Source organism: Aplidium turbinatum, chromosome 11 (genome assembly GCF_918807975.1).
Source record: "Aplidium turbinatum chromosome 11, kaAplTurb1.1, whole genome shotgun sequence".
Taxonomy (NCBI): domain Eukaryota; kingdom Metazoa; phylum Chordata; class Ascidiacea; order Aplousobranchia; family Polyclinidae; genus Aplidium; species Aplidium turbinatum.
In genome coordinates, this window is record NC_137482.1 from 2,345,669 (window position 1) to 2,489,847 (window position 144,179).

The 144,179-nt window shown below is 37.2% G+C and overlaps 6 protein-coding genes across 6 annotated transcripts; 3 read left to right on the forward strand and 3 right to left on the reverse strand.

Annotated features, from left to right (window-relative positions):
- Window positions 1–10,746: 10,746 nt before the first annotated feature.
- Window positions 10,747–17,813, forward strand: LOC145779697 (acid-sensing ion channel 1C-like). The gene is made up of 7 exons (XM_082591333.1): window positions 10,747–11,000; window positions 12,136–12,303; window positions 12,896–13,045; window positions 14,871–14,992; window positions 15,785–15,984; window positions 16,687–16,894; window positions 17,671–17,813. Exons 1-7 carry the CDS (start codon window positions 10,747–10,749, stop codon window positions 17,811–17,813), a joined length of 1,245 nt encoding a protein of 414 aa, XP_082447459.1.
- A 10,225-nt stretch (window positions 17,814–28,038) lies between these two features.
- LOC145779462 (nicotinamidase-like) lies at window positions 28,039–35,893 on the forward strand. The gene is made up of 6 exons (XM_082591057.1): window positions 28,039–28,170; window positions 29,044–29,190; window positions 29,890–30,024; window positions 30,694–30,900; window positions 31,433–31,537; window positions 34,241–35,893. Exons 1-6 carry the CDS (start codon window positions 28,084–28,086, stop codon window positions 34,298–34,300), a joined length of 741 nt encoding a protein of 246 aa, XP_082447183.1. The 5' UTR covers window positions 28,039–28,083; the 3' UTR covers window positions 34,301–35,893.
- A 51-nt stretch (window positions 35,894–35,944) lies between these two features.
- LOC145779463 (large ribosomal subunit protein eL21-like) lies at window positions 35,945–43,506 on the reverse strand. Its single transcript, XM_082591058.1, has 5 exons — window positions 43,459–43,506; window positions 39,546–39,705; window positions 38,570–38,661; window positions 37,559–37,709; window positions 35,945–36,064 (listed from the first exon to the last, which is right to left on the reverse strand). Exons 2-5 carry the CDS (start codon window positions 39,693–39,695, stop codon window positions 35,975–35,977), a joined length of 483 nt encoding a protein of 160 aa, XP_082447184.1. The 5' UTR covers window positions 39,696–39,705; window positions 43,459–43,506; the 3' UTR covers window positions 35,945–35,974.
- A 4,789-nt stretch (window positions 43,507–48,295) lies between these two features.
- Window positions 48,296–87,690, forward strand: LOC145779698 (uncharacterized). The gene is made up of 23 exons (XM_082591334.1): window positions 48,296–49,301; window positions 50,576–50,713; window positions 53,719–53,821; window positions 54,311–55,192; window positions 55,836–56,194; window positions 57,371–57,685; window positions 58,099–58,254; window positions 64,079–64,186; window positions 65,344–65,457; window positions 75,860–75,988; window positions 77,538–77,642; window positions 78,093–78,237; window positions 78,569–78,673; window positions 79,505–79,668; window positions 80,619–80,763; window positions 81,205–81,299; window positions 81,877–81,987; window positions 82,145–82,451; window positions 82,826–83,065; window positions 83,791–83,889; window positions 84,653–84,783; window positions 85,574–85,734; window positions 86,330–87,690. The coding sequence occupies exons 1-23, from the start codon at window positions 48,296–48,298 to the stop codon at window positions 86,504–86,506; spliced, it is 5,295 nt and encodes a 1,764-aa protein (XP_082447460.1). The 3' UTR covers window positions 86,507–87,690.
- A 1,037-nt stretch (window positions 87,691–88,727) lies between these two features.
- LOC145779993 (COMM domain-containing protein 8-like) lies at window positions 88,728–92,856 on the reverse strand. The gene is made up of 3 exons (XM_082591688.1): window positions 92,714–92,856; window positions 92,024–92,182; window positions 88,728–89,712 (listed from the first exon to the last, which is right to left on the reverse strand). Exons 1-3 carry the CDS (start codon window positions 92,765–92,767, stop codon window positions 89,689–89,691), a joined length of 237 nt encoding a protein of 78 aa, XP_082447814.1. The 5' UTR covers window positions 92,768–92,856; the 3' UTR covers window positions 88,728–89,688.
- Window positions 92,857–113,871: 21,015 nt separating this feature from the next.
- LOC145779699 (zinc finger BED domain-containing protein 5-like) lies at window positions 113,872–114,817 on the reverse strand. Its single transcript, XM_082591335.1, has 3 exons — window positions 114,655–114,817; window positions 114,342–114,422; window positions 113,872–114,260 (listed from the first exon to the last, which is right to left on the reverse strand). The coding sequence occupies exons 1-3, from the start codon at window positions 114,815–114,817 to the stop codon at window positions 113,872–113,874; spliced, it is 633 nt and encodes a 210-aa protein (XP_082447461.1).
- Between the last annotated feature and the right edge of the window lie 29,362 nt (window positions 114,818–144,179).

Consider the following 144,179-nt stretch of genomic DNA (forward strand, 5'->3'; position numbering starts at 1 on the left):
ACTTTTGATTTTAAAACACTACAAGTAACTTAGTACGCTGTCAAGGCATAATATTTTATTTATTATTATTATTTATCGCAATTATAATTAACATTATATCTATCTATATGGTCTACATAATTGGTTAGAAACAATTTTGTTAATATCTTTGGTATAATCATTAGGCTAATAATATTTACTACTGTTATTATTTAAGCACACAGTAAGAACGCCATGCCTATAGTTTTGTCTTAAAATCTTTAAAATGTTTTCATCTGCGGTGCAGCAGCCCATAGGTCTATTACAAAACACTTTTCTAATTTATCTTTAAAATATTTTCTCAAATGAAAGGTCAAACAAATAATTATTAATCGATTAAGATGACTTTCTTTTCTATTACAAACACAAAATATACAAAAAAATATAAAACATTTAAAAAAAAGTTTTTTAATGCAACCTTAAAGAGGAAAAGGCGGTAATTTAAATAGTTTGCCCGATTTTGAATTAACAAACACGTTATCAGATTCATCATATACCGTATCAATTTTCACACTGACGTCACTTATGGTAACCATTTTAAAGTAAACAACTTATGTGCATCTGTAGTTCAAAGCTTTCAACGGTTGTTCTGTGCTGGAAGTTAAAATATAATGCTGTGTTTCTTGTTAACAAAATACGAAGCTGGTATACAAGTCTCTGCCCTAGTCATAAATGCTATGACGTGAATATACGTCAAATATTGGAATCAATTAAGACATATGGAGTGAAGTGTGTGAACAGTAAAAAAAAGATAAATTAGTTTCACCATGTTTGGTCGATTCCAATGTATGATTTCATGTATTTTTGACCAGGGCGGAGACATATTGAAATGCTAGAAATTGATAAGTCTCTTAAATAATTTAATATTTTCCAGGTTTTTGAATTGTAACCAATTTAAATTATTGAATGAGGAAACAGTCATTGGTTGTTGGCTTTCAATTTATCATCTTAGCAGGCACCATCACCACTAGCTAACCTTCTGTTTTTGGTTGCACCACTTAAGGCGTAAAGCATGAGCCGTGGGCAAAATAAGTTCTGAAAACTATCACCTAAATATACAACAAATTTTGCTTGTTCTTTACAACTTGATATCTCGTTGACCATCAAGTGATGACAGATATAATTCGCCTGGGAGGAAAACGCGTAGACAACTTCAGAAATTAATTCAAGAATTTAAAAAGTCTACAATAAACCACGCTTCGGAATAACGACAATTATTTTACGAACTGAGAACGAAATATTTCAAACTAGTCTTAATCCTTTCAGTCAAGATTTTTTGTTCATTTTATTTACAGTATTTAATAAAATTCTAATGGACTGGAGTGCACTGGAAAAAAAGTAAGATAATTTGTATGCTGCAAAGTTTGCGTCGCACAGAAACGTTTTATATCATATATGATACATTGTGACTATGTGGGTGCAAAAATGGCAACATCGAAAAAAGGGCTGTAGACTTTGAAAACATCTGATACAAAGTGAATAAAAGCAAATTTTAATATCGTGCAAAATTACAACTTTTAACCAAAAAAGCATGAACAATTGTGATGATAATATAAAGTTGTTTTTAAAACAAAACATTAACCTTGATTAAGTTTTTATACTTCTGGGCTAAGTGTTAATTGACACTATTAAAAAACATCCATTCGAGAACATTTGTGTGTATGAAAATTAAAAGTTTGTTTATAAAAAATTTGTGAAATAAAACATCAAGCTACTGTTTTTTTTTTTAATGGATTTTTTTCATTTTTATATATTTTGAAATATTTATTTTCCTTTGCCGTCATAAACCCTTAAAATTATATTTGGTTTAATAAACGTTCTTTGATATATTGACCGAAAAACCCAAAAGATAGAGCAAGAGACACATTAACAGAATGGGATTATTTGAGTGTTCTCAAACATTTCTTCGTCAACATCTTTTTGTAGGCTCACCTACATCACACACCGGTACAATAGTTATCCTGTTACTAATCTCATGTTGGTTATACTGTAATCTATGTTGAGCTCAATTATTCAAATACAAAATTAAATCAGTTGAAAAAATTTCTGACTTTAAAAACAAAAATTGAAGTATTACACTTAAAGTTAAACTTTCGTTTTTAATTCCAGCTGCAAAACATAAGTTTTAATGATTTTGTGAAGGGAGGGTTTGGTTCGTGGAAGTTTCTGCACCCCTGGCGTATACTTTTCAATGGTTGTGTTTCGTAGAAACACGGAAAGTCTTGTGAGCCCATGTTAGATTAAAAGTCAGCCACTCCTACTCTAAACAAGCAGCGTTTAAATTTTTGAACTTGAAATACGATCGCTTGTTGTCTTATGTTAGCCTAAGGCAAGCGGAATTTGATACGATGGTCATGAACGGAAGATTTATCGCACTTGGCATACTTTATGACTAAGCTTTCAAAGTGGCTGCTTTATTTAACACAAAGACGTAATTCAGACATATCAAGAGTTTTATAAATGTCTCGTCGAAAAAAAACAAAACATATGAATAACTTCGAATAAACGTCATAGTCGAAAGCTTTTGATTAATTTGCAAATAAACATTTTGTTCTAAATCCATTGCAATACATTACGACTTAAGGAATTACTGATCGAACAGAACAGACAGATGGAAGTAATGCAAGATTATACAATTAATGAGTCGACTGCTACCATATTGGCATCACTATGTATGTTGTCAAGACACACCACCTGCATGCTCTTGAGCGGTGTCAAACCGCTGTCCTTGTGAGCGTCGTGTTGGCCCTCCGCCAGCTGGGCTCGCAGGGAAGAGTGGTGTTGATGAATTGCATGCAACGATTTTACCTTTGGTAACTTATTCATATATTCTCTTGTGACCGACTTATTGCCGCTTATATTTGTATCGCAAATTTAGTGTTTGAATCAAAATTGTGCCAGGCGACACGTTTCTGCATTTCAGCAGTTTGTTTAAAATTAATCAATTGAAAATTTTATTCGCAGCTTTTCTAGATTTAAAAACCATAAAGACATTACAGACATCATTATACAGTGCGTGGACGCTTTTCTTGGGTTGACGTTATAATGACTTGACATTTTCTATTCGCATCTAGTGTAATTTTTAACAAAAATTTTCAGAGGATTTCGAGTTTATTTTACTTGCAAAACTTGGAAACCAAAAATTATTTCTTAGCCCAAAGGTTGTCAAGAATAAAAGTAGCCTACTGGTCGTACATGATAGCCTAAAATCTTGATTTTGCGTGATATCATGGCATGAAAAGTTCTAGTTCAGAACTAAAACGCTATTTTAACGTTTAACTGTTTTCATGTAACGGCAGTAATGGTATATTTTATTTATTTATGCAAGAAACGAAACATTTTATCTCATTTTCAATTATTTTCCTGCGATTTTTTTAAACTATTACTTCGTCTATTCTCTTTCAGTTCTGCAACTTTCAACCAATATAACCAAGCTAACTTCGAGAATTAAATCAATAGGTTTGAGAAAATTTTTATTATCGGACCGAGAAAGCCTCTTTAAAAGTTCAATCCTGGCTAGTTTGTATACTTGTGGAGGCTTTTAACCACTAACGCAGGTCCTAACGAGATTGATAGAGCAAAGTTTCCGATTGTCGAGCTGTTGTTGTCTGTAAATTTTTCTATTCAAATGGAGCCTCCGAATGGAGAGCACTCCTAAAGCGTTGTCGAAGAGTTAAACTATTGTTACGCGATGTCACTCTTCTGTTTGTTTGCAACGTCGATGCTCATCCGATGAGTTATCGGGGGCTAGTCAATACATTGGCTTACACTTCACTGACTAAACAAATTAATTACAAACTACAATTAGTGCCGCTGCTCTTGAAAGTCAAAGTTTGATTTCCAAGTTGAGTTCAGCCAAAGAATGAAAACCAACCACGTTTTGTTAAATAATCAAATATACAATAATCAGGCTGCTACAAGAGAAACTCAATCTATCATTCTATCAGAATGAACTTCAACTTCCCATCGCAATTTTCGTGGAGAGATTACTCCGTCCAAGCATAAACAAACAAATCTAAACAACAACAAATTACTTGTTATGTCACAAAAGATAAAAAAACTGCTTGCGGTTGTCGGTTATACGTCATCAGCTTCAGACCCTCGTCAATCATTTGAAACACTAGTTTACAATAAACCAAAAAAAGAATTCCTTTGCTAGAAAATTATTGAAATAAACAAATCGATTTACATATACCAGGCTAAAACCGCAAGATAATAACCAAGATTTATTTTGCGCTAATTGTGACAACACACACTACAGCAATGCGATCATAGATGCAACTGAGAAGAGAAGAAGCAGAGAAGAGACACAGGCTATGTAGTAGTCATTGAGTTAACTGCTTCCTTTGTTTTGGCATGCTTTAAGTGTTTTTTCAGAAACACTAGCTCGTGCTCTGGAGCGGTGTCGAACCGGAGTCATTTCGAACGTCACACAAGACCAGCACTTCAGCTAAAACAAGTCACTTCAGAAGCATCAATCAAGATAATGTCACATGTCAATGGTGTTTATGTGATCTCATAATTTGAATGATATTCAGCAGTCAATGCATTGTTCATTGATAGTTACAATTTTGGTAAAGAGGTGACTTCCTTCAACCATAGACAGATAAAACCAAGCAACCACACGGCATTTAACAAAATACATTAAAGTGAACATAAACCATAAACTACGAACGTTTTCGGCCATACACCTGTTAGCCCTTTTCAATTAACGAAAAATAACTGATTTTTGATTGTTTTCGGCCATAATCAGTTATTTTTCGTTACTTGAAAAAGGATGACATGTGTACGACCGAAAACGTTCGTAGTTCGTAGTTTATAGTTTATGTTCACTTTAATGTATTATGTTAAATGCCGTGTGATTGCTTGGTTTTGTCTGTCTATCATTGATAGTTGACCGTGAAAAGAATGGATTAGTGCTTTTGACAGGAAAGACTTGTCTATCTAATGATCTTATAAGATTGGATTAATTTGATAAAAAATATAAAATAAAACTTTAAAAAAATGAATGTTTTTGCTGAACCAATGTTTCTTGCTGGGCAGTTAAAATCTAAGGTTGTTATATTGCTGAACCCAATTGTTAGAGCTCACAATAAACGAATCGGGAGGCGTGAGAACCGTGGAAACTCTGCGTAAAAGTATATCAAGGAAGCCATTAGATGCGATTATCATAGTAAAATACGCATACTGTTCTTTGTAGAACCTTTGAAGGTTTTTAGCAAAAATGTGAATATTATATTTGGTTTTTCAGAAATGTTTTTATTTAATGGCTTCTGTCATAACCATCATAGAATAATGATGGTTATACGGGTTTTTACATTTTAAAACTGTAGCTTCTGTCAGCGTGCCGTTACAAACTCTGCCACTACAATACCACCATCTTTAAAACTACATCAAAATTACTTTTATGAAGATAAAAGCAAAGGTTAAGGTCTCAATGACGTCACAATGACATGATTTCCACGCCAGATTCTGCTTCTCTTAAAACATCAAACTTCACTGTATTTCTGTGTAGCCGCGCTGCTTACACTTACGTCATGAGTTTATGGATTTAGTTATTTTAGTGAAATCAAAGTGTCCTTTTGATACTGACATGTCAATTTGCAGATATTTCTTGTGATTATCACTATGACTTGTTGCATTGTTTGAAAAATTGGTTGTTCAAAGTGAAAACCGGCAACGTCAAAAATAAACTGCAAAGAATTCATCAAGCCGTGCTGCCAAACATTCCGTATCCATGGGATCAAATAATAAAATTTATTTACACCACAAAAAGTGTTCTCAGTGCTAAGAAAAAAGCTAAACAAAGCAAATTAAAGGAAATATAATTGCAAAGACGAAAAAGAAAAAGAGTACCAATTGAAGCAGAGTGAAAACAAACTTATGGTTTCTATGGGATATTTGTCATTTTATGCAACACCATTTTTATGCCACAAAGGTTTAGTCACCAATTGCAAGCAGCAATAACAAAAAAAAATTAGCGTAAAACGTAAAATTTAACCTTGAGACGGTTTTGGGGTCAAATTCATCAATATGACAAACACAAACAACTAAACAGATTACTGCAAGCTTTGAGCTTAGAAACATTTTTTATTTTCTGTTAATTTGAATACGTCATTTACTGAATACGTCATTTACTGATTACGTCATTTACTGAATACGTCATTATTACAGCAAGTTACGTTTGTTATAAGACAGACAGTTACATTTCAGAAGGTTTCAGATAGTTACGTTTATTGTAGGCTATTTGTAGTGTATTGTAGACATCATAGTTATAGGTTAATACGAAGAAGTTGTAAGGTAAACTTTGTACAAAGTAGAATAAAACAAATTTTTAATACGAAAATTATTCTTGACGGAAAACACCTGTTGATGTAACAAAGGAACCTGGTTTTATTTTGGAACGTCCAAAGCGCTTGTGTTGGTTAGATCAACCTCCAACATGAAAAACTGTAGAAAATGTCCACTTTTATACTGTGGAACATTGCTATAATGATGCTAATGACAGATTACTTTTCTTTTATATTAGCGATGGCAATAATAATGCTAATTAGCACACTGCTATCCTTTGCTCTATCAATGCGCACTAGAACGTTGATTGGTTGTTAGTTTTGCGCTGAGCAAACACATCGAAAAAGTAATATGATGACATAATGGGGCGCATCATTACCTTGAAGCTTAGTGCTCCTCCTGAAGCAAAGATCAACAATGTAAGAACCTTGGCATCTCACATGGCGTATTAAACCCACGCCTACTATTGACAAAGAAAAACACTACATCTAATGCACTTGTCAGAACAATCTTGCAATACTAGGCTACTACTAATCCTCGAATACTTCTGCATCAGAACATTTCATCCACACCTTGTGAATAGTCTACTGTCAATTTGAAAGTAGTGCAATAGCTAGAGGCAGGTATCGCAATTTCTTTTCATGGCATTTGCTAAACAATAATAATTTAATCAAGCAAACGTCACGTTTAATAAGTAAACAAAATTTATGTTTTACAGATTCCATAACTAGTTTACCGGTTAGAGAAAGTTCAAAGAATGATTACGAAAAGGCTTTCTCAGTCCCAGAATAAAGTCAATGCTGACCTGTAACTTATGGTGTAAAATTCTGACTGCTCTTAAACTCTTAAACTCAGTAACGTAATATTAACGTAATATGATGATAACCTGATGTTTAACTGTTTTAACATTAAAGTGTACCGTTTAGCCAAGTTAGCATTTGGCATATAAAGCTTAACTGTTTAAACTTTTAACTTTGACTAATAGGTGCAGCTAACTTTTGACTTGATATCGTTTCAAATTGCTTCCCTGCTTGGCTTAGTTGAATTTTGATAATGCAAGAAGTTTACTGGAAGCCTTCGGGCAAAGCTGTCGCTGAAACATGACTTGATCAAGCAAGAACTTAGGCTGTCTTCGCGATGACAGAAAGATAAATAAATACTCGAAGACCTGTTAAACCACTTCTTAGATGTGCCACTCAAAGATCGAACAGATAAAAGTGGTTTAAGTAAAAATAAATTTTAACCCAACAACAGATGTAAATTAAAACTGTATGTACATGAAATGTAATGAATAATTTTATTTCAGCCCCCATGTCATGTTTTATTTTGCTACCATTGCGATAACACACAGTAGCCTACCCTGGGATCACAGATGCGATGCAACAGACAACGAGAAGCAGTGAATTGACATATAGTCTTCTAGTCAGCTGCTCCCCTTATTTTGGTTTGCCATTAAGTGTCTTTGCCGAGACACAGCCGCGTGCTCTGGAGCGGTGTCGAACCGACGTTTTTCGAACGTCGCGCAGACGAAAGTCAGATCAAGTGAGAGATACAAAAGTAGAATGTCAGTAGGAATATTGGGCCTACATATGAACACTGTCTCCAGTGGTTTTCAACCTTTTTGGTGGAATGGAACCCAATGAAACATTCCAAAAGCTCGAGGAACCCCTGTTCAATAATTTAATTGCCTTATGCAAAAAACATCGTTTGATTAAAGGTAATCGCACCACAAGAAGACAACGAAAATTCGAGATTGCAGCGAACGTGGTAAAGTGTAGCAAATTTATTAATAGTGGCAAACCTAATCAATATTTGATTATATTTAAACAATATGTTATGCATATAATAATAAAATAGACTCTCGGATTTGAATGTAAACTTGCGGAACCCCTAGACTTACTGGCGGAACCTTAGGGTTCCGCGGAACCCTGGTTGAAAACCACTGGCTTAGACTCTAGTCACAAACGAAATGTCTTTAATGATTGAAATAAAGTCCCGTAGTTGAAATGCTAATAATGACATTTCGAAGTTATTTATCAGCCGCGCTTGCTTTTGGTTCAACGCTTTAGGCATTTTCTATTATTCTTTAGTTTTCCCTAGTCAAAGTTCAGAAACAACATTTTCTTTGATTGGAAACAATCAATCGTTATTATCATTGTCATTCAGAAGCAACAGCTCAAAAAGCTGAACTCGATAAACAATTAAAAACCAGTTATTCTTATTAGGGGCGTACTAACCGCTTTTCTAACACCTCGTCCTGAGGGGCACCGCTGTGTATTAATGTTTTTCGGCGTCGTCAGCAAGCGGTATGGTTAGCGCGTTGGGCTCGCAGTCGAGAGCCTGTATGTTCGACTCCAGCCACCCGCACTTGCTGTTGTTTCTCTGGGCAAGAAACTTCACGATAATTGCCTCTACCCAGTGATCGATTTCGAGTAATGGGTAGTATCAAATTTCAGTCATAAATACAGTAGACAATCGGAAACAGACATTGCAGTCGGCTGCAGCGTGGGTCAGGTGTACGTCGGAAGGCGTACACCGATGCATAGCGCTCAAGTCCGCTTTCCCGCAATGCAGGATAAAGATAAACAAACAAACAAACAAAAAGGCTGCTGAAAAGAAAGAATTTTGGGTGTTTGTAACAGAAATAGGAAAGTGCTAAATTTCGTCAATAAAACTTCATAGCCAAGGGTATTGTTAAGGAGTTAAAGTCGGTGTTGGTTCGTTTGGGATAATGAAGTCAAAGTAAGGAGTATTTGATTATTGCGTTTTGCGCCCAAACCAAACTCTTCAACCTTTTTATCTCGGTTCATGGTGTCAAAACACTATCGTAACATTTTTAGCCACCAAAAATCGCAAATGATTTTCATTGACCAAGTCTAGTTAAAATCTGTTTCTAGCTTTAACAAAGACAGCGTTACAAATGAAAGTTGAAATTGCAAAGTTTGGTTACATGGCTACATTTGGGAGTATGTGTTAGGAATCGGATAAAAATTGCAAGTAACATATAATCTATGTACGCATGTACCACTATACAGTGTTACTTGTTATAAACGTTATTTGTGCTTAGATTTTACGCGTGACAACACGCGATCATCTGCTCTCCCTCCTTGACATTTTTTCGGGTTTATAGGCTACATTCACAATCAAAAGTTTTCTTTGTACATAGAACCTTTAAAGACAATGATTCTTGTAGAAACAATCTATGTTTAATAGAAGCCGATTGTTGAGCTTACGAAGGCCAACACGACTATTCATGGCCAGCAGGGCTTCCAATGCGTTTTTCATAAAAAAATGAACCTATTGGGAGCAGCTGACTCAAAGACTATATGTCACTTCGCTGCTTCCTGTAGTCTGTTGTATCGCATCTGTGATCGCAGTGTACTGTATGTCGTCACAATGGGCGCACATAAAAACACGATTATTATTATTATTATTTCTTCCACAAACCAGCTTGAAAATTACTTTCACAAGATGTGTGTTTTCATGTGTGGTGTTGAGTTTGTATGTTACCTGCAAGATCAAATGATAAAATAACTGTTCGAGCATGTTTCTTCTGTATAGTTGGCTGATATGAATAATATATGAGCTTCACACTTCATTATGACAATCCATCAAAGCTAATTCTCCGACATAAAACGACTTCGAAAATTTGTGTTGGATATCTGTGTCTGAAAACATAGTCTTGTGACCAATTGTGATGTCATAACGGCTTGGCCCTTTTTTGTGATGGTCAATGCTCATTATTATATCGTCATAATATGAGATAATACTGAGCTTCTGTTGTCACAAAGTGGTGATAGTGTCAGCATAAAGCGAATAAATTATTTTGCTGTCTATGAGAAACATTTCTTTTTCTAGCAGTCGCTGAAAAATTGGTCTGATGAATTAAAAAAAGGCAATAAAACATATAAATAGTTTTATTGCCTTACTGATTTGACAATAAAAATTATTGGTGTATTTCTGCTTTCTTTTCTATCGTATGATCATTGATCAACGCAGCCAACACTAGAATAAAAGTAAAGAGTTTCTCAAAGAAAGACTATAGGGTAGTAGATATAGCAGAAAGGAATTCTCAAGATTTTACACAAGAATGTTAAAAGAGAACTACCATGGTTTCCGCAAAAGTTGCTAATTTAAAATAATTTTAATATTTAAAATGAAAAGTTTTACGGCTTATAAACAACACAACTTTGTTTGTCGATAATTGTTTTTAAGTTTAGTTCAAAACACTTAAGAACAAGTTTGATTGAATCAACTGCTGGTAACTCAAATCAAAACTAAACAACCCAAAATAATCAAAGTTACACCCAAAATAAGGAAACAAGAATACAGATCCTTTATGTTGGTTCTTTACTTCGTGATTGATTAGAAACAAATTTAAAACAAATAAAAAATTTTGTCCAGAATTGAGCGTGTTATCATCCCATGACTAGAAAAATGAGAATTATAAATCGGGAAAAAGTAAAAGAGGAAAAAATTGATTGTGATGTGATGTCCGTTAAAAAAGACAACTGGGTTGCTCCTAACTATGACGTCACAAAGCAAGATGACTTGGACGATTTTGGTGACCTCACAAAAGAGTCAAACGTTACGAAACTAGCGATGACGATGAAAACTTTCCAGTTTGCCGACAACGTCACAATGCATGGGCTGCGCTACATCTTCATGAGGAACATCAGTCAAGCACGAAGGTTGTTTATTTCAACTTGTGTAAAACATTGAGTTTCACTTTTAGCAGCATGATCGTTAATTATTTCACAAGTAGCTTAAACTTAAGTTAAGCCGAAAACGTTTGACTGTTAAACTATTTGTAAATAATGTAAAATATATTGTTGTAATGCTCCACCCCGCTGTATTGTTGTGTATTGCCTGTCTTTGGTACAAGAAATCAAACTCTCTCTCCCGAAACTACATTTCACAAGACAGTGTAGATTAAATTTTCCTTTTCAATTTAAGTTTCGGGTTCGCCGTTGTAATAACGGTTTTTATGAGCTTTTGGAACACAGCTATGGGGAACTACGTGGCCGTAGCTTTGTGGTAATTCTCTGTGGTAGTAGCAGTTTATCAAGAGCTTTAGGAAAACAGTTGTTCCCTAGTCAAGTGAAGATGACTCATTATGAAACGCATCTTTCTTTTCTAGTTAAAATTGCAGTTTTTGTCGTTTTCTGTCAACAGATTTACTGCCGATGCACTCAAGTGTGCTCAATTACTTGAATGTGCAAATTAAATTAGCAAAATCAAAAAACATAACCGTGTCATTGTATTTGTTGCATGTCATGTCATTATCCTTGTTGCATGTCGTTTATCCCCCAAACTAAAAGAATTAACTTTTGGGATTAACTTTACATCAGATGAATAAATGCCAATTTAAGGGCAATTTATTTCATTCTCATTTGCTGTGCAAGCATCATGCAAGCCATATAGAAACATTGTAGCCTGAATGCTGGACTTTAGAAGCTGAGACCTCTGAATGACAAACGTCATTTTATTTCCAACAGTTTTCTTTAATGTTCTTCTTCCACTTCCCCTCCCTTACCAAAAAAAAAAAGATTTACAACAACCCAAAGGGTAATAAAACGGATGCTATACTCGATTCAAGTGTCTAGCGTTCTTGCATTGTATTGGAAACTGCCGTTGTAGGTTACGAAAAAAAGCGTTTCATGATTGCGTTCTGATACGCGCATTCCGTGATAGGGAAAAAAAAATTGCTTGAAAGCATTGAATTTTTTTTTTTTGTCTAAAAAGGGACTAAAATTATACATATACGTAATTATGCATAAATTATGCAAGTTTCACTACTTTAATATTTTTAGCTTTCTTCTACAGGTTAGTCTGGCTTCTGATTGTGCTCGGTGGGACAGCTTACTGCACTTATCTATTCTATCAAACATTGAACTCTTACTTGGAGTATCCCACAGCTACAAAGATTCGTACCCAATTTGAGTTGAAGAGTGAATTCCCAGCAATAACAATTTGCAACTTTAACGTACTGATGTGAGTGTTCACCAGTTTTAAAATTACTAATCCAGCTAGTTCTTTTGTTTTTTTGTGCAACTCTTTTTATTCTGTTAGTATTTATTTTCTTCTTACGAAATGTGACAATAAACATTAAGTGAATAGGTAAAAAGATAAATAACTTAGGCTTTGTGGTTGCAAACTTTATCGAGTTCCGTTGAAGTTCATAAAGTATTTGCTAGCCCTATACTCAAGTTCTGGTTCTTTGTTTCTATTTATAGTCTACTAGATTTTAGGTAAGTTAACTTGACTGTTTTCACCTTTCTGTTTGCCCTATTTACAAACTCATACGATTATGCGCAATACGAAAAAGACTTATACAAAGGCATATGCTCAATTCGGCTAAGGTTTCTTGATTTCCTTGAATGCAGAAAATGGGTAGGCTACCCTATTAAGAAATTATCCAAAAGTTCCTTAAATTATCTAATTATTAAAAAATAAAGCCAATTATCAAAACTAGCCTATAGTTCCTGCTAACATATATATTTTTGGTTATTGAGTTTTTTCACTTATTTACAAAATTATTGTTTTAATGATTATGCCTGGACCAGCCATATTGCTTTGTTTCCAGGAAACGCAAGTTAACTGATTTACAGCAACAACTGGTTGGGCATGTCTTTGCTGATATGCCCCTTCCAGAAGGAGTGAGGCTGGAAGATTATGATGAGGTTGATGTTGAGCAATTTTTCAGAGACCATGGATTTAACTACGATTTTTCTTTGTAAGTTTAATTTGCTTTAATAAACTCTAATACATTAGAAAAACAATACAATTAACTAACAATCCCGAAAGACTCCAAGATCCCATCAGAAATTGTTGATCTTGTTTACATAGTAGGCTTACATTGGAATATTTCGAGATTGTTTATTACAGTTTGTTTCAAGTTCATGAAGCTTCTAATCCAGGCCTTAACAGGCAATTGTTTCCAGAGGAGTCTAGTATTTGTTAACAGTCATCGTGTAAATTATCTCGTGTTGAGCTTTCATTATGGCTTACATCCATCTTGATACGTAATTTATTTGGCCATTTCTTCTCTGAATACTACAAATTAATTTTTTTTTTTTTCAAAAAATCCTAGATCCGTTTTGATGTGTAACCTATTCCTATTCTCTATCATTTCGCATTTTGAGCAGCAAAAGGCAGTTTTCCCAAATGATTGGGCTGTTTCTGAGTTGTCTGTACTCTAGATATTCGTAATAATGTAGAATTATTTTTTCTCAAAGACTTGACAAAAGTTAGATGTATAGCCGAAAACGTTTGTTATTTTTATTTCTCTTATCATGTTAAATTCAATGTTGTTGTTGCTGAATTTCGTCTGCTTATAATTTCTCTTTCGGACAACTGTAGTCAGGGTATGGGATGGAATGGAATGGAAGACGTTTTTGCCATCTTCCATTCTGAGATTTTCTTCCATTCCATCTTAGAAATCTTCCATTCTATCTTCCATTCCATCTTAGAAATCTTCCATTCTATCTTCCATTCCATCTCAGAAATCTCTTCCATCTTCACATTTTGTGATCTCCGCCTTGAATATGCCACAAATAAACCTAAAAACCATAGGCTAAATTTAAGCTAAAAATTTAACAGCAGTATTTTCCTAAGGATTACATAGGCTACCGTTTGAATTGTTGTTTGAACGTATCGTTGGAATTATTTCAGCAAGCAACGTAATATTTTGCATGTCTTGATAAAGCGTTAGAAAGTTAATGATGGAATTGGGATGGAATGATGGAAGATTGTCTTCCATCCCATCATCAAGATCTTCCATTCCTTTCCATCCTTGACATTTTCCATCTTCCATCCCAAAATCTGTCTTCCATTTCATTCCATCTTCCATTCCATACCATCCCATTCCCTGACTGTAGTGCATTTAAACTGTAACCAAAGAAACAGAGTCCAGATTGAGATTGGGGTCCGGGGTGCGGACTCGGATTTGAAAACTGCAGTAAACAAGAATAAAAATAAACACAATAATTCGCTTTAGATAAGAATTTTTCAAGGATATGTTATCAACCGTGAAACAAACCATTGTTAAAATTCTGTTTTTCGGTATAAGTGACTTTGTTTAATTGAAATTGCTCTGTGTGGCTTTTTGCTTGACATTGATTTTAGGAGTAACGATAAATTATATGGTCTTCTTCTTCATCGTGTGTCACACGGCCGTAGCCCAGAGCATCACGCAGGCTCTTGCTCTATCGTTGAACTCGGCCAAATCCTGTGCAGAGCACCTTGCTTTTAGGTCAGGGCATTCGAGTAGATGTTGCATTGTTTGCTCCTGTCCGCATTTGCAACTTGTGCTCCCCATGGAATACCCCCAGTGTCTCATCAAGGTTTTACATCTGCCAACACCAGTTCTTAAGCGGTTGAGGCATCGCCAATACTTCCACGGTTCACGTTTTCCGGGAGGAAGGCTCTCCATGGGTGTGAGCTCCATATTGGCCAATGTCGGTCCGGCTGCCAGTCTCTCCTGCCATAGTTGAACCCGCACATTGGCGGCGACATCGTCATGACCTAATATGGTTATTATAATTATATGGTTATTATAGCTGCTTGCACAAAGGAAAACCATGCAACAATTCTCTTATCTCTTATCACGTTACTGACTTCGGAGTATGTGCGACCTTTGACCCCGGGATGGACAACGCAGCCAAGTACCAGACCACAGCTGGTAATGAATTTGCGTATATCGAAAAAAATTGAGATATTTTACTAATGAAAACCTGAGTTCAAGAACTCCTTATACGACTACTGAGATAAATCAAGTTAAACTTCTTTCAACGTTGTTTAATATTTTATTACTTTGCAAACACCAGCGTGTGTTATAGCAAAATTAGGCCGTTTATTATATCAGGTTTTACGTCGGGACAAGCATTAACCATTTTACAACATAATTTTGATAAAAATTCAATTTCCAAAAAATGTAAATTAAGTAGTTCTATAACTCAGGTCATCAAATATTGTTGACTTTATTTCTTAATCCAAATTTCTGTAAGTTGTTAGTTGCTTTATTTAAATGTCATCAACGCTACAAAATTAAATGGTAAATCACTCCGGGGGTAATATGCAATTTTTTGGGGAGGGTATCGCGGCATCGCAACCACGCTAAAAATATATGTGGTTCTCCATCATGAGCGATACTGGGGTGATACGCTATAATTGCTGCGTTATTTGAGTAACGACTCAAAAAAGATTGGGAACCATTGGTTTACAAGTATACTTGTAAAGGATTACATTTCCGTATATATACGAAACTGCAAGGATTACATTTCCACTATGGCTAAAGATTATGACTAAAAATTCTCACAATCAATCGCCTCTCTGTGTGCAATTAACATATTTTGTGGAATTCAGCATATAAAATATATACAATCATAGCGCATAAAACACCAAAACAACAAATCAATCGTTTTTTTACGTTGATTCAACGTCTACAACGTTTATTTCATTTCATTTATGCAAGGCCAAGTGGGAGGCTTTAATCTCGTTGGAGTTTTTGAGAGGGACGAATGGACCCTCGGGCCACATTATATGGAAGAAGGTTTTCGCGTCACGCTTCACCAATCAGGAACAAAGCCGCATATATTGAAAGAAAACGGAATTTCTCTACTTCCTGGATTGTACTCAGAAATTATACTGTCTCGAAAAGAAACGAAGATTTTGGTGAGAAAAATAGCATGTTATGAAATACTTGAATGATTAACAATTTACACAGCTTACAGCTTCTCTTGGTTAAGATCGTATGACAAAATCGCAGTTCAACGAGGGCGAATGATATCTAGTGCAAAGAGTCTGCTTTATTAACAAGTTTGAAGGATGCATTTGAAACATCTGTTGGTTAAACAAAGCTAAACAATGTGAATTGTAAATTGTTAGGTTTGGGCTTGAAGTTACCTACGAGGTGCACTTACAACTCTAATCATCTTCTTTTTTTCTTTGCGGTATAATTTATTTATTTTATGAAATATTGTGTACACACATTATAGTTGTCTTTACTATTCCTCAATTTTTTATTTTAAGCAACAGAAAAGGGATTTTTGTTTGGTTTTGAACATGATAAAATATGGATCAACGGTAAACGACCCAATGCACTTGCTGGATGTTTATCAAATCAATTGAATTCTCATCAATTTGTAATAACTAAATAGGTTAAATATAGCCTCCAATAAAAATGTTCAAAAATTTTCTTGCATTTTATTTCGGACGAAGTTGTCTCCTTAACAATGCTCATGTGCAGAACACCATCTTTTTCTTAATAGCTACAACGTTTAAAAAGGCACGCAGGACTGAGCAGTAAAATGTATAATCATCTGGGTTTCTATTAACCTACATATTTTAATACGTGTTTTTATGCATTCATTTCAGCCACCGCCTCACGGGCAGTGTGGTACGAAACATCTGGAACTTTTTTCCGAATATTCAAACGAGCGGTGTATGCTGGAGTGCAAAGCAAATCACATGGTGTCGCTGTGCGGATGTAAACTTATGTACTTACCAGGAACAGCGACACCATGCACATTCAAGCAATCAGCTGATTGCAATATACTAATGCGATACACTTCAAATAAATCCAGTAAGTTGCACAAAGCATTAACGCTTTTTGATCTATGAACCTTTGAGATCAGCAATATGTAGCCTAGTAAATTGATTGGTTTGGCTGGTTTTTGAATCTTTATCCTCGGACTGAGAAAGCCTTTGACAAGTTGTTCCTGGCAGTGTCTCATACTTGTAAAGGCTTTTAACTACTAACGCAGGGCCGGTTACCGATATTGGCACAGTGAAGTTTTCATAGTTGTTAAAGTATTGTTGTCTGTGGGCTATTCCATCCACTATGTGCCGTTGAATGCAAAGCAGTCCGGGATATATGTTGTTTAAGCGCACACCGCGAGAGTCGAACCAGCACCGTTTGATCTTGTTGGGAGCTTAACCACCGTGTAGCTGGGCTAAATATCATAAATGTTTTGACTATTTCCATTTTCGACATTAGAGGATTGAGACGATTGCCCCCAATAAAATATTGAAAATTAACTGTATTCAGAGTGTTGTTTTTTAAAGGTTGGATTAATGTAAACCTGCACTTCATCGTGTTTGTTGAAATCGACCTCCCAGCTACGTATTGGATCCGCTCCTACATTTGATTTGTTTTAATTATGAAGTTTTTTTTCTGACCATCGCAACGAAACACAATATATGCCAAGCATGGCGGACGTCTAGAAAAAGGTGAAAGCGACAAAACGCGAACGTTGTAACGTGCTTTGATACCGAAACTGAATAATCAGTTTAGAATATGGCATGCGACATGCTAGGCTACATAACTTATCTATCACAAAACACAACAATATGTTACAGATTTATTTGATGCTTCAAAGTGTGACTGCCCTCAAGACTGTGACAGTACACATTTCGATTATCACGTCACACTCACAAAGCCTTCAGAAGGATACGGCCAAATAATTCAGCAGCTCTATCACGTCGACATCAGGTTAAATTAGCTTTAACTTATTTCTTCATAGTTATATTTTTCTTTAATTGTTTATTGAAGCGTGCAATTTGTGATTATTACATCACCATGAAGCTCACAGCTACAAGTGGGGTTGCAATACCTGCCGTAATAATGTTATGGTTTCATTTCTTGTTGCTTTACAACAGCAAAGGTCTTTTTATTAGCGAAAGGTTCATTTTTAATTTGGTAAGTTATCATATTTACGATGTCATCACAACAGCCTATTGCCGGTATTGTTTTTAAAGTCTTCGGTATGACACGAATTGGGATCGATTTCTGTTCACTCAATCTAGCAAGACGTCGCCAAGTCTGAATACGACAAATATCACCACATAGCTACAGATCTGGTAACACCAATAATTATAAGCAGAGAGATCCGTTGAGAGGATTATTTGAGCTTCTACCAAACCTACCAACGAAATCCTCAGGTCCTAAATTAAGACACTTCCAGGAAAAACCACTATAGCCTACCAGAATAATACGCCGTGGTTCCTTAAAGTTTCCAAACCCTTTGGAAAAGTTACGGACCCCTAAAACCATACCGGGCCAACGTCCAACTGTATCGACCGCCATAGCAACGTCACTGTATCTAGACATTATGTTCTTCGCTTTCACTAACCTCAGCAACAACAGGCTTTAAATAAAAACTATTCCAACATAGTGAACTCAGCTAGGCCTACTGGCAGGGGCGTTGACAGGGGGGTATATGTGGTACTTTTGTACCCGGGCCCGGAATATTTAAGGGGCCTGGATTTAAAAAATTCTCCGCGACTTCAAACATTATCAAGATCTTAATATAATTACATCTAAAGGAATTGCCATCAATGGTTAAAACAGCCATTTCAGCTGTCAGATGATAAAGTACCGGGCTCCCTTCTAAATGCAGGCCCACTTCAGTTTTCTGGTGGTAAAATAGCCACTTTAGCCACCAAACAGTAAAATAAGAATTTAGTCTAGTATAGTGATTTTCATAACCACGAATATTTCCCGAAACACAAATTTCAAAATAAACAAGCTAATATTTGTTCAAACTCAAAAACTGAAATGGCACAGGTAAGAAGATTGCTATCCCTATTTCTGCACTAAAAATCAGACCAAACCCTCTTTTCAGATTGCACCAATCAGCAAATGTTTGACCTAGGCCCAAACACCTTTCCCAAATTTAATTGAAAACTTTCTGACTGTCTGCAGTGTTGTAAATTCTCTTCTAGTGAGCCTAGAATGACCAGTGAAACATCAATAGAATCGGGAAGTAATACTCTAGCGCCATGTGACAAATAAAAGTTCAAAAAAGCAACCGCTAGATAGCCTACACATAGTAAGTTTTGCGGTTTGGGACATTTTAAGATTGTGCAAGATTTGTTAAATGACCATGCTTAAAAGACATCAATAAAAGTTTGTACACAACCTTTAAATTCATAACATTGTCGATGAAGGGGGCCCGAAAATAAATTGGTACCGGGCTCGAGAAATCCTGTCAACGGCCCTGCCTACTGGGATCAACCAAATATTAGATTTTATTAGATCGTAGAGACTTCAAGATTGGACAAAATAATAGAATCACTTCCAGTTTCAAAACTAGAGAATTTTTGTATTTATCTGCGCCCATAGTTAAATTTGTTTCCAAACTCAACATTGAATTTTGCCATAGCCTAAGTAGGCTGTCAATGATGGCGACTGGTTCAACCCCAAGTAGCCTATAGGCCTATTAACTTTCAGTTCAGAAGCAGTTGGACTCAAAGTCTACTACGAAGATCTCAAATACATCGATGAAACGGAAGAACCGGTTTATACTGTAGAAAAACTTCTTTGTGATGTTGGAGGAGCGACCGGTCTTTTTTTAGGCTGCAGGTAAGAGTTTATGAGGAAACTGTTATGTTGGCAAATGAAAGAGTTTGTATGAAACAATTTATTGTTTTTACTGAAAATAATTCAAGATTTGAGGCCTTTACTAACTTTATTACAATTTTAACTTGAATGCTTGACACCTCAAAAACTTTATAACAATGATGTAACTTTCGTATTGTGTAATAAGCATATTGCGCAATAATCAAAGTTATGTTAAAGTAAATTAAAAAGTGAATATCACAAACATTGATAGATTGTAGGAATTTTTAACCTCGGACTGAGAAAGTTTCTTTGAAAGCTTAATTCTGGCAGTTTTGCAAACTTGTAAAGGCTTTGAACCACTAACGCAAGCCCGGTCACCCAGTTTGACAGGATGAAGTTTCCGATTGTTGAAGTGTTGTTGTCTGTGAGTTATTTCATCCATTAGGTAGGCTACCGCTAAATGGAGAACTGTGTTTCATATGAGTTGCTCAAGCGCATATCCCGAGAGCCGAACCAGCGTCGCTTGATCTTAAACTTTGTTTGATCATGAATCACTCGAGAAAATACAAATTGCATCATATTAACTATGCTTTGTAATATGTTTTTTAGTGAGCTGCTTTTTTACCAACGTGTTACATTGCAGCTTTGTCACTTTTTTTGAATTCTTGGACTTCATTGTGGAATTCCTATGGTTTTGGTGCGCCAATGGAGCATTCCTAAAGCGCAACAAGTCAAGTGACATCGACTCAATAGTGTGAATAACCTACTAGTCTGTGATATGACAATGCTGCATTGTTAACCAACAGACGATGAAAAGCAACCGTTTCTAACCAACTTGGACTGCATATGCACACATAGCACTGATAGTGATATCCTGATTTTAAAAAAATCTGCTTTTGTGTCGAAATTGTGCTCGGAAAAGTCTACTGATTTCAAGTTTATTTGCCAATCTAGTAATTTTGGGAAAAATGTTTCCATGATATTCAACATCTTTTTGTTGCAGCAGAGCAGATCCTCATTAACTGCAAAAGCGGATCCGAAAGTCTTTGCATTTTGTTCCATTACAAAGTAGCCTAGATATCTCGGAAAAATCGTCCATTAAAAAATCTAAAAGCCTAAAAAGAAAAAATCTTTGTTTTGTTGAATAGCCTAGTCTACAAACGTTTAGGCTACCCTGTGTTGCAAATGCTTTAATCACTTTTCTGCAGATAAAAATGGGTCCTATAGGCTGCCATAGGTTACTTAGCCTAAAGTATTCTTTGAGGCATAAAAGTATGAAAAAGAAAATACAAAGGTTAGCCCAAGGTGTGAGCTATTAAAAACTGTAAAGGGTCTTGGGAAAACTCCACCTCCCTCTCGAAAGAAAATCAATAAACTTTGCCTTGCTTCGCTTGCTGATGATGTATTGTTTGCAGGGCCGGGTTAAGGGTACTGTAGGCCTAAGGCTGTTCACTAGAGAAGGGCCTAATTTTGCACACCAAGCTGAAAAAAGTAATAAGAATACATAGCCTACATAAAAAATTCAAATTTTTTACTGCAAAATAACATAGACATAACAGAAAAATGGGTCATGATGACGCGTAGGCTAATTGGTTTTGGAAACAAACGCGATTTGTTGTGTCAAATTTGAAGCAGATGGAAAAGATTTTGGAAAGAAAGAAATGGATAGTAGGTACCTATGGTAATACTTTACCTAATGACACTCTACTGTAAATCAGGGGTTTTCAACCTTTTTCCCACCGCGACCTCCTCAGAGAAATCAATGTAATCTCGCGACCCCCCATAAAAGTATTCAACAAAAGCATATTTAATGCAAAATTTAACCAAATTTGATTCATGCCAACATCCAGTTATGTTTAGTTTTGCTGTTCCAATGTAAACTTCCGAAACGAAAAACGATGCGTGCACCTGTAAAGTTGCTGAAAGAACTTTCCAACAAAGTAGCCGACATTAATTTTTTTTCAATGCCATTGAAAACGATACTGAGAAATCTATATTTTGCATAGGATTCTACATAATTTTGCTTTTTTACCATAGCGTGGTTCCTGGTTAACTTTAGTCTGCACAAAACAACGTACAAGAACTTGGTGAAAACTATCGAATGTTTTCCTATAGTTAAAGCCTTTGCAATGTCTGAAAGCTTAAACGATATAATAACCTCAAGTAGAGGAATGGTCGATTGCGAAAAAACAGAAAAAACACAGTTTTAATCTTTTCTGGCAAAAAAGAATTGAAAAGAATACCGTACACTGGAATTTCAAGCGCCTCGCGACTCTCTGAAAAACGGCTCGCGACCCCAGGTTGAAAACCCCTGCTCTAAACTCAATTTCGTTAAAGTGGCGCCTACGTGATTTTGGAAATGTGCTCTTCATATGTAGGCTAATGACTCAACTCGGTCATTTGTTTTTAAGCAAATACTGTAGGCTACTGTATTGGATCTGTATCACTATCAACCTTACAAAAGTTTAACCTTAAAAAAAATTGGGGGCCGAATTCTTCCAGGGCCTAAGGCTATATAACCTTATTAGCCTAATGGTTAATTCGGCCCTGATTGTTTGAGGGCGCCCAGACAAAAATAACCTATTTTTAAACATTTAGTTTCTATGAACGTACAATCGCTTGTCTTGGTTTTGTTTGTTTCGAATTCAATTATTTCTTGAAGAATTTTATTTCTTTTATTTTCCTTAGATTAGACAGAGTTGACCATATTCTACACAAAACACAATAAACCTAATAATAGCTGAATGAAGTCTATTGTCATAGGCCTACCATAGCCTATTTTCATCACCCAAAAAGAGGAAATGTTTAGTAAGCAAGTAAAATGCCAGTGGATTTTTACGTTTAAACAATTTTTACATCTTCTTAGATGATTATAGGCCTATGTAGCAAAAGTGACAAATAAAAAAATTAAAACATAATCATTTGTCAGATTCAGTCAATGAACATTTTGCTGTTCATTTGATTTTCTCCACAGAAAACATGCGTTTTAAATTTGCATTTTGAGCCATAATAGCTTATTGCAGAGGAAGAATTGCTCGATTGTTAAGAATTCATTAAAAACAAATCTATACTTATGCAATGTTTGAACTATTCTGTCCATTTTCTAATGTGTCATCATTTAAACAAAGTTAATGCGAGCTAGCTATCAGGTTTAAGACGCCTTTGCACTAGCTTTGGTATAGATCGAACAATTTAGCATCATCAATGCCAATATTTTTCTCTGACAGATACTTCCACACACCGCTGAAAAGCGTAATCCTATTCTTTGGCGTAAGACAGCATAAGCAATAGGCATCCAATCAAAGGATGTGAACTCTGAAAATGAAATTAGTGGTCTAATCATCCAAATAGGCAACACAAGAGTCGAACAATAGAAATACATCTGACATGGTCATCGAGTGACACTACCTTAATTCGTTTGCCACAGAAATAAATGTATCCACCATATCCATAGCAAGCAATGTATTGTCAACCTCAAACTCAATAAACATTTTTCTTAAACAAGGATAGCCTATTTCTGTCACAGTTCACAGAAAACATAATTTTCTATTTTGGTATCATTGCTCAGCCTTATTTAGCTTTCGCCAAGGTCACATAAAAATAAAACCTTGTTGAAAATGATAGCAATGAAAAAAAGAGGACATTTGAGCATTTTCAAGTGTCCTCGGACTCTCGGAGGACAATTCGTTTTTTATAAAAAAAGAGGACAAATCCTCCTAAAAGCGGACATATGGTAGTCCTAATTGTCATGTCTTCATTCTGTAAGGATATGACATATTGCAATTTGCAGCGTGAATCCATGACTGGTCCACTCTATGGAAAATGCGTCCTTTTGTTCGTCGATTTGATGTTTTCAGATGTTGAATCAATGAGAAAAGAACATATTTTGCGAGTTGGACTTGTTTAGTGATGGTCAAGTGCTCAGGCTAGTAGTGTTGACGGGGAGTTCCAGAGGTTTGTTTTGGACCCTGGAAGCTTTCAGGAGCTTGTAACCTTTCTGGGCAAACAGAAAACTTGAAGAAACCACGTCGTACGATAGATTATTTGTTAAATTAATTGAATCTTGATCCTTGGACTAGAAAAACTTCTTTTAGAGCTTAATCCTGGCAGTTTCGCATATGGTAGGCTACTTGTGAACAGTGACGTAGGAACATGCTATGCTGCCGCCCCTGGCTTTCGTTGAAAATGCCGCCCTAAGTAGACTGCAGCAAATTTTGAAATTGTTTCATGTTTAAGCAATCTTTTTCAATAAAAATAATTACAAATAATGTGCCGCGTCTCAGAAGTTCTATATTGCTTGAGAAAGAAGCCTCACTGTCTCAGCGTTAAGGCCAAAAATAAAAGATAAAAAATGAACAACAAATGTATTAGGCAAATAAAAGATCAATACCCGCCTCAAAATTGAACTTTTCGAGCTTTCGCCGAAGCAAAATCAGCGATTATCTTCAAAATCAAGTTTTTGAACGTAGTCTCTTTCTATAGAAAGAATCGATAGAGCTGATAGCCGATCATCACTCGTGGTAGAACGTAAATAGCCTACGACTTTTTAGCTGTTGTTCTTTCCTTAAATTTTTTAAGGTGTGCTAGCTGTCTCTTTGTAAGTTAAATCATTTTCTTCTTTTCCTTTTTATTTATTTTTGCATTACTTCATTTCTCGTGCTGTGTGCACTGTGCAGCCTCATTTTGCCGCCTCCTTGCAGCCTGCCGCCCCTGGCGCAGAGCCAGAACCGCCAAGTGGCTGCTACGCCACTGCTTGTGAATGTGATGGCTCATTTGAACTACTGACACAGGCCTGCTGGTCACCGACTTGGACAGAGTGAAGTTTCTGATTGTTGAAATGTTGTTGCTGGAATTATTAGGCTTGGTGCCGTTGAATGGAGAGCTATCCTTAGGCCTATAATGCGTTGCTAAAGCGCACACTCCGAGAGTCGAACCAGTGCCGCTTGATCTTGAAGCTTTTTCGTTCACGAAATCAAGCGCCAACTAACTGAGCTATCGGGGATTCGAGGCTATTAAAAAAGTAGCCTATGTTTTTCTTCATCATCAAGATAAAGTTCCTATTCCTCTCGTTGTTCCAAAAAGTGTTTTTATTTGGGCCCGATGATCTCATTGGCACCGGGCCCAAATTATCCACTCAATAGCCAATGGCCATGACTCAGCAGATGCATTAAAAATGCAGGATTTTCTCAAGTTGTGTATGGGAAATACCCTCCAACAAAAGAAGCCTTTCAAAGATAAGACGTCATAAATAGAAAGCAAGATTGCCAAATAGACAGTTTAGCCTGTGAGAGATTTAAAATTTTTGACAAAGAGCTTACTTTGTAAAAATAAATTAATTTGAAAAATTTTGATAAAATACTGCTTGCAAAACTTATTTTGAACAGTTATGGTTTGGTGGATGAGAGTATTTGAAAGAAACCTCACTTCTTAGTTTGAATTTTTTTAAAAAATTGCAAGCAAGATATCTTTGTTTAGTTTTATGTCAAAAACAATCTAAACATTTTGTAAAAACTAAAAACAATGCTTAGTTAAATTAAAATGAAAGAATATTTTAAACAGCCCCAACTCGAACTGCTTTTTAAAACAAAAAAGAACTTTGAAGCTTGGTAGAATGGTTTTGTAAATTTGACAGATTTTGGTCATTTTTGGCAAAACATTAAAGTTTGTTTGGCAACACTAGAATAGATTTGTTGTTCATGCCAACCCAAAAAACTAATATGCAAGCTCATGCTGATTTGCGTTTGAGCATCACAGAGTGACAGGAGGAACTATTGTGCAAGAAGATTCAAGCTTAACTTAATTTTCTTAAACTTCGAGTAGTGTATCATAATACTTCCATTTTTTATGTTATGCTTATTATAGCAAAGGAAATTCGCCCTCCCCGATAGCTTAGTGGGTTTGCGTGTGACTTTGTGAACAAAGAAGCTTCAAGATCAAGCGGTGGGCTACTGGATCAACTCTGGGGGTGTGTGCTTGGGAAACGCACGTTAAGGACTGCTCTCCATTTGGCATCACTCTGCATCTAATGGATGGAATAATTTCTCAGCAACAAAACTTCGACAACCAGAAAACTTTACTTTGTCAATCTCGATGAACAGGCCTGTGTCAGTGGTTCAAAGCATCTAGTTTCCCAGTCTAAAGATAAAGTTTCAATCAATCAAATACTCGACTTGAATAACAATTTTTAAAGTTAATGATGGTCAGAAATGTGTAGATTGACAAGCAACGTTGAGGTGGTTCCTGACCAAACATCTTCAAAAGGGTGTCAGTTTATGGACAAGACAAAGTAGAAGCAGCTGACTCAACAGTGTATTGTTGTCGCTTTTACCTTTTTCTAGACCTTTGATATGCTTGGCATACATTGTTTTTTGTTGTGATGGTCAGAAATAAAAACAAACTGTTCAAACTGACTTCCATGCTTCCAGTAGCCTGTTGTCTAGCATGTATAATTCTCTATTCTCAATGTGCAGACTTTTTTTTATCAATTTTTTACTCCTGATAATAACATACAGACTGAATGTAAATGACGTAAAATATAAAACAAAGACTGCATAAAAAACATTTTAAGGAGATATGTTTTTACTACAGATGAAGGGATAAGCTATTTAAAACTGGAGCTGGTGTACAAGTCTCCGTTGTCAATATAAATGTTACGACGTGAATACTTAATAGCCTATAAGTCAAAAATTGGAATTCACCAAGACATATGGGGTGAAATGTGTTAACAGTAAAGTAGCTTCACCTTATATGATATGTTTGGTCAATTCCAATGTATGATGTCATAGTAGTTTTGACCAGGATGGAGACTTGTACATCAGCTCCCTAAAATTTATATCTTATGTTCAAAACTTCCCTGGCCTGTTGTTTCAAATTTTATTGTAGTTTACCCCCTGGTAACTTATCAAAATTCAGGCAAATAAACAGGAACAGTGGGACAGATTGCAGCATTTCTGGAGTGGTAACAATGTAAACCTTCCACTTTAGAAAACCAACAACTTTACATGAAGAAGCTTTGTTTGACAAAAGGAGTCACTTTTTAAACTAGAATTTTTTCAGATTTGATTTTGAACAAAAGCATACTCTGAACAGGAATCTTTTTATGATGTGCAAGGCCTTACAAAATTTTAAATAGAAAGTGGTTAAATTCAATCAGTATTGGGTAAATGTGGTTATTTTGTTAGATATTTTATTAATCTGAAATTTTCTAAACACCCTATCAACTTTTAGGTGACAAGTAGTGTGGTTGAATCCTGGATGAACATTCATGTCTCACATTAGCCCGCTTAACAGACTATTATAAGGCCAAGTGTCTGCAAACATAAATAAAAATGAATTATAATCTTAAATCATACAGAAAGAAACACAGCTTACTCAATTTTTTTGTCTGTGGACAATGGACATTGCTTCTGAGAGAGTTGATTAATTTTAAACTTACAGCAATATTGTGCATATGCAAATCTTATCAAAAACATTGTTCTTGTGTGTAGATTTCTCAGTAATAAAAAGCCATTTCTTCTTTTTTTGTATTCCACACTGTGGATCAACATGTTAATGCTACTTGGAGCCATGCACAGATATTTTTATTGGTTTTAATTACCTCGTAAAAATATTTCAATAATAAGTATACACACATTAGCATGTAGGGTAGGACTACTAAATGAGCTTTTCTACAATTAAATAAAATTGGCGTTGTTAGATTAGTTACAGTTATATTATTTCTCCACAAACAAGCTCTTATTAACTTGAAGCCAGAAAAATTGTATCATAATATGGGGTCTGCTACTATTCGGTGAGTCCGATTCGGTGAGTCTGATTCGGTGAGTTCCTAACTTCTAACCCCTAACGTTAACTCCTAACCCCTAACCCTAAAACGGCAATGATAATTAGGCTACGGTACCCGATAATTTAAAAAAAAAATTGAAAAAATCCCCCGTTAAGGGATCGGACTCACCGAATCGGACTAACCGAATCGGACTCACCGAAACGGGCCATTCCGCATAATATGTTATGATAAAGGCAGCATTTATACCGGGAGGGGACACCACCCAAGGAAGTGAGTTTTCTTTCTCAACAAAATACCATAAATTGTGATACAATTAGTCTCATTGTCATATTGCAATCTTTCAATGCATGGGTAATTGGGTATGACAAATTAAATTTCATTGCTCCAAGAAATCATAGAAAAAGAGGAACACCTTAAAGATACAAACTCACTTTTTCAGATATAAGAAGGAAGTTTCAATGTTTTATTAGTATGAAAAAATAAAGCAAAGTCTAGGCAACCTATTGAAATGGATTTCATGCTTTTATCTGGCCTTGAAAATCTGTTGTTGCATACTTGTTTCCACCACAATCATGTAAACTTTTTAATCGTTGCAGTTTTTATAGTATATCATACGGTATATAATACATTGTTTAAGCTGCTAAAGATGCCCAAAACAGCATTGATAGTTGTAGATATGCAAAATGATTTTCTTACTGGAACTTTAGCATTGAAGGAGTGTCCAGCCAAAGAGGTAACATACTTTGTGCAGAAAAATATATCTACTGTATTCTGACTACTTTTCTCTGAGTCTATTATTTCCATGTTTCAGTGTGGTTAATTGTTGATACAGTGCTTTAATCATAGTGTTGTTTATCAACGTTGCACCTAATGCCATGCCGAAATTGGCACAAGTGAATTGATGACTGCAAGGTCTCTTGTTGTTTTCAGCTACTTTATTTTTTATTCATCATTATATATATTTTTATCCTTAACCAGTTAGCTGCAATACAAATGCAGGTATTTGGATATATAACTGTTTTATGGGCACCAAAATATTAATATCTATATATATTAGCTCTAGATTTGATATGACATAGTTTTTATAAAGTTTGATATTAATAGTAAAAAAAGTAAATTGCTGATGTAATCAGTTTCATCTCGGTTATCTCAAATTTGTTATGGAAAATATAGTTAACTCTGAAAATAAAGCATTACCATACTTACTTGGAAGCAAATGTACAAGTTGGCTCAGTTTACTTTATATAGATATTTTTGAAACTGCAGCTTGACTTGAAAATGTAATGGACGTCTGTTAAACTGAATGTTTAGTGCGGCAAGTTTGTTGTTTTGCTTTGTGTAGTATCTGTCTCGAACATGCTTTATAGTTCAGGTTTTGTCACTATCCAAGTTCCTTGACTACTGATGTATTGGAATGCATTTGCCTTATTACGCTGATGAGAAACAAAACAAACTAAACAGAAAATGATGTGTTTATGACGTAACTATAATTATATATAATGTTTGCATCTAAGATGCTGCAAAACGGTTAAGATTAACAGGAAGCCTTTGTAGTTAACATGTATGTATATATTTTTTTAACTCCATATTGTTTTTTATTCCACAGAATGGAGAGGAAGTGGTTGAAGTTATCAATTCTCTCACAAGTCTCCCCGGTTGGGATTTGATTGTCTTTACAATGGATTGGCATCCCGATGATCATATTTCGTTTGTAACCAACGCCCATAAGTACAAACAGCATGAACATTCAAAGGTAATTTTCTTCACGTGCTCTTTTAGAACTTGATTAGCACATCATCACGCCTACCCCGGCTATGGTCTTTTGCACTCTCTCGTTGGATGCACATTGTATATATATATGTTTTTGTTTTCTTCATGTACGTTTTTTTTACCACCGAACAAAAATAAATGATGAGCCTTGATTAGCACATCCTGAGATTCGACCCAGCGCCACTTCATCTTGAAATTTTCTTGTTCATGAAGCCACACCAACTGAGCTATCGAGATGGACTTGGCAGTCCATTCTCGCAAAGACACAATTTTATTTCGAACCATTCTGTTTGTTTTTGGTATACATTTTTTCATTTAGAAATTGTAAGTCTAACTGACAATAACAATGCAAGTAGAATAAAAGAGGTTTAGCTTTCCAGATTTAATGTTACTATTACCATGTTAAAACATGGAGCAACAAAGTGTTTAAGTGCTTGATATCATTAGCTTACTTTTTTATGTGGCTGTGTATGTATAGTTGTATACACGTTTATTATCGATTCTCACATCTATGGATGTTTGTCTAAAAATATTACGTAATTTATGTTTTTATTGAATGATAAACACATGTGATGACATTTTTATAATGATTTTAAATTTGATAAAATTCTATTTGCTACTTTGTTAATCCATGTCATCATTTTCTTTAACGTATAATAATTGCTTTCTTGTATATCTACAGATCGAATGCAAACATGCCGAAGTGTACGATATTGTTTCCTTTTCTGTTGAAGACGAATGCAAAAGAGACCAAATTATGTGGCCCCCACATTGCATACAAGATTCCTGGGGTGCTGAACTGCACAAAGATTTAAAGGTTTGTTTGAAAGTTTTGTCCGTTTTTTTGTTTGTGACAAATGTGACATGCCAATCATTTTTGTTTTCAATAGACCCTGTTGATTTTGTATATTGCCTGAGAACCTGCGTGCGGCACTGGCGTTGGTGCTTGTAAGTTTTTCTACCCAACACTTTTTCTGGGTAAACCCTATCAGTATAATAATTCCCTGCTTGTATAATATCAGTATAATAATTCCCTACTTCTTGCTACGAAATTCAATTAATTTTAACTCACAAATCCACCTATCGTCAAAGCGTCATAAGATGCTTTAACCAAATTTAAATCAATAGTTTATCCACTAAATCGACGCCCCGAGTTTGAAATCGAATGGAAACGTGCGCAGTGATAAAGTTATACTCGACATTGAGCCAACGATGCGACCATGGATACGGTCAACTCCCGTAGTCTGTTTTTTTCTTCTGACGGTGTTGTAATAATGATAACATTCATATCGCATCATGTCCGTAATGCAGACTAAGCTCCCAGGCGCTGTGCGTGACAATGGTGAGAAAACAATTATATCTTATAGGCGTAAATCTTATTGTTCATTGCAATAGAATGTTTTCAATTTAATTCTAAATTCATTAAAATTTATAGCTTTCATTTTACAACTAACGATTTATTGAGCGACATTTGTTGTTCTCATAGGTCCCTGAAGAAGCCGCCGTGGTTAGGAAGGGGAGCAGATTGACACTAGATTCATACTCTGCCTTTTTCGACAACGATCGACTAAATGAGACAGAGTTACGACAGCTGCTTCAATCACATGGTATAGAACGAACATGCATCTGCGGTGTCGCCACTGATATATGCGTGAAGTATACTGTGTTTGACAGTCTTGATTTGGGCTTCCAGGTGAATAATGTTGTATATTTGTTTTATTCTATATACAGTGTTTAAGTTGTATCTATACAGTAGACCTTCCAGAGTTGCAGGCAGGCGTCCACCTTGTTGTATTTCAACCTTGTTTCATGATTCGCATTACTACTTGTCAAAACTACTATGTAGGTTAAGTACCTGTCATATACTGTGCATAAAAGTTCTGAAGCAATGGCAACACTTGTAACAGCTTACGGTATGTAGTCAAACGCTCCCGCCACATACTGTGGAACCGAGTTCAGACTAGAAACTAATCCATTGTTTGGTATGTGACGTGTTGACGATTCGGCAGTACCGGAACCGGATGTGTCTATGAAAGAAGAGGAAGGAAGGTGTTCTTATCATGGGGTAAAGGTGTTCTTACCAGAGAGGTAAAGGTTCTACCAGGCATTAGGGGAAAGGAAAAAAACTTGACTACACATGGACACAATCCACCAACGTCCGCCCTAGAAAGTCTGATCATGCTTTTGTGGGACATATGTATAAAATTTGTCTCTAAATGCTTCAGACTTACTTAGTCGAGGACGCCTGCCGAGGGGTGAACGGTGAAAACATTAAACTCACCAAAAAGAAGATGGTGGAAGATGGTGTGCGTTGCATAACAAGTGACCAGGTATTTGTGGTTTGAGTTATTGTTTAGCTAACTTTGTTAGTTGTGGTGAGCAGTGATGGGCATTATCGGCGATAAATTTTTATCGCCTATCGTTATCGCTCAATTATTTTTTCAGTTATCGTTTATCGTTATCGCCAAAGGCAATATTTGATTATCGCCGATAAATTTTATTTCGGATCAACACACAAGTGGAAAGACCATGAAAAGTAATATTTTTACTAGTCACCTAGTTAATGAAACTAAAATTGAAACTAGTTCTTCTTCAGTGCCTGAAGTGTGTGTGCACAGGTCGTTGTCAGGGGAGGTGGCACACCCTTCTTGTGTTTTCTTTTTCTCGTTGGAAGTGTTAGTTTTTAGTAATTGTCGTAAAAAAATAAAATCTCTCTCGTCAAAACATGAAACTTACTGTTTTAAGTGCATTAAATCTTTAGATGAGTAGATTAACTAAAATTGCAAGAACTTGCCTTGAGACGTGCGGTTTTGCCACAAACTCAGTTAAAAGACAAAATTCACACTCAACAACAAAACAAGATCGGTTATAGACTGTAAGATCGATTTTTTTCTAGCTTGGCGATATAACTTTAATCCAAAAATAATAACCAAATGCGTAAGTGCCATTTAACTTAAAAAGTTAACCCATTTGTGCCGAAAGGGAAAATACTTGAAAAAAATTTTCGGAAAATTTAAATATTGCATAATTATGACCTAAAAATCATATCACAATTATTTTTTTCCTAATTGTGTTTGTACTTTTTGAGAAAAATGCCGTCCTATATATAGGACGCTAGGCAAATCCGTTATCAAATTTCACAAGTTTCTTGTGCGTAAAAGCGTTATTACGTTTTACTTATCGCTCAAAGTGATAAATGGGAAACGTCTTGTTCATGTCTTGTCATGTCATTATTGTCATCGAGCATTTTATTGAAATGAAAGTTCAAAGAATATGAAGATGAGAATTAGCAAAGTAACACATCACTGAAACAAGTCATTGTGGAATATAATATTGCTTGAAGCATTTAACATGCAGACCGACATCACATTTTTGCATCTTGTAGTAGTTTTTGCATGACAATAGGCGCATCGAGTTGCGTGGTAAAATTATGCTAAATACAGTATAACCTTTCTCATTTACCTATGCGACATAGCCTACCTCAATCAAATATTTTTATTCTCACTAATACAGTGCCTATATTGCAATTCCATCCCAACAACTCAGCGTTCTGCCATTGATTAATGATAGTGTTCACAAAGAAAACAAAAAAAAATATCTGAAATTATCAGTAAATTACGATAATTATGTTATGTTCTAAAATAAACACGACTGATTTGACAAGCTTGATGGATTTCACAGTATGCACATTTTTACTACCAATAACGCTTAAGATTACCGATAAATTTTCAAGCATTTTGCGTTTTTTGGAATTTTTTCAATTAAGCCTATTGCTGACTTTGCTGTAGCCTAGGCCTAAACAGTCCTAGCAGAAAGCAAAATATTAAGTTTGGAATTTTTTTATGGTATTTTCTTTTGATTTAATTATTTTGCCTACTGCACGTAAGCGGCAGTGTAACTCAATTGATAAAGGCATCCAACTGGTATCTGAAGGTATAAGCACGGCGGTTACCTCAGTGGTTTGATTCTGGATAAAGAGGTTGAAGATTCGATACCCACTGCCGCTGTTGCGATTCTATTCATGCATAACTTACAAAAAGTTTTGTCCCTTTACAGTATATTATGTTCGATTTTTCGTCATGTTGATGAAAACAGTTCGTGCTGCATGGGATGGGCAGCGCTAACCAAGAAAAAAAAATATCGTTATCGGACATTATCGGCGATAATTTTATCGTTATCGCTTAACTTTTTTTGATTTATCGTTTATCGTTATCGCTTTAGGCATTTTTCGTTTATCGCTTAACTGAAAAATGAGTTATCGCGCCCAACGCTGGTGGTGAGGTGGTTTAATCATCATCATCACGTGCCGTCTCCGATCCGAAGGTTGGCTGTCATTTTCAAGTACAATGTTAGCAATACCTTACCCAAAACAAAAGACGTCCTTTTTACAATGATTCAATTTCTGCAGACGTTAAATCAATGTAAAAACGACTGGTTTGCCGTCTAGGATACCTAGAACAAATTATGTTCTTTTACGTTAATTCATCGTTTTCAGACATTTAAACTATGTAAAATGGACGGATTTTGCTGCCATAAAAGTTTTCCACCTGCCATACCTATTAAAGTGTCACGCACAATCCCTCGCTACTGGCGAGAATGCCGCCCGCGGTTGTTAGAGTGGTGCTCACACCCTGCTGTAACGTTCTTGCCACTAGCGTTTTCTCCAGGAGCGGACCCACGTAACAACATTAGGGAATATTTTCAGAAATTTGTCTTTGTCTTACGAAATGTTAATCTACTGTAAACAACAAAACAGCGTTGATGGAAGAGGGAACAAATGTGCATTGCAACTCTCTGTGATAAAACAACGGGCGACAAGATGGTTGTTATAAAGACAATGCCCAATCTGAGGTTGCTGGCACACTGTAAATCTAGTTACCGTACGGTACTTTCTAACGTTTCTTCACTGTTGCGTCTCTTGTTTCATCTATTTGCGATTCATGCATTTCATTTGCAGGTTATGTGCTCGTAATTTTTACCTTATTGACTCTTAGGCCTGTGTTTAAATTTAACTGTTGTTCCTGTGGGCTTAGGTCTCTTCGCTGTTAGAAGAACCAGGGCAGGCCGACCAGGAAGAAATTACCAAGTTTTGAAGATCCCGTTCCGCTTCAGTAACTGTTTTTATTGCGTGATTGTAACTCATCATCATACGATTCTTAATCATCAAACAATCGTATGAAGACTCATGTAGGCTATATTGCAACAATTTGTGCATATTAGTTATCTCTATGCTTCTTAGACAATATGCTTTTCTCAAAAATTTAGATCAAATCACTTTGCACACAAGAGTTAGCAACTATATAGATGAAACGTGTTCCTGTTTGTTCGATTCCAAGCTCTTGAATTTCGTAACCTTCGAATGACCGACACAATCAATGCACAAAAAGTTGGTTTGCTTTCTGGGATCGTGTGCAGAGTACTTACAAACTTTTATATTGTGCTTTATATCTTGTTTTGTTTAATTTAACTGTCGGGCTGTGTAAAAGCTGCCATTCTATCTTCACTGTGGTGTGCAGTTTCTTCAATTATAAAATGTATTGTTTTAATGTTGTTTTACATCCACCACCACATCGTAGATTGCAACTTGTATGCTATGCATGCCATCATGTTTTAGTGTACAGTGCTGTACACGACTTGGCCGATATGTACCTTCCATTCAAAATTCATTATCAAACCGGTTACCGTATGGTAGTTTAGCACTTCCTCCGCACCCCTAACTTCCAACTACTACAATGCGTGTTTTTACAATGATAATTCGCGATTAACTAATCCGCCACACATTTATCACCCCCTCCTGTAGACAAATTCTGTTTTGTAGTGTAACACAGCACCCTAGTATTATTCATATAAAAGTAGAACTCGGTTAATCCGGATTCGATTTGACCGGCGATTCCATCCGGATTAGGCGAAGATCCGGATTAACCGATGACGGTTCTATCAAGCCTGACGTTACCTAGATAGAAGGGTATCGGTAAAAATCACTGAAATTGAACGCATTAGTGTGGTCATCTGTCAATTCCGAGACGCGCGATCACCATATTAGCGATAGAATTCTTTTGAAATGCAGTATGCATGTAAAACGAAAGTATTTGTAGACTCTGCGTCTAACGCAAGAACACACTGGCAAAAGTTATATCTTCAGACATGCGTGTCGGAATAATCTGTAGTCACTCAAAACTTTTGAAAACAGTAAAGAAGACGAGTTTCTTTGGAAAACTTACAAAAAATCAAACAAAGTCTTCTATTGGAAAAACATCACCGACATACCGCCGAAAATTCCACCGACATCTTTTCAAGTTACAGTACGAGTTTGAGCATTTGCACACAAATTTTGCGTTAGGAGGGATTACTGTTCATGAAAAGAAATCCGCAATAATTTATTGCGTCACATTAACGGAACAATAGATAAGAAATTTCTCGCAATAAGCCACGTTACGTTTTAGCATAAAATGGCAAAACTGTCGGAAAATCCGGATAAAGCGATAGAGAAAGCGCAACTTTTGTCCGGAATAGGCGAAGATCCGGATTAAACAATCCGGATAATCCGAAGCCGTTTCTTAAGAAAAAGATTACAAATCATTTGTACTTCCAGTTTCATCCGGATTAGGCGAAGATCCGGATTAACCGAATCCGGATTAACCGAGTTCTACTTGTACTATTTTTTCAATTACACGTTGAAAGAGGTATCTTGATTTACTGTATACGAATTCCAGCCCATGCAAAAGGCGACGCATGCGTTTACAATAGAATCGTTTATTTCCACACAATTACGCAAGGAAACGCCATGGCACAGGTTCGACGAGTTCAGGCTCCACCCCTCTTGATTTGACCAAATGACCCGGTCTTGGTTGTGCCGGCTGTAAGACATATAAGAATAATATTGTTAGCACTACAACAGGGCGTGCAACCAGTTGGGCCAAGAAGCCTTCTCGATCCGTGGATCAAGATTTCCACAATATACCTTCAAATACATAAAGCTTTGGTAGAGAGTTTGCTTTGTTGAACCATAGCGAAATAAAACAGAGTAACTTCAGCGGGTTTAACATGATGTATTACATACACAAATATAACATAATTAAAAATAAACTCTAACGTTTTCGACACGTACGTGTGTCCTCATCAGGAATTACATATCTGCAATATATATACTGTACATAAAATGAAAATTGTAAGGTAAATTTGACTTGCACTATAACTGTATACTAACGACACTCCAGACTGAAAAGCACAAATTGAGCGAGTGACACAGGAATGATTACAAGTATACCGTGGAAAACAGATCACATAAGGTGTAAACTACAGGCATTTGACAAAACAAATTAGAACACACACAAGAGGAACGATGAGCCTCAGGCGAATAACTGCCGGTGAGACGGATTATCACGTTTGATTCTTGAAGCTTCCATGATTTTAGTCTGAAATTCAGATCTGCCTCGAGAGATGATTTTAAATTGGTCAATCGAGACATTGTCAGTGCACGTCTCACAAGAGGCGATGTGCTTTTTAATCGCACTTTTGGTTAAGTTTGGTTTTAAGTGCTCCCCGGCCCTTGTCAACAAATGTCTGGTTGACATACCAATGTATGTCTGGTTTGCGTCACGCAAACAACTAAATTTATACACAACATTCGAAGAAAGAGCAAAGGGGTAGGTGACTTCAAAAGGTTTGACTTTGTAATTAAAATACAGTACTACACATTCAAGAGATTTCAAAAGCGCTAGATTCTATCGATTCGACAGCTGCACCCCTCCCTCACTGTACTCATCAATTGCATCAAGATTTGAATGCATATAGGAATCTTTATCCTCGATGTGAGAAAGCTTCTTTTGAACTTGTTCCTGGCAGTTTCGCCTACTTAAAGAGGCTTTGAGCCACTGACGCAGGCCTGGTCACCGTGATTTGAAACATATCAAATTTGCGACTTCTTCAGCCGCTGTATAGAACACTAATAAGCATTGATAAAGGTGATCTGCATTGTTTTGCCAAATACATGTGTATTGACTATCCATAATAACTTAGAAGCTAGTATGCCACTTTAACATGACAAAATTTTGCCACAGCCAACCTCGAAGTAATCATAAGCTAGGTTTTCCGTGACGTGGAAAAGCAGATGATACACAGGAAATTTAGGGCAAGGAAATAGTCTTTTCAATGACCTGGGTTCGATTCCCACACCAACCATTACTCTTCTGTAATTACTAACGAAGTTCAAAGCAAGGATTAACTCTCTGGATGAGCGCTAGAATAGTCACAATTGGACGGTAGCGTCTTATAACATGACTGACAGGTTGACGGTGTCATTGGGATCTTGCAGAATTTCTTCATGTTAAAGTGGCTTGCAGAAAACTTACCAATCTCTTTAGGGAAACACGAATTCCTTGCGCTTTTGCCTCTGCGCGTTTCTTCTCGTTTTCATGCACGCGATCGAGGAAGGCGAGACGAGATCGTGAATGCTTTACATGCTCGATTCTGACGTTGATACGCTTAGCAATGATTCGGCCCCTGCGTAACACACAATTCCAAAGAGGTCAGCTTCGCTTATGTAGTCCTCTGATGGGTGCTTACTTCAGTTACATCACAAGTCACTTAACACTTGTAGTTGGTGAAGAAGAGGATCACAAAATGAGGAAAAAGCAGTATGATGCGGCGACCGATTTATCACCACTATAAACAATTTTGGTTATCACTGAATAACTTTCCCGATTTCCTCATTTGGTGATGCAAGGATTTTTAATTCTACATAACATGTACAAAATAGTAATGCTGAAAAACCAAAGCACGAAAAATGTTTCTTGCATCTCGTATCACAGGGTAGCCTATAACGTAACATTAATAATACATGAATTTCTGCACAGAAAGCTGCTATATGCAAACAATATTAGAATAACACAGGGGTCTCAGGTAAACAGTAACCACCCGTCTGTAAGCAATTTGTTACCAGTTCTAGAAATTGCGATTATTACCAACCGGGCCAGTATTAAAGATCTATTATATTTTATTTTCACTAATTAGTAAAAGTTTGTTGCCAAAAATACTCAAACCAAAATAACCAAGAATTTTATAAAGCTTTGTTCCAAAACAGCAAAAATGAACACAGTGCGAGGGTGTTATTGACTGCCATAATTTCAAGGCAAGCAGCTTCATGAGTGATTGAACAAGTTGTAGTGAATGACAATGTACAATTGTACATGCACCAAACATGTGTTTTATTGAAGGCCGGTGCACAAAATAATGGCTGCCTTAAGCCAGTCTGTAGTGTAACTGCATCAACATTTCAATCAATTTTTGCAACTGACTCTACTCTTTGAAAGTAGAAGTCTCCATTAACACAAAAACAATAATTCATTTATCACTGCACTTACTTCACTTGTTTGTTCACAATAACACCAACAGCATGTTGAGTAACGTTGTAGACACGTCCGGTTTTACCATGATAACATTTGTGGGGCATACCCTAAAAAACAAAAACCATATTGTGATAAACTAACAGTAACGCCTGTAACCGGATGCAACCTAGTTCGTACCCTCAGTTCGTACCCTGAAAAGATCGAGGGAAAAAATTTAAAAAAGCTGAAGTCGCTGATGCAGTTTCTGCAAACATTTTAAATTTTTCCCTCTGAAAAGATCGAGAGAAAAAATAGCACAAAGCCGAAGTCGCTGATCGCAGTTTCCACAAACAAACAAAAACTCTCAGGATCATTACCGGAAATTTTAAAATGTTTGCGGAAACTCCGATCTCAATCCTAACCCTTTTAAAATGTTTGCGGAAACTGCGATCAGCGACTTCGGCAAACTTTTAGGATCATCATTGGAAATTTTAAAATGTTTGAGGAAACTGCGATCAGCGGCTTAAGCTTTGTTCTATTTTTTCTCGATCTTTCCAGTTTGTTTGTTTGCGGAAACTCCGATCAGCGACTTTGTCTTTTTTTAAATTTTTTCTCTCAATCTTTTTCTAACCCTAATCCTTTTAAAATGTTTGCGGAAACTGCGATCAGCGACTTCGGCTTTTTTAATTTTTTTCCCGATCTTTTCCTAACCCTATTAAAATGTTTGCGGAAACTGCGATCAGCGACTTCGGCTTTGTTCTATTTTTTTCTATCGATCTTTTCAGGGTATGAACTAGGTTGCATCCCCTGCAACTTACCAGCAGAAAACCAAAAACCCCACTTAGTAAACAATATTATACCTCCTCAAATGAATCAACAGATTGGTTGTGTGCAATGTACAACAAACTACTTCAGTCATATTTCCAAATGATTGCAAACAGGGAGGTTTTTTATGGCAGGCATTCTAGTCCTGTTCATTTTTAATTCAATAAATAATTGGATATATACTTACTTTTTGGACAGCACCATCACCCTTGATGTCAACGATATCACCTTTCCTGTACACTGTCAAATATTTTTTTAATCCAATTGTTCCCTTCTTGCGGAAGTCTTTAGAGAACATATACCGCGTTCCACGGCGTAAACCTTTTGTGTTTGTCATCTTTTAGATTCTAAACATACATTAAATTTCTTAATTATTAAATATAGCAGCAACAAACAGAAATAGGTTGCATTTTGCTGGAGTCAATGAGGTAGTTTAACCACTATAGTCAAGTGGAGTAAAAAAATCTAAATATTAACTGTGGGGTATTGGGGTAAATAAAACTGTGGGGTATTGGGGTAAAAAAAACACTAACCGATTTACATCTAAAACGAGTAGATACTCACTCAACTTTTTTAGTTTCTGTTTAAGTGGTCGCTGGTGAATACTTTGTGGGGTAGAGGAAAAAGAATGAATTTGACAAATAAGTTAAATAAAGTAACTGTGGCCAGCGAAATTTAACTACTATATCATATATACTGTTGGAAAAAGCAGGAGCATACTGGTACATGATGACTCAACTTTATTAAATAAAATTGCTACTGAATCATTCAACAGCACTGTTACAAAGAACACAAATTTTTGAATGCTTTTATATACCAATCAATCTTATTTGTTTCAAACGGCCTGCAAGACATGTTTAAACTAAAAAGTAGCTACAATCATGTATAACACCTCGGATGCAAGCTGGTTTGTACCCTGAAAAGATCGAAAGAAATTAAGAAAAGCGGAAGTCGCTGATCGCAGTTTCCGTAAACATTATCCCCTGAAAAGATTGAGAGAAAGATAGCACAAAGCCGAAGTCGCTGATCGCAGTTTCCACAAACATTTTTCTTCGCTTTTCGCTAACCCTAACTTTAACCATAGACTAATCTATGCTCTAACCCTAACTGATCGCAGTTTTCGCAAACATTTTTCCGTAGTTTTTCGCTAACCCTTACCCTAACCTATGCTCTAACCCTCGCTGATCGCAGTTTCCGCAAACATTTTTCTGCAGTTCCCGCTAACCTTTACCCTAACTCTAACCATAGAGTAATCTATGCTCTCTAACCCTAACCCTCGCTGATTGCAGTTTCCGCAAATATTTTTCCACTAACCCTAACCCTCGAGTTGTTTGCGGAAACTCTGGAAACTTTGTTGGATACTTTGCCGGCTCCTATTCTAGAGGGAATGAGTTCGATATTACCCGGAAGACTTTTTTTTTAACTAAATTTTGACCCGAAGTGCATTTTTGTAGTCGATTTTTAATTTGAGTTGCATTACATTTACATACCATTACCATTTTTTTAAAAGAAGCATTGTATATAACTAACTTGTTGAGAGCAAAGATGTAATGCTTTGTTCGGCAAACACGGTCACATCAATCAATCAATCATTTTATTTTTAGTCATTAACGCGTCCGGGACGAAAAAGATACTAACTACAAAAATCGATATAGACCTACCAGCACGTAAATGAACAGGAAAAGGTGGCAAAACCTTGAAAGGTTTAAAACGTGCCTGAATGAAAAATTATGTAGTAGGCTATAGCCGCTATAGGCTATATCAGTAGTTAGCACGGCCACAAATGAAAAATTACCCAGAGAAATTCTCAAACTCCAGCAATAAAAAAACTCTAAATTTATTACTCACATATGAAAAAACATAAAAAATTAGGTTGTAGGCAACTCAAATTAAAAATTGACTACAAAAATGCACTTTGGGTCAAAATTTAGTTTAAAAAAAAAAAGAACGCTTCCGGGTACAGTGGGTTCACCAGCCTGCGGACATCGACTGTTTTTCATTAATAACTGCTTTTATTCTTCATGTTTCCATCTGTTTTTTTGCAAGTACTCTCAGCGGTGCTTTAGTCATTCACAAAAAAATGAAAAGTTTTGGTCAAAAAGCAATCATTCTAAGACGACTTAACCAAATTTTCCGATAACGCAAGCATCTTTTTTTCTTGAAATCAGTTTTTACTCATTTTTGCATTTCCCAACATTATACAAAATCCTCTTGGCAAAGCAACATGATTTTTGCACATAAAACTCTTCAATGCTTCTTATCACTGATGCGTGAAAATGGGGTTTCCAACTGACAGTTATGACCGTGCCACATTTTAAACTGATTGTCCTGCTTTGCTATCATACACCAGGGATATCTAGAGAAGGGGATATGAAGGCTCGCAGCGATTGCCTTATTCTCGTGACACTACCAGGGCGGTAGTTTGTAGTGCTTTAAACATGTGGTTCTTTTTAAAATTGTAGAAAGTGTTGTAGTGCAGCTGGTACAATGAGCTACACAAGACAGTTAGCAAATGTTACGTAGAGCATATTCAAAGAATACTTGTCTACAAAGACAGTTGAAAAGTTGCGAGTAAGCTGCTTTTTTTAACAAAGCCTTTGCAGTAGGCTAGATGTAAAGCAAGTATATAAGTAGTTGAATTAACAAGCAACCATGAGCATGCTGTGACTATCCAGGCCTGATGCTAATAGCGCAATGCAAGTTATCATAACAAGATTTATTAAACTACTATCGGTGCCAATTGTCATTTTACGATAAACACAGATTATTTACGATAAACAAAAGCCCTTCTATTGTCAGACGTAATAAAAGCCTTCGTATCCCCTTCTTTAGATATCCCTGTCATACACGCTATAACGTCCGCGATTTGTCGCTTCTACCTTTTTCTATACCTCTGTTATGTTTGTCATGTACTGTTTTTTGTTGTGATGGTCAGAACTAAAAACAAACTAAACTGAACAGCCACAAAAATGCGTAGCCTAACGATTCAGTCGCGTCGGGTTAGAATTAAATTTAAAAAAAAAAACCTTTTGGTGGAATCGAACTCATATCCTTGCGAGTACAAGCCAGGCAAAGATTGCACGCGCCTCTGATTTACTTGGCAAAAACAGTTGAATTTAGAAGTTACCATATGTACCGTATTTACTTGATTGTAAGCCGCCCTTGATTGTAAGCCGCATGTGATAGTGTTAAAAATTTAATGTAAGCTGCCCTTAAATGTAAGCCGCAAATACTGTTATATGATCTTATAATTTTACAATATAATTTTGAAAACCGCAAGGTTGGCAACCCTGACCATAAATAAAACTGACAACTCCTTTTTTTCTTTCGAATGCACGTCACAAATGCATGTGACAATTTAAAATGCACGTCACAACTTCACAATTGTCGGCATCAGACAACGCAGTACAGCAAAACATCTATGGCAAAGTCGACAAGGAAAGAGAAAAAATGTAAGCCGCCCTTGAATTTAAGCCGCAAACATGATGGAAAAAAACTTTATAAGCCGCGGCTTACAATCAACTAATCAAGTAAATACGGCACGCACTTTTTTTCCAGCAACAGCGCGCAGTAAAAGCGACGTAAAGATTAAAAAAAAGCATGGAACGGCTGTATTTACGCGCCGTAAATGCAGCCACTTCCTACAATCAAAGAATTTTACAGCACACTGCGGTAATCGGATTCATTTTATCTTTAACAACTTCTGTGATGTCACAAAACAAACTTTAACCACATGCATCTTTGTTTCAAGCATGCTATGTTTAGAACTTGCAGTGATTATTTCTATTTATTATGTTAATAGCTATTTTTTGGTGGTGAATGATTTTAGCTATATTATCTCCTAAGTCCAGGGTCGATGCCATGTGATTGTGAAATCATAACAAAAACTCCTAAAATGGGCTAGCTGTGGTTGAAAATGTCTTACTACATACCGTAGGCTATTACCGCTATGTCATAGATGCTTGATTAAAGCAAGACCAGGGGTTATTAGTATACTCCAACCGCTCAAAGTCCAGAATCATGTATTTTGTCAAATTAAATAAATGCAATTATAAACATTAAAAGAATGCAAGGCTAAATAAAGTTAACAAACCACCCACCTTTAGGACCTGCTAAGAAAAAAAGAACGTGCTAGTCACCAGAGTTGCCAAATACATATTTTATGTTTTGACAAATTTTAAAACTAAAAATAAAAAAGGAGAAGGAGAAAACTTTTATTTTGTCTGTTGCGAAAATAGTACGGTACAATTATAAACAATATGAACAAAATAGTACCATAACAATCTAGGACAAACAAAAAGCTCTTAAAACTGTAGCTAATCAATTTATTCCGACGAAGTTGCGATGTGAATAATTTTGTTGGCTCAGATTCACAACAGTCCATATTAGCCTACATGCTGAAACAAATAAAGAGCAGATAAAAAAAATTCAAACCTAAATTGGTAGCATAACTTAGCCTACACATGTCATCATGCCGTTGATTAAGTTAATGCGAATAAGCGATTGAGAGTACGATAAAATTTTGCTAAATTAAGAGACAAAAATGCATTTTATTCGGTTTTGTGTTTTGGGACCAGGTGTACGAGAGCAAGTGCTCCTTTTGCTGCATCCACTATCAAATTAGCTTGCAATGTAACAAAGGCAAAAAGCGTGTTTTTGTTTAAAATGGGTACTTTAGTATTTCATGAAACATTAACAGATAAATGCCAGATTAACCGAGATGCGCAGTTGTGTTATCTATCAATGGAATGGAATAATACTCGTGAGCCTACAAATTGGATAGAATAATTTTTCAACATTTCAACATTTGGAAACTTCACTCTGCCAACCTCGGTAACCGCCCTGCGGCAAAAACCTCTATCTACAAGTTGGTTGATTGGTTTTAAATTTTTATGCACGAACTGACAAAGCCTTGATTGGTTATTCCTGGTAGTTTCGCATACTTGTAGGCTACTGTAGGGGCTTTTGACGTAGGGCGGTTATCGAGATCGACAGAGTGAAGTTTCGGATTGTTAAGGAGATTGCCAGGGAATTATTTCATCCACTAAGTGCCACAAACTAGAAATTAGCAGCTCTTAGAATGCGTTGCTCAAGCGCACACCCCGAGAATCAGCGCCGCATGATCTTGAAGCATTTTCGTTCACCAAGTCACACGCAAACCAACTAAGCAGTGAGCTATTGGATTGGGGCGGAGTAGGCTATGCGAAACTATCAGGAATAGCCTACAATCTATCAAAGACTTCGTCAGTCCGAAGATTCAAAACCAATCAAACCAAACATGTCGCGCAGAGATGTAGCCTACGTATACGCCGCAAATTCTACGCCGCATACTTGCGGCGTAAATTTTTTGTTTACGCTAACGCTTGAGTTGAGGCCACGTTTTTTGGATAGTTGTCGCTTGAGGCTACGCCGTAAAGTTTTTGCGGTATTTTAGCGCATAGCGTCAACGCATACTTTTTAATGTCTTAGCTGTTGTTTGCATTTTTTTTTTATCAAACTTTCCAAATTTTGAATAAGTTGAAAGAATGTTTTCAATGGGCAAAGACATAAACCTATTGAAACCAAAACGCAGCAAAATGTCAGATGAACACTTTCAGATGCTTGTGTTTCTTCGTGGAAATTCAAAATAATACTTGTTTGTTTCGAGTGGTTTATATACCGTGTGAATGTTTGGCAAACAAAATGCGGTGACGCTGACGCTGCCAACTTTTTTTACAAGTTACGTTGACGCATACGGCGCATGGTTTTTCGAACGTTTGCGTTTACGGTGACGGCGTCAATATTTTTTGTATGCGCGTACATCACTGATGTCGCGTATAGGAGCCACTTCAAGTTTTCTCAAGCTAATAAAAAATTAAAAACCGATAGGCTATATAGTTTTACGCTTTTAGCCTACTGCGCACAGATTATGTTAATAGGCTTTAATGCGCACAGATTATGTTAATATGTTAATAGGCACATCCGTGACAAGAAATAACAGAAAAATACAAAAGTAGGCACAACGTATCCTAAGCAAAGTGCGGGAACATAGCCTAGGCCCTAGGCTACCATCAGCACTACCACAACTGGGCTACATCCTTGAAAGAAAAAAATAACTTACTACTGTAGGCTACTGGCAAGTAGGCTACCGTACCCGTAGCCTACTTCGGTTCACTGAAAATAAATATTATTATCTACATTATAGCAAATGTGCACGGAATAAATGACCACGCAGCAGTTACCTCACGACTAGCCAGGCCCGGATTTAGGGGGGAGGGGGGCAGAGAGTGCAGGTGCCCCGGGCCCTCGACTTTTAAAGGGCTCCCTACGTGGAAAAAGCGTGATTTTGTGTTTTTTTGTTTCTTTCAGCCTTTGAAGTTTTTGCAAAATGCTGTGCAGTGCTGGATTAATGCTACTGTAGACGTAGAGCTGGTTTTTCACCCCGTAGGCGCAAAAAAATGTTTGCACGGGGGCCCCCCGATCTAAAAGTGTCGCGGGCCCTCCATCAGCTAAATTCGGCCTTGCGACTAGCTATTAACTTACCTAGCCTAATTTGACACTGGTTGACCTTATCGGGTTGCCAAACAAAGCACAACATTTATTAAACGTTGCAAACTTAAAACATAAATGAAAAGACTTGTTATTTAAATTTCGAACCTTTCCTCGAGCGAAATAGTTTGAGCTTTCCGGCCACGGTTTGCACACCCCTGAAACTTGTTTAATGTTGTAAACAACGTTTATATTTGCTTTTTTATAGGGATGTATTTTTCGAAATAAAGAGTGTAAACAAAATCACGACATTAATTTTCTTTTGCAACGAATCGAAACCAAAACAAAACATTTTACAATGAAATCCAACAAAAGAGCTTTATAGGCCTATAGCAGATTTGGGTTACTATTACTTTATCTTGTGGTAGCGAAGCAAAATTAGGATAAACTTAGTTCTAAATAAGTTTTATCAATGAACTATGGTGAGAGTAAACCGATAGAAATTTACAATAGCCTAATAATAGCCTAAATCAATTAAAAACAAAAAAAATCAATTGAACTGCTGACAAGGGTCTCAACTCTCAAACACGTTTTAACGTTTGCGTTTTGTCGCTTCTACTTTTTTCTAAACCTTTGCTGTGTTGACGTGTATTGTTTTCGCTATAGCCTAATGATAAAAAAAGCAACAGAATTAAATCGAATTTGTCCACCTCCGTCCATTAACCTTTCAACTTTGAACCTTCTTTCATTAGTTTAGGGGTGATCAAAAGGCAACATGCAAATTTAATCTAACAGTTCATCAAATAAAAGAAAAATAATTTTGGTATATTTTTTATGCCTTAAAAGTTATTGCCATTGACTCGAAGCTTCTTATCGAGACCAGAAGAATCAATTAATCTAAGCAGAAAGGAAAGAAAGTAAGCTAAAACCATGGCGACCTTTATCGCTATATGGCTAAAGCATATCTCTATAATGGGCTAAATAAGTAGGCTACAAAAATTAGAAGAAAGTTTTGCCGAAAACGTTTGAAATTATGTATCTATTTCATTTCTGTATTAATTTTGAATTATGCAATTCAATGTTATTAAGTTGTTATCGATTGTCTGTCTATGGTTTTTAAAAAATATCTAAATTTTAAAACATAAATTGTCAAAAGAGTTCTGTGTCTACTTTTCATGTCAATTTTTAAAAATTTTGAAATGCTTTTATCGCAAAAGAGCCCTATTGCTTTCTAGCTTTTAACTGAAAATTATCAGTTGTGATAAATTTTGTTTCGGAAAGTTTACTGGTGGGCATCAGTGCCCTTAAAAACTCTTCTTTGTTACAAAAAAATAATGCCATAACTGGCCAGTAGGCTAAGGCTTCCGCATAATTCTTATTTAGCCTTTTCTTTTGTACTTGTTTATAAATTCTTCATAAATTGTTTACCTATATCTTTTGATCACTTTTATGTCATTATAGATAAAAATTGTTTCATAATGATGATGAATCGAATGGCGCCCGACGTGACTGTTACGTTTTGTTTATATCTATTTTAATTTTTATCACAATTATGACAAACATTTTTACGTAAACATATTCAACAACCTACTTCTATCCACCACTGTAGGCTATTGCGATGCAGCGACAAAACGGCATCTAGATTTCAATTACCCGCAAACACTGCGATTTTTTTAAATCAGACATTTAAGTAAAAAATTTTGATTTTTTTTCGAGGCTAAATACAAGGAAACGGATTTCAATTCAAACGGTTTGTCAGTTAATACTGCATTAAACTGGCGTACAAGGTTTTCAAAACGCTTTCTCTTTTATATTCTTCACAAAAGTAGTTGGACATGAATGACATATGCCTAACTATGCGGTTTTGATCTTTGTAAATTCTATTGCTTCATTGGGGCTCTCAAAATGTTTCTTTTCATGCTAATTTGCAATCGATTGTTTTTGTAGCAAAATAAATCATTATCAGAATGCATGAGTTTTTAGCAGGTTTGTTTATCCCCAGAGTTTGTTTTTCAACTTCTTCTAATAGTTGCTATCGAACTTTACTTTGGCAAGACTACGCAACATCAAGAATATTGAATTTTCGGACCTTTTTTGACCTGCTGCATGTATGACGTCATTTTCGATAATTTTTTATTATTATTTTAAAGTCTCGTTGCTAAGAGACCATGAATCCTGCTGCTGCTTGACAAATGTGATTCACTTTCCCTTAATTGAGTTAGCAACGAAGTCAGCGCTCAGGCGTCGTGCCGATGCAATTGTTGAGAAGCGGTCATCCATTGTTGGGAGAGTCAGAAAAGAAGTGACAATGGAAAAGCGCGATTTGGTGAAGTTTCAATTTACTGAAGGAGTTTAGCTTCCAAGCTAATTTTTAATCAGTGCAACTTCTACTTATACGCAGACACCTCAAGAAAAAGTCGTCGCCTCAATATCCCAACATCGGACTGACAAGAAAACATTGACTGGAAAATGCAACGCGAAAGCCGGCAAAACAGAGCTTACAGTCACGATCGCAGCCATTCGGCAAAACGTAAGCGACGAGGCGATAGGTCGAGAGTTTTGGGTCCTTTGCCTCCACCCCCACCTCCACCCCCAGAAGAGTACGAACAAGAGCTACAGAAAAGTATTTTCAGACGTTCATTCAGTAGTCCAGGGATGATGCAGGGTGGCAAGTATAAAAAACACGTTGGTAGCACACTAAACTTATCTTTTGCTGATGATTCTGACGTCACAACGGTCGCTTTAGAGTATAATGATGTCACCACTTTGCATGAGAGAGCTACCGCTGTTGTTGCGAAACCGTTAGCTGAAAAAAGAAACCTGGAAAAAAACGCGTTGCTGTCTGAAGAATCGGCGATTAGCGAGCAAGTTTGTGAGGAAGAAATTCCACTTTCCGGCCGAACTAAGAGCCAGAGCTTAATGCAACAGAAATTAAGAAGGAATGATTTAATAGTTATCGATCAAAGTAGTCGGGTTAGTGATAAACAGAACTCGGGCGACACTCTAGTTGAGCAACGGATCGACAAAGCCACGTCAGGTAACAAAATTTTAAACAAGAGAAAAGCTGTCTGCAGCGAGACAATAGCAAGCAATATTTCATCACAGACAAGCGGCGAGAAGAAGTTAGTCCGTCCCACATCCCTGTTCACGCTCGGTCAGCCAAACACCTTTCTCCCGAACTACAGAAAGACTTTTGAAAGCATTGGTGCAATACAGGAATTAGCGGCGCGTCATTACAAAACAGAGTTTAGTATGAACTCCCGTGGGAACGGATCATTAACTAACGGGGGTGCACGCCGAAAAAGACGTCCCCTACCAACAATACCCCCAGATGCAAAACGTGAAGTTCAATGTCGCGATGTTGGGGTTATGACCCCAGGTCACCTGGATGACAGCAGAACAACGCTCACAAACGTCTATACTCCATTGTGCATGACTCCCATAACAATGGGGTCGTATTTGACAAATCTTTCAGGTAAAGTTTTGAGTTGATATCTTTTGCTAATTAAGTAGCCTAATCTTTTTAAACTATTTTTTTTATAATTGCAATTTTTATTTAAAATGTCATACGTGCAAATTTATCTTGATACAACGCAAAGTTCAAAATTGTACAGTATATTGGTCTCTAACCAATTAACAATTTTAACAACCAAAAATTTTCCTTACAACCATTTTTTACAATTTTACAGTAAGCTTGTTTATCGTAGTCTATGTACCAAATAAATTTATATAATTCTAACCGAATATTAGCATGTTATTAGAGTAACACCATTTTCAATATCTGTAATCACTGCTGTTTAAAAAATGAGAGCAGCAAGGTTATTTAATTGGAAGTAGGTTAGATATTTTGGAAGATGATTTTGAGCACCAGTCCCAGTGGAGGTTTATAACTCAATTGTTGTTTTGAATGACTTCCCACTTCAGCCGCTTAGGAACAATTCTGAGTGAGGCAAAGGGAAAAGAGACAACTAACCGATCAATTGCTTGAACATAAAATCGATTTAAATAACTTAAGTTATATGTTGTTCCATACTTTGATTTTTTGGTGTTCAATCAAAACTTGAGTTTATGAAATAGAAAAGACTAATGCTTGACTTAAAACTAGATTTTTAGCAATTGCCAAGCATTGAAAAACAGTTTATTTAAAGATAACAGTTAGTTTGTCAAAAACTTTTTCTGTGATTACGAAATTGTTTCACGCTTTGTCACCCTTTTTGTTAGTTGTACTTTTATTATTTTTTGACAACAAGACAAACTCTCCACCGAGTTTTTTTGTTGAACCAAAACCACACAAAGCCGAGTAACACAACCATATTTAAAACATGTTTACGTTTATTTTTAACACTCACAGAAAAAAAAATACCTTGAAACAAAACAACATGGTTCTAATACAGCCTAACATTTTGTTTGGTTTCCAGCTACAGAAAATATGTTGAAATGGTTTTGTCTGAGCACCTTGTCACTACACGATGTGTAAAAACCTTGTTTTGTGGTAGTTGTCTAAAATCTGAAAGGAACAAGATTTTATTTGTGTGTAGGATAGTTGTTCTACTCCAATAGTTCAATAAATAAACCTCTGTTTGTAGAAACGATGAAACGGCACACCAAGCCATGAAGGTTCAAACTCTTGTGTGTGCTAAAAGCAGCGGCCAATCTAGCAAGTAGCCTTAGGGGGAAGGGATATCACCAAAGCATTGTATTTTTTCTCTATAGTTACTTTCATGACATTCCCTGGCTATTTTGTTGCAGATGACAAGAGTTCGATTGAGTCAATGCAAAAATCCGGATGTTGTCAAAATTTAACCAGGAAATGCAGAGTTCTTCTTCTTTTGATTCCCACGCTCATTGCCATAGCAACGACTGCCTTACTGGTACTTTTCTTGATTGGTAAGTGGATTAAATAAGCCGAGCTACTTCTATATTGTGTTTTCATATTGGAATGCACTGCAGAAAAAAATGCAAAATTATGAATTATACGTCATACATTCAAAGGCGAGTTTATGAGAATAGCATGCATCTTATGGCTGATTGTGAAGCGAAGGGTGTTGTAGTAAAAAAGGTTTCTAAAAACAGAACAAGCATTGCATTCTTAATTTTAATTTTAAAGGATTAATTTAAATTTAATTTAAATTAGTCCTGAATTTAAATTTTTAAAAAATGTTGCATTTATGTGGGTTAGGTTTAAGAAAAACTGGGTAAAAACTGTGCATTTGTGTGAAATTAGGCCTTAAAATAGGGCTTGTTGAAATTATAAGAAGTTTTCAATATGTGATAGCAAGCAAAGAATCAGCACCCCAATAATGTGAAATATCAAAACAAGTTTTTATTTTGGTTATTTTTCAAAGTTTAAGCGCATGGATGTATTCCAGTGCCACGTCTATCATCAAGCTGTAAAGAAATTCAAATTTAATCCTTGACACATATCATTGTGGGCATGTTTGTGTTTATTTTTACCAAATTTTTGTAGTCATCTTTCACTCAACTGTCCACACTTTTGAAGAAGATGACTTGTCTGGTCGTCACTTTTCAACAACGAATGTGACTCATAAAGCAACCGCTCTGTGTAGAAAAAGAAAAAAAATTGCAAAGCATAATTTCACTTTCAAATGTAACACTTGAAAAATATTTAGGCTTTCAAAATAGTTTTAATTTATTCATTTTTTATTTTAGTCCAGTAATTTGTTATTATATTTCAAATTTTATTTTAAATATCTTAAACGTTTTATTCTGATTTAAGTATCTCAACGCATGTAAAGCCATGTATCTTGAGACCACCTTCAATAGAAAATAACTGTGAACTTTGCTTGAGCAAAACCTCCCCGTATTTTGTATTTTTGTTTGAATTTTACTATTTTCCAAGCTGCTCATTAAAAGATTTAGCCTAAAACATTGGCACAACTTCAAAATTTATTGTAGCTAAACTTTTCCTATGACGTAATAAAAGCAGTGGCCCTAATTTGCCCTGAACAATCCCATTAGTGAATCAGCTCTTCCAAAAACGGTTGCAAAATGGATTCCAGTCATGTTCCAATGCATCCATTCATCGATCGAAGATACAGCGAGATTTTAATTCGATTGCGTCACTGAAGACGCTGCAATTGGAGCAAACAAATTGAATGGCTGCTGCTTTGGCGGAAAACTTGTAACATGATAAATTCCAAACGTTTTAATTTCTATTAGCGTTGAAATCTGAAAATTTTAAAGTAGATTTTTATTGTAGCTCTACTACAGTCTTATGATAATAATAAGCAGCAAAACATGTTTCAAGCATCGACAAATTTGTGGCGGCATTAATGTAATCCAAAAGATACAACATTCACTTGCTTGCGTTGAACATGCAGTGAACATGAAATAGGTTGATAGTTACCGTACAATATACATTACCATCAGCCTACTTCAAAAATAGGTAGCCTACTCATTGCCAAGCAAAAAGTGAAGTGGAGTATCAAAACAAACTTAGTTGCGCCGCATCAAAAATCTTATCTGTAGACTATCAGGAATTTTCAGAAAAAATTTATTCAAGCAGAAAAAAGTTGTTAACATTCTTTGGATTAAAGCCATCGTAACTACATTTCTGCAAAAAGTTTATATTTTTCAAGGCTACAAACCTAAACTTCAAGAATTCAATTAAGTTTACTAAGTTCAATTTTAACGGTTTCTGCCCTGCTCTACTAAAAGAATCGTGTTTTAGATAGCTTGCCATGTCAATTTTATGCCGACTTTTTCAAGCATATGTTGCATAGACTTTAGCTCATTCAATAGAACATCAGATTTGAAGATCTTCTAAAACTAATCTCCATAATGCCCTGGATTTAAAAACAACTTACTCAGCTGATCTGGTTCAATTGCAACGTCTAAAGACGCAGAATAAATGCAAAAAGCATGGATTTTGCCAGCTGGTGTTTTGGTCATGATTCGCGATAGTGTACGAAACTAATGATCATAATCTTCATAGTATGGGAATACCAAATAACAATTACAATGAAACCTAATGGCAAGCAAGTTACTTAAAGTGGTACCATGTCAATAACAACTTAATGAAAAATTGCAGTTTAAGGGGAATAGATATTTCTTTCACATGTCACCTGTGACTGCTTCTCTGATGACCCTTGCGAATTCAAAACTTATTGTCTAACCCACTTAATTTAAAAACATGTTTGATTTTCTAGAACTTCTATCCTTTAATATCAATACGTCATCACGATATCAATATGTAATGGAAATCAACTTATCAGTTTCATTTGCAATTAAGAATGATTACTTTGATACTTGAGTAATTTCTGCTTGTTTCTTGGAATTTTGTGTTTACGTTATTTTCTTACTTTAAATATATTCATATTTTTGATGCGTATTTTAAAACGCAGGAACGTTGTGTCTTTTTGTAACATTTCTTTTTTTAAATGGCAAAATCGTCATTTCTGTAAGGTGGCAATTGATTTATCCTTATAGGAATATGTGCAACTTTTGCATTGTGTGTAATGTTTGTATATTTCAAACATGTACTAGATCAAATATAGTTAGTAGTTACTATTCTCTAAAACCTCTACACTACAGCCTGTTTCATCTTAAAAGGGGGATCATCAGAAGATCCTTATTCAAATAGAATTGAAAAGTTGATGACTGCTGTGTCTTTTATAAAGCAGCCTTTCACCAACAAGCTTGTTCCACAATTATAATTATTCTGAAGTCAAATATTAAATAAAAATAGTAGAGAAAAGAGTAACTATATTTGATGCAATTCGCTCTGCTTGGCTTTTGCTTGGCATTGAGCACTTTTTGTAAGTTAGTAGGCCTATTAATAGTATTTGTTGTTCAAACACGTGCTATGTTTTGTTTCTGACAAATAAACCATTGATTGATTGAATAAATTTAATGTTTTTATGACGTAACAGGAACATTTGGTAACCTGACAGCAAGGCAGTCAGCAATGGAGCATCACGTGACTCCGGGCATTCTTGATTGGACATCGGACTTGCCGATCGACGATGACGATAGGTGGGTTATGAAGTGAATAACGATAAAACTGGTTTACTGTAAACTTTACATACAAATTTCATAGTGTGTTGATAACACTACAAGACCTTGTAGATCACAATTACACTGTGGTTTACAAATTTTACGAGTTGCATTTGTACGGTCATGTTATGTGGAGAATTAGAGACACAACCGAAAATGTAGATTCAACTTTTTTAATAGATCACGCAATATGCTTGCAACCTTTATACTGCTTATGGTATGCATTGCTTTTCCAATATACATTTACTTTGTTAAATTAACAGCAGGTAGGTTACTATTGGATATTAAATTGGAATGGATGTACAGGTTGGGTCCAATTCAAAAGTTTTTTTTTTAATAAATCAATAAATGTTAGTGAATCATCTTTACAACTAATAAAGTTAAAATTAAGCTTATGAACATATTCTGTTCTGTGAAGTCAAAATGTATTAGATATATTTTTGATGCTCAATTGACTTCCTTTTTCAGGATCAGTGACAAGAATGAATCAGTGTTGCCAGATGTGCCTTCTAAAAAAACTATCAAACCGAGTTTTAATATTCTAACAGACAAGAACGCTTCTTCAAACACTCAGTATACATCAAAATCGCCTGACAATGATGTTATGCTTACGAATACTTTTACATCAAATACTAGGGAAATGATAACGTATATTAAAACAAAGAAAAACGAAAAGAACAATCCAAATGTTAAGACAAAATCAAGAGGGAGAAAAGCTGGGCAAAACCGAGGGACAAAAAGATCCAAGAAGAAGAAACAAAAAAATACTAAAAATCTACGTTTGCGAAAAAACAATGTTGCCAAAAAAACTGAGATGCACATAGAAACGGTTGGTATGGAAGTTGACATGACGTCATCAACCCAATCAACTGCAACAAAAAATTCTAACTCCAGCAACGTAATTCAACAAGATAAAAGACTTTCTGAAAAAAAGAAAACCGGAAGAAGAAATCGAAAACAAAAGCAGAGAAGGAAAAACAAAAAACACTCTAATGAAGCAAAAGATGAGACAAAAGGAAAGCGGACGCAAAGTCTTGCTCTTGCAAGTGAAGTAAACCGAGTGCGTGCAAAATATACAAAGGAAATAGAATACAACAAAATACCCCTTATGACGTCACAATCGTTTACTCCCCTGGAAGACAACAGAAAATCGGGGCCAGATGAATCCATGATTGAACCCCGAACTCCTTACCGGAAATCTGGTGAGGCAGTGAAAGCGAGATCACGTGGTCAGGCACTCCGAAGGCCGATCAAGAATAGTGCCAAGAACAAGAAAGCAAGGCCAACCAAAACCAGAGTTGGACATTTCCGTCAGCCAAATCTCCTGGAATCGTCAGATGACGACGAACTGTGAGTAAGCTACGATTAAAAAAATATAAATCTTTGTCTTACTATCAGCAATCTAGTAGGCCTGAAAATGTCTTAACTTCTGCAGATGCTGCGATGCAGCAAAACGTGGTAGGCAATATGGGTTGCAAGGATTTGTAAAGTCATTGAAAATGGAAGACGCCATCTTCGAGTTTCGCCCTTGTTCGGGATCATCAAAGTGCATACCTTTGTGTTTTGAGTGGGAATCGAACTTCCAACTGTGGACTTGAGTGGTTAAGAACAGCATACTGGACACCGTAATACAATCTAGATAAAGGTTCGATTCCCACTCAAGTCGGAGAAGTCCACAATTCCCATCAAGTTGGAAGTTCGATTCCCACTCATGACACATGGATATGCACCACTGATGATCCTAAACAAAGGTGAAACGCGAGTACGGCCTCTTCCATTTTTGTTCGATCGGAATCTAAATGGCAGGCCATACTTTTCTGCATTGGTGTAAATTAGATTGCATGTTTTTACACATTACTTTCACTTAGTCTGAGTTTACATAACCAAATTAAGTCAAAATAACAAAGACTAAACTTATTATCCTATTGGTTTTAACTTAAACTATAAAATTCCAGAAAAGTGTTTTAATTTATCAACGTAAACTTGTATACAGACAATCGCATCAGAAAGGTGAATTTGGCAGCGCTGAAATTGATGACGTCACCATCGATGACGAAGATAACTTTGTTGATGATGACGTTGATGCGAATCGAAACGGCGTTGAGCCTGAAACAATTCGTTGCCAAGAAATACGTGATCCTGTTTGTGACGCAGTGCTTCCGTATCTTACGTCCCTGCATAGCTATGACGTCACTTCGACGCAATCACAAACAAAGCCGTTGCTTATCAGCAGGTTGAAGAGAGATGGTGAAAGCAATGATGTTTTAAACGCAACTTCATGCAATCCAGAATCAGCTTTGAGATTCCTGTGTTCGCTTCAATATCCGGATTGCGCTGAAGGTATTGTTGCCTGTGAATAATAAAAGCAATTATTTCAACACAAACAAAACCATTGTTGAAGCTTCACGTCACCATAACATTGCAAACAAAAAGTCAAAACACTCAAGCTTATGCCTTCAGCAATCGCAGCAATAGTGATCTGACTCAATTTAGAAGACGACTCTCTCAAATACCAAAGATCATTCGACAAATAATAACAGCTGTGTCATTGTTTATTAATTGTCGTTTTATAATCGCTAAAATTTTTAGAAACTTTTTTTCTTCTTATTTATCGTATGTCACGTGATCCCGTTATGATTCCACACCCTCGCTACTTTATACAAGGAAGAATCCGAACTATCCGCATTCGTAACCTCTCAGTCTGCATTCTACACAGTCCATATCATTTTTAAGTAATTCATGTACCGGTAACGTCGCCGAATCTAACCAGAATCCACTATTGGATCTTATGCCCTGCTGGTCTATATCCCTGATCCGATCTGAATTCAGACCAATAAACCAGAGGTAGAAGCAATGGCGGCTCGTGGCTAGTTTTAATGAATAGGCTGCAAAAATGTTTTACATTGTTTTACATTTACATTCACCAATTTTATGAGGGTAGGCTGCAACCTTGCAGTATATTAAGACGAGTCGCTAGCGAAATTTTTTTCCCACGAGATTTCTGTCTCATTTGCATATTTTAGTAAAAGTTTGTATTAAAACCGTGTGAATGCAACATTTTCTTGTTGGCACGGTTAGTTCAGTGGTTTCATTCTCTGCCTAGTGTTTGTGGCAGTTAAAAAAAAAGTGTTAAAAAAAATAGTGTTTGTGAAAACGAGGGTTCGACGCCCGTCGAAGTCAAAATTTTTTTTTTTCTTTAAATTAATTTTTGCGGTGCACAATAGTTTTTCAAAAAAAGTAGGGTTAGGGAAAGCTTATATTTTATTATCATTGCAGAATTTCATTGGCAAATAGTTATTTCGCAATCTCAATCAACCAATCTCTCAAAACACTTTCGGAAAATCTTACTTTTAGAGTGACTAGAATCAATGAGACAGAAATCTTGTGGAAAAAAAAATTCGCGAGCCGCCATTGGGTAGAAGTGCTTGCTACTCGACCTCTGAGCTGGCAATAGATGAGTTGCTAGCAAATCCTTCCCATGAAGCAATTATGCACTTCAGACAATCAAGTTTGTGTTTTGTATTTCAGGTTCCGGTGTTGTTCCGGTTCTTTGTTTTTCGTGGTGCACGCAAGTGCTTACATCATGCCTCAGTAATCAATCGATCACGATGCTTCAAAACTTACGTCATAATGACGTTATGCTACCAGCAGGGATTGCTTCGCGTTCTTTATCACGTCACACAAAGTCGAACAATCAAGTTGTCAAATCAAGAAAACTCATGAATGATGTTGACGATATTGTGACGTACACTTGCAACATTGTTCTTTCCCATGACAGCGCAATGACGTCATCGTCGTCTTGCGTCGACATGTCATCGATGGGAGAGACTTTTTTGCCAGAAAGTAAGTTTTTGGTGTTTTAGATGTAGAAAAGAATGTCTAGAGGGGCAAGTTTTTTATTTTTCTATAAAACTGCAGATTTGATTCATCGCCATACTTATTCAAATAGAACAAAGTCGATTTACTTTTAATGCAATGACTATTCTATTTGAATAAGGACCTACGATATTTTAAAGTAGGTTCTTGGAACAAAATTGATTTTCTTAAACACGTTTGTGGTTTATGACTGAAGCTGAGTGTTATGTGCAGCTTCACCGGTCGGTATGAGTGAGTTGATTTGATCCGTTTACTCTGTTTAGGTGTTTGTAGTGAGAAACTTTTGTCGGAATTTTGCCAAAGAATCATTTTCCTAAGCTTTTTGCAGCTAAACAATCCAAAATTGACTACAAATCACATCAAAGTTTTGATTTTTTCAGAAAATTTTGGCATAACGCCCAATTTCAGTCCACCAGACGAAATTCCACCTTGTGGAGAATATGGCTTTCTCTGCCTCAATGGGGAATGTATCGACATTAGATGGCGCTGTGATGGGACCAATGATTGTGGGGAATCAGAAGACGAAAGAGATTGCGGTAAAAGACAGATTGCAATGTATTATCGACATCTGATATATGTCTACAGGAATTGTAAGCCATTTAAAGCATTGTTTGCGGCGCTTATTTATGATGGGCCGCCTTAATAAAGTACATTGCTAAACTGTATATAATTAAATCTATAGATCAGTGGTTCTCAACCTTTTTTCTTTCGTGGCCCATTTTTGTTTGCATAAAAGTTCTGTGGCCCATTCAGTTTTTATGGAAGAAAAAAATTACAAAAAAGCTTTAAGGCATATGCAGCTAATAAGGCCCGGCCAGTAATAAGGCCCACCCACTGGATCTCCGTTGTTACAAATCTTTTAAACAAAATTGGAAGCTCTGATTGCTGCTATGGTGAATTGAGACTAACTGGTAAAGTTTCACAGCCTAAAGTTGAGAACTTTTTGAGTTACGGAAAGTTGAAGTTTGGGGGGACTGAAATTGAGTGGTTTTATTAATTTTCAGATATTTTAGACTGTTCTGCAGTTAACAAACCGCTTTGACTTCCTTTTTTTTGCATTTTATGTGAAAGATATGTGCATGCTGATGCAGTAAAACCAATAAATTTGAACTTTTTTTCTAATTAAAGCAAGACTGATAATGATGATCAGACTAGGCTAATTTTGGTAATGAGGCCCATGGGCCCCTGGCGTAACGTTGTGCACCCCTGGTTAAGAAAGTGAGGGTTAAAGACTTGAGTGGCCTAAACAATTCTTGTTACACCATTAATCCAATTTGTTATTGCAATGGAAATATCATAATTTCAGAATCAAAATACTTTATCATCCCTACCATATCTAAAAACACCATGTCGCTTTTTAAAAAATGGAGCATGGGGCGGGGGAGGGAATAGTTGTCACTGTGTATTTAATTATTAGTTATGTGCCTGTGTTGTAGATTAGAATTTATTTTGTGGTGTTGTTATAGTGAAAATACACCTTTTCCATCACTTTTGGTGCTAATTCAAACCGGGCCTTATTCACAACACGTGCATCTAATAAGGCCCGCTTGAGATTTTTTTTATTTTTTTAATATTTTACAACCCCTTTTACTTAGAAACTTGTTTCATAGATATGTTGTTTAGATAGACCCAAAGTATCCTCATTCCAAGTTTCGTTCAAAATTATGCAGTATTTAGAAAAATATTGAGGTTTGAAAATTAGCGGGCCTTATTAGCTGCAGGTGCCTTATAAACAAAAGCAGCAGAACATTGCCTTTGGAATGTTGCTGGAATCCCTTGTTGAATCCAGGCGCTGACGCTTCACACTGTCTTCTTTTCGTTAAAAAAAATTCATATTTTCATACTTGTAATTAAGATGAACTTTTTCCAGGTGAAGTTTCAGTTTTGATGGCTTCAATGAATGGTGACTAAGAACTTTACAACTTAATACACATTGTCCTTTTTCTTCTTTGTTATCAAAAATTGATGTATATACTGAATGTAATTTTCATCAAACTTAAAGCTTCAAGGATTGTCAATTCTTCTCCAAAATAATCCACCCAATAAAATGCTGCACGTAGCCTCCTAAAAAGCGGATCTGCAGAAGTTCGACAAGGCTACCGCTTATAAAGATGGCTTAATTGTAACCGCAAACTAGTCTAAAGTGTTGTAAAAACTGAATTGATGTAAGCTGCATGTTGCAATAATTAGAATGATGAGTGCCACTTTGTAGCTAAAAACAGCAGCATCATTCATTGTAACCAAACAAACACACAAGTGTAAAATTGGCTATACTGTAGTGATAAAAATGAAACAAAATGTTTCAATAAATCTTTCAATTTTTCAAATATGTCTGTGGCCCATATCAAAATGCTTCTATGGCCCACCAGTGAGCCATGGCCCACTGGTTGAGAACCGCTGCTATAGATAAAAGAGAAAGAACTACCGTCTGTTTGTTCTTTTGTACATTTTCTAATATTTTGTGACAAAGTTGAGGGACAAAGTATTTAAATTTCAGGCAGGCAGTGGAAATCCAGGTCAGAGTAGCTTCAACCAGTGCTCCTGTAGCCTATCATATATTCCATTTAGTGCTTAGTAGATGGAGACAGGTATTTAAGAATAACATGCTCTACACTACAGTGTGATTTACTGCTGGGACAGTGTGCGCTTTTAAAATTACAAGTTTAAAAGTTTTAATTTTGGAAGGTAATTGTTTGTATAAAAAAATGCTCTCACTAATATAAGTTTTGACTCATAGCAGATTTCAAGCATATACTTTTACCTCTGTTTTAATTAAAACCACTTCTATAGTTTATCGTCTACCCTATGACTAATGCCGCTCATGGGTCATTCAATGGTAGAAACGTTTATAAATTTTCCTATTTGTCAGTGTCATAAAGTAATTTAGTCAATAAAACTTCTAACCTTCACAGGGTACAGGCGGTACAGGTGATAAAGTTACTTGATACTTTTTGTCACACGTCAACATCAAAGATTCATAGTACAAACCTGGCCTTACACAACAGACCAGATGGCAAAATCCTTCATTTTTACATTGATTCAAAGTTTGCAGACGTTGAATTAATGCAAAAATGACAAACTTTTTTTTACCTGGGAGCTTCCACACTAACACACAAAACCCATCACTCAAAAACATTTGAATTGTATTTCTTTAAATTAGCTGTGGCAAGTTTTGGATTGAAATAGTAGAATCAAAATTGCACCTTGTTGTCATTCAATAAGTTGTGTGACGTAATAACAAAGTGACAATGGATAAGGTTTATTCATGGCTTCATGAGATCTTATTTCAAATAAAAACTTTAAATATTTCAGTTGTTGGTCGTATTAAGATTTTTTTTTAGGACCGCTTGATTTTACATAATATTTTAATGATGCCAAAATATAGATGTGGCCAACCACTCTGTCACAAAACATTGTTGCCAGATGGAAAATCGAATTATATCCTTTTGGACAGAACTGTGTTGAAATTACGTGCAATAACGTTCGTTGCTTCATTTTTTCTTAAATTTTGCCCTACTTTGATAAACAGACTGGGAGCCATAGAAGTAAATGATGAGAAGCAGGATGGGGGGGGGCTGAAGTCCCAAACCCGCTACAAAAAAAATCGTGAATTTGAGCAAAAATGTCCAGTTATTTGGCCAAATTGTAAATTGTTGTGTTTTTAAAAATATATTTGCAAAGATAAAATTTAGGAAAATTTTGTTCTCACTCTCAAAATGTTTTATTCTCCTACGGCTATGCTTGGAGCCCAATTGCTACTCCTAAAATACTGTATGTCATAAAAATTGTGTTAGAACGAAAAAATCATAGTAGTCATTAGCCATTCTTGGAATTCGAAAAACAGCTCTAGAAAATAGTAAATAAGTAACAAAAGCTACTGTAATGTTTGTGGTTGAAGTGCGGTATTATGGTATGTAGGCAGTACGTTGTTTTCCTTATTTTGAATTTTCGCCTATCTATCACCACTTTCGTCTTCAAAGATTAAGATTTTAGGTAAGGGCACTTGGTGACAGATTAAAAGTGAATTTGAAAAGCGTAAAGCTGAATGACCTTTTAAACCAGCGAAACTCCAAGAAATAAAGTCAGTCATGCGTTCGCACGTAGCATCACGTTTTTAACTTGGGAGCAGTGACCACTGGAACTCTATTATAAGCCTACTTGACTTACCGCACTCTATATTTGCAAATACCTATGTTGGAGATCACCTTAATCTTAGCTGATTCACTAGATCTATTTTTAAGTGATGCTGTTGTTGAAAGGTTGTTTTGTTTGCGCAAAAAGATTAGCCTACTGTTCTACGTACCAGGGCTCTTACGAAACCAAAGACACTGCAAACAAGCCAACCAAAAGCTAATCAAGATATATACAATTATCATTTTGTAAGCCAACATGATTGAAATGTTTCCATGTCCATAAGTATGAAAGTAATTTGTCACAAATTCTTTTGATAAATTGAAGGGGCTCATAGAAGAGGGTTTGACTATTTTGTCTTGATAACTTAAAAATCAGTGCAATTGGGCATTTCGAATGAGAGGTTTAAGGTGTTTAGAAGAACAAACCTGAGTTTTTATGAATCATTACAATTATCTTGTCTATTTACTAAAATCATTATTAGGTGCGTAGACACATTTTAGAACTCTTGTTAATTGCTGGACACATGAAAGAAAATCTCAAAGATAATTTAATTTACAAAAACTACAAAGTTTGCTCATTTTTTGATGTTGCAGCGTATAGGCTAATCTCGAAGTATTCAGTTTGTTTTTTGGTATTTCAGTGAAAATGATGAGATTTTCAACGGTTCGAGAAAAAGTTTTCTCTGCCTATAAAACGTTGAATGGTAGTTTTAACAATATTTCTGGAAACTTCTTTGGTTTCGTATTATCTGAATTTTCTCAACTAGCTAATCTCCAAGGCGTATAATTATGATCAATCAGAGTTGACTCTGTCAAGGTAACAATCATAAATGGTCCTGTAACCGGTGGTGAAATCTTCAAAAATGACTGAGATTTTTGTTAAATTCTTATTTCTGTTCGAATTAGCGTGTACTTGCTTTGCAGTTTTTTGTGGAGGTGTTCTGGTGTTTCGTTAGTTAAAGATAACACTTTTGTTTAGAGGGTGCAAACGTCTGGTTTGATTGCTCGAGTGGCGTCCCAATCAAAACTTCGCAACTGCAACATCTTGTTTTGCAGTTGCGCAGTTGCAAGTTCTGTATTGTGCTTCCGCTTTTTTTAGACTAAAATGAAGCCCTGGTTGCAATGTATATTATTTTAGACCTTGTTTTGGATTTTATTTCTTAGAATATGAAAGTAATGTCAGTGATACATCAAAATCAAACATAAATCTAGATGCCCAAATGTAGGCCTGTATGGAGCCATGATTGTGCTAGCAATTGGGTTTATAATTTTTTGTTACATCAGCAGGTTACTCAAGGTCATAGCAAAATAATTTCTTGTTGTACAAACAATTTTCTTTTTAGCGTTTATACTCTCCTCTTTTACGAAATATATCTAATAGCGATTTATGAAAAATGTTTACCAAAAAAAAAGAACTTTTAGTGATTTTGAGAAGACATTACACATCAGTGATGAATATTTTATGAACGGATCTTGCCTGCTCAAGAATATTGGATTTCCAAGCCGTAAGAAACACCTTTGGCACGATTGGTGGTACTTTTCCAACCCATTAAGAAATCAATTAAAAAGTTGCCGACCAGAAAAACAAGTCATCCAAACTCTTTTTGCTTTAATCTAACTGGAAACGAGCATAAAAAATAACAGTTTTTGTATTGTTATGATTCCCTGAATGCAGGCTAGTCTGCATCGGCGAGCAATGAGAGCCCTGGTTTGACGTTCAATAGGGCTCCGGTTCGACACCTTTTAAGAGCATATGGCCTGTCGAATGCGATTGCGGAGTGGCGCCCCTTTGACTATTGCTCTTGATTTCTGTCATGATTATGAACAGCAGCCTACATTGCTCTAGAGGGCTGTTTCCCAAAGTGGGCACCAGCGCCCTCTTGGGGGTGTTTGCGACCATGAAAGGACGCTGGCTGTACACTGGGCAATTGGAGAGAACTGAGAGTAATTTGGGCAGTTACACACATACCCAAAAACATGCCTTGTCGTGAACAATAGAATTACAACACATTTTTTTCTGCTTCAAAGATTTTCTGTTTTAATAGCTAGTAGGCTATTATGAATGGCTCTACATTCTACAAGAAACACATTTGCTTTTCATATCGCAAGAAAATATAACGCTCTTGTGTTGATTATATGTTTTTAACGCGGTAGAAATGGGGCAGTTGAAAATATATTTGTTTCTTCTTCTTTCATAAGTTGTTGCATAATTTCTATGTATTTTCAGAATGTAAGTTTGGTCAGGCCAAGTGCCAAAATGGCCAATGCATCGAGAAGACAAATGTATGCGATGGATTCTACGATTGTTACGATAGAACAGACGAAACTAATTGTGGTAAGATTGTATTGCCTTGAAATCAAATAGTATTTCCAAAAACAAATCAGACATCTTCTGCATACACATTTCTCCAAACGTCGCTGGTGAACTATTAAACAATATAACATACTCTAAACAGACATAACTCAGCAACAACACTACATTTAACATTATGAAAACAAAAAACAAAAAGCGAACGTTTTCGGCTAGTCATATAGCCCTTTTCAAGCCTATAAGAAAAATACATTTTTAAAAGAAATGCTAAAGAATCATATAGTAGGCTATCAAGTATCGTGCTCAAACAATAAACCGTCATTGCAGTCTTTCAAAATTGTTCGTAAGTGTTTGTCCGAGTTCGACACCAAGATTCACGAGGCATTGATCATCAAATCTTTAAACCCAGGGCTCAACAGGCAATTATTTGCTTGCGGAGCTTCTTACCTTTTAGCAGTTTTTTGATTGAATTATCACGTCTCGTGCTTCTCGCATTTACTTTGTTTTGTGCCACTATCTCTTGTGCGTCTGTCCTTCTTGCGTAATCTGCCTGAGTCCTTGTCTGAACAATCAATTAATTTTACCTCTGAAATACTTGACCCGTTGTGCTGTGTAATTTTCAGTTATCATTTTGTGTGAGCGAGACAGTTCCTCAAATGTTTAGATTTGACCATATTTTTGCTGTGATATTATATGATTCTTTAGCATTTCTTTTAAAAAAAAAAAATGTATTTTTCTTATAGGCTTGAAAAGGGCTATATGACTAGCCGAAAACGTTCGCTTTTTGTTTTTTGTTTTTATAATGTTAAATGTAGTGTTGTTGCTGAGTTATGTCTGTTTATGGTTTAAAAGAGTTACCTCTCTACCCAAATTGTATAACATACTCTGGGTTTAATTTCTTCCTGAACATTTCGCTTACCAGTTGATCATTGAGAAGGTTCGGATTTAAACCAATATTCTAATTAACAGAGATTTTGTGGCTGTCTTAGCCAAGGCATAACCTTACTGCTGCTTAAGTCTCTATTCAGACACGTTGTAAACCTTCACGTTTTAGGCACATTTTGCCGTTTATTGACATACGGGTATATCGTTTACTGTAGTGAAGATAGTAGTAGACCTAGTACCTTTTTAGTCCCAGACTTTGACAAAAAGGGAATTATTTAATTTGATTTTTTTGTCAGAGGTTTGTGCCGATAATTTGAAGCGTTGCGGAGATGGAAAGCAATGCATATTTGCCACTTGGTGGTGCGACGGAGACGTGGATTGTATCAATCAAGCTGATGAGGCGAATTGCAGTGAGTTGCTTTTACAAGTTCAAAAGAGATATTACAACTTATAAAAAAAATTTGAAAGAAAGCAGCATTTTATCTATTTGTAACCGGAACAATCACAGAACATAACAAAAATTCTTTGTGAGTGAAATTATTAATTAAAAAATAACAAAACACTTCTTTTTCATTTTTTATGGATAGCCTCAGAGATATACGTATGGTCACAGCGGTAAACCATAATCTCTTCTTGGGAAAATTTTAACATAAAGTTCCCTAATCCGTTCGTCTGTATATAATGACCGAAGAAACACACACTTGAACTTCTTTTCAAACAGTGTATTCCTGTAAAATTAGCCCGAGGCTACCGAAAACGAGGGGGTGCAACGCCTACACCACTTAAACTGTCACTACACAACAGATTACTTGGATAAAAGACGGAACTTTTGTCCAGCTAGCAAGCACTAAGCCAACAGTTAAATGTGCGGCCAACTTTCAAACAATCATTTTACGAATGACCAGAATAGATATCAATATCTCAAATTCACGTAGAAAGTGACTGTGACGCAATAAATGAAAGACAATTATGAAGTCATTCCAACAGGTGTTTAAAGCTGATGTAATATTTCCTGTTTAAACAGGCCCAAACAAGTCCAAACAAGTTTGACACAAGTCTATGAACGATGGTGCAATTTTGGCACATTTTCTAGCAACTTCCATGACGTAATATTCAGTAGACTTGAACGGTTTTATATGACGTTTGATTTGTACAGAGATTGGCCGTAACATAGCGGCCCCTAGTTATGACAGTCTAACATGGCATAACTAAAAAAGAATTGAAGGACAATCGTGAGCCAATGAATAAAACACACGATACACAAATTTTTTGAATCACTCACGTTTAAGTTAATACGCAAATACAAAGGGCATGCAAAGAATGAACAGCAATAAGAATAAACACGACGATACATGAAATTGGTACCATAGGTACACGCTAAATGACGCTATATACAATAGTTGCGATAATAACCGACTGTTCCGGGCTCAGACAAGTATCGGCCACCGCAGACAAAACCAGGCTCAAACCCTAACACTTAGGTGTTCTTTACGGGGGCGAGGCACGAAATATCCCTCAACACGTAGTCTACTTTCACTTTCCCCGTACTCTCATCATAGTTGCAGACGGCAACTTTGGCTCTACGAACCACAGGCTTCCCTTTCCTAATTTGTGGAACTACCTCATGCACCCTCCCAAGTTGATACTTCCCACGTTTACCAATGTCTTGGAGAGAACCTACCACTACAAGTTGACCAGGCTCCAAATTCTCGGCCATTTTTAGCCATTTTTTCCGGCCCTGAAGACCTGGCAAGTAAAAATCGATCCATTTATTCCAAAACTGCTGAGAAAGTGACAAATTGAACCGATAATCCCTTCTTAATTGGTCACGATCATGTGGTTGCCCAACAGCACAGTATGGGTCTAAGTATGGGGTCAAAAGTGAGGCAGGGGTGATGACAGTAAAATCCCTAGGGTCGTCACTCAAAGGTACCAAAGGGCGTTCGTTCACGATCCGAACGGCACTGCCTGTGTACGTAAGCAGTTCAATAAAATTGGGCTTACGAATTGAAGAGTCCAAAATGTGAAAAAATGCGATTTTAAATTGTTTTACCATTGCCTCCCAGGCGCCACCTTGCGCCGGAGCATACGGAGGTATAAATTCCCAGTTTATCTCTCTCTGTCTCAGGGCGTTGTGAAATTCAGCTGATTCTATCAACTCGGGTAACTTCTTAGATGCTGCCTGAAAGGTACTTCCATTATCGGAATAGATAGCATTAACCTGCCCACGTAAATCTGTAAACCTTGTAAAGGCAAGTAAAAAATCACTCAGCGACAATGACGTGACCAGCTCAACATGAATAGCGCGAGATGCCATACATGTGAATAAGAGTCCCCAAGCTTTTTTGTGACTCCTACCTTCAACAAAGGTCAATGGTCCAAGATAGTCTAAGCCGCAATCAAAAAAGGGTTTCCTATGGGCAGTTGTGCGAGACAAAGGTAAATCAGACATGAGCTGCCTTATAGGCCGAGCTTTCTCAATCGCACATACACCACAATCATTAAGATACCTCTTCACGGAAGCATTACCATTAGCGATCCAAAACTTCTGTCGCGTAGACAACAAAGTGTGCTGTACTCCACAGTGCGCATTTCGATTATGATGCGACAGTACAACAAGCCTAGTGAAGGGGTGTTTCGAAGGCAAAACAATCGGATGCTTTGCTTCTAGAGAAATCTCGGGAGAATTACTTAAGCGCCCTTCAATGCGGATTACACCAGCATCATCTACACAAGGTCTGTACTTTTTAAGTGAACGCAATTCCTTCAAGCGTTCCTTCTCACGTTGCGAAGCGCCAACACTACCCCGCTTTATCACTTCCTCAAGTGCATCCGGCGATCGTTTGGTCATTAAATGTAACACATCGCCATACACGCTCTTCTGAACAAACTTCACAGTTAAGTCTAAGGCTCTATTAAGATAAGAGGCGTCCAGTTTTGGCTTCATAAAGCTACGCTTTCTCGTTTTACAGCACAAAAATTCAACAAAAGCAACCAAATAAGCAATTCTCTTTTTCATAACATACAAAGAAGGTGCGGCCTCGATCAATCTGTGAAGGCCACCCTGTGCAACGTCAAGCGACCCCTCTTCGTCACGAAGATATAGGCTATGGACAGGTACTGGAGTGGGGTTTTCTACAGATGGAATTTCTTCACACTGATAGAGAAGACTAGAACCATTTAACCACAACTCTCGAAACTCTTTCTTTGTAATAAGATTTGGCCTTGTGCCAACATCAGCTGGGTTCATATCGGTCGGGCAAAAACGCCAATCCTGGGCTCCAGACAACAATAAAATATGCTCAACTCGACGCGTAATAAACTTATTCAAACGTAAATCAGGGTTCTTAACCCACTGCAACACAGTCCGAGAATCACACCAAAAATACTTACTGCAGTCGTGCATCTTCAATGCCTCGTAGGCCTGCTTCACGAGTCTTGCTGTATTCAAAGCGGCAACAAGCTCTTTCCTAGCTATCGGCCAAGAAAACTGATTTTTTACAACAATGGTAGATTTACCCAGAACGAAAGACACACTCGGAACTCCGTTAACCAGTCTACGTAAGTAAACAACAGAAGAGAAAGCTTGATTCGAAGCATCACTAAACCCATGCAATTGATATGAAACAATATCATCCGGACTGCACACACCAGAGTTTGCAAAATACCATCTCGGTAACGAAAAATCCTTAAGCAGGTCCAAAGAGCGAAGCCATGACTCCCACTCTTTAACAAAGCTATCAGGGACCTCGGTGTCCCAATCAAACTTGTCTATCGCCAATTGCTGAAGTATAAGGCGTGCTTTTAGAAAAAATGGCGCTCCAAAGCCTAGCGGATCAAAATTTTGTCCAAGCTGACTGAGCATACTTCGGCGCGTGTGTTTAGCTAAGGGCTTTAAGGAACATGCGATACGCATCTCGTCAGACTCGGTTTGCCACACACAACCCAATGTCTTCGCTGATGGCAAAGTCATATTTTCAGTCTGAAAGTCAATGTCACGAATCAAAGGTGAAAGCATCTCATTATCCAAATTTGACAAGACAATCATAGCCTCCTTGTTAGCACTCCACTTAACAAGTTTAAACCCACGGCTATCAAACAAAGCAATTGATTCATGAGTGATTTGCTGAGCTTCTTCTAAGCTATCAGCCGAAAATATAAAATCATCCATGTACATATTATTTGCAATATTGCAGAGAGTCAATTCACCAGCACTGCTGGGATTCTGCTCGATCATTTTCTTTATAGCCAAGCAAGCGATATACGGGCTACTCTTTATTCCCCAAGGGTGTACACAAAAACGAAATGGTACCATCCTACCATTTTCAAGGTCATCATCTTCAAACCACAATATACGAAACAAATCCCTTTGCGACTCAGGTAACATTATTTGAAAGAAGCATTTAGTCACATCAGCCATGAGACCAAATCTACCAAGCCGAAATCTAGCCAAGACATCTACCAGAGGGTTTAACAAGTCAGGACCCGAAAACATTACATCATTAACACAAGTTCCTCGAAATTCAGACTTGCCATCGTAAACAATGCGCTTTTTTAATTGTGACGTCACAAAGTATGGTAAATACCATTCAAATCCCTTGACATTTCCTGCTTCACCCGCACGCTCAATATAGCCATTAGATTTAAGATCTTTCATGGTGTCAGTAAGGAAATCACGAAGTTCAGGTTGTTTTAAAGCTTTCTTTCTTAAAGCAGCAGCTCTATCTGACGCCAACACAAAATTGTTAGGTAGATCAATATCTTCCTTCAACGGAACAGGTATCTCAAATCGACCATCTTTCAACTCAATATTCGGTTCGACAAGTTCTCTAGCCAAAATATCATTGCGAGACAATTCACAGGTTTCATTTTGCAAAGTCAAATCCTGAATGACTTTATTCAGGTCTGCTATTTCCATATCGCGAGACTCAATTTTACGCTGAAAGCCAGAGATGACATCCGACTCTGAAGACGTCTGCACTCTGCACACTTTAGCAACGCTTTCAACTAAGGGTGACTTACCACCACAAGCCAACCAACCGAGAGGAGTGAGCAAAGCATGCGGTTCACTACGATTGTCACCAACACGCTCTTCTTTTGCACACATCAAATAAGCGTTGTCGTTGCCAATCAGTACATCTACAGTACTACAATCATTCAAATGAAACATATTCACGTCATGAAAATGACGGAAACCACTTAAATCTTGTTTATGGGGTAAAGTTTTAACATCGTCAGCCCAAGCTGGGTTAACCACCGAGGTTATATCACAAAACAGTTCATCAGTCTCTAACGACTGGATGTTGAGTTTAACAAGGTCAGCACAAGTAGGTTTCTGACCAGCCAGAGTATCCATTTTAAACGACGCTTTATCATACGGTTTAAGACCAAGTTCGCACACCAAGTCACTCGAAACAAAGGTCAACTGCAAACCAGGATCATGCTGACAATACACCAACTTCGATTTGCCAGTCATTGGATTCAAAACACGAGCAGCAGTAACGCGGTTAAAGGCTGCTTTAACATTTCCAATCTTAACATTACGCACAGGAACTCTGGCACCAGCCTCATCTTTACCGACCAAATCCAGAGAATCACGTGACGTCACATAAAAATCATGCAGAAGAAAATAGTGTTTCCTATCGTTGGTAGGTCCACATGCACTTACGACAGTTATTTGCATGATTACAGTCTCTAACCATATGCTGGCGCAAACAATTCAAGCATTTGCCAGCTTTCACAATGACATCTCTCCGATCTTTAGGTGTCAAGCGCAAAAATTCTTTACAATTAGACAAAAAATGATATTCAACTTGACCACGTGACGAACAACAAAAACACGCCGGTATGTCACTATGTCTGGCCACACCGCCGCGCGGTGCGCCAACAGCAGTCGAGTACTGCGAACTCCCTGAAATCACATTATCATGGGGTTTTACCGACGTCTGCCTAACCGGACATGAAGGCAATTTTCCTTTGCCAAACTTTTTAAAATGCTGCGACTCACCAGAATCGCCCATTAGCATAATGCTAAAATCAGTCGACTTGCGCGTTTCCTCCCGTACTACAAAATCAAACAAACTCTGAAAAGTAGGTTCCTCAGTGCTACCATACTGATCACCTAAAAAGTCAAGATAACGCTGCTTAGCGTCAAACGGGAGTCGTTTAGCCAAATCCAAAACAAAACGTCCTTCTAATTTATCACGCTGACCATAAGCTTTCGCGTAAAGCAAACACTGCGACAATTCATCTTTAAACTCTTTCAAATCACTGGAAGAGATAGAAGTCAATTTGCTACCATAGCGATACTTTCTAATTTCTGGTTCTGCGAAAAGACCTCCACGAACTCCAAAACGTTGGGACAAGCGAGCTAACGACATTTCTATCCTGTCTTCTTCTGACAAGCCAGGAGTGTCGGAAACCAAATTAGCAATCGTTTGTGCAGCTGTTCTAACACAAGCTGCTTGCAACAAAGTCAAACGAGTTCCCTTAAAGGGCGAAGCTGCCATCAAGGCCATAACACGATTTTTAAAGAAGACAAATGGCATATTATTACCATCGTAACCAATCAAGGCCGCCTTATCGAAGAACGTCCTACTATCAGAGGTGGGCAGTAACTAGTTAAAAAAGTAACTAGTTACTGTAACTAGTTACTTTTTGAGTAACTGTAACGGTAACTTCGTTACTATTTTCCAAAAGTAACGAAACGCGGTAACTAGTTCCTATTTTAACACTTTTTCAACAGTTACAGTTACAAGTTACTTTTGTATTGAAATTTATGTTTCTAATTGCCGTCCATTATACTCTGCACATGTTTGTGTCATGCTTTATGCGTGTTTGCTACGCGTTGCTCAATAATGCATTCTTCTCGCAGCTGTATCGGAGCAGCACTACCCATGCGCGGCGCTCTTGTTTTGTGATCTTATGGAGCAGAATTGCCATATTGGCAAATTCATCGCCAAAATCCAGAAATCTGACGATTTTTTAAGACGTTTGGCTTCATATTTATGGTTTGGCGATTTGGCTCTTTTTTAGCGCTTTTTGAGAACTGATTTGGTTAAATTAATTGCTTTTGGTGATTGATCAATATGTGACTTTCTATGCAATGTTTAGCAAAAGTGTTTGGCAACACTTGATAGCTCAGTTCATGCTTGTCGCATAGCTGCCAGAGGTGTACAGGAGTCGTATTTTTGGAGTATTTAAGACCCGGAGTCTCGGTGTTACGTTCACTGTTCGCAACCTTATTACATCATTGTTTTCTCGATTCAAAATTGGAAGTCGATGTCTAAGTAACTTCGAGTCATAGCAGGGAAAACAAATTATTTCCTTTGTTTCGAGAATTTAAAGAGAATATAGTTTCGAAAGAGAGTTTTCTTTTTTGTATCAAAGACAGGCAAAACACAACAATACCACAGGGTTGAGCATTACAACAATATAGTTTACATATTTACAAGTAGTTTAACAGTCAAACGTTTTCGGCTTAACTTAAGCCCTCATCAGGAATCTGAAAATATGTATAAATTGTAATAAATTTAAACTTTTTGAAAGTAACTATAACTAACTGACTAAGCATCAAGAAACACGCAACGATTATAAGCAATAGTGTGGAAAACAGACAAACGGAAAACAAACTACATTAGGAAAAGGCAACTGCGTAACTAAAAAAGAATTTGCACCACAGGGTGCGTGATACATCTAATAAATGTTGAGGAGAATGGATGCGCCTCCCGCAAATAATTGTTTGTTTAAATTTGGATTACAGCGTTTATGTTGAGATTTATGAGTAACTGAAAGTAACTAGTAACTGTAACTAGTAACTGTAACTAGTTACATTTTTGAAATCGGTAACTGTAACGGTAACTCAGTTACTATTTTGGCCAAGTAACTGTAACTGTAACTCAGTTACTTTTGAAAGTAACTTTGCCCACCTCTGCCTACTATTTTGGTATTCAAAAAAGCAATCCTGCTGTTGAGAACTCGATTTAGCGGGAGAAGACAAGCTATATCCCTTAAGGGGCTGAGTGGGCTCAGTCACATGCACAGCCCGATCACGATCCTCAAACACGTTAAAATCAGGAGACACGATACGCCTCTCACAACCACCTAAATTACGTGTAGCTGGGCGATCAGCAACTAGCGGCGCAGAAAACTTTGAAGGGGGCAAAGCATTACTGCTAATGGCGGCCCCGTGACCTGTACGCTCTGGGGGAGGAGTTCGGTTGTAATTTGCAGACCTTGGCTCTACAGCCTTCGGAAGACCCTTAGCCGCGGCCCCGAGACCTCCTGAAACAGCTGGAAAACATGTGGATTGTACAGGTCCACTTACAGATTGAACAGGCGTCTGGAAAAGGTTAGGTAAATTAAACTGCGATTGATGTTCACTTCTGGAATGCCTAGAAGAGCCCTTCCTAGAGCTACGCCGGGAGCCCAACTCAGAACGATATTCAGCTAAAGCTACCTCCTTACGTTGTTCAGCCCTCAACTGTGCGTCTTTGAGTGCGAACTCAGCAGCTCTTGCTTCGGCTTTCGCGGCAGCCTCAGCTCGTACGGCCTCAGCTCTCGCGGCGGCCTCAGCAGCTCCCGCTTCGGCCTCAACTCGTATGGTCTCAGCTCTCGCGGCGGCCTCAGCAGCTCTCGCTTCGGCCTCAGCAGCTCTTGCTTCGGCCTCGGCTTGGATCTGGAGCTCCTCTCGTCTTAGCTGTAGGTTAATTTGTGCAACTATCCGTGACGAGCTCTCAGACATCCTAGTGCTTACATTTGAGGCGCTATCCTCAGGATGTATGTCAGCATCTAACCTATCTGAGAAATCACTTTCTTTTTGTTCGAAGTTATTTTTTAACGAGTTAAATTCGGGATCTACCCTATCACGAAGTTCTGCCAAGATTGCAGAGTTAACAATTTTACTCAAAAGAGCATGGGAATGCCTTAATTCCTCTTCTAAAGTAGATAAGTTAGATCTAAAAATTAACAGTTCCTGCTTATCACTCAAAGAACCTAGGGCCACAGAAAGTTTCCCAATTTGAGTCAAAATATCCCGTCTAAGATGCCGGGCCTCTCGAACTGACTTAGCCTCATCGTTAATGGATCCCTCCCCAGAATGGCCTGCCCGACCGCAAAGAACATCATCAGGCTTAAACTCAGTCGAGTCGACGGCGGTCGAGTCCCTGTCACCACCGAGTGTAGACATATTAAATGTTAGGGCTAAATTTAACAATTAAAAAATTAAGTTACACAAACACACAAAATTACAGTAGTTATAAAAAACTTAACTGCAAAGACCGTAAAAAATACAAAAAAGAATTTAAATGCACGATACCGTAGCTGTACGAGTATGTGAAGTCCAAACGTCCACAAAACTTGCTTGGATTCTTCCACTTGAATCTTCAAGCACAGATGGATTGCCTTTAATCTTCTTTCTTGCCAATGAATGTCAAAGTTATTTTTCTTCTGTACCAAACTGAGAAGAAATGTCTTTACTTTTTAGCTTAAAGTTCTTCAGTTGCCTACCGAGAAGAAATGTCTTTAATTTTCTTTGCTTCTTTAGACTACCAACCAATAAGATCTTCTTTTATTATTTCTTTGCTTCTAAGTGCTTCTTAGCCTACCAACTAACAAACTTCGTCTTTTATTTTTTTGCTTCTAAGTGCTTCTGCGCCAAACACTAGACAGAGAATCGTCTTTTATTTTTTATGGTCACAGCGGTAAACCATAATCTCTTCTTTGGAAAATTTTAACATAAAGTTCCCTAATCCGTTCGTCTGTATATAATGACCGAAGAAACACACACTTGAACTTCTTTTCAAACAGTGTATTCCTGTAAAATTAGCCCGAGGCTACCGAAAACGAGGGGGTGCAACGCCTACACCACTTAAACTGTCACTACACAACAGATTACTTGGATAAAAGACGGAACTTTTGTCCAGCTAGCAAGCACTAAGCCAACAGTTAAATGTGCGGCCAACTTTCAAACAATCATTTTACGAATGACCAGAATAGATATCAATATCTCAAATTCACGTAGAAAGTGACTGTGACGCAATAAATGAAAGACAATTATGAAGTCATTCCAACAGGTGTTTAAAGCTGATGTAATATTTCCTGTTTAAACAGGCCCAAACAAGTCCAAACAAGTTTGACACAAGTCTATGAACGATGGTGCAATTTTGGCACATTTTCTAGCAACTTCCATGACGTAATATTCAGTAGACTTGAACGGTTTTATATGACGTTTGATTTGTACAGAGATTGGCCGTAACAACGTATACGCCGCAAATTCTACGCTGCATACTTGCGGCGTAGACTTTTTGTTTGCGCAAACGCTTGCGGCCACATTTTTTTTGGATAATTGTCGCTTGAGGCTACGCCGTAAAGTTTTTGCGGTATTTTAGCGCATAGCGTCAACGCATACTTTTTAATGTCTTAGTTGTTGTTGGCATTTTTTTTATCAAACTTTCCAAATTTTGAATAAGTTGAAAGAATGTTTTCAATGGGCAAAGACATATTGAAACCAAAACGCAGCAAAATGTCAGATGAACACTGTCAGATGCTTGTGTTTCTTTGTGGAAATTCAAAATAAAACTTGTTTGTTTCGAGTGGTTTATAGGCTACCTTGTGAATGTTTGGCACCTAGCAAACAAAATGAGTTTACGCTAGTACATTCGGTGACGCTGACGCCGCCAACTTTTTTTACAAGTTACGTTGACGCATACGGCGTATGATTTTTCAAACTTTTGCGTTTGCGCTGACGGCATCAATATTTTTCGTATGCGCGTACATCACTGGATAGCCTATATAACTTGTTATATTTTTTAGGTTGCGAAACCAAGGGACTACTTACTTGTGACGAAAACAGATGTATCCCACCGCTGTACATTTGCGATGGTGAGAGAGATTGCTCCGACGGAAGTGACGAAAGCCAGTGCTTTGAAGAAAACAACCTCAGTTAGTTTTGCACAATTAAGATTTCAGCAAGAGTGTCTTTAACACGATTTAGTTGAGTTGAGAAGGAGCAATCTTCCTGGCGTCAGGCGTCAGCACTACCTGACTACTCAGTACTCACTATAGAACAGCGAGCATTGTGTTTCGATCGGGGACGGTTTCGATGACCATACCGGTGTAGCCTCCACACTAGCCATCACTAACACGATTGTTGTGTGCTAGGTGGTCTTCCTTTCAGTCATAACAAGTGTTGTAATGACAGCAATTCAGTCATTTCGCCTTTGTGCGGTGTTTTTGTATATGTTCATAGCTGCTCGTTTGTTTTAGTTCTTCCAGCACTTCGTCTTGGCACTCACTTCATTTATGTCTCCCAACAGGTCCGATGCGTGAGTTGTACCACCACTCCACCAGTCCGTTGTTTTCTGCGTCTTTCGTTTATGTCTGCGTAACTTCTCATCTCTTGTTTCACTTCGTCTAATTCTAACACCTTAGTTTTCTTCATGCGTCTTCTTAATCATAATCGATTAGTTTTTAGTTGTCGTTTTTTTCCCGTTTTTTTTTTTTACATATTGTAGATGGGAGCTAACTAATCGAGTCTTCTACAAATCAGAGTTGTTGTGAACTGAGCAAGTGACAACTGAGCAGGTGATAACTGAGCTAGCAACATCTCAGCAAGTATCTAAAGTTGGTAAATGATGAAACTGAGCAAGTAACAACTGAGAAAGTCAAAACTTGGAATGTCACAAGTCAGAAACATGAGTTTGACAAGCGATGACTAACCTAGTCAGACTTGAGCACTTAAATCTCATTTGCTGACTTGGCAGTAGCTGAAATGTAGCCTACTTGCTGAGTTGAAGATTTACTGGGTCGTCCCATGCCGAGTGGTTCGACGACCGACTAATCAGACTTGGTGACCTTTTTGATTGATTGAATCTTTATCCTCGGACTGGAAAAGCTTCTTTATGAGCTCAATCCTGGCAGTTTCGCATACTTGTAGAATGTAGAGGCTTTAAACTATTGACGCCCCAGTCACCGAGATTGACAGAGCGAAGTTTCCGATTGTTAAAAGCGTAGTTGCCTTTTGTGATCGTTTCGCTGTCTCCTTTTCATTCAGTAAAAATTATATTGGTTGTTACTCCTCCATTCCTTCAACACAAGTAATTTCGTTGTATTTATTGAATGGAAAAATAAACTTGATTGATTGATTAAATGTTCTTTTTCTCAAAAGGTGGCTAGCCCACAGATTTAATCAGATCTTGATTTCCCCTCCCTCTACTCAATAGGTTTTTTTGGGCTGGTGTCTGTATTGTTTCACTACCTCTGGTGGACTTCTAAACAAAGTTCATAGAATCTGAAAATTGAAGTTCTATTCACCAACAGCAATTTAGCTTTTATGATGAGTCATGTTTTATTATCTTCTTTATTTTCTGATGATTAATGCGCAACGCTAACTGATGTAAATAACTGTTCCAGTAACTTCGAGTATTTTAAAATGCAACTTCTCGAAATTGAAAGATCTTTGTAATCGTAATTATACCAAACCATCTGCTAGGATGCAAGCCCTGGATGATGGCCTGTGATCACTCATGCATATCGATTACGCAGCAATGTGATGGGATTCTTGATTGTTCCATCGGGGAAGACGAAAAGGACTGTGGTGAGTTCCAAAGCGAAATTTTAGAAATAAACTTGGCTTTGAAATGACTTTGATTGTAACCAGCTCAGCAGATGAGTAGTTATCACCTGCGGCTCTAGTAGCCTATTGGTTGATTTGAGATCGATTCCAGGTCGGTCATACTAAAAACTTTAACGGAACCGATCATATTCCTTATTGCATAACGCAGCGAAGATAATAAAGTAGTGACAACGTAAATCTGATACAAATTGACCTTAGCAGTTGTAGAGCAACAATAAACAAACTATAACATCATTATTATTACTCTGATTGTAAACCTCAGGATTGGAATTTGACCGCAAGATAGTTACTCGCAAACTGTATAGTCTTTATTAGCTGCTGTCAGATTTTTGTCGTGTTGCGTCTGCAATTACATTGTAGAGGTTGCAATCACAATAAGCGCAAAATAAACTTTTTGTAAATATTCTTCAGGAAAATGTGAAGCAATAGAACTGCAAACGTGTAGCCAATTGACTTATAACGTCACAATGCTGCCAAACTTTCTTGGTCACAAAACCCAGTCTCAAGTGTCTATGAGTCCAGAGTACCTTCTCTTCACAAACGTTGCGCACTCCAGGTAATGCTGATATGACTTTGCAGACAGTTTCAGCACAGAGGTATAACGTCGCAGCCGGGTACATTATTGCCATGAATCTTTTCCTTATTGCTCATTACTAAGAAGGAATGCGATTTCGTGCTTTATTGTAAGGCTTGAAATTGAACCAAATGCAACTACACAACAGATCAAAATACTATATTGTAAAATAACACGTTTTGGTGGTTTAAAAACATGTATTTTATCGATTTTCCAGCCAATTCTACATACTAGCACCCAGCACATAATATAGTGGCACTGGTCTTAATTCATTTGCTTTCAATTAAAAAGTGATATATCATTTTTTTTCAAGATGTCATCCTTTACTTGAAGAACTCGGCTGCTCTATTCTGGCCCCACCAGTTCCGCTTGTGGGCACTGATTGTCTCATAACGAGAAAGAATGACAGGAGACGCAGGTATAGCATCTTTTGATTGCTTTTTCTTAAAGTTGAACTTTCAAAAAAATACCAAATTTAGGATGGTTTCAAAAAGTTATAATAAAAATATCATTTGAAAATGCAATTTTTTTCCATTGCTGTAAAACGATTTTTGCTCGCTCCAGAAGCTCACTTGTATGAGCACCCGGTTTAAGAACAGCTTGGACCAATCATTGATGGTTCAACGACTGATCCACTTGAACAACTCACGTCAAAAGCAGTTCTCTATTCAGCGGCACTTAGAGCATTAGTTTTAAATCTTTTCAACCCCCAGATCTATACTTCAAACGATATAAACTTTTGGGCCCCTAGTTTAGGCAATCTAAGTATCAAAACTGTCTTTGAGTACCCCAAAAGGAGGTGCAAAACTGTCTTTGGGTACCCCCAAAGGAGGTGCGCAAAAGAAAGCAAACACTATCCGTCTAGTGACTCCCAGATAGTCACTGGACACCCCGTTAAAAGCTGCTGGCTTAAACTATAGAATAAAGGACACGAAGAAAATAAAGGTCATAGATTAAAGAACTTAAAAGATATCCAAGAAGGTAGGACAATAAAGGACAAAAAGATACTTCGCTCTGTCAAGCTCGGTGTCCGGCCGCGTCGATCGTTCAAAACATCTACAAGTAGGCTAGGCTATGCGAAGTGCGAACACAATAATACATTCTAAAATATGAAACTTTCGAGATGGAAGTTTTTGTTCACTTTTTTTCTTTTCGTTTTCTTTTTTTAATTTTGACTTATCACTTTTTTTGCTTTATTTTTTTTGTTTGGACTAAAATTTTACTCAGTTGAAAAAAAATCGATACGCAGGGTCCTTCCTTGCCGAGAGTTCTGCCTGGAAGTGATGAACTCTTGCCAATCCGTCTTCGCGGCGACTTCTTTATCGTGGCCAGCTTTTCTCAACTGCGACGCTTTCCCTGAGAATGCAAACGGCTCGATAGAAGCATGTCTCGACTCGGACACATTGAATAAAGGTAAAAAAAAAAAAAACAACGAATCATTCTAGCTTTGTTTCCATTGGAACTGCGAGTCTGATTCGGAAGCGGTTTAAACTGATTAGAGTAAAAAAATTTTCAAACACTTTGAAGTGAAAAGTTTTTTCCGACTGCTCAGCCCTGGTTTCTACTAGCTTGTGACAATTTTTTTGATGGTTCTATTCATGCTTTGAGTTTTGTAGACACAGCTAGAAATACTGTTTTGCAACTTATTAACCGCGGTCCATTAAAAATGGTATCCGACGTTTTTTTCGTAAACAGTTGTTCGTAAAGCAATTGTCCGTAAACAATTATTCGTAAAACAATTGTTCGTAAAATTAATTCTTCGTAAAACAATTCTTCATAAAGCATTTCTTCGTGCATGCAATTGAGAATTGATGTATACCAAGAAATGCTTTACGAAGAATTGTTTTAGGGATTTAATTTTACGAACAACTGCTTACGAACAATTGTTTTACGAACAACTGTTTACGAACAATTGTTTTACGAACAATTGTTTACGAACAATTTACCTATAACCATTAAAAATTTATACCACAAGGTAAATCACAGTAAAAAGGCTTCATTGGCCACTTCCTAGACAGCCTTTGTAGGCCCCATTGTCTACATATAAACACTAAACAGCCATTTAATTGATGATGATCGCCGTTGATGCAAATAATCAGCCAGATATGGCACGGGTTTAATCTTGATCTGAACCAAATTGCGTGATTGTCTCTGGATTCCTTCCCATACAGAAAAATCTCTCGTTTATACATTGATTCAACTTCTGCAGACGTTGAATCAATGTAAAAATGACATAGTTTGCTGTTTTAGTTTCTGCATGTTTTGCAATGCAAAGGTTGAGCATGATCAAATGTAATCAAAACCTGCGCGACAGAAGCTACGAAAAAACGTTTAATTTTAAAGGAATCAAATTGTTGTTTCAGGAATGTGTTCATCAGATGAATTTCGTTGTGTCAACAAAGATACTGACGACACGCAATGCGTAACAATGACGTCACGTTGCGACGGCAAAGCGCAATGCAGCGATGGGTCGGACGAGGCCAATTGCGATTGTGACAACATGAACAGGTTTGTAGATCTTCATTCTTCATGATAGCCCGTTTGAATGTTTTTTGGGGATTTTGTCAAGTAGAGTATTATTAGGACACATTGAGAACAACTTTTCCTCAAAGTATTGCAATGTAAAAACGGTAAGAAAAAAGTGTAAATCTTCTACAAAACAGTTTTGTTTGGTTAAAATTAGTCTATATTTTCAAAAAACAATGATACATTGACAAGACACTGATTCCAATCCAAAACAAAAAAAGGAGCAAATGCGTCAAGAAGGGTTAAATTAGATTTAACAAAACCCAACCTGGCAAGGCTAGTTCTTATGCAACGTCCACAAACGGATCGAACACGAAAGCAACACTCAAAACAGCAACACGCAAAACAACAACACGCAAAAAAAAGAAGCGATTGTGTCAGTTGGGAACACCAACGCAATTTATAAATATGTCTGTCTTGCAGGTTTCAATGCGTGCTTGGTGGTAAATGCATCGCCAAAGAATGGGTCTGCGATTCTCACAATGACTGCGCTGATGGCTCAGACGAACACAAATGTAGTAAGATGCCTCATTGTATGCAATAATGCAAGTTATGTGTTCTTACTACTATATTACGATAAGTCATTACGTCTTACTTACGTCACTATCAACGCTTTGTGCAATGGCAGAGACGTTCAGCGTAATCGCATAGCGGTGTGGGCAAGAACATGATTGCCCTAAATCCTTTCCTCTACGCAACATGTTATATAAGAATGAGATTGTTTCTCTAACGGGCTTGGAACCCACGTACACCAATTTAAAGGAAGTGGTGGACACTGTGGTTGGGTGCACAGGCAGTGGATCGTTCAAAATTTAGTAAATCGGCCAAATACGCAGATTATTTCTCAAAGTTCTTTTCGTATATGCATCAAACGTAATCCGAAGATTAAAACTGCAGATTAATTATTCATCAATCAATGTCGCGCAAATTGATTCTCTACCAAATAATTAGACAAACAATTAGCTTAATCGGCCGCTTACAGCATCTGCTGTTGGTGCACTCAACCTTATATGCATCAGACTCGTCTAGAACACGCTAACATACACAATGCATATGATTGTTTAATAACAAAGTTGTCTTATTTCGATATAATAGACAATTGTTCCTCGCTACAACGATCCTGCTCTGACTACTCATGCGTATCAAACGGACAGTGGTGCGACGGACATGACGATTGTCCTGACGGAAGTGACGAAATGGATTGCCGTAAGTAGGCCGAAACAACCTTAGAATACTTCATGTTTCTACAATGATCTCGCTGTACCTCTAGACCCAGAAAATATAAGAACTTTAAATCCTAGAAGGCGAATCCTAGAAGAAGAAACGGAAGCATATCAGGCTAAACCTTTAAATTACATTTCAGTGATGTTGGTTCCAAGAGGACGGATATACAACACAGCTATTGACTTTTCGTTGCTAAGAGAAGCCAATCACAACATAGGAGTGCTGATTGGGTACGACTCTGTGGCGTCACAATGGCTTCCTTTATGCGCCGATGCATGGGACTCCGTGTTCAGTCACTTAGCATGCAATCAGATGGGCTTCAGTGACGCCATGTCATTCACCAGCCTACCTTTCTATTCGTTACGTCATCACTCGTTACGTCATCAGCCGATACGAACAATAAAGAACCACAGAATTCGCAGAATACAAGAAAGTTTTGCACGCAGGTTAGAATGGTGATTTTGCTATAATAATTTATTTTGAAAAAGTTTCCGAAATAAAACGTCTCAGGTCTCCCCCCTGGAGTCGACTGTAGGTCTACAGTTCATGAAATCACGTACCACTTGTATTTTTTCGTATCAAAACACGCCAAAGAAAGAGTTATTTTGCTTAAAAGTGTTACGTCTTCGCTTTGTGACGTAGCCTACACGTGAAACAACTGAACTTATTATTTTTTAATCTACATTGTCCATCTACGCAACAACCTATATCTTCCTGAAACCAATAACTTTTGTTTGTGTCAATTTGATGAACTGTCAATGATTAGATTGTAATAATTAAATTGTATCCAATTTATTTTTAACGCTTTGTTTATGTTTAGAGAGGGGAGATGCAAGTCGAACTTGTTCATCCACCTGACTTGCAGGGCAAGGACTTGTGGCAGACGAAGAGATGTTACTGACGATGGAGATATAATCCCAAGAATTATGGGAGGAAGAACTTCGCGTGAGGACAAGTGGCCATGGCTAGCATCTCTTCAGCTTCCTGGAATGAACCACGTTTGTGGAGCAACTCTTGTGCGCTCCCAGTGGATTGTATCTGCTGCTCATTGCTTCCAAGAGTAAGTGGCCCATTCAGTGAGCTTGATGGAAGATTTAGTGCTCAATGAAACGATAACAACTAGCTTGATGTAGTTTGACTTTCGAATAAGCGCCGGCTTGACACCGCTGTAGAGCATAGGCCTTTGGCTGTCTTAGGCAAGATCAGGGCTGTGTGAGTACCATCTCGCCCCCCCCCCCTCCGAAATCCACTAGTGGGTCCTATGTTTAGTGATTGCTCTTAAAAATAGGACAAGAAAGCTTTTAAGTTGGCAAACTCTTTCAATGTGGGGAAAAATTTACACTTATTATTTTAGCAAACTGTAAACAACTTTTAACAACAAGACTTTATAGAAGAAATAGTTGGCCAGGGAGTGTGGGAGGCGGTAGAAAAGGCCCTAGAAAAGATTCTTAATGGTAGGCTTAAAGCTGTACACAAAGGTTAGCCTATAGCTTTCTTGCCTTTCAGTTCACTTAAACTATAGCCTACCTAGCGTAAGCCTAGATTAACTTGCATTTACACTAGCTAGTAATTACGACATTAATCAACCAGCAAACAAAACAGGAAAAACATTTGATGGGTTAGGACTAAGGTCTACATTCCAGGGTCTTTTGGGTCAACAAAAAACCTGGCAAACCCCGGAACCCGTTTATTCAGCAATCGTGCTTCTCCATTTCCGAGTGATTTACATTAAAAATGACGTTTTATTTTGAATGCTGGAATAACTATTTAACTTTAACATAACAGACGCAAGGATGTGAAAATGTGGCGGGTCAAAATCGTTGGATTAGATGCCATGGAGCAGGAGTCAGCATTCAATCTTTCCAAGATTATCATCCATCCAAGGTAGGCTAATATCGACACCACATCGTATTCACCACAATCTCAACAATTTTAATATAATTTATTCGATTGTGTCCGTAGGTGATGGCCTACCGCTTCGCTGTCACTGTCTGCTTTTAAAAGCGTTGAATACAACGCATATCAGCGGTAGAAACAGCATTATGAAAAAACACACATTATGATATATTTTGCCCGGAACTGCTTTGATCGGGGAACCAATCTCACAAAAAAAACATGATTACCCTGCAGGAGGAATTATCTTCAGCAAGTTTCCCAGAAATTGGTGTGGCCTGGCCTACGTTATGATAATAGTTGAAATTTGCGCAGTCTTCCACTCGCTTTTCCCAATGCTCATCTACTCGGTACATGGAGCACTTCATCGTAGACATCATGAAGTAAAGATGCAGTATAGGCTACAGTGGAGTTATTAAGAGTACCGTAGAGGTATAGTTACCTGGCCTTAAAGAAGAAACCAACTGGCATTACAACCCTCCACGAAGCTCGCATCAAGGTGGCTTCTATGAGCGATTTTTTCCGCATGGCTCGGAAATTAATGAGGTCTTTAGTGGGAGAGACCACTTTGGACGAATTTCATTTACTAACATTAATTACAGAGATCGAACGAATCCTTAAGAACAGTAATCAAAATAAATTAATAATAGCTCCTTTGTATCACCCACCGCCGTGCTAACTTTTACAAGTTGCGTTGATGTGCTGAGTTTGCTTTACAATATATCACATTTCAAGCAACATGACGTCATTATAGGTACGATTCGCAAGCGGTCGACTTTGACGTGGCGCTGATTAAGTTGGACCGACCAATCCGCTCTTCTAAAGCTGAACCGCTTTGTCTTCCCAAAAGCTCTTTTAATGCTGGATCATTTTGCGTAATAGCTGGTACGTGTGATAGGCTAGTTATCCTGCACAAGTTTGCAACTGTGCAGGAAGGTTAATTGCATATAATCTTTTAAATAACTTAATAGATATCACATTTAAAACAGAGAGAGACTGTTCACCAGGCATTTGATAATTAAAGTAACTTGCGTTCTTCTGGTGACTATTTAATAGCCTATTTACTAGGTTACCTCCTGATGTTAAAGATGATAACTAGCTTTTTGTATTTCCGACGTTTCGTCAGTCAGCACGACTGACTTTATCAAGGTGGCTAATACAGGTTAACACAACCTGTTCAGCAACAATGGCACAACACAAAAACATACTGATAAAATAAATAAAGTAAAGCAGCAAGAATCAGAGTTAAAACACGCAACGAGATGACTGCAGGTTGAACTAAATACAGTGAATGCCTAAAACCAGTAGGCTACTTTCCAACAGCGTAAATTTATCTATCTTTACTTTAAGATATCACATTAGCAGTTTAACAATCGCATAATAACTTCCTACGTGTTCATGAGTGAGATCTTCTTCAGTAAATTGTTTGACCAAAGAGACAATGGACAGATTATTTTATTGGTAGTGGACATTGCAGAGACCACCACATGTTCAGTAATAATAGGCTACGTATTTGAAATGAAGATTTTCTTGTTCGAAACTAAAACCTTTAGAAGTCAATGCAGTAGCCTACGGCAAAGAATGTAATTTATGTTTTAATTTAAAAAGCAATTAGGCAACCAATGTTTACTAATTACCATTGTGGCAGCTTTATAGGATTTGCTTTCTATGTTAGGTTGGGGCTTGACAGGCAAGACACAACGGGGCGCTCACAAGCTGCAGGAAGGAGTTGTTCATGTCATCAATAGAGCCGATTGTCAGCGCTATTACCCCAACCACGTCATATCGAATAGAATGTTGTGTGCTGGAAGAGCGGGGAAGATTGATGCTTGTAGCGTAAGTTGCCTACATACCTAATTCGAAACGTAATGCCTGACCAAGCACAGCGGACTCATGTGCTTTCTTTGTCTCTTTATAGGATGACAGTTTATTAAGCGCCCGCCTCAAGATCACGCCACGTTGGTTCGGTTCTCGGGGTGGGCACTTGAGCAAACCATTTTAGGACTGCTCTGCATTTAGCGGCATCTAGTGGATTTCCCGGCAACTACAAGCATATGAAACTACTTATAATAACCTATCAGAGGCTTTGTCAGTCCGAGGATAAAGATTTAAAACCAACTAAGTTAACTAACCATAAACTCTTTGGATTCAGTTGAAGTTGCCTAATACGGGCACAAACCTCGGATGTGTAAAGTGGATTCGGAGACACTGCTCAGACAAAAATGCAGTTGAAAAATGTCAGCTCCAAATTGATATGTTTTGTGCTGTGACGATACCGTTGTAACTTTGTAGACGATTTCTTTTAGGCCTGCAGGAGTTTTATAACTTTTGCAGTAAAACAGATTTACACAACTCAAATCGAGACTGCAGCCTATCTAGCGACAGTCTAATGTTGTCTCGCTTCGCCACGTGATTATGGTTTAACTTTCAGGGTGATAGCGGAGGACCATTGATGTGTTGGCAACCACAGACCCTCCAGTGGCAATTGGCCGGAGTTACCAGTTGGGGGTCTTCGTGTACGCCTCATAGCGCTCCTGGAGTTTATACTGACATTAACTACTTTGCTGATTGGGTGCAGACTACAATGGAGCAGAGAGATTTTGGATGAAGTTGGATATTGGAAGCCAGCATGCGGAATGTAGCGGCTTCATTTCAAACCGCCAGATGCTTTCTTGCCATTCAGAGGGCAAATGAAGCAAAACTCTAAACGTTTAAAAAAAAAAAACTTTCGCTTGCATGGAATCATTTTGCGGAGTTTGTCTGTTGGCCATTGCCAAAGTGAACAAAAGCTGTCCACGCCATAAGTGTTTATTCATTCGGCACTTTAAAAACAACGCAAACAGTAATTTCAATATTAAACTTACATTATTTATCGCAACGTCCAGGGGAGGTAACAACTAGAACATCACACAACTAAGGCGAAAGAGAAAATTGAAAAAATAAAACTAATCGGGAAATACTTAAAACATCGCACTCTCGAGTTTTTTGGCGCTAAAAGTAACTACTTTCAATTGTCTCATTTTCGCAAACCGTCATTTTTCCCGATTAGTTTTCTTTTTTCAATTTTCTCTTTCGCCTTAGTTGTGTGATGTTCTGGTCGTTACCTCCAGGGTAAAGAATCGCTAGGGTTGTTCAATGCTCGTGCCAATTGTTATTTCAAGTTCTCACTGTTGCTGGCAATGAAGCAGCCTGGACAGGTTTTAATCCTCATTACAGTAATTCCAATACACTTTGTTTAATTCGACTCCGTCAGAATAGAAAAAAGAAGCTTAGTGAATTGCACTTTAAGCAAAGAGGCTGACTTGATTTGGAGTTGTTCGATTTGCAAAGGCTGTTAGCATCCAGTATTTTGAAGTAGCGATATAATCCTTCAATATTCTAACTATCCGCGTCTACAAATACTTATGATTGTATTTTATTTCTCTCAAATGTGTTGGCAAATCTCGCAAAGTTGTGAACACTGTCACTGATCGGTCTAAACATGCGGCTCTGTAGGCTACATTCCAAAGAAATTTCCCAGACAGCAAAATCCGCCATTTTTACATTGATTCAAAGTATGCAAACGTCGAATCAATGTAAAAGACGGATTTTGCTATCTGGGTTGGAATGTAGACAAAAAGTGGGATTTGTACAAAAACGTGACGAACTGGACACACCACATTTTGAACAATCACGCGTCATCACTGCAAGTAGGAATGCATAGCAGCAGGTGAACGTTATGTTACCAAGCATTACAAACAGCAGTCTAAACTAAACGATGAAATATCTTCTTTGTAATCTTCACTGTGCTAACTTTTCCAAGTTGTGTTACTATAGCGAGTTCGCTTTACAATAAAATGCGCAAGTAAATATTTTGGAGCAAAATTTGTCATCGCAGAAAATTGTGTGGCAGCGTTGCCTTAATTGCATCTCGCGTTGAATGGACGAAAAATCTTGAAGAAACGAATCCAGTATCTCGGACTTTCCAGTGGTGCCTGCTACGCACCGAAGATATACCGTTGAATATGGTGGTGGAATGGGACCAAGATTCGTACCATCATACAATAACTACAATCGCCCCAGATAGCAAAATCCGTCATTTTTACTTTGATTCAACGTGAATCAACGTAAAAATGACGGATTTTGCAGTCTGGGGATTATCTTAGACTAATCTTAACATAAAGTACACCCAGTAGCGTAGCCAGGAATTTTGAAAGGGGCGGGGGGCCCCCCAGAAAATTTTGAAAAATTACTTTGAATTTGGTGCATTCTGAGAGCATTTTCAACAAAAATGTGGGTACGAATATTTCTGTGAAATGGTGCTGTCTGGTCATCATCATCATAATCTATCGTCGGTTTGTTCCCCACTAGTGGTAGCATAGCAAAAGGATAAGATCATGTTTTCTTTGGCATTTTTCGGAAATAAAGCTAAGTCTCTGTGTTTTCTTGTTGCTAATTCCTGGCTGAGATGTTTGAATGTTTGGTATTGGCAAAACTCGCTCTTTTAATGCAATTTTGTTTAAAACTAAGCAATTTTTTTTTAGACTGAAAGCATCATTCTCAATATCGTGACGTCACACGCGTGCCAAAGGGGGGGTTGTAAACCTTGGCTACGCCACTGAGTACACCCATGTTCCGGGGGCATGTAAAGTTGCGTGCCAAAATACTGGAAGCACCAGTCCCAATAAACATGTCTTCATTGCTTCCAACTGTCTGTTGTGTATGTGCGATTGGAAGGAGGCTGCATGTTTTAGCATTGGGCACAAAATAAAACAAGCTTAATTATAGTACCAGGCCTGCAGTTCGTTAGATTCCCATGCAAAGCATAACAAGGTAAATCTCAATATCTTTCAGTAACATGATTTATTAGCAAGAATATTGAAAAACAAAATTTTGCAATAAAATTAACATGAAAACGATGAATATTTACCAAAACTGAATGTTTAACGCCATGAAGACATGTCATGTTTATTTGTGGCGAAAAAATAACTGTAGGCTATCTGTCAGGTTTTGCGGTATACCGAACTTAAAACCTTTTTTTCAATTAGTCCTGTTTTTTGCCAATGAATACAATAGGTATGGGCTACCTTTAAAATCTAACATCAAAAATCCATTGGAAATACATCTGAGAAAAATTTATCTCCATTCAAAAATCGAAGATGTTTAGCCATTAACTTAAATGAACTTTCATCCCAAAAACTTTGCATTCGTTAAGATTTATTGAATCAACCCCTGGAGGCAAAGAACTGCAGGAAATAAATATTTTAATAAAATTAATTTAAAAACAAAATCACGCAAGTAAGTTGGCAAAACAACAAAAGCTTAACCTTCTACAGTGGAAGCTAACCAAGCAATGATAGTCACAAGTGAAAATCAACAGAAATCTATCAATGGGTTTCTCACCTCAACCTCTTTCAATTCATAGTAGATATAATTTGTCACAGCAAAGATAGTTTGAATCAATATAGCGATGAAAATTAGTGAAGAGTTTGCAATATTACTAAAGTACAAGTGGCACACAGCCGCCAAATGTTAACCAAAAATTTTAATCAAATTTGCTGTCTATTCCGTAAATATGATGGTACAATACACAAAGCAAAACCATTGAAAATTAACAGCTAGGATTGTCAACTGAGTCCCACTTTGTACGGTCAATCAAAAGGTAAACTGATGATTTCTGGTGTGATGAAAATCAAGAATCATGGATTGAGTTGAAGATGATATACAAGGGAATTAAGCAGGTTTCTGTTCAATCAAGACCGACCATCTATGAAGAAGTTGATTCCTTGTACAAGAGTCCAGGTCATTGCTTCAGTTCTTAGCTTGTTGCAAAGCCTGAAGATTGGTGAAATAAACATTGGTAACTTAAATCAACAAAAAGAAAAGTGAAGACATTGCATTGCCTTAAGTCTTCATGGCAATGGTCATATTCTATCACATCATTTTAAGCACCATGGTCTCAATGTAAAACTAAAAGGAGCAAATGCAGAATTTCTGTACGAGACAACCAGATAAAAACCGGCAGATAAATTTGCACGTTTCACAGATTGATGTGATCTTTATTCTTGGGCTGGGAAAGCTTCTTTGAGAGCTTAATCCCGGCAGTTTCGCATACTTGTCGAGGTTTTGGAGCAGGCCCGGTCAGAGATTGACAGAGTGAAGTTTCCACGTTGTTGCCTGGGAATTATTCGATCCACTAGGTGTCGCTGAATGGAAAGCAGTTTTGAAATGTGTAGCTCAAGCTCACACCCCGAGAGTCGAACCAGCGCCACTTGATCTTGAGTCGAGCGCGTAAACACTAAGGCGAAGCTAATGGGACGGACTTTTCACATAATTTACACTAGGAGCGCTGCTCCACTTTTTTCACATTTTATATTTAAGAAATTATCTGATTTAGCAAGCTGAGTTACCATCATAAATAAAAATCTTTAGGAGACCGCCTGATGTATTTTATTATCTAGTGCAGGGGTTCTTAACCAGGGGTACGTGTACCCCTTGGGGGTACAAAGCACCAAAGCAGGGAGTACGACATGCAGTGTGGAATTATACGCTATTTAGGCATATGTGTGAAGAATGCGTAACAAGTCACTTTTGTATATGTCTATATACTGGAGAGGTTTCTACTTCTCAGTGATGGATGCAAGACCCATTTATTTTCAGCCTACATTCTATGGATGATAATGACCAAATGAAAGACCATCTTATTGAAATGAAAGCTAGTAGTAAAAGCAAAATGGAGTTTGATCCAATGCAGTTGGATGCATTCTGGTGTGCACAACTCAACACATTTCCCCAGTTAGAAAAAAAGCTTTAGAAATCCTTGTGCTTTTTGCGACAACCTACCCACGTGAAACTGGGTTTAACTCTTGTAAACATGAAAACTAAGTCGGGCAATCGTTTGGATCCAAAAGATATGCGTGTGTCTATCTCAAAGAAAGTACCTTGTTTCAACATATATATAATCATTGACAAAAAGCAGCAACAAAAAAGCCATTTGTAGATTGACTGATAAATCTTGTTGACTTACAAGACTGTTTTTAATGCATAGCCTACATTCAACACGTAAGTTATAAATACACTGAGTTTAATTCCTATTATTACAAATTTATTTGCTTCCGTCGACCATTGTAGACAGGGAGTACGAAAAAATTTCATGAAAGCTCAAAGGGTACGAGCGCTAAAAAGGTTAAGAAACACTGATTTTCTAGTGTGTAATTACTTAAGATTTTTATTTGACATCATATAGGTATATATTTGCTAGTAATTTCTGATCTCTGTATATGAATCATAAAACAAGATATGTGTTTAAGCGGAATGGCCCGTTTCGGTGAGTCCGATCCCTTAACGGGGGATTTTTTCAATTTTTTTTTTAATTATCGGGTACCGTAGCCTAATTATCATTGCCGTTTTAGGGTTTGGGGTTAGGAGTTAGGGTTTAGAGGTTAGGAACTCACCGAATCGGACTCACCGAATAGTAGCAGACCCGTGTTTAAGGATGTGTAACTAGACAATTTCGTCTGTAGTCAGTCAGTGATGAAAATGACACAACTCTCAAGACATTTTTTTAGTTTTCTGGCAGCATGAACTCGAAAAACATATGTTACAGATAAAATTTAGTGACATTGGTCAAATATTTATACAGATGTACATTCAATATTGTTTTATTCTAGCTGTATCCAAACCAGAAATGTGTTGAAAAGAAACTAATGGTGTAAAACTGTAAAAGGGCATGCACGTTCTGATGAAGCATGTATATATGCAACTTCTCTCTGACAAGATCTTCCTCCAGAACTACATGTCCAAAGTGATACTCTACAGCAGCTGTCAGCATAACACAGTTTTGGGCAAACTACTTTTGAAAATAGTACTTTAAAAAAATTACAATTGTTGCTCAGCAAAGCAGCAAGGTGGGCTTGACAAGAGAAGAGGCGTTGGACAGATTGATGTGGAAGCAGGGTAGTGAGCACTGTGAGGGCGATTTAGGCACTCGGAGGTGAATCTGGCCACCCTCCACATCACCGGATTAAAACTGGACTGCTACTTTTACTATTATACCTCATAGCTTGATTATTTAAGGGACAAAAAGCATTTAAATATGTTCTGTACAAGTAGATACTGTATATATTATATAGGGATTATTTCTCACCTGATAAGCCTTTTCAAAAGCAGAAACTAGCATTGATAGTTCACCGTCATTCATTTCCACAGACTTTAACGTGCTTTTCTCAGGTCCAGTCAAAATATCAAAATCCACATTAACCAAAGCTTGATTAAGCGTTGCAAGTTTATCACTTGATAAAGCAAGCTACAAAAACAGTGGTTTATAAATGAAAACACAGCAGACTTATGTTAAATAGTTCAAAAACAAGGTTTCTTAATAAAAGCATTTATAAGTTAAATTAGGTCTTAATTTTTCAAACCACTACTGTTAAGTGTTATTTTATCTTATGGTGCATTGTATCCAACCCTCGAAATGAGGAAAGAACATGGTGATGATGTGTCTGTTTGCACATCACATCAGTGAAATATCCTGCACATAAACACACCAAACTATGTCTTTTGGCATGCTCTGTTTTAGTATAAATGTACTATTGCACATATACCTTGCAACAATGCTCATACTCGCTCTAAGGATGTGCATTGTCATGGTGCGCAAAACGTCAGTGAAGCAATAAATCATCATGTTTATTGTTGTTTTTTATTTCTAATCTCATCAGATGAATGTTGCAACTAGTGCTAGAAACGATGAATTATTAATCTCATGGATAGTAAAATTTTGCAACAAAAGTTTAATTATATAGGCTAATGTAAAGAATTTTGTATATATATAACTTACATTCAATTGCCAGTCAAAATCTTTCAAATTGCCGGTGGTAAGATGCCATTCCATAATGAATTGATTATGAGTAAAAATTTAGTGATGTCACCCAAGAACTCTTACCAGACAAGCTTACCAATGAAATAAATCAAGATAATAACAAACCTAAATAATTAATACAAAATGATTGTAATGATGTAAGCAAACAAAACCAACAACTTAACAAGATCATTTGGATTAAGGTTTGTCATAAAACAAAGAAGATGTCACATATTAGAATTGACAGATAATAAAAATTTGGTGAAAAATCAGAAAAAAAATGAAAAGCTGAAAGGATGCGATAACCTCAGTAAGCTTGCGGTTGTTTCGATGAGCAATTAAACATATTTTGATAAACTGGTTATAGTTATTGTTTGTTTTTGGTCAGGAAAGTCCACAGTGACATCCACAATGCTTGAATAATACTTATCATGAGCTTTGCTTCAGTTCAAATCATTTTTTTTCCAAGCTGAAGGTGTATTTGATAAATGTATTCTCTGAATCTAGGGTATATAGCAATGGTGTTTGGATCCAAGATGTTTAGGATCCCGATCCAATCTTGTTTTTGCCTTTTGAGATCCGGATCTGGCAATTTGTAGATATCTAAGATCCGGATCCAAAACAGATCCGGAGTAAATTTTTGCCTGTCATTTGATTCTAAAAGTGTTTCACCACATGACAGATTCACACTTTTGTAAAAGTAGTTTACAAAATGGATTCAATAAATTCAGTAGCTTAAAGCTTAGGGTGTGGCTATATTTACACTATATAGTGTAATAATAGCCTCAATAGTGTTGCCAGATAAAGAATTCTACCCTAATTTTAGAAAAGTTTAAAGCTGTTGAAAACAAAAACTTGTATTTTGGAACTTTTTTTTAGTCTTGGGCAAAGATCAAAACCCTAATCTTCTTCCTAACTCTGGCCCTTACCTTAACTCTTCCTAACTTTAATCCTAACTTTAGCAACACCCGATTGTAACCATGGCATTAAGTGTGGAAAAATAGCCACTTCCTGTAAACTTAATGTTCAGACCACTACTGTACAAATGCAATACTGGCTAATCACCTCTTATAGCACTTTTGGTCCCTACATAACAAACACCCTGACTTGTCATGTGTTATCTTGAATCTGCATTGAAATGCATAAATGCAAACTAGGCCCACGTGACACATTGACACACTCACTGTGGTTGCTGAAATCATCATTCAGTGCATAGCAGAGCAATAACTAATAAATGTAGGCTGTAATAAGCTTAATAATGTATTGTCTATCATCGTTTGTCAAATTAATACAGTAGAATTCGCCTATAGTGACTTTGGCTATAGGGTCGTCATTCCATGTCAAGTGATCCAGACCATGTAACCCACCCTCTCAGATTTTAATGAAAATTCACACACTGATAAAACTTTTCTTCCTGATTTCAAACTAATTTTTTTTTAAATCGGTCAACTAAAACAAAAGTTACGGCCACTTAAAGTTGACTGCTTTTTGTGATCGCTGAAGCGTAAAATCCATTTCGCTTTCACAAATTTAACTATAAGAAGATATTTCTCAGCTCATAAGAAATTGTACTGATTGATATTTTCAGGTATTGTAAGACATATATGTACTTCTTAAGCCATATCACTCAAAACTAAAGCTTTTGACCATCACCTTTGACCTTTAACCTCATGTTTATTTGTAGCCCCAATTGTGCTCAATCATGCGGAACATAATTTTTGATCATAAATAACTCATGGTGCTCACTAGTTACAATCACATGATGCAATGCATCATTTTAAAGGTATTTTCAAGGAGAATTGATATCAGAAATAAAATTAATGGCTTATTGAGTATTTCACCTCACAAAGTGAAAACAAAAGCTTGTGTCTGAAAATCAGTACTATTTTTAATTGCAAGTGTGCTATGCCAAGTTCCCCTGATGATGTTTTGTATATTTATAAGTTAAAATAGGCTCATTAAATATTTAATTGAAGAAGATTGTAGCAAACAATGCAAAACCACCCTCCACACCTCCAAGACACCCTTTTGAATGCTCCAAGCTCCCAACTTCCCTGGACACAACCACCCTATGGACAAATCCCACAAAAGCGACTAAGCTTGTGGCTGTGTGGGGAGGCCATGGCTTGACCACTAAACAACTTGGAATAGCTCCTCCTCATCCTGTTTGCATACGCAACAGTTGAGAACATAGCCGTACGAGACCAAACCATTTTGGGGGGGCAGAACGTAAATTTGCCCAAATCTGCACGCTTTTATAGAAATTGCCCAAATATAATGTATTATATGCAGTGCATGATAACAGTGAAAAACTAACATAACAAGATCACCAGCTAGCTAGAATTTCTTACCAAAGTAATCAAGATTGAACAACTGAATTCATATTGGAATATACCTTGCTTGTGCACTGCTCGATGCTTCTGCACTTTGGCATGGTAGATAGGAGTAACATTTAGGAGTACCGCATTATATACTTCAGCAGTAGCATTTTAAATGTTGGTGAAATTAACATGACACAGTTGCATTAACAAACTGAATATTTATTTTCTATTTTGGGGCGCAACTGCATCATTTTAATTTGAGTAGTTTAATAAAAGTGAACAAAAAAGCTAAGCAACACCACAACACTAACATTACCGTACATTTAACAGGTATAATACAGTATAACATTTTTTTGTTAAATGTTATGGTGTTGCTTATGAGTCATTCCATTATAATTCAACAAATTTTGAAGAAATTTTACACCACTACCTCTTAGATTTTCTTCATTTTTACATATTTGGTACATATTTTAGAATAATATTCAAAACTGTTGGAATTTTTTTGTTACCTTGTGTCGTTTTGAAGTTATCGTAATTTAAAATTTGACATTTTTGCCACTAGTGGCGCCATTGTGCATGGGAATATTTTGGAAAAATGTTCTAAAGTCACCATTTCTTGTCCAATTATGATGAACAAAATGTCTATTCCCATGTTCTCATGGGTGAGGAATTCAATTATGCTATTAAAACATCAAAAAAACAATTATATACTTGATATGGTGAACTGTTCACCATTTGTCTAAGAGATGGTGGTGTTCACCATTTGTTGAATTATAATGGAATGACTCTTATCTATGTCCGTTTATGGTTGAAAAAGTACTGTAACCTCTCCACCCGAATTGTTTTATAAAAGTATTCACCAGATTTATATAAATTCATATTTTGTAGTTGCCCAAATCAAGATGATGCATTTATGAATAGCCTGTTATGAAAAAAATTAAAGACTTTGTAAATTGTGATGCCGAGGCAACTGCATCATGCCAATTTGGGCAGTTTTATAAATAGACTATGATCAGATAATTTCATATTTTTTTGTTGCCCGAATCTAAACGATACAGTTATGTAAATGGGAAAAATTAATAAATTTGTTCATTTTGGGGAAACTGCCTCACGCTAATTTGGGCAGTTGCATAAACAGACTAATCAGTTTCATCAGATAATGTCATGTTTTCAGCTGCCCAAATCAACATGATGCATTTGTAAAAATTAATAAAATTAGCTATATATATAGCAAATTTTGTGTTTTAATTTGGGCAGTTTCACAAAAGTATTAGAGACATATTTTGGTGGCTGCCCAAATTGCCATGATGCAGTTGGTTAAATGCATTTCGTACTACAGTTTGATCACCATACAATACATTAATACGGGTGTGCCAAATGAAAATTTTGCGGCACATTTCTTGCGCAAATAAGAGGCTGTACTTAGTTTGATAGGTAAAAGATATTAATTTGTAGTATATATTTCTTAATTCATGCAATTTTGAAGCTTTTCATAAAGCAATTTTTGCCCTAATAATTGCCAGATTTTGCCCGAATTTGCGACGTTTTGAAACAACAGGGGGGGCAGCTGCCCTCCTGGCTCGTACGGCTATGGTTGAGTAGAATTCGGCTATAGTGACACTTCGGTTATGGTGACACTTTTTCCGCGGTCCCTTCAGGTGTCACTATAGGCAAATTCTACTGTATAGGCCTAGTAGCCTACCTTGTAACCCATGCATATTTATCTCTCTAACACTAAACATTTTCAACGCATACCGTACTCTAATAAACATGCAACAAGCGAAACAATTGATATTATTATGACTGCTCATCCACATCAATATTGGAACTGGCAGATTCAATCCACAACACTTTTCATTAGGCTGTCATTCATACCCAGTGCTTCCACTTCTGACAATTGATAAATCCTCTTCAATTTCCTTTTTTGTCCTGAAAAATCCCTTTTTTCTCAGTCGGAAATCTTTCAAAATTTCCTTGATAGGCGATGTTATTTTTGACGTTATTTAAGTTAAAAAAGGTGCCAATGCAACTTTAAAGTTTTTAATCTCACCTAAGTTACGTTTTAACCTGAAAGAACAGAAAATCAGTGAATTGAAGAAGTGGTACGGTTGGCTATTCCAATTGCTACAAACAACAACACCTTGCAGGCAGTAGCATGGCTGATTTAGTTGACAAACCCAATCTAATACCATAAATTTGACATATTAATGTCCAGTGGCATTATGGCAGGAAATATAAATAATACACCACACAAGAAGTATCTCAACACATTCACACCTGCTGTAGTATAAACACCACATGATTACATCATAGGAGCACAGTAACATTCAGTTAATACTCTTAACACTCAGACTCAGTTATTAAAAACATTAGCCTACTAATTGTGAACAGTGAACACTGGCACTGCATATGTAGCCTAAGTGGTGAAAAAAAAGGCAAAATGAGCCAAATTACACTCATTCAGGCTACAGAGGAACAATAGTCATTGGAACAGACTGAATAGGTGATAATCTTGATACAAAATTAAATTTCTAAGACTGACTCTGCATCAGCGTTGCCCTTGCTGTTCATGAAATTTATTACCGACTGGTACTTCAAAAGTATCACCTGAATAAAGGTTGTCATTTTAGTTATTATAAGAAATTACACATATTTCATAACTTTATGAATCAGAACATACTGTTGAGTAGGCCTGCTATAGGATGGAATCTGAGCATCATTTTATTTCAATGTCATTAGATTTAGTGTCATTATTTCTTTCGAACATTGCCGAGACCCCTACAGTGTTTCTTGCCGAATTAAAGTTAGCTTGATGCTTTTCTGTAGCAGCGTACCGAATTAACCCTGTTTTGGTACAGTACACAAAAGTGCCACATACTTTGCAATATGGTTTGCTGTCTTTATTCAATATCCAGCCTGAAAACCGCTTGTCAGTTTGCCATCCTTTAACAAATTAATTTTTGTATGCAGTTTTGGTTTTATTTGATGCACTAACTTTATCAACTCTACATCTTTTTTCTCTGTCTTCATCAGTAACATATTCACAATCATCTGAAGCTGATGAAAGTTCAGGCCTAGGCCTATTCATGCCTATTGTTTATAGCTCAATATGTCCAAGCAACGTTGTTTTACTAGAATAGTAGGCTACACATATTTTACAATAACATGGTTTACTTCCTTTGTTCACTGTCCAGCCAAAAAACTGCTTGTCAGTTAGTCGGTTCTGGGACATTTACCACCTGGAGTCCTGGACATCATTTACCAATTACGGTGCCGGTACCACTCTAATCTTTCCCACCCAGACTCCTAACTTCTCCCTAACACTGAAAATATACAGGTGGTAAATGTCCAGTAACGAATTACCGTATCCAATATCCATCCATTAATAAATTTATTTTTTGTGTCTAGTTTGGTTTTCCTTGATGTGCTAACTTGTTCAACTCTATAGGCTAGGCTATCTCTTTTTTCTCCTTGTCAGTAACATCTTCACAATCATCTGGGACTGATGAAAAACTTTAAGATACTAGGCCTATTCATGATACTGACTCGGTCTGACTTTGTACACTATACATATCCTACACACAGCCTAGCTAGCTCTAGTATTATCACGCCATAATAGATTAGCATAGGCTATAACTAACTTTTCTAAACCGAAAAGATACCTCTAGCCTAAGCTTATCATGCCACTGTACGTCGAAGCTCACTAAACTTTGTCATTGCTATTCAAATTCAACCGTAAATCAACGGACTACCAAATTTTAACTAAAAGAATTAAAACTAACTCGCTAACTGAACTTACGTCTAAACTCCAAGTCTCCAATTCCCAAAATGCCAGAATACAAATCAACCAAGCGAGAAGCGACGGAAAGGCGAGAATGGGTGAAAGAAAAGAGAATGAGAGGGTTTCCGGATGGCGAGTGGCGACGGAAACCAGCTGATCATCGTTATTCCAGTCGTTTTTAGAACTTTTGAAAGGGAATATGAATAAAATTTTCTTTAAAATTGCTAAAAAAAACAAAACCCTTTTTAAGACAAAATTTCCTTGTAAAATTGTTAAAAATCCCTAAAAAATCCTTCTTTTCTTCAAATCCCTTTTTTATCCTTCGAAGCGTTGAAAAATCCCGATTTCGGGATAAAATCCTTCAAAGTGGAAGCACTGTTCCTACCACCGTCATTCACCACCGTCATTCTGGCAGAATAATTCTGCGCGATCCGCCTAAAAAAATGATCCGTAAAAATTTGCGCGATAAACAATGCGATGAAAGTAGCAACACTCGGAAGCTGATAAAATCACTTCTCGTTACCACATCAAAGCAAATCTTATATTTTTTCCATAGGAAAATGAACAGTGAACACAGAAATTTCAATGAAAAAGTCGGCTTGTCAAAAATAAAGCAAGTGCAACTACGAAAAGTAAAACATAAAATCGTATATTAAGACTGCTATATGTAATTTGGCAAGAAAAGTTAGCAACACAAAAACGTCTATAAAAATATTTTCCCGAAATATTTTTCGGGATTTTATTTTTGAATCGTGTTCAGAATTAAATTTCCTTTCCAGGGGTGGCGATCCCGTGGTGCGGCAGACGAAGAAAACGCGAGCAGAATGGTTTAAAAATGGGGTAAATATCTTACGTATTTAAAAATAAATAGAGATTTCAACGTTTATAGACGCCTTCAATCAAGCGTCTATAAAAATACTTTCCCGAAATATTTTTCGGAATTTTATTTTTGAATCGTGTTCAGAATTAAATTTACTTTCCAGGGGTGTCACTCTCGTGGTGCGGCAGACGAAGGAAACGCAAGCAGAATGGTTTAAAAATGAGGTAAATATCTTACGTAGCCTATTTAAAAATAAATAGAGATTTCAACGTTTATATACGCCTTCAATCAAGCGTTTATAAAAATACTTTCCTGAAATATTTTTTGGAATTTTATTTTTGAATCGTGTTCAGAATTAAATTTCCTTTCCAGGGGTGTCACTCTCGTGGTGCGGCAGACGAAGGAAACGCGAGCAGAATGGTTTAAAAATGGGGTAAATATCTTACGTAGCCTATTTAAAAATAAATAGAGATTTCAACGTTTATATACGCCTTCAATCAAGCGTTTATAAAAATACTTTCCTGAAATATTTTTTGGAATTTTATTTTTGAATCGTGTTCAGAATTAAATTTCCTTTCCAGGGGTGTCACTCTCGTGGTGCGGCAGACGAAGGAAACGCAAGCAGAATGGTTTAAAAATGGGGTAAATATCTTACGTATTTAAAAATAAATAGAGATTTCAACGTTTATAGACGCTTTCAATCAAGCGTCTATAAAAATACTTTCCCGAAATATTTTTCGGAATTTTATTTTTGAATCGTGTTCAAAATTAAATTTCCTTTCCAGGGGTGTCAGTCTCGTGGTGCGGCAGACGAAGGAAACGCGAGCAGAATGGTTTGAAAATGGGATAAATATCTTACGTATTTAAAAATAAATAGAGATTTCAACGTTTATATACGCCTTCAATCAAGCGTCTATGAAAATACTTTCCCGAAATTATAAAAATACTTTGCCACAAGTGAAGTTTTATCGAGATTTATGCCCCATTGATGTAGTTTATTTCGACGCAACTGGAAGTATTGTCAGAAAACAAGAAGGTGAAAAAGACTTTCAAATTTATTCGCTTTTAGTGAGAAGCCCGTACACCGGGGGTCCAGCGCTCCCGGTGGCAACAAACATCGCAACAACTCATATTTCTGAGAGTATACGGAGTTTTCTGGGAAAATTTTTAATGGACACTGTAAAAATTTGCGGGAAAGTAAAAAAGCCGGCATTGATGATGATTGACGGTTCCATGGCTATGTGGAATGCTGTATTAAGTGCTATGTGCAATGAGACAAGGTTAGATTATTACAACAGATGCTGGAGAGTAGTTACAGGCGAGGCAATAACGTACGACTTAGAAAAAACCTTCGTTCACAATTGTTTGAGTCATGCCATGCGTGCAGTTAAAGTTATGGCAAAAAAACATTACAAACATAAACAACAAAGATTGACTGCAATGCATTGGATTTCGTTGTTATTTGCATGTACAACCCTGCGTGAACTGGACGAAATAATGGAAAGCATTATTTGGGTAACCAATTGCGAACGAACGTCTTTTCAAGTGGACTATCATTTTAACAGACTGCATCAAGGCGTTAAACCTTACGAAACTAAATCAAAAGTAACAAATGAATTTGAAGAAACCGATGTAAACGACCTGACTGACCATTTTCATACCAGCATGGGTGAGGATCAACAACAAGAATTGAAATCTCCATTTTACTTACGCTACCATAACCGACTTGTCGCTTTTTTAGATTCTAATAACTTTTCGTATCACCTTAACCATTGCAATTCAAAGCTAAAGCACGAAAATGTTTATATGGACAAAACCTTTTGTTCCCAACTCATTCGAATTGTTTTAAGTCGAATTAGTACAACTTCGCAGCTAATTCTGGGAGACTTATCCCGGCATTCGTCTCATCATCAACGCCCAAATGATCAACTCTACTTTCGGTATTCCTCTTGGTTTAAAAATGTTATTTCTTCCGAATTAAGAAATATTTCTCGGGAAAACTTAACTCAAGGAATCATTGAGCAGCATTTTTGGGATTTGAAACAAATTTATTTAAAAGGAAAGCGAGTTGTAAGTATCGATAATTTTGTGGAACAATATGAAAATGAAATCAGAACTAGTGAAAAAATATACTCTGCACATTATATCCACCAAGGTTACAGAAAACCTCACATTTCTTCCAAAAACAAAAGCGACCAAACATTGAAAGATCAGTCAAACCATTGCACTAGTCTGGTAGTTTCTAAATTTAGAAAACCAAAAAAACGTCGTTCAACTGGGTTTTACACTAACAATGAATCAAAAAAGCATATTCGATACGTCAATGTCATAAGTGAGTCCATGTCCACATCGGTTGTTTATAAAAACACTGCTTTTGTAACCCCTATGTGTGATGATACACGGATAAATGACTTTTGGACTGCTATAAGAAAAGATTTCGAGTACATGAAGGAATTCTCAACTAAGGTGTGGCACAGTTTAGCAATAAATCGTAACTGTTTATCTGATACCGCTCTCGTAATAGACAAAAACCACGAAGTGTCTTGGCTAGATTTACTTACGGCGTGTAATAACCCCTGTAGGAAAATCAAGAGCGAATTGGAAAAGCACTATACAAATCCATCGGCCGTTGGTTGGCTAAGCAAACGTCTGGTAGACGCTTACATTTTGCTAAAAGTCAATGGACCGAGCAACATTAACGCCATAGGGGTTTTAGACTGCGATTCCACAAGCAAGCTTCTTCAAGGGACACCCGTAAAGTCAATAAAATTTTTCAAAACGGCTATGATAGAAAACGAGGACAAACTGCGACCCGTCGTTCTTCTTCCTTTCTTGTGCAATGGTCATTTTCGTTTGTTACATTTTTCCATCCAAAAGGAGTTCTTACATTGCTATGATTCATTTAACAATGGCATGTCCAGTGATGTTTCAAAGTTCTTTCGTGACGGCGTAGATTGTTTATTAAATGTCTTCGTTGATTACGGGCTATGTAAGGATGATTGTACCGTAGACACTAAACACATTTTGATGCAACCAGACAACAATACTTGTGGAGTGGCCGTTTGCATGACAGCGGATATTCTCTGCAACAACAGCGATGAAAAGCTTAACCAAAGAAATTTGGATGTTGATTTTTTCACAACCTATCGACATTGGATGATATATTACATCGTTACAAACGCTATCAAAGCTCATCCCGATTTAATGATTCTATCTGGAACTCCTAATAGCAATCTTCCTCCTGGCTTAGTAAATGTAGGTAACTCCTGTTGGTTGAACGTTGCATTGCAAGCGCTTAAATTTGTAATTATAACATGTGATGTGCCAATATCGTGGCTGGAAAGCGACAAAGGTATTGCAAAACTGGACAGAAATTTATTTCTAATAATGCATAACCTTATTGTTAACAGAAACGTAGAAGAAAAACTACTTAAAAACACGTTGAATGATTTAAGAAGTAAATTTCCACTGGACTTGCAACATGACCCTGCCGAGTTTTTTAGCGAATCGTCATTGCCATTGTTATTAGAGCACTCTGATATGACATTGACACTGGAATACGTCACGTATCACCAGTGTATCGGAAAAGTATTTTTTGTAGACGCTTGATTGAAGGCGTATATAAACGTTGAAATCTCTATTTATTTTTAAATACATAAGATATTTGTCTCATTTTCAAACCATTCTGCTTGCGTTTCCTTTGTCTGCCGCACCACGGGATTGCCACCCCTGGAAAGTAAATTTAATTCTGAACACGATTCAAAAATAAAATTCGGAAAAATATTTCGGGAAAGTATTTTCATAGACGCTTAATGGAAGGCGTGTATAAACGTCAAAATCTCTATTTATGTTTAAATACGTAAGAAAATTACCCCAATTTCAAACCATTCTGCTTGCGTTTCCTTCGTCTGCCGCACCACGGGATTGCCATCCCTGGAAAGGAAATTTAATTCTGAACACGATTCAAAAATAAAATTCCGAAAAATATTTCGGGAAAGTATTTTTATAGATGCTTAATCGAAGGCGTCTATAAACGTCAAAATCTCTATTTATTTTTAAATACATAAGATATTTGTCTCATTTTCAAACCATTCTGCTCGCGTTTCCTTCGTTTGCCGCACCACGGGATTGCCACCCCTGGAAAGGAAATTTAATTCTGAACACGATTCAAAAATAAAATTCCGAAAAATATTTCGGGAAAGTATTTTTATAGACGCTTAATGGAAGGCGTGTATAAACGTCAAAATCTCTATTTATGTTTAAATACGTAAGATAATTACCCCAATTTCAAACCATTCTGCTCGCGTTTCCTTCGTCTGCCGCACCACGGGATTGCCACCCCTGGAAAGTAAATTTAATTCTAAACACAATTCAAAAATAAAATTCCGAAAAATATTTCGGGAAAGTATTTTTATAGATGCTTAATCGAAGGCGTCTATAAACGTCAAAATATCTATTTATTTTTAAATAGGCCTACCTAAGATATTTACCTCATTTTCAAACCATTCTGCTTGCGTTTCCTTCGTCTGCCGCACCACGGGATAGCCACCCTTGGAAAGCAAATTTAATTCTAAACACGATTCAAAAATAAAATTCCGAAAAATATTTCGGGAAAGTAATTTTATAAACGCTTAATCGAAGGCGTCTATAAACGTCAAAATCTCTATTTATTTTTAAATACGTAAGATATTTACCCCATTTTTAAACCATTCTGCTTGCGTTTCCTTTCTCTGCCGCACCACGAGACTGACACCCCTGGAAAGGAAATTTAATTCTGAACACGATTCAAAAATAAAATTCCGAAAAATATTTCGGGAAAGTATTTTTATAGACGCTTGATTGAAGGCGTCTATAAACGTTGAAATCTCTATTTATTTTTAAATAGGCTTTGTAAGATATTTACCCCATTTTTAAACCATTCTGCTCGCGTTTCCTTCGTCTGCTGCACCACGAGAGTGACACCCCTGGAAAGGAAATTTAATTCTGAACACGATTCAAAAATAAAATTCCGAAAAATATTTCGGGAAAGTATTTTTATAGACGCTTGATTGAAGGCGTATATAAACGTTGAAATCTCTATTTATTTTTAAATAGGCTACGTAAGATATTTATCCCATTTTTAAACCATTCTGCTCGCGTTTCCTTTGTCTGCTGCACCACGAGAGTGACACCCCTGGAAAGGAAATTTAATTCTGAACACGATTCAAAAATAAAATTCCGAAAAATATTTCGGGAAAGTATTTTTATAGACGCTTGATTGAAGGCGTCTATAAACGTTGAAATCTCTATTTATTTTTAAATAGGCTACGTAAGATATTTACCCCATTTTTAAACCATTATGCTCGCATTTCCTTCGTCTGCCGCACCACGAGAGTGACACCCCTGGAAAGGAAATTTAATTCTGAACACGATTCAAAAATAAAATTCCGAAAAATATTTCAGGAAAATATTTTTATAGACGCTTGATTGAAAGCGTATATAAACGTTGAAATCTCTATTTATTTTTAAATACGTAAGATATTTACCCCATTTTTAAACCATTCTGCTTGCGTTTCCTTCGTCTGCCGCACCACGAGACTGACACCCCTGGAAAGGAAATTTAATTCTGAACACGATTCAAAAATAAAATTCCGAAAAATATTTCGGGAAAGTATTTTTATAGACGCTTGATTGAAGGCGTCTATAAACGTTGAAATCTCTATTTATTTTTAAATACGTAAGATATTTACCCCATTTTCAAACCATTCTGCTCGCGTTTCCTTCGTCTGTCGCACCACGGGATTGCCACCCCTGGAAAGTAAATTTAATTCTGAACACGATTCAAAAATAAAATTCCGAAAAATATTTCGGGAAAATATTTTTATAGACGTTTTTGTGTTGCTAACTTTTCTTGCCAAATTACATATAGCAGTCTTAATATACGATTTTATGTTTTACTTTTCGTAGTTGCACTTGCTTTATTTTTGACAAGCCGACTTTTTCATTGAAATTTCTGTGTTCACTGTTCATTTTCCTATGGAAAAAATATAAGATTTGCTTTGATGTGGTAACGAGAAGTGATTTTATCAGCTTCCGAGTGTTGCTACTTTCATCGCATTGTTTATCGCGCAAATTTTTACGGATCATTTTTTTAGGCGGATCGCGCAGAATTATTCTGCCAGAATGACGGTGGTGTCATTCATTACTACATTTGGAAAAGCTATGATCTCACAGATTAACTTTGATCTGGATAAAATTCAGTGTTGCCACAAACGCAATGGTTCAAAACAACAACTGGTTTATTTTTTCTCACAATATCACCAGAGCCATAGTTTCACTGATATCACGACCAGTGCCGGATTAACCATTAGGAAAAGTAGGCACGTGCCTACAGGCCAGTTAAAAACCCAGGGCACTTTAAAATCAGTGGAAATTTAGTCAGTTTTCAAAATAATCATTTTCTAAACTATTATCATAATTATTATCTTAATAGCTCTGTTTTTCCAGATGAATTAAAGGTTGCAAAAATCGTTAAATAAAGAGGTAGCCACTTTAACAAGTCGAAATTCTGCCACTGAAATTGACTAGAATGAAACCACCAACTAATCATAAGCTATGGTTTAAGTGACGTAAAAATGGCGAAAAGAAGATCATAGAAAGCAAATTAAGTGATGGATTTTTTGTCAGCTGGTTGGCTTAGGATAGGGTTAGGGCTAGAAAGTAGTCATTTCATTGACGCGTGTTCGATTCTCACCACTGCTATTGCTCTTTTTCTTCTGCAATTACCAAATAAAGTACAAAACAAGCATTAACTCTCTGGATGAATGTTAGAAGGATCACAATTGGACGGTAGCCTCTTATAACACGTTCTGATTGGTTGGCGGTTGCATTGTAGTCAATTTCAGTGGCAGAATTTCGACTTGTTAAAGTGGCTACCAAATAAAGACGAGTTGAAACATGTTGCCATTTATTTTTTGATGTTTTTAAAAATTTGCATTTCTGTTGGGTGATGCAACGAAACAAACGTGGCGTTGTGTTGCGTCAAGAAATTAGAAATAACTTTTAGACTATAAAGAGCAAAGATGCGATGAAACAACAGCAACAGGAAGTGCCCAGAAGATGTTTAAAATGGTGCACACTACTTGTGCTGTACTTTTATGTTTGTAGGCTAGATATTAACAGCAAACGCAATACCGGTACTCCATAATCAACACGACACGTCGCAAAAGGGGATGAGAGCTTCATCAACACCATCAGGACATCATCATCTACCAGCTCATCCATTCCATCACCTACCGGGACAAGAAACAATAACTTAAACTGGATATCAAACCTCAATCGTCTTAGGCTACTGTGTGATGTGCAGTCTAACCATAGAAAAAGCTCAACACCTGCTCTCCTGGGCCACATTGAAACGGCTTTTGCCTGAGGATGGGTTTCTTTTATGTCCGGTTTTCTTTCTCCATCCTATTATTATTATTATGACTGCTTATCCACATCAATATTGGAACTGGCAAATTCAATCCACAACACTTTTCATTAGGCTGTCATTCATTACTACATGTGTGCTTCTCTCTGTTTTTGTTTTATTTTTTGCTACGGTATTTGTTTTTTTGGGTTTTGTAGCCGTGCTAACTACTGATATATAGCCTACTACATAATTTTTCATTCAGGCACGTTTTAAACCTTTCAAGGTTTTGCCACCTTTTCCCGTTCGTTAACGTGCTGGTAGGTTTATATCGATTTTTGTAGTTAGTATCTTTTTCGTCCCGGACGCGTTAATGACGAAAAATAAAATGATTGATTGATTGATTGTGGTTATAATGCATTTTCGAACACTGAAGTACCACTTAGAATGTAGCCTACTTGTCTCTAATGGCTACGAATTGCTCGGGGGAACGCTCGTTTTCACAACTGAAACAAATTAAAGACGTTAAACGATCAACACTGTTGTTATGGACAATTTTCATATCAAACGTCATATAAAACCGAAAACCGTTCAGGTCTACTGAATCTTGGCGTCTGACGTAATGGACTATTGCTAAAAATGAGCAGATTGCAGAATCGTTTGCAAGACCTGTAAAACATTTGCAGCTGCAGCATAACATTACATCATCGTTAAATCTTTAATTACTTGAACAAGTGTAAGCCAAACTTGAGCAGGTGTGAGCTAGACTTGAGCAGGTGTGGGCCAGGCTTGAACAGATGCTTGAATAACTTATCATTGGTTATCATTATTACGTCACAAAGCTGCTTACGTGCGTTTGAGATATTGCAAATTATTCTCGTCATTCGTAAAATTGTTGCTTGAAAGTTATTCGCATATTTAACTGTTTTGCTTAGTGCTGCCAGCTGGACGAAATTTCCGTCTTTTATCTAAGTAGTTTGTATCGCAGTGACAAGTCTTTAGAGGCGTACGGTGTTGCGTCCCAATTTCGACAGCTTTGAGACTATTTTTACAGAAATACAATTCTTGAATTGACGTTTCCAGAAGAGTGTTTCTTTTGGTCATTGCATACAGACGAACGGATTCGGGAATCTTATGTTACAATTTTCCTACGAAGAGATTATGGTTTACCGCTGTGACCAACTGTGTCAACAACGTGTTGGTACACTGGCACTTTTGTGTATTGAAAGCGATCTACCTACTCCGTAAGATTGACCTCCAAAAACTAGTTAACGCGTTTTCAATCGCAAAAACGCGCAAAGTTGTTATTTAGGTAGGCATGTGACCAAGTTTTTGCACGATACCTTGTGTTATAGTTGCAACAATGATCTTTGTGACAATTATTTTGCAACACTAATAATTGTAATTTTTTAGGTGGCAACCATGATTTGCGGGCCACTTACAAAATGTGCCTACAGGCCAGCAGACCCTTAATCCGGCACTGATCACGACAACGCATTGATTGAATGAATTCTTTATACTCGGACCGGGAAGGCTTTTTGCAGAGGTTAATCCTGACAGTTTTGCATACTTGCAGAAGTAGACATGTAGAGTCTTCGAATCACTGACGCAGGCCCGGTCGCGAATTTTTTTTCCCACGAACTTTTGTTACTTCGCATAGACTAGAGTTTGTATTTATACCATGTGCAGAGATGTACGTATACGCCGCAGACGTGCGGCGTAGACTTTTTGTTTACGCTAACGCTTGCGGCCACATTTTTTGGATAGTTTGCGCTTGAGGCTACGCCGTAAAGTTTTCGCAGTTTTCTAGCGCATAGCATCAACGCATACTTTTTAATGTATTTTTTTCCGCTACAACACGCCAATACCTTCCAGCGCTGCAGTTGAAAGAATGTTTTCAATGGGCAAAGACATATTGGAACCAAAACACAGCAAAATGTCAAATGAACACTTTCAGATGCTTGTGCTTCTTCATGGAAATTCAAAATAAAACTTGTTTGTTTGGAGTGGATTATACCGTGTGAATGTTTGGCACCTAGCAAACAAAATGAGTTTATGCTCGTGTATGCGCTGACGCTGACGCCGCCAACTTTTTTACAAGTTACGTTGACGCATACGGCGTATGATTTTTCGAACGTTTGCGTTTACGCTGACGGCGTCAATATTTTTTGCATGCGTGTACATCACTGACCGTGTGAATGCAATAAATTTTGTTGGCGTGTTTGGTTCAGTGGTTTCGTCTTTTTGCCTTATGCTCGTGAGGACATCGCTTCGACGCCAATCGAAGTCAATTTTTTTCTTTACATTAATTTTTGCGGTGCACAAAAGTTTTAAAAAAAAAGTAAGGTTATGGTTAGGCAAATAGTCTATCGCTTTCAATTCTTGCTACAAATCGGCTGCCGAGAAACATATTGTTGATTGGATGGTCTGAATGGCTAGCGTGGAAGCTACACCGTTATGGTTAGCGAATCGCAACTGCTCGCTGTGCTAGTGAGTGCTCGGCCTTGTGCTGATAGCCGGGAGGAGCGCCCCTTTCTTCGCGGTGTCCTCTGCCCTGGCGCTTGCTGGTTTTGTTGGCTCTTTTCTTTCCACTCCCTGGCCCGCTCCGCCATTCTAAATTTGCGGACGAGTCATGTAACGTTTTCGATCCACACTCTACCTCCACAGGTACCTCGACTCCCCAGCCTGGCCCCCGCGACCTAAGCTGGTGGACTTACCCCTTCGGGTGCATCGTCACCCCTAAATCACGCCGCTCCCTGCCGCCGCGGGGTGTGGCAGTCCAGTTTTTTAAAGTCTTCGACCTGCTGGCTATGTTTGTTTGTGCTCTCTCGCAGTGTCAATCCTTTGTACCCGTGCGCTGTTGATGCAAATAAAACAGTTGAACAACTACGGTGCGATACTGATAAACCCACTATCGCACCGTACTGATAAAAAAAAGAAAAAAAAGAACAACCTCATGGGCGAAACACGTGTCTATCGCTATCACTTCTGGAACGAAGAAGCTTCAAGATCAAGCGGCGCTGGTTCGACTCTGGGGGTGTGCGCTTGAGCAAAGCACGTTAAGGACTGCTCTCCATTCAGCGGCATCTAATGGATGGAATAGTTCCCCGGCAACAAGACTTCAACAATCGGAAACTTCACTCTGTCAATCTCGGTGACCGGGCCTGCGTCAGTGATTCAAAGCCTCTACAAGTATGCGAAACTGCCAGGATTAAGCTCTGCAAGAAGCTTTCCCAGTCCGAGGATAAAGATTCAATCAATCAATCAATTCTTGCTACAAATCGGCTGCCGAGAAACAAAATACTGTGTAACAAATTATTTTTTCCTACAATAAATAAGTTACAGTAATTTTCATATTCATACTACATCAAGCGCAAGCGGTGTTGAGGTTATTGTAATGAATTGCACTGATGAGTTCTCCGCTGGTGGTCATGGCTGCTTAGCATCGTAGTAGGCCTATCTCTCAAGACGAATGAAAACATAAAGTAACTGTCGCGATCCCAGCCAGCAAATCAGTTTTTTACTTTGATTCAACGTTTGCAGATTGATTTTCTGGTTAAAAAAAAAAACTCTAGTTTATCACATTCTTTCCCAGCCTGCAAAATCGGTCCTTTTTATATTGATTTAACGTCTGCAGACGTCAAATGCAGGGATATCTAAAGAAGGGGATACGAAGGCTTTTTTTATGTTTGACAATAGAAAGGCTTTTGTTTATCGTAAAATGACAATTGGCACCGATAGTAGTTTAATAAATCTTGTTATGATAACTTGCATTGCGCTATTAGCATCAGGCCTGGGTATTCACAGCATGCTCATGGTTGCTTGTTAATTCAACTACCCATATACTTGCTTTACACCTAGCCGACTGCAAAGGCTTTGTTAAGAAAAACAGCTTACTGGTAACTTTTCAACTGTCTTTGTAAACAAGTATTCTTTAAATAAGCTCTACGTAATATTTGCTAACTGTCTTCTGTAGCTGACTGTACCAGCTGCACTACAAAACTCTCTACGATTTTAAAAAGAACCACATGTTTAAAGCACTACAAACTACCGCCCTGGTAGTGTCATAAGAATAAGGCAATCGCTGCGAGCCTTCATATCCCCTTCTCTAGATATCCCTGGTCAAATCATTGTTAAAAGTGGTTCAAATTCTCAGACTTTACGGCGATCACTCGCTCCAATTGCTGAGTTTCTTTAACCGTTTGAATAAACTGGGAAATTAAAGACAACTCTCGAGCATGCAGCGGCATCTAGTGGACTAAATATTTTATAGGCAGCAACAATAAGCGGAAACGTCACACTGTCCATCTTAGTGACTGCCTTGGGCATACATTGATTCAACTTTTTGGTGTGCCGAAGATAAAAAAAAGTTTGAATATCGCTGGACTAGAAGACCGCTTATGATAGTGATTTGAGTAACTTTTTTCTTGTTGACATAACCTTGAAATCACCAACCAATTCTGGCACACCTCTTACAATGGCTGAAAGTCATCGTCAGTCACAATTCAGAAATTTGGTTAAATTAAAACTCATAAAAAGCTTCTTTCAGCATATTATAGATGACTCTAATGACCCAGCATCCACGCAACCCCTGTGAAGAGGACTATTATTCCTTAGTGGTGTCTGCATCTCTGCTGGTTAAAAACCCGGCCTGGCTTATCGCCTTTTGCTATCCTCCTAATTGTGTTGGTTAGAAGTTAGACCCAGTTCCAGCCCTATTTTAAGAATTTTATTCACTTTATTGTGTAGCCCTGTCGCAATAGATAAATTTACTTGAGTTGACCCGGCCCTTTTATCTGTCTTCAAAGTCATTCTAACTGTGTCACTCATTGTAAGTTATAACAACATACTTTAGCATATTATGCAACATTTTATTTTGAAGTTTCAATTCCATGTTTTACATGACACTTGCAAAACAAATAAATTGACTTGCAACCAGTGTGTTTTTTTACGTCGTTGAGAAAACACAACCAAAGCTATTTTTTCATAAAAGAACAGCAGGACTAGAGAAGGCTTTCTCAGAAAAGCGTTAAGTTAAGACTATGTTTAACACGCGCAATCAGGAGATATTGGCCACTTTCAGCCAGAGCCATTTGTGACTCCTAGCAAGTTTCAGCTAACAGCGATTTATAAGTTTTACATTAGAACAACGTTTAGAAATGCCTCATAAACGTAGAAAAGTAGTTGTGAGAAGCGATGTTGCCAGTGTAGGAACAATGGTTACGCTTCCTGCAGCTCAAATCGAAATTTGAGGCTCATTGCCAATGGCTACTGTAGTTTTGTTGTTTAACTAAAAGGCTACAGAACAGAAGCAGGCTATAACTGTTCGTTTTGTTAGAAGTTAGTAGGCTAGAGTAGCCTATTCAGCAACCTATTGAGTATTGAATGACAACACTTTTAAGCAAAAATGGCCTTGAATCACAAATTTCATCTTTAAAAAGAAACTGTTTTGATTGTGAGTTAAGGCAATATAATGTCCGATATTTTGCAGAATAATCAAATAAGAACCTTGTCTTTTCATTCCCCCTAAGCTTAGTAACTGAGTATGGAACTTTTACTTAATGTTTATGTTTTGATCCCAGCCAGTCAGTTCTATTTCGTCAATTTAATTGAAGTTTTTGGTTGGAAAACCAATGGTGCAAAAGTGCAGAAGAAGTTTGAGCCGTCACGAAACACTTCAAAGTTTGTAAGTGATAGTGCAGTAGCCTTCGCGTTGGCTCGTGCCAGGGTAGACGCCTTTGCTATGAGCCTATTGAACAGCATTTGTCTTCAACTCTATAACAAACGCCACGACAGGATGTAATTGATGCAAAGGTTGCTATTGTGGAAATAACATTTCTGTTGCAAAGTATACATTACTCTGCTTTACTGGGCTCATTTTATTATAAAAGATTCATAACTAATGAGCTGTCAATCACTTCTATAAAGTATAAACAGTTATAGCATTTGTTTAGCTTGTATAGTTTTAATAACAGAGTGTTAATTGTTTATTTAAAAATATTGGGGGAGGGAAATTCCCCGTGCAACAGCACTGTCAGCAGGGAATGGGATGGAAGATGGAATGGAATGAAAGACAGATTTTGGAATGGAAGATGGAAAATGTCAAGGATGGAAAGGAATGGAAGATCTTGATGATGGGATGGAAGACAATCTTCCATCATTAACGTTTTAACGCTTTATCAAGACATGCAAAATATTACTTTGCTTGCTGAAATAATTCGAACGGTACGTTCAAACAATAATTCAAACGGTACGTAATTCTTAGGAAAATACTGCTGTTAAATTTTTAGCTTAAATTTAGCCTATGGTTTTTAGGTTTATTTGTGGCATATTCAACGCGGAGATCACAAAATGTGAAGATGGAAAAGATTTCTGAGATGGAATGAAACATTTTTAAGATGGAATGGAAGAAAATCTCAGGATGGAAGATGGAAAAAACGTCTTCCATTTTATGCCACCACGCCACTGTCAGAACTAAAACTAACGTATATCCTTAAAAGGAGCAATATGCCTACTACTGTACTGTCAAGTGCCCGTACCGTTACTTGCGTTCATTAAAAAAAACTATTGTTCCCTATATTGTATAACGAATGTGTACCAGTAGCCTGCGCCATAAATGACCAGTGACGCTCAGTTAGCCTAATTTCACACTGATTGAACTTGTCGGGTTGCTAAACAAAAACTAATGCTTACCTACTAAACCAGTGGTTCTTAACCTTTTTTCTATCAAGCCCCCCCTTCAATAATGGTCATGTGCCTCGCGCCCCCCTAGATTTTAAATAAGTATCATATCAAAAAAATTGCATTTTTGTCTGTTTATTGTGCACATCAGTGAGATACTACTTGACACTGCTGCTTAGCGACTAGATTTTTAATGCGAGGTTTAACTCTAGAGAGTGAACAATGTAAGTCTCCTTCAACTCTCAGCCTGTTTCTGTACTTGGTCTTGATAGCAACGAGAGTAGAAAATGCAGCTTCACAAAGATACGTGGATCCAAACATTGTTAGAAATCGAAGAGCCCGAGTCGCGATAAGAGGGTAAACAGGAAGGTAATTGGCCCAGAACGTCTCAAGTTCCAGTTCTTTGAAGTCTTCTTTAGCTTTGAAGTTGCACTTCATCTGAAAAAACTCCTCTTGTCCTTCTTCGAAAATATCAACTACTTCGCATTGAAACGGGTTTCTGATAAACTTCCAAGTTTCACGCTTCTCATCCAGATCTGGAAAGTATTTGATGAACTCCGCTTTCAATTCATTAAGGTGGGTTTATATTTGTTTCTTCAACTCAGACTCAAAGTTACCTTCTTTGAGAGTAAAATCCAAGTTACTGAAGCTCGCTGGATTTCCTTGTTCAATTCCACTCTTCCAGAGGTCGAGTTTGGCTATAAAAGTTCGAATGATGTCATGATGCTTAATGATGTTGAGGTTTTTCCCTTGAAGCTTAAGGTTGAGAGTAGCCTATTCAATGCTTCAAAGATGTCCACGAGGTACGCTTGCGCTACTTGAAAGCCTTCGGACTGAAACTTGGCCAAAAGTTCCGTCTTCTGTTGTGATTCCAAAAATATTGTGACTTCTTCTTGTAGGCTAATTCATGAAGCCTTTTCAGCATGTTACCTTTGGACAACCATCGAACATTCGTGTGGAAAAGCAAGGCTTTATGATCTGACTGCATATCGTTACACAGTAGCTTAAAAAGACGGATGTTAAGGGCTCCGGCTTTTATAAAGTTGACCACCTCGATAGCTAAGTTCAATGCATCCTTCATTTCAGGAGGCATAGTTCTGGATGGATGCGCTAGTTCTGGATGCGCTAAGGCTCCACGATGAATTATGCAAGGAGTAAGCAGTAGCCTAAGCTACCAACAACAAAATAAGAAAAATAATTTTGTAAAGTTCTGGTCTAACTAATAAAGCAAGAATTACTGAATACAATATAAAGTAAGATAAAATACAAAATATGACGAACAGCATAGATCCTATGACATAAAAATAATTAAAAAAAAATTGAAATTGTTGTAGAGCTCGCGCCCCCCTGAGAGATGCTTCACGCCCCCATGCGGGAGCGCGCCCCCTGGTTAAGAACCACTGTACGGTACTAAACGTTGCAAACTCGAAACAACTGAAAATCGTTTAGTGGCCACACATATAAAATCCAAACCTAACCACGGGCCAAAAGTTTAAGCTCGAGGGCCACAGTTCGCTCACCTTTAGCCTAGACCGTATGGTCGTTGTCTCCTTGTTAGCACGGAAACTTATGCCACTTTTACTGTGCATGTACAACTTGCATAGAGTATTTCGAACATGAAGCCTACTGTACCCGACAAATAAACCATTGATTGATTGATAAAGGCAAAACTTCTATTCAAAAGTGTAAACGAGGTAGAGTGATAAGAGCACGGGAGGGTGAGCAAGTGCTCCCAACCACTAGTTACAGTAATTTTTTTATTCATATCAAAAAGTGATGTGTTTGAAGTTGGGTAAAAAACTATCTGGTTGAAAGAAAGCTATAAAGTATCAGGGGTGGAAGTGGAGGTTCACACTCTCAGTTCACTTAACTTTCGGGCAATTCATAAGTTTCATTTCAAGCGTTTCTGTTTTAAAAAGTCGACTGCATTTTCATGTAGTATTATGCGATTTAAAACTGGGCTATTTTTACTGTATTTGGTTATTTTTTACTTGAAGTTTGGCTACAAAATTATTTTAAATCTGGCAACCTTGGTGTGACTGTGGGCTATCTCCTATCTGTGACTTTATTTGTAATGGTTCCGGTTGCAAAGTTGCCAGCTTCGCAGTTTTTCCGCGAAATTGGGCTGGTTTGTTTTTAAGTCGTTGGAAAATTTTAGCAGTCGTGTTTTTCTCGTTCAATTTCGTTTCATTTTTACCGTTTTTTTTTTTTTCGATTTTGACTAGATTTTGCACAAATTTCTCATCATTTGGTCTTCTTTTATTACTTTTGACGATTAAGACTATTTTTCAGAAACAATTGAGCTGAAAATTGAAAAAAAACATCTGGCAACTTTGATTGGTTGTGTTTTAGGCTAAAAGAGCGTTTTTTAGACAGTAGGTCAATTTTTAAACATCTAGAAATGAGCCTTTTACGGCTACCCAAGTTTGAATTTATTTACTTTGGCAAAAGTCGGCTAGGTTTAGAACGTTTTTGCTTTTATAAAACTTAGGAAAGGTTCTGCAAAAATGCAATTATGAAAAAATCACTTAAAGTCAAGTCATCTGAAGCGATACCGTACCTCCAAACACCCATTCTCAGGGTAGCCAGTTTCAATTTGGCTATTTTGCCGATTACAGTGAAAGTAAAGGTTACGGACCGACAACTCTTGAAAACGTCTGCCAGTTCCTGAAAATGCCTGACGTTTCCCAGAGTTGCCAGTTCCTGAAAATGCCTGACGTTTCCCAGAGTTGCCAGTTCTATTGTTTTTGTCAGGGGAATTATACTAGTTTTACTCCCAGTTGTGGAAAAAGTTCAGCAGTTGCGAGTTGTGGTATGGTTGATTCTTTTGGTTATGACATTTCAAACCGATTTTAATAGAATAAATACCATGTCTAATTCAAAAATATTTTTATGACAAGAGCAACAGTAGCTATGATAAAGATACTGATCAATACGTATATTTGGAGCTGGTATACAAGTCCCCCCCCCCCCCCTTGGTAACTCATGACAAAGACAGGACTCGACCAAACATTAGAGTGAAACTACTTTACCTTTGCTTTACTGTTCACACATTCCAATCCACATGTTTTGGTCAATTCCTCTTTGTCATGAGTTACCAAGAAGGAGGGGGGGGGGACTTGTATACCAGCTCCGTATATTTTACTAATTGTGGTAATATCTACATCAGGATATATTTTAAAGAGAAATTTGAGTTAAATTTTGCTTACGTTAAAATTTTGTCGTTTTTGGCAGTTAAACGGTCTGCTTTGAACAGTCCTCACCCGCATTTGGAACATCATGAAAAAGACTTGCCTCATTAGACCAAATATTGATCGGCATTGCACACAGATTGCAAGCAACCACTTTTTCCTGCAGTTTGTACGTTGCCTTGGATGGGACAGTATTGTGAGGTCACACGTAAGCGCTCCAACTCGATTGAGAAAAACTTGCTCGCGAAAAAACATTCGATTTCGTCAGGTTGATAACGATTTGGAAAATCAGGTCTATGACAGTGTTGCCAATAATTTACAGAACAACGACATCGAAGAATATGTTGCAAATTCTCAAACCGGAAGAGAATTTATCTGTCTATATCACGACAAGTATTCTAAAAATTGTTTTTGTCATGGTAACAACGAGATAAAGGTAGGTGAAGATTCTGCATAACATGATTATTTTTTAGTGTTTTAGATTTAAAATGTAAAATTTATTAAAGTTTCAAACAAACGCAGTAAATCCAGTAGATTTAAAGATATAGATATGATGTAAAAAGAGTCACTGTGCAAATGAAGCATGTGTTTGAAACTTTCTAAACAATGTAACACGAAAGAAAATGATCACCACACGCCACTATAGTAAATCTAACATTATTGCGCAACGCATTTTTTAAAGCGATCGCGATTTTAGGAAGTCGAAAAAAACTTTTACTGCCTATTCAGCCGCAAAGCGTGTCTGACTGAAAGTACACAACCGCTGATCTTTAGGCCTACTCGGTAGCGTTGACAGGAGGGTCCAAGGGGTACTTCTGGGCCCGGACCCGGCATGATTTATTTAGTTGGTTGGTTTTGAATCTTTATCCTCGGACCGACAAAGCTTTGGTAGTTTCGCATATTTGTAGTTTTACTGGTAGTTTCGCATACTTGTGGAGGCTCTTGACGCAGGGCCGCTTACCGAGATTGGCAGAGTGAAGTTTCCGATTGTTGAAGTGTTGTTGCCTGGAGTTATTCCATTCATTAGGTGCTGCTAAATGGAGAGCAGTCCTTAGAATGGGTTACTCAAGCGCGCACACCCCAGGAGTGGAACCAGCGCCGCTTGATCTTGAAGCTTCTTCGTTCACGAAGCCACGTGCTAACCAACAGAGCTATCGGGGCGAACGAGGAACCCAAAACCTTTCCAAGGGGCTCGGAAATTTGAAAATCCACTCCGTATTCTTTGGATTTCATTATTTTTTTTTATAAGTGTCAAATTAGGAGTCGACGATCTGATTGATTGATTGAATCTTTATCCTCGGACTGGGAAGGCTTCTTGCAGAGCTTAATCTTGGAAGTTTAGCATACTTGTAGATGTAGAGGCTTTGAATCACTGACGCAGGCCCGGTCACCGAGATTGGCAGAGTGAAGTTTCCGATTGTTGAAGTTTTGTTACCAGGGAATTACTCCATCCATCAGATGCCGCTGAATGGAGAGCAGTCCTTAACGTGCGTTGCTCAAGCGCACGCCCTGAGAGTCGAACCAGCGCCGCTTGATCTTGAAGCTTCTTCGTTCCAGAAGTGACGCGCTAACCAATTGAGCTATCGAGCTCATTGGTATACCGGGCCGAATTATCCTCTTTACGGCTCTGGGCCTACTTATTTACAATAATAGCCTCAATGATATTATAAACTTTCTTCATTCCCATAATGTGATTTCCCAATGACATCACATGAGAACATTTTAGATTTAGAAAGTAAGTCGATGGTGATTGGCTTCATCAACGACAAGACTAAGCTGCCATTGTTCAAGTGTTTGTGTGTGCAGTGGTACGCTTGACCGATTTGGTAACCACTTAAACATGGCAATTCTTTGTAACACCCGAAGGCACCGCCAACCGATCAAAACATGTTATGAGAGACTACCGTCCAATTGTGACTCTTCTAGCATTCAGCCAGAGAGTTGATCCTACTTTGAACTTTGTTAGGTGTTTACAGATAAAAAAAATAGTTATAGTTTGGGTAGGAATCAAACACACGTTATCGAAACGACTATCACTGCCTTATTCCTTTACGCCAAGCTGTGGACGGCGAAACGTCGACTTAACTTACTTTATATCGAAATCTTTTCTCTATTTTCCCTACAACTTTCGATTGGTTGAAACGTTTTTATGTCATTCAGTTAAGCGTCACCTGTTTGGTGTGGTAGTTTGCAAGCATTCATCAACTGATGGTTATCCCTGGTCTTCGAAGACTCTCTCACCACGTTAAGGTAGTATAGTCTGATGAGAGAACATTCATTAACTGCAGCTGCAATCCAAAACTTTAAACCTCCGTGACGCGTTTTACTTCTGTGGTTTCAAGTCTTTAAATGCTTTCAAAATAAAGATTGCAAGATGAACACACTTTTCTCTGTTCGAAGTTAAATATTCTCACAACGAATCAGATACTTTTATCATGAATAATTTACTACACTAGTAGCCTATTTCCTTTTCCGTTTTTTACGTGTTTTTGCTGTTGCAGACGACAAAATATACAATCTTATCTTTCATTCCCAAGAATTTATTCGAGCAATTCCACCGCTTTGCGAACTTCTATTTTCTGTTGTTGATCGTTCTCAACTGGGTTCCAGCTCTAAATGCTTTTGGAAAAGAGGTGAAATTTCATATAAAACCTACATGTTGTGCATGTTGTTGTACACGTCTTTATGCTTGCACTCTTTGTGAATCTTATAGTAATTTTTATAAGCTTTATCAGTTAATGATTTCTGTTCTGCAGCTGCTGAACAATGTAAAACTAAAAAGGAATCAAAGTTTGGTTTGCAAGTGCATGGTCTCGGTTTGCATTTGCATGCTCTCGCTTGACATGACTTTTCATTGTTTCGAAGCTGAACTCTTTAATTAAGGACAATTTTGTTATGTTGTTTGTACTTATACTTTGATAATCATATTTGTTTTTAGGCTACTTAGTTTGTTGCGTTTTAACCATGCTAACTCAACACACGTGCTTAGGCCTACAGGTTCAGACCACTTTTAAATTGGCTTCACTCGAATATTTGCAAGCGTATGGTAGCAAAAGATGATTTTGTGCGTTTTTAGCGTGGCTGATCACTTCATAAAAGTTGTTTTAATGCAAAATTTCACATCCCAACAATGTTTAGGTTTTGAACTTTACAGTCAGTTAGTCATTTATTTTTGTTCGGATGCAAAACAAAATGTACGTAAAGAAAGCGAGAATATACAGTGTACATCCAATGAGAGAGTGCGAAAGACCGCAGCTCTAAGTAGGCGTGAGAGGTTGTCGAGTCTGCACTCCCTCATTCAAACAGATGCAGCCCACAAATTTTCTGTATGGATGTGAAATCTGGACACTAAACAAAGAAACACAGAAATATTTAAACGCCGCTGAAATGTGGTTCTTTTTAAAAATGCAACAAATATCATATATCAGCCACAGAACGAATGAAGACGTACAAATTCAAACCAATCAAACCAGCAGAACCCCTTGAAAAATATCATCAAGCGACTAACAAGTTATTTTGGCCATATCATGAGGAAGGAACAATTAGAACACATTGCTTTTTGTAGAAAGATCACTGGAAAACGAGTTCGTTTAAAACAGCGCCTAACTTTTCTCAATAACCTCAAGAATCATCTTCACGTTACAACCGCGACAATTTTTAATGCAGTTAAATACCGGAATAACCGGAAGGAGCTATGCATGAACGCCTAGGCCTCAAACAGGCATGGTACATATAATAAAGAAAAAGAAGGCCCACAAAAACAAATGCTACATTAATATTCTAATAGTGTATCGAAGCTACAATGTTTGCCAACTTTCCCGTCTATTACCCTCAGAGATGGGCAAGATCACCAGTATTGGTGATCTTGAAGATCAAGATCAAGAGCACCAAACTATGTGATCTTGAAGATCAAGATCACTTTCAAGATCACTTTTTGTGTAGGCTACTTGAAAAAAATGAAGTTTTTGATCAATGATGTTGCAAAAAATAATTGCTATAAGCAGCCTGGGTAAAGGTATGTAGTTGGTATTGCTAACTTTTACTTTTAACTACTCGATCGCTGGCTTAAGAATTGTAATAAGTTAGTGACTGTTGCTATTAGGCCTATCAATTGTTGATGTAGGTTGCGTAGAATCGCAACGTCACACCCAAGGCCGAGGTTAATTACAGTAGTTCTGAAAAAATCGCAAGATTTGCAATTAGTGTTATACGTTTTGTTTATAATAAATAAATAAAAATAAACTTTGAACTGCATCATTTTTTACCAAATTTTTGTCTGGTTCATGTGGGAGTTTGTATACGTGTTATTAAGTAGTTTTAACTTTTACTGTATCAGGCACGTAGCCAGCCGGGAGCCAGGGGGGCTAGCCACCCCTGAAAAAAATTTCCCCCCCCCTGGCAAAATCCCAACATTCTCGAGCAACAGCTACAACTATAATGATTCAATTTTTTCGGCCCCGTAAAAAAAGGTTGGCCCCCCCCCTTGCTCTGCGGTCTGGCTACGGCCCTGCACTGTATTATGTCAATGTTTATTGCACCATTTACCCATCTGGAAACTTTGATACTGTTGTCTGCTATCAAAAAAGTTCAAAGGTTTGCTGTCAGACAAACCGCTCCATACTCAGACCCTAAACAAGTCTTGGTCTGGTTGATTTGCTGCAATTAACCACTTTACATGAACAAAGTCGGCTAGAGTCCAGATTATTTAACACTGCCATTCTAGACTTTTGAAACATCTAAAATTGGGTCAAAGAAAGCAAACATTTCTTTAAAATTCACACATGGAAATTGTGAACAAAGTTAAATCATTTTTTATTATACGTCAACATAAAGTACACGGAAGGTGACTTCTTTAAATGACCAAAACAGAAAACTTTTTCAATTTTGAAATGGCAACACTGACCAGATTAGATGGAGACTTTAAATCGTCTTTTGTTGGACACTAGGGTGTGCCACTTTGTAACTTTTTTTTCATAACCAAGGTCTCAACCCATTTTGGGGTTCCTTTTAGGACCAAAAACTATCCCAAAAATTTTTGGAGAAAAATATTCGAATTTAGTGGCGCCACAGAGCACTTCGGAGCAAATTTGGCCAAAATCGCTATATCTGACTGACCGGTAAGGATAGAGAGTTGATTTTAGGCTCTATTGAAAGGTAATCATCATGTTTCTATATGCTTTAAAAGAAGATTTTTCTCTAAAACAAACAGAAATTAAGTTATTGCCAAAAAAATGATTTTCGCTGTGTTTTTAGGCATTTTTACTGTATTACATAGTATTGCCTTACACTTTGTATAGGTTTTAGCAGATTTTTTTATTGGTAGTTTGGTGTTAAACAATACATGTTAATAAGTGAGTTTATTCTTATCAATGTATAGTAATTTCGTTTTCTTCTCAAAATCATATTGCCCTTGCTAAGCTAACGCTTGTCAACGAATGGTACCACGTAAATAAAAAAAATGTGCATGTTTTTTACTAAAGAAAAATAAAACAAAGTAACTTTATTTTATTTCTCTATGGTTCAACAAAGCAAACTCTCGTGATCAGCATTTAGTGCAAAAGCAAAATCAGCAAAAGTGGAAGCAAGATCAGCATTTAGCAAAGTTTCTTTCTTCAGGTTTGGAACCAATCGTCTTACTTCTGGGACTGTTTAAAAAAGTGCAGATTTCTGCGCCTTGTTCTGGGTTAATTTGTTATATGTCTTTGCTAATAAAATTGCCCTTTCTGCAGCGTCATTGACTACATGCATATGCTCAAGTAAATGTTTAGCAGCTATATAGGAATCATATTTGCTCCTTGTTCCAGCATGTTTTTCAATGAAAGCACAATGAAAGCGCAAATAAGCTCACCAAATTGAAATACATTTCCAAGCAAAATTATATACATTCGGAAATTGAACTGAACAAATCTTCTCCACGTAAAGTTTGGGAAGTCATTAACTCACTGCTGCCAAATAAACAAAAATCAAAGCAAACAATCAATTCCATTAATATTGATGGAGTGTCATCAAACAAACCCATCGAAATGGCGAACCAATTCAATAAATTCTTCTGCAACGTTGGAAAAGAGATCTCTGACAGCGTTCCGCTTGCCAAAGATAACAACTTCACATCCTACCTTACAAACCACGTTCCTTCTTCTATTTTTCTTGAACCAACGACTGGCGATGAGGTACTCAAAGAAATCCGAGCCCTAAAACCCAACAAAGCAACTGGCTACGATGACATTTCAGCATATTTCATACAGATCGCCTCCGTGATTATTGCCCTGCCCTTCTCAAATCTTATTAACTATTCCTTTCAGTTCGGTATTTTCCCAGATACATTTAAACTTGCCAAAGTTGTACCCGTCTTCAAATCTGGAGACAAACTTGAGGTAAATAATTATAGACCTATCTCCCTTTTATCGTCTTTCGAAAAAATCTTGGAAAAGCTCTTATATAAAAGGGTCTCTTCCTTTCTAGACAAACATTCTGTCCTTGCTCCTACGCAATTTGGATTTCGGTCTGGCTCCTCTACTTCATATGCCGCTATTGATATTATTAGTGCCACCTATGAACACGTAAAAAGCAACCTGTACACAGGTTTGGTTCTCTTGGATCTTAAAAAAGCCTTTGACACGGTATACCATCCCATTCTACTATACAAACTCAACCACTATGGAATCCGAGGTACAGCAAACGAATTATTCTCCTCCTACCTAAAAGACAGAATGCAGTATGTCGCGATTAATGAACAGGAATCTGAACAGAGATGCATAACACACGGTGTACCTCAGGGTTCAACGCTGGGTCCATTGCTGTTTTTATTGTACGTAAACGACTTACCAAACTGCACGTCTTCTGTTCCAAGACTTTTCGCAGACGATACCTGCCTGGTAATTAATGCTCCGAATCCAACCTACTTAGAAAAAGAAATATCGTCTGAATTACTTAACATCAAGAACTGGATTAATGCCAATAAATTAGTTATCAATCCTTCCAAATCAAATGTCATTGTGATCCCTCCTAAAAAATGCAGCTACCCAGAAGATATCAATGTACTTTATAATTGTGCTCAGATCGAACAAGTTAAGTTTGCCAAATACCTTGGCATTATTTTTGACAATGGTCTAAATTTTGAACCTCACATTAATATGCTCCACAAGAAACTTTCTATATCTGTAGGGATATTGTCGAAACTCAAATACATTCTTCCAAACAAAACATTATTACAATTATACTACGCACTGGTACATTCTCATATCGTATATGGGATAACGATTTGGGGTTCATGCTGCAAGACACAAATGAACAAGCTTAGCACCTTACAAAATAAGGCTGTCAGAATAGTAGCAGGTGGCAGGTGGTCTGATCATGTCACACCTTTCTATAAGAAACTTAACATACTCAAGCTTAAAGATTTGTACGAACACGAAATTGCTAAATTCATGTTTAAATTTGATACGGATGTATTGCCTCTGCCTTTCGCACACTACTTTGAAAAAACCAAACTCATGTATAATGCACGTCTTACTAGACACTCTTCCAACGATTGTTACTTTGTCCCACGTTACGCCTCATCCCGACTCCAGCGCAGCATTAAATATGCCGGAGTGAAAGTCTGGAACTCCTTACCAACGAGCTTGCGTAAACTGTCATTTTATTCTTTTAAAAAACAACACAAAAATTCACTCATCGCCAAATACTAGCACGTTTAATTTTGTATTACCTTTATGCTACCGATAGACTACTAAATATACTTCTCTGTGACCATCTTCTAACCCTTGTTCCAATTTTCGTTTTTGAATTATTCTTATCGCAATTTTAGAACTTCTTTTGAATCTGGGGTATCTGCTTGACTCGAAGACCCATGGTCTCTTCGCAGATTCCCGTTGCTGGAAAATTCCTTTTTATTGCTGTATTTATTGTATTATATTTACCTACAACGAAATAAAATCAATCAATCAATCAATCAATCTAACTTGCTCCTGTGTGGAATGAGCCAAGAATCTGGTCCAAACAAGTTAGACTGTTAGACTAGTAATTAGACTGTTTAGACTAGTAATGGTTAGACTTGAAAATCATATTGGTCAGAAATTGTTGCATGTATAGCCTATTGTCGTCATCATATTTATGAGAGAGTGGTGGGTGATATTGCTGAAACCGTTCTTGGTAAATCAAGCTCTCCTGAGACAGGCCTTTACAAAATTATGAAAGATGTCTGGCTAGACATCAGAGTAAATGACCAGTTTCCATTTCTAACATTTAGCAGAAGCCTTGACTCATATGTTAAACATTTTGTTGAATTTGCAACAAATGCATTAAAAAACCTCCCACTAAAGGATAACTATCAAGAGGTTCTTGAGTATTTTTTGCTATTTCTTGCATCATATCCCCATGACATGATAGCCCCTGTGATCAAAAGCATTGGTGCAGTGAGCCATGCACGATGGATGGACAAATGACTGTGTGAGTTAAAGCTTGCTCTGTATTCTCTTCAGTTTGTTCAACTCAATAAAATTACCGAGGAAGAAGCAAACGAACATAGATCTCTTTCCCTGTTTTTGATATTATTTCATGTTCCTGCATTGATAACCGCACCTGTTCCATTTGATGCTCCATATAACGATCTCCATCTGCTTAAAACTCTTCTTCAACTTAAGAAAAAGAATGATCTTCCAGAATCTTTTTCAAAGTTTATTGCAGCCATGATAAACCGTCTTATGCAACATCTGTGGTATCTTAGTGAACCATTTGTATTTTTGGTATTGTTTTCTGCATTATCGTCTGTGCAAGAAAAGGAAAAATGCCGTAAAACATTGCTAAAATATGAACCGGCTTCAGAATCATAGTTGAAAAACTGGAAAAATTAGTCACACCTGCAGAAATAACAATGTCAACCAACATGAATAACTTGTTTGGACCAGATTCCTGGCTCATTCCACACAGGAGCAAGTTAGATTGTGCTTTCATTGAAAAACATGCTAGAACATGGAGCAAAAATGATTCCTATATAGCATATAGCTGCTAAACATTCATTTGCGCATATGCATGTAGTCAATGACGCTGCAGAAAGGGCAATTTTATTAGCAAAGACATATAACAAATTAACCCAGAACAAGGCGCAGAAATCTGCACTTTTTCAAACAGTCCTAGAAGGAAGAAGATTGGTCCCGAACCAAAAGAAAGAAACTTTGCTAAATGCTGATCTTGCTTCCACTTCATCTGGACTGTAATTTAAGATATTGTGACTGCTGTAAATTTCTTTATCGTCTGTGCTGTATTATCCTTTCTTGTTTTGTTTTAATTAGTAAAAAAATCTTTGGTAGAGAGTTTGCTTTGTTGAACTATAGAGAAATAAAACAAAGTTACTTTGTTTTTATTTTTCTTTAGTAAAAAACATGCACATTTTTTTTTATTTACATAGTACCATTCGTTGACAAGCGTTAGCTTAGCAAGGGCAATATGATCTTGAGAAGAGAACGAAATTACTATACATTGATAAGAATAAACTCACTTATTAACATGTATTGTTTAACACCAAACTACCAATAAAAAAATCTGCTAAAACCTATACAAAGTGTAAGGCAATACTATGTAATACAGTAAAAATGCCTAAAAACACAGCGAAAATCATTTTTTTGGCAATAACTTAATTTCTGTTTGTTTTAGAGAAAAATCTTCTTTTAAAGCATATAGAAACATGATGATTACCTTTCAATAGAGCCTAAAATCAACTCTCTATCCTTACCAGTCAGTCAGATATAGCGATTTTGGCCAAATTTGCTCCGAAGTGCTCTGTGGCACCACTAAATTCGAATATTTTTCCCCAAAAATTTTTGGGATAGTTTTTGGTCCTAAAAGGAACCCCAAAATGGGTTGAGACCTTGGTTATGAAAAAAAAGTTACAAAGTGGCACACCCTATTGGACACATATCATATTAACAGTGGTTTAATGTTAGTAGTTGCCACTAACTACTTTGTACAGTACGAGTTCTAAAAAAATGCCTCTATCTAGGAAGTAAAATTCAATTTTAAAGTGATCTTGATGTCATTGTTCTTCAAGATCAAGATCACACAAAAAAAAAGTGATCTTAGATCAAGATCAAGATCACCAAAAAAAAGTGATCTTCAAGCTCAAGATCAAGATCACTTGTGATCTTCAAGATCAAGATCACGCCCATCTCTGATTACCCTTCAAGCATGGCATATTCCCGCTAGTGGGGTAGCCTACTTGTTTTTTAGTCCCGGGTGCAATTATGACGAAAAGTAGCATGGTACGAATATCTTACGTGATGTTATCGGACCAAACTCACACCGAATGTTACCGCCAGAAATTTAGATTTTGCCACATCCTGGGTGTTTCTTTAAAGTTTGCCAACTACTGGCGCATAGGTGTTTACGTGTAGGCTACTTGTAATTTATGTATCTAAATATCGTCAGACTAATAAAATAATGGCGTAACTCATTTTTTCTTGTTTTGAGATAATCGAAAAAAACTGTCTACGCGGTTGTTTTTATCATATTTATTGTACAGTTAAACGAAAATAGCATGTCGATGCAAGTACAATGAGCATGTATACTTTGATTTTTTTCATTTTGCATCCCATAATGGGCTGGCATGACTTAGGCCATTTTCTGAATGCACTGACATGACTTAGGCCATTTGATATTTTGACTTTATCAATATGAGGTTTTTAACGGTGACATAATAACAGTAATAATACAACTAGAATTAACAGGAAAATCCCTAATAGCAACTCCAATCTAACGATAGGAGTTATATTTCATGCTAGACTGCATATTTCGCCCAAAAACAGTTCACAGTTGGCAAGACAAGCTGAATAAATTATCAGTAATGAGGCAAATTATCAAAAAAGGAGTGGCACAATGTTGGCATAACATGTTTCATAGATTGGAGATCATTGTATTTCCTCAATTTGATTGGAAGATGGCTTGAAAAAATAGGAATCCATGTAGTGTCGTTTAAGTTTGTTTGTGACCGCTGTGGTAGATCCTCCCACTGTGCAGCCTCACATAATGGGACCTTGTACAATGCCTTTCCACTGCTTTCATGATTTCGGTCTATAAGATCATGAACCGTGGGATCTTCAGCTTTCTTTCCAGGCCTAATACTCAACAACCATCATCCATCGATTTTCATAAAATCACTGTGTTGCATCCTCTGTACATTGTTGGGATGCGGTCTGATCTTGGCATTCTGGATGATAATTTCGTAATCTCTCGTCGTAAAAATGTTGTTTACCAATTTTCACTCGATAGTACTGTGCAATGTGCATGCTATCGCACTCCATTTGAGTGTGACCAGCCACGAGGTCCTTCTGAGTAATAGTGATGTCATGCTTCCATGCAAGAGCATAGTAGGCACTAGAGACATTAGAGTTTCTATTTTGATATTCACACCCATCACTCCAAATAACTATCTCCTCCAGACCGGGGCTTCCACAAATTACCCATTCGAAATGATTAAACTGCAAGAAAGCGAATACTTCACAGCGAAAATCACTTTCTGTTTCATTCCAAATAGAGCAATAAGCATCTTTTGATTCAAGATTGAATAGTGTAAAATTGTGTACCTGCAGCTTGGTTTTATAGTAGGCTACATACTGCTTGCCTTAGTTTTAGGACACAGAAGTACAGCCTGTAAATCCATTGTCCATACGGATTTTACTGTGCTAGCGGACTCTTTGTCTTCGTCTTCTCATCTCAAGCTTCATTCTTCAACTTGATATGGTCATCGTATTGTTCCTTGGTAATAATACTGTATTTGAATGAAACACACACGTCGCACTGACCCTTTTACGTGGTATGAACAGAGCACCCGGCAGCCCGTTGCAACCAGTTCCCCTGAAGCTGCACGTTTCGATTTTATTGGGCCGCATTGGACATGAAGCTGGCCAAGAGTGTGTGCGTAGCCCTCGCGTAGTTACGACCACCGTAAATAAACATACAAGCAAATGGCCTAAATTGTTTCAATTTGGACCTGGAACAAACAAACCCCAATGGCGATGATATCACGGGTAACGGGGATAGGCGTGGTAGAGTTGGAAGCCTCCAGCCCGGTTTCACATATTGGCGGCGGATCTATGATAATCGTCTTCCAGTGCCTTTTGCCCACGTATTTTCCATCACAGACTGGGCCTCCAAAGCCACATACGACATCACCATCCAAACTCAATTTGAAGATCAACCAATGCTCGGACACGAGCTGGAGCCGACGATGAAAACGGAGAAGTTCTCATTATGAAATACTTCCCTAAAATAGGCTGTGCTCCATGGTAGTATTCCTGATGATTCAGCAAGCTCTTTAGCTTGTGGATAAGAACTTCAGCTGCATGGAGACATGGGCCCAGGAATGGAACGAGCTGCTACATATCCCTCCCCAGTTTTCAGTTATACCAGCGCTCTCCATCCCTCCTGGAGCAGACCTCTCAAGAAAGGCATGGGTCACATTGAACAGGATCAGATGTGACGTTGGCTGCACTGGAGCTAATCTGTTTAGGTGGGGGTTGCATAATACGCCGTCCGATATGTGTCTGCGGAGCGGTAGAACAAACAATGCAACACATACTCCACGAATGTCCCATCTTACGGCCCCCAAGTGAAATCATTGGTATTCGACAACTGGACCCAACTACTGTGGCTGCACGATGAGGCATTGCCAATCTAAGCTACTACAAGTCAAACGAGAGAAGAAGAAGAAGCAAGCTCTTTGTATTGCCGATGAAGTTGGGTTATGGTATAGTTCCAGAGTACAAGAATTTCTTCTTTCTGTACATTGTGACCTTTCTACAGTAATGGGAATCTACAGTAGGCAAGTCATTGAGAAATTTCGCCAAAAAGTGATTTTCCTCTTTTCCCACTTTGGCACATTTAATCTACCTACACATAAAAGTCAATTCAAACGTTTTGAAATCTATGTTTTCCTATGTTCTCCTTCTCCCATCTGTGAAACTCAAGAATGATGGCGAAGAACTCAGCAACGAGCTTATGAAGTCGCTAAGTGTGATATTAAGATGAGAATTAATTAGGTACCGTATCCAACAATAGCTTGCTACAAAAACCTGCCATGGGTACGAGAAGACTCCGAGAAATGGCGCATTGAGAAGATCTGACCTGTATCACAGTGTGAGGTGATAAGTCGCACCACCAGAGTGCTAGGAAAAGGAAGCTTCTCAAAGGAACAGAGAGAAAACAGATAAATTTAAGTAGGGTGATTACTTGAAAATGGCCAAGATTACGATACCTAGAATAGAAAAAACATAATTATTTTGTGTTAAATTAATCGTCTAGCCTTGTGATAAAATGGAAGCTCTATTTCTGTACAGTTTAGATCGTTGTCTTCTGACCATCTGCTCTGTTGGAGGAAAGCTTTACTTCCAGCAAACGATTAAAAAGATTTGTAAAATGGCCTAAGTCATGCGTTTGAGTTAGGCCATTTGACATTTTTACGAAAATACCACTTTCCCGTTAACGTAGGTCTTAGAAAATTATGTGGCAGATGCGCTACATTTTAGGGACCTACAAAACACTAATATCTCAATTTCGTCAAAAAGTGAGTTACGCCATTATTTTATTAGTCTGACGATATATTTTCAAGGTGTGTATGATTCCTCTCATCCTTGTCCTAGGAGCGATCGCCGCTAAAGACGCTGTAGAAGATGTACAACGCTATAAAATGGACTGCGTCATCAATGGGCAACCGGTAAAGGTGTTCTGTCAGTAAGTGATCGTCATTACATGGCATTAGCATTAGTAATTGCAAACATTGAACAAGAATAAATGCAAATGATGAATGGCGTTTTATACCTCATCGAGTTTTTGTAAACTTGCAGCAGCTTTGAACCACAGACGTAGGCCCGGTTGCCGAAGTTGACAGGGTGATGTTTCAAATTGTTATCCCTGAAAAAGGCACATACACTACTTTATTCACTTAGTGCCGATGAATGTAAAGCTGACTTGGCAGTCCTCTACATGTCTAGAGCCCAACCCTAATCAATATTGCACCTGTTATTTGGTTTGTCGAAATTACTTGGTGGGCTAGACGCTATAAGTTACTTTTCTGTTACTATAACCAGTGGTTTTTGAATGAACGTCCCTAAAAACGTCGCATCCTCGTCTCGATGATAGTTTGCAGAAAGTTCGGACTCTGTTTCCTTCTCTAATTGTTATTAGCGCACTGGTTAGGAATCAAAAGAAAAGCTTTATTCATTAAAATTGGCGTACATAGAATATTCCCCTTCTTGTGGTTGTGAACTGCTAGATAATAACGGAAGTTACCTTTAGGTAGACAAACCGTGGCCGTGTTATAATTGCACAATGCACAGTTAACATTTTTCATCAAGCTACTTAGCCTACACTGAGAAGTATGTAATTAAAGTTATTTGAATTTGTGTGAAGCTTGCTGGCTTGTCACTCGTGCTTGAGTTTTTCAGTGATTAGAAGTGGCTAATTACAGCAGTAAGTTTAAACTGCCTACCCATGAGACGTAGAATAGTGTTGTCAAAAGAACACAGAGCAATAAAAAATTACCAGCTTCAAATAAATTTATAGGCTAATATTTGCTGATGTTAGCCTAATACGGAAAGTTATTAACACTGTGCTTGACTTGGGTCTTATTGAATCAAGTTCTGATGTTGCAAATCAGTATGATGTAAGTAAGTGACAAAGTACAGAAGTAACAGTGTGATTCGACAAGATAAATCATATAAAAAATATTTTGTGAAAAATATTTTATTTTTCTACCACTGTGTCTTTTTACACTTTGACCTTAGGTGGTATTTGTGCACCGACCCGTTTAGATTTTTATACAAATGAATTTTCTTTGAAAATAAACGTTACATGCGTCATTCAATTTAGTACAATGGTTTCTTTTGTCTGAGCTTGTGCTTTCAAGCATTTTCTAAAAAAATTTTGTTGGTGTCTGTTAATATCATTTCAATATACTTTGAATGAAATTAATTTACCAATGTTCAATATTTTATGAAAGATAGCCAATTCACCTCCACAATACACAAATGTTCGTGAAGCTATATGCAGTATGCACGGTACAGTAGTACGCCGTTGGGCATCAAATAAATGCACTATTGAAATTGTATGACCTCAAACAAGTAGAGCATTAGACTTGTCTTATGTCACAAGTAAATGTGTAATCACATATCAACCGTATTGATTCTGAATGCTATAGCCTTGGAACACACTGAAAAGGCTTCGGTTTATCTTGAAGACTGAAGATGAAACTGTTCGGATGGCTTTGTAACTTTCTGAGCATCATTGCCTTTGCTAGGTGCCACTGCCACAGAGGGTGTAATGGCAACAGAATACAAGAACCTCCCGTCTATTCAAAACAATGGTAGCAACCATATTGTTACTTAGCTTATTCTTCTTTGCTTGCCTTATTTTACTTTTATTTTTTAAAACACTTCCTTATTATTCACGGCTGCGCTTGTGGTACGAAAATATTGGCTCAATTCTTTTTGCAAGGTAGTTAAATTTTGTTTATGGAATGCTATCCAAACAATACAAAATCACACTATATATATACACAATATATAGGCCTACTTAGGTTATAAGGATTGTGTTACAGTTTCCGTTCGCAGAACACTACTGTACTGAAATACACAATGTGGCATAATCTGGTTAAATAACACTCTCGCTCTCTATCCATCAAAATCTGATCGGTCCATTTAAGGAAATGATCTGCATACCTGACCCGCGCACTCACTTCACTTTACATGTTGAACTATGTTGGCCGCAATCATTCGATCATTTATTTCATGGTAAGAAAATTTGCTCAGTATGTCATACGTTAACAGTGCTTTGTTCTATGGTGAAGTCAATCTCAGGCGGCTCACACAAAGACATATTCTTGGAACCCACACATTATTAGTTCCTGAACTGCGATAAGATTCGAAAATATTAATCTGTCTTCTAGTGGTAGTGCTTGTTCATCTTGCGGCATAGAATTGTCGGTAAATAAGACTACAAAAAATAATCTGTCAAACGTGGGGTATTGGACTTGAGTCGACGTGATTTGTGCTGCGGACTTGAGCTAATGGTGTTCCCAAACAAGCCTAAGTCGAGTCGGATCATTTTAACTTGTTTTGAAATAACCACTTCTCAATTTACTTATTGTATTTTCCCTTTACTGTGTTTGTATCAGTGATAATTTATCACAGAAAATGATCGACTTTTCTTTATATCGATGGTTAATTCTGATAGTCTGGGAATTGTTAATTTGTATTGCAGCGTGTGTGATTGGCAATGTTTTGTGAGGCTTGTAATTGATGATGAACTGGGAACAACAATAGACAGCCCTTGATTGAGGAATACAAGTCGTGACATGTCTTGGGACTCGACAGTAGTGAACATTTATTAGAATATCTCATTTTATACTACTTATTGCACAAGCAATATTCTATAGGTCTTTCTAAGTCGGTTTCTTTTCAGTGATTGATGTATTATACTTTGTTGTAGTTACTTTATGCTGCTAAATAGTTGGTGCATGTGCTTTATGAAGATTGCTTTATTTTTATGATACACAAAGTTGTTTGGCTTGACAGTAGTGCGGTGAAGTTCTAGCTATGGCGAGTTTAGTTACTTCGATCTTACAAATCTATTGTTACTTCATTTCGTCGTCAAGTTGGACAGGTTTTGAAATTGCTGGCTAGACCAATAACAATTTTGCAGGAGACGTTTAGTACAAGGTTAAAGGTTCGAATCCGCAAAAAGTTAGATTTTCTGTATTTGTTTGTCAAAATATGCTAGAACGTAGCCTATTTCCTTTGCTTTGTACAACTGCGTTTTCAGTAAAACATGGTAAAACGCTTTATTTTACCTTCAAGTATCAATAGTAAACAAACAGCGTTTTTGAATGTACAGCATCCCTAATTTAACTTCAACAGTCTATCCAAGCTTAAGGAAAGCTTCTAATGGCATCGAAATTGGCCAATAAGAACCTTGCATAGCGCGTAGTAAGATTAAGTATGAATTTTTTCTCCATACTTACGTGCCAAAAGTACGGAATGGCCCGTTTCGGTGAGTCCGATTCGGTGAGTCCGATTCGGTGAGTCCGATCCTTTAACGGGGGATTTTTTCAATTTTTTTTTTAAATTATCGGGTACCGTAGCCTAATTATCATTGCCGTTTTAGGGTTAGGGGTTAGAGGTTAGGAACTCACCGAATCGGACTCACCGAATCGGACTCACCGAATAGTAGCAGACCTCCAAAAGTATTGGTACTCGAGAATTGGAAACAATTATAACAATAAAAAGCAACGTTAATACTTAGGTTTAGGACAAAGAATGTTTGAAAAGGTGTCAAACCCACAACAATGCTTAAGAATGATGGGTCATATGTCTTGCAGTCCAGTTGCAGAAGCTCACAAGTTCGTAATTTTAATGCCATATAATTCTGGTGCTTCTCCAGTTTGCAGTCTGTTCTCTTTGCTATGGATAAATAAAAGAATAAAAAAAAAACACACACAATTATTTTAGCAATCTGTAAACCGATGGCTATCATTTAATAATTCTTGTTGTTATTATATTTAGGCTAATCGCAATTCACTTAAAGGTCTAATATTAGTATACTGTCCCAAAACCACAAGCCTGATTTACTTTCTAAAATACGTAGCAAGACAACTCTTTTGTGTCGCTGAAGGACCTTTTCAGGAATTATTTTATTTGTATTTTTTGCTTATAGCTTAGGATTAGGGTATTTTTTGTTTTGTTTATATACAATAGGACTATGGGTAAGCAATCAACCGTGACGTATTGTTTGTGACTAACAGAACAGTATAATAATTAAGAAGATTTTATTGGAGAATATTTCCAACAGTGAAGAAGTTGTTGGAAATTAGCAGTGGCAAAATGATATCTGGAAACAGAGCTAATGTAAAAGATATTTCGGGTTTCGAATCTAGGCTCAAAGAAGAAACTCAAACGTTTTTTTAACTCGAGTTCTTTCAATTGTCCACCGCGGCTTTATCTTTTCCCAACTGCAACTGCGGATAAGTTGAATCTTTGTGTAGCCTACCATGCCTGTTCCAGGCTTCGGCGTTCATGCGTAGTTCTTTTCATTTATCCCAGTATTTGACTGTATTAAAATTTGTTGTGGTAAAGAAGCATTTGTCTGTATTTTTTATCAATTAAAATTGTAGACATTAGTCACTTTCCGAACAGCAAAATTTCTCATTTTAACATTAAATGTTTAGTTTAACATTAAAACTAACATTAATTCAACTACAGACGTTGAATCAATGTAAAAAGGACAGATTTTGCTCTGTGTTGAGTTTGGCAAACAGATATTTTGATTGGTTTGTTTTAGACCAAATGCACCCGGTTTCAACATCACTTGTTTCTTTTATTTTCTGTTGGTATTTCAATACAGTTTCTTTTCAATGCAAATCTCAATAGTTATTTTTACATAGATTGGACAATAATTAACGTTACTTGGACACAAAATCAATGGTATTTGTCATTGTTTGGTTAGAAATGGGTTTTGCTGAATCGTTAAAATGACAAGCCACAAATTTATTTGTTTAACAAATTATTAAAATTGATTTGATGCAAAGCGATGAAGATTCCCCATAACATGTTGTTATAGTTAGATTCGAACATTGGCTGTCCTTTCGGTCATTTATTGCCAAGGTTAATGCTACTGCGACTTTTGTCATTTAAGATCGTTTTGGATGAACACTCAGTTTTATGGGTCTGCTACTATTCGGTGAGTCCGATTCGGTGAGTTCCTAACCTCTACCCCCTAACCCTAACCCCTAACCCTAAAACGGCAATGATGATTAGGCTACGGTATCCGATAATTTAAAAAAAAAATTGAAAAAATCACCGAATAAGGATCGGACTCACCGAATCGGACTCACGGAATCGGACTCACCGAAACGGGCCATTCTGCAGTTTTATAGCAGTTCAAGTTTTGTATGTTTTCTTTTAGTGAATAAAATTTATCAGGAACTTTGTTATGACGAGCAGTGTTTGACTCACCATACTTACAGAGCTTAGTTCTTTTGAAAGGCCTGGAATGGAGTTAAGCTCTACACAGTTTCAAGAGGAAAGAAAATGTGTTTCTTTAGATTTAGACCCTTCATCGTTGATAGTGAACTTGCGCGTTTTATTTTCTACATCTCGAGATTCATTATTGTGGTGTGGCTTGGGTTAGCAGTAAATTTATTTGTTAAAGTAGCTACGTCAATTTATGTATTTGTTTGAATGAAGGAATACCTCGTGCTGTTGCAGTTGTTCAATGAATCTACGAAGCTGAACTAAAAGTACAGTGTGTAGCATATTTGATTGTGACGTGCAGGTATCTTGTGTTAGGAAATAAATAGGCTAAACAACATGGGCTGAAACGGCAATCGAAACTCGAAAGGGCGCTGGTTCGACACCGCTCAAGAGCATGCGGCTGTGTCTTTGGCAGGACACTTAAAGGCATGCCTGAAGGTGGACACGAAGATTGGCTTTCTTGCTTTCCGTCCACTTAATCTAAATCTTCACCACCGGGTGTACGCCTGGATACGACAAACAAACAAAACAACATGCTAACCCTAAGTCTTAGTTAGAAGTTAGTGATTAGGCTGCATTTTCAAAGTTGATCGGTGGCATGGTCGGTGCCAGTGTTTGGTAAGAATCATAAAGTTTGTTCTGTGACTTTCAAAGCGTGATTTTCGGTTAATGATTAGTTATTGTCTCAGACGTATTCTTTTGTAAATACAATAGTTTTTATGTTTGTACTTGTCCCCTTTTAAAAGTTAAACTTTAAAACAACTACATGTTTGCAAGGCTAATTATGCAACGAGTTTAAAAGGGCAAACAACTCCACACAGAGAAATCTAGCAATTGTCGAAACTTATCGAAGCAGTCGGCCAGTTTACTTTGACGTTGCGTTGTTAGCAGAAAGACTGCAACACAAAGTGAGAAGGTGCAACGGAGTGTGCTTTTGAATGTGATACGTGAATTAGTTTGCAGGAGAAAGTGGCTGATGTAGCGTATTTCGCAGTTAATTCCACACAAGTTTCAGGTAGCTGCTATCCAAGAAGAACGCAAGCTACGGTTCCCGGTTTCTAGATACTACTTAGGCTAATACATAATTCTTTATAATCCAATATAGTTATTCCTTTTTAAAACCTCCACAGCCTGTTTCGCCCTAAAAGGAGGGTCATCAGAAGGTCCTTATTCAAATAGAATAATATGATCCCACAGGCCGGCCTTTTGCTTCAATACGTTAGCGCCACTGGAAGTTCCTTTGGGAATTGTCGGTCAATGGGAAGATGATACAATTGTTTTTTCATAATTAATAATAATGATTAATAGTAATTTATTTTATATCGGGTGCAAAATAGCGTCAATAAAAATTCTCCATAATTAGCGATTTTCAGCCAACTGTCGTATAGTTCTTCCGGGCTGTGCTTTGTAAGAACTGTGATCTTTGGCTGTGCTGTGATCGAACCCTTCGCTTGAATGTTTCTGCTGGTCTTCCTTGATTTTGTTTGCCTTTCATCAGTTTTGAGAATAGGAGGGAATCATTATAAACTGAGTTTATTGGATGCCGTATTCTTTGTCTCAATCAGAGAAGTTGACGTTTGCTGACTTGTTAAAGCAGGGGAGTTTCTCCTACAGCACCATATAACGAGTCATTGTGAATATGTTCAGTCCATGAAATTTTGAAAATTCTTAATGATTGTGTGTGGAACGTGTTAATGGTATTTTGAAGTTTTTTTTGTATTGTTGGTGTTTGTAACGTTTGAAGACGTTGAATCAATGTAAAAATGACGAATTTTGTTTTCTGGGATATTTCACCGCCTGATCAGGTAGTTCGCCAACATGACAAACAACCCAGTTCATGATCACACCAACGGTGGTTATAAGTATGATATACATAACGAATAATACTGCTCAATTGCTCATTTCAAATTTTGTGCCGAGAATGTTCTAGCTGGTGAACACTAGAACGTGACAGGGTTGAGAAAAACCCGGGTTTTTTTAAAAAAGCCCAACCCGCCCGGGTTTTTTTAAAAAAACCCGGGCTTTTTTGGGTTTTATTGGGTTTTTTTAAAAAGGATGCAAACAAAGGTAGATTCATGCTTATTTTACCTCAAAAACTACTTTTTACGAATGAAGTGCCTTTCACTCACAGTATATGCTTGCATAACTCAATAAAATAATGCACTAAGGCTGTTGTTGCTTGAATGTTGCATCATCCATTCATTTCAAGATCAAGTTGGATGTTGCATCATCCACTGATTTCTATACCAAGTTGATGCTACTGTGGTAGAAATCACATTATTGCATCATTTGCTTTAGATTTGAAGGCAAGGAACATTTATGCCATCATGTTTAAATATTTTTTATCATTTATACTGTATATATATTATATATAGTAATGGATGAGCAATGGAGCGATTGCGTGGCCAATGGCCATTCAGGCAAATGCTCTGAAACAGCCATGCGTTAGAAACATGAATCTGTAATTGGTAAATAGCCTCCTAAATTGCATTTCACATCATATATACAGACTACGGTAGAGTAGTACTTTCACCAGTTTAACTATAAGGCCTTCTTTCATAAATGAGTTTTAATGTAGTATACACAAAGTGGCATTACTTGATTTTTGTGTACTGTACAATATCCACTGCGTTTTCAGTTTATTCTTGGAAATTTACTTCACAATCACATCCTTAAGTCCTAATTTAAAGTTTGTTTGAAGTGCCTTTGTAGTGTTTTTGTTCATTTTTTTAATTTTCTAATAAAAACTGGACAAATATGATGTTCTGGGTTTTTTTCTGGGTTTTTTTGGGTTTTTTTAAGTGGGTTTTTTCAAAAAAACCCACCCGGGTTTTTTTGGGTCGGGTAAAATACCGACAACCCTGGAACGTGACCACGGAATCGACAAGGAAGACATTTAACTTTCTAGTTTTCGAAACCCACCCTTTCTTACAGCTCATGCTTCTCTTTCTTCCTCATCGATTCTATGGTCAATTTGATCATGTTCTTGTGTTTACCGTTCGCGTTCTAACCAGGTCGAGCCTGTGTGAGTTTGCAGGTTGTGTTAATGTTTTCGCGTGATCGCTCAAATCATTAATTAAACATTGAAATCAGTTATTGTCATGAGTGTTTATGATCATTCATATCATAACACAGTTAACCAAAAACAAACAATACTTTTGAACCCGTTTGATAATTACGAATGAGTAAAATTGTTCTAAACACAAATGTTTCAAAAAGATTTTTAATTGTTAAATCTTTGCTATTGTTGTAAATTCCTTATTTTGGTTCCGCTTCTTTTCCGAATGAGCAATGAGCATGGAAGTGAAAACCTTCGTTTTGTTGAAAAAAAAACTGAACTGAACAAAAAGTATGGTGGAAAAGGAGTTTAACATAAAATGTCCGACCGTTAATTCTTAATTGTTTAAAAAAGCTCTACAAAGGAAAAGTTCGTTTCAAAGTAGATTTATTTGTCTTTATTTTGTTTCGTTCTTCTTTGAGCCGTTTTTCATGGAGTAAAATTTGGTTTCATTTCAGTCAAAAGTGTTTCAGACCGTTGCAGCAATCCCGGATGTCCGGTGACCAAGGAACTGCCTTCATGGTAACTTTCTAAAGTTTTACCAAGCTTACAAAGTTGCTCCATTTGATTGTGTAGGTTCGGTAACATCTGCAGACTTTGAATCAATATAAAACAGATCAATTTTGCTAGTTTGGTAGGTGCCGAAGCAAAATGGTTTCAAGTAATCATGGCACCATTTCTTTTAATTATTCTGGAATTCCCCTACAACAGATGTATTTTGGTTTGATATTTATACGTATTTATATACGTATTTATACGTTGGTTTAGCCACTTCTACTGTTGAAACTACGTTCGAGAAAATAATTTTCTTTACGTTTCAACTTCTTTGCAGATTATTACGTAATGTGAGTGGGACTATTAGATCGACAGTACGTCATTGTTCTCCAGATCAGTTTAAAATGTTGAACCCGACTTTTGGGGTTTAAACCCAGTTACCAAATTCATCTTTTTTTACATGAACACAACGTCTGAAGGCATCAAGTCAATGTAAAAAGGAGAAATCTTGCCTGTCGGGATTTCGTAAAAAAACTCTATTGTGGCCACATGGTTGATTTGTGATGGTGGTTAGTGATAAGACTCCAAATAATTCACTGCAGAACATTTTACGTTCAACGAAAAGTTCGTAAAAGTGTGGACATGTGTTATCGTTGATTTGTGATACTGAATGCCTTATGGAGGAAACGGTAGCTTAGTAGAAAACAAAAGCTGCCAAACTTACTTCAAATTTTACTTTTATTAGTTATTCAATGTAGGCCTACATATAGGCCAACAACACCTCACTGTGTGTTGTGAGGTGTTATTGTGATTAAAGGCCTTGCAATAAGGAAACAATGACCAGGTCTTGTTGTGTTGAATGGGAAGCGAAACCTGAAGAAAACGGCCAACTGAGTAAATTGTTCAAGCAAATGCAGTATTGTGAAGAAAGGAGCGTTCATGCAAAACACGGTCACGCTGTGAATTCATTGCTACGAACAGCTACTGTGAAACAAAATGCCGTATTGTTGAGGGGAAATATAGCAGTGATGGAATCCAGTTTTGAAATTCAGCATTCAGCTTGTCAGAGGGCCCAGCTGGTGTAAGGTGAAGGTGGTCCCATGCTTGATTTAAGTGTCCGGTGTGAGAAAATAAGATTTTCATTGTACTAAGCCTTCGGCACTAAGGAGAGTAGGGTGGCCAGTTACTTTCTCTCGGCCGCCTTTCCTGCAGCAATTATTCCCACTCAATTGATTTCATCCTAGGTAGGTAAGCGGTGTTTTTAACAACCAGTTGAAGCCAGCTGGTGTAAGGGATGTAAAAAGATAACTTTTGCTTGCTGGAGTATTTACTCTGCACTGTCTGTCAGCGATACCCATTTTTAACGACTAATGAATATTTTTCATTTGCCTCATGCCTGTTTCTAATTTTTTCGACATGTCATATGTTTGACCAAAAAGCATTGTTTGCTCTTTAGTTGTCTTAGAACTAGGGGACTTGTTGCTTAAATTACAATTATCTTTAAATGAGATATTATGGCGCAAGGAACAAGAAGAGACGTAGTTTTCACATTTCTCTTTCTAAGTGGTGGGTTTCCCTGACTATTTACCAAATGTTCTTTCTTTCTCCTGACTTCGATTCCACTGTTTTAGCATACTGCATTAAAACCGCTACCTCTAATTTTTGTTTTGTCGTATTGTTGAAGATTTGGTTAGATTAAGTGGACGAGAAGGCAAGGAAGCCAATCTTCATATCGACCTTCAGACATGCCTTTAAGTGTCCTACCAAAGACACAGCCACATGCTCTTGAGCGGTGTTGAACCGGCGCCCTTTTAAACATCGAACCAGCTATCTCACCACTTGGCTACGCAACCGACCTACCTCTAATTTGACGATTACTGTTCCCAATCGCGATGATAAAATTTTACACCTTTCGTGTTTTACCGAATGACAACGTTTATTTTCTTCCAAAGAAACCGTTTTTGTTGAATTTTTTAATATTAATTACAAAAGGATCTGACGTCAGTATCTTTGACGAAGCACTGGCTCCATACGATGTTGCACATGTGATGTAAAATTTGCATCACAGAACGATGATACAGCTGTGAAGAAAAGTAACACCAATTAAATTGAACAACTTTTTTAAATAGCTGAATTGGAGCTCCATAATTTCCAGATACTTTTTGCCAAAAGCATAAGTCTTCGTTTTACATCGCTTTAACGTCCAGATTTCTTGAAACGAGATGGAAAAAGCAGCTTTGATTGCTAGAGGTCAATATATTCCATCAAAAGTTTGATTTTTTTAATTTTACATCTACAAAACGTAGCGAAACGTTAGTGCCAGGCATTGGTCTTTCTGCGCTATGCTTGTCAAGATTTGTAGCATGCGACGCAGTGTCATGCAGCTTCCTGACGGTAGGAAGCTGCATGTATTTAAAAAGCAGTCATTCCTTTGTCAGAGTCATAGAGCTCAGCGGTCGATGAGTGAAGTTACGAAAGCTCAAGTTATTGGTTGTGGTGAGCGAAAGTATGATACCCCCTGCTCCTGTGACCTTATCGAAATGAAGACTTTCAATATTAGTTCAGGTTTTCTTTGAGCCGTCAAGAAGCCATCTTGTTCAGTTTTGGTGTGCGTACTTTAGTTGCAGGTTTTTATACTTTATTGCTTCAAAGTTGATTTAACGTCTACAGACGTTGAAGAAGTATCCAGTGCAAGAAACAATCTTTGTGAAATTTTCTATTGCAGTTACTGATAAGACCAAGGACAGGGCGAGAGTTAAAGACTTAAGTTACGGTGCGCAATTTATGGAGTTAAACCTCGCTGAGAAGCAGCAATTTTAGGTATTGCATCTGACAAATATGAAGCCTACGTGATCATTAAATACATAAAAACAAAATTACTTTTAATAGTAAAAACATAGTGAAAATGTTCAACAGGTATTTGATAAATAAAGTGACTTGCGTTCTTCTGGTGGCTATAGGTTACTAGGTTACCTCCTGATGTTAAGGATGATAACTAGCTTTTATTACCGACGTTTCGTCAGTCAGCACGACTGGCTTTATCAAGGGGGCTGAAACAGGTAAACACAACTTGTTCAGCAACACAAAAGCATACTGACGAAATGACTAAAGTAGCAAAAATCAGAGTTAAAAAAACGCAACAAGATTTCCGCTCAGTTTAATTGAGTCGTGTCGGGCTGACTGACGAAACGTCGGTAATAAAAGCTATGCATCATCCTTAACATCAGGAGTTAATCTAGCAGCCTACCCCTACAGTCACCAGAAGAACGCAAGTCACTTCATTTATGGCTTATATATAGTGTTACACCTCTTCAAAATTGGGAGAGGGAGGGGTGCAAAGCATGTAATCATTGCTAAAGAAGGCGTGTCTAAGAACCACTGACGAAGGACATTTTGCTTGCTAGATCGCAGCGTTATAATGATGAATGAGCTCACATTGTTCGCTTGTTCGCATGGTGTAAGTTGCAAGAGAAGCGATGTCAGCACAAGGCTAAAGACTCACTGCAGCAGCAGCACAGTGGCAATTGTGTTTTGCTAACCACACCGGTGTAGCTTCCACACTAGCCATCAGTCGTGATATTGATACAAAGGAATAGAATGTAGGTGGATGGACTGTTGCTGCTTCTTCACGCGAACTTGTTCACACGACAATACTTCTAGTAACAGATTATTGACATTCACCCGATGATAAATATCTGTTGCCAGGGACTTAATACTGGCGTCAAAAGTAGCTGAAAGACTTTATCTACAAATTATCGATACAAGTATAAGAAAATGTTGCATTATTTATTTGTAGCTGAATCAAAGCAAAAAAGATTTGATGTGTGTTTTCTGCTATGAATCACTAGCAAATTAGATAAGAATCTAAAAGCTAACAGCTGCGATATTTATTGCTACATCGCAAAGAAGCTGATTTGCGTGGGCTATTTTTACCTCAGTTCGTGTCGCGGAAACCCTTAGCGTGGTTGTTGTGACCTGCCGCTGTGAAATCTAGTTGGAAAGGTTGCATTTTGACAGCATTAGTTCGCTTTATCATCAAGAGTTTCCTTTCGGTTTTTGTTGTTGTTGTGTTAGTTTTATGTTTGGTAATGTGCCAGTGACATAATTGTTGAGTTGTATGTTCAGTTCAGTTCAGTTGTTTTTATTTCTGACCATCATATCAAAACAATACACGTCAACATAGCAAAGGTCGAGAAAAAGGTAGAAGCGACAAAACGCGAACTGAAGGAAAGAACCTGTGCTGTACCACCAATCGTTTGACTCACCCAGTCAGCAAATCAATCCTTTTTTGCGTAGATTTAATGTTTGCAGGTGTTAAATCAATGTGAAAAACGGCTGGTTGGCTAGCTAGTTTGCTCACTGAAATGGAGGCAGAAACAGTTGCTTCAAAAGAATGACTGTGACTAAAAAATAATCCTGTTAGTAAATGATCCTCGTAACAAAAAGTGGTGCAATGTGAAGTGGAAGGAAGCTATATTTTAGTGAACAAACCATGTGGCATATGCCAACGTCACATGCCTAGGACGTAGATTTGCTTAAGAAAGCAGAACGTTGCACATAGTAGTGAGTTGCTTTATATCAAGTTTTATATTTTCAACATGTTTAGTGAAAATGAGCCGTCACCAGTCAAACATGCTTGCTTTAAACTGACTTTGAAGCACTGGATCTACGTCACGTCTGTAGACGTTGAGTCAA

Bases quoted from the DNA above. Each gene is read 5' to 3' on its own strand.
- LOC145779697 (XM_082591333.1), top strand. From the start codon at position 10,747: ATGAGAATTATAAATCGGGAAAAAGTAAAAGAGGAAAAAATTGATTGT. The intron at 11,001-12,135 runs GTTGTTTATTTC...TTTCTTCTACAG, and splicing joins AACATCAGTCAAGCACGAAG to GTTAGTCTGGCTTCTGATTG. The intron at 12,304-12,895 runs GTGAGTGTTCAC...CTTTGTTTCCAG, and splicing joins TGCAACTTTAACGTACTGAT to GAAACGCAAGTTAACTGATT.
- LOC145779462 (XM_082591057.1), top strand. From the start codon at position 28,084: ATGCCCAAAACAGCATTGATAGTTGTAGATATGCAAAATGATTTTCTT. The intron at 30,025-30,693 runs GTTTGTTTGAAA...TTGTTCTCATAG, and splicing joins AACTGCACAAAGATTTAAAG to GTCCCTGAAGAAGCCGCCGT. The intron at 31,538-34,240 runs GTATTTGTGGTT...CTGTGGGCTTAG, and splicing joins GTTGCATAACAAGTGACCAG to GTCTCTTCGCTGTTAGAAGA.
- LOC145779463 (XM_082591058.1), bottom strand. From the start codon at position 39,695: ATGACAAACACAAAAGGTTTACGCCGTGGAACGCGGTATATGTTCTCT. The intron at 37,710-38,569 runs GTAAGTGCAGTG...TGTGTTACGCAG, and splicing joins ATTGTGAACAAACAAGTGAA to GGGCCGAATCATTGCTAAGC. The intron at 36,065-37,558 runs GTAAGTTTTCTG...TATGTCTTACAG, and splicing joins GTGTTTCCCTAAAGAGATTG to CCGGCACAACCAAGACCGGG.
- LOC145779698 (XM_082591334.1), top strand. From the start codon at position 48,296: ATGCAACGCGAAAGCCGGCAAAACAGAGCTTACAGTCACGATCGCAGC. The intron at 49,302-50,575 runs GTAAAGTTTTGA...ATTTTGTTGCAG, and splicing joins GTATTTGACAAATCTTTCAG to ATGACAAGAGTTCGATTGAG. The intron at 81,988-82,144 runs GTAAGTAGGCCG...ATTACATTTCAG, and splicing joins AAGTGACGAAATGGATTGCC to TGATGTTGGTTCCAAGAGGA.
- LOC145779993 (XM_082591688.1), bottom strand. From the start codon at position 92,767: ATGGAATGGCATCTTACCACCGGCAATTTGAAAGATTTTGACTGGCAA. The intron at 92,183-92,713 runs GTAAGTTATATA...CTGTTTTTGTAG, and splicing joins ATTTTGACTGGCAATTGAAT to CTTGCTTTATCAAGTGATAA. The intron at 89,713-92,023 runs GTGAGAAATAAT...ACCAATCTTCAG, and splicing joins CTTTTGAAAAGGCTTATCAG to GCTTTGCAACAAGCTAAGAA.
- LOC145779699 (XM_082591335.1), bottom strand. From the start codon at position 114,817: ATGCCTCCTGAAATGAAGGATGCATTGAACTTAGCTATCGAGGTGGTC. The intron at 114,423-114,654 runs GTAACATGCTGA...GAACTTTTATAG, and splicing joins TGTTCGATGGTTGTCCAAAG to CCAAACTCGACCTCTGGAAG. The intron at 114,261-114,341 runs GTAACTTTGAGT...AATACTTTCCAG, and splicing joins GGATTTTACTCTCAAAGAAG to ATCTGGATGAGAAGCGTGAA.